The sequence below is a fragment of the Corylus avellana genome, chromosome 9 (genome assembly GCF_965113065.1).
Source record: "Corylus avellana chromosome 9, dhCorAvel1.hap1.2, whole genome shotgun sequence".
Classification (NCBI taxonomy): domain Eukaryota; kingdom Viridiplantae; phylum Streptophyta; class Magnoliopsida; order Fagales; family Betulaceae; genus Corylus; species Corylus avellana.
This window is the reverse complement of record NC_142498.1, coordinates 5,247,375-5,369,270: the sequence shown is the minus strand read 5'-3', so window position 1 is coordinate 5,369,270 and position 121,896 is coordinate 5,247,375. Positions and strand designations below refer to the sequence as shown.

The 121,896-nt window shown below is 36.3% G+C and overlaps 7 protein-coding genes, 2 long non-coding RNA genes and 2 pseudogenes across 19 annotated transcripts; 9 read left to right on the top strand and 2 right to left on the bottom strand.

Moving 5' to 3' along the window:
* The first annotated feature begins 1,249 nt into the window (after window positions 1–1,249).
* LOC132190841 (disease resistance protein RUN1-like) lies at window positions 1,250–9,520 on the top strand (annotated as a pseudogene). The gene is made up of 5 exons (XR_015909158.1): window positions 1,250–1,773; window positions 4,063–5,164; window positions 5,493–5,768; window positions 5,877–6,797; window positions 8,885–9,520. The product of XR_015909158.1 is annotated as a disease resistance protein RUN1-like (transcript).
* Window positions 9,521–13,928: 4,408 nt separating this feature from the next.
* LOC132189265 (cryptochrome DASH, chloroplastic/mitochondrial) lies at window positions 13,929–21,564 on the top strand. Of its 3 annotated transcripts, XM_059603923.2 has the most exons (13): window positions 13,933–14,434; window positions 15,346–15,485; window positions 15,559–15,771; window positions 15,882–16,007; window positions 16,140–16,214; window positions 16,749–16,865; window positions 16,949–16,995; window positions 18,160–18,236; window positions 18,429–18,504; window positions 18,903–18,972; window positions 19,068–19,191; window positions 20,198–20,247; window positions 21,006–21,564. In XM_059603923.2, exons 1-13 carry the CDS (start codon window positions 14,032–14,034, stop codon window positions 21,210–21,212), a joined length of 1,725 nt encoding a protein of 574 aa, XP_059459906.2. In that variant the 5' UTR covers window positions 13,933–14,031; the 3' UTR covers window positions 21,213–21,564. The 3 variants fall into 3 exon arrangements, with proteins under 3 accessions (XP_088366971.1, XP_059459906.2, XP_088366970.1); XM_088510845.1 differs by lacking the exon at window positions 15,882–16,007 and having other exon boundaries at window positions 13,929–14,434; window positions 15,466–15,485; XM_088510844.1 differs by lacking the exon at window positions 15,882–16,007 and having other exon boundaries at window positions 13,935–14,434.
* A 5,491-nt stretch (window positions 21,565–27,055) lies between these two features.
* Window positions 27,056–36,703, top strand: LOC132189014 (uncharacterized). Of its 7 annotated transcripts, none has more exons than XM_088510582.1 (7): window positions 27,056–27,166; window positions 27,287–27,438; window positions 28,353–28,547; window positions 29,474–31,070; window positions 31,226–31,396; window positions 35,555–35,826; window positions 36,035–36,703. In XM_088510582.1, exons 1-4 carry the CDS (start codon window positions 27,161–27,163, stop codon window positions 30,894–30,896), a joined length of 1,776 nt encoding a protein of 591 aa, XP_088366708.1. In that variant the 5' UTR covers window positions 27,056–27,160; the 3' UTR covers window positions 30,897–31,070; window positions 31,226–31,396; window positions 35,555–35,826; window positions 36,035–36,703. The 7 variants fall into 7 exon arrangements, with proteins under 7 accessions (XP_088366708.1, XP_088366712.1, XP_088366713.1 ...); XM_088510586.1 differs by having other exon boundaries at window positions 35,555–36,139; window positions 36,403–36,703; XM_088510587.1 differs by having other exon boundaries at window positions 35,555–36,255; window positions 36,403–36,703.
* Window positions 36,704–45,910: 9,207 nt separating this feature from the next.
* LOC148583622 (uncharacterized) lies at window positions 45,911–50,957 on the top strand. Its single transcript, XR_015909168.1, has 5 exons — window positions 45,911–46,069; window positions 46,225–46,393; window positions 49,886–50,158; window positions 50,367–50,471; window positions 50,737–50,957. It is a non-coding gene; the product is annotated as an uncharacterized LOC148583622 (long non-coding RNA).
* A 237-nt stretch (window positions 50,958–51,194) lies between these two features.
* Window positions 51,195–52,047, bottom strand: LOC132190761 (NAC domain-containing protein JA2-like). Its single transcript, XM_059605811.2, has 2 exons — window positions 51,699–52,047; window positions 51,195–51,226 (listed from the first exon to the last, which is right to left on the bottom strand). Exons 1-2 carry the CDS (start codon window positions 52,045–52,047, stop codon window positions 51,195–51,197), a joined length of 381 nt encoding a protein of 126 aa, XP_059461794.2.
* A 1,032-nt stretch (window positions 52,048–53,079) lies between these two features.
* LOC132189960 (Actin-like ATPase superfamily protein) lies at window positions 53,080–59,454 on the top strand. The gene is made up of 4 exons (XM_059604818.2): window positions 53,080–53,342; window positions 55,771–56,343; window positions 58,421–58,576; window positions 58,888–59,454. The coding sequence occupies exons 2-4, from the start codon at window positions 55,789–55,791 to the stop codon at window positions 59,236–59,238; spliced, it is 1,062 nt and encodes a 353-aa protein (XP_059460801.2). The 5' UTR covers window positions 53,080–53,342; window positions 55,771–55,788; the 3' UTR covers window positions 59,239–59,454.
* A 3,936-nt stretch (window positions 59,455–63,390) lies between these two features.
* Window positions 63,391–69,187, top strand: LOC132189780 (integral membrane metal-binding family protein (DUF2296)). Its single transcript, XM_059604569.2, has 6 exons — window positions 63,391–63,746; window positions 63,936–64,218; window positions 64,842–64,986; window positions 66,396–66,505; window positions 68,097–68,520; window positions 68,640–69,187. The coding sequence occupies exons 2-6, from the start codon at window positions 63,943–63,945 to the stop codon at window positions 68,972–68,974; spliced, it is 1,290 nt and encodes a 429-aa protein (XP_059460552.2). The 5' UTR covers window positions 63,391–63,746; window positions 63,936–63,942; the 3' UTR covers window positions 68,975–69,187.
* Window positions 69,188–71,463: 2,276 nt separating this feature from the next.
* Window positions 71,464–85,982, top strand: UBP26 (ubiquitin-specific protease 26). The gene is made up of 15 exons (XM_059603625.2): window positions 71,464–72,050; window positions 72,722–72,825; window positions 72,961–73,554; window positions 74,673–74,928; window positions 75,732–76,480; window positions 76,835–76,943; window positions 77,561–77,739; window positions 78,016–78,300; window positions 78,377–78,584; window positions 79,153–79,215; window positions 79,455–79,685; window positions 80,687–80,950; window positions 82,250–82,391; window positions 84,696–84,893; window positions 85,468–85,982. Exons 2-14 carry the CDS (start codon window positions 72,746–72,748, stop codon window positions 84,788–84,790), a joined length of 3,255 nt encoding a protein of 1,084 aa, XP_059459608.1. The 5' UTR covers window positions 71,464–72,050; window positions 72,722–72,745; the 3' UTR covers window positions 84,791–84,893; window positions 85,468–85,982.
* Window positions 85,983–86,852: 870 nt separating this feature from the next.
* On the bottom strand, window positions 86,853–87,866 carry LOC132190370 (guanine nucleotide-binding protein subunit gamma 1). The gene is made up of 4 exons (XM_059605342.2): window positions 87,531–87,866; window positions 87,361–87,413; window positions 87,220–87,264; window positions 86,853–87,133 (listed from the first exon to the last, which is right to left on the bottom strand). The coding sequence occupies exons 1-4, from the start codon at window positions 87,741–87,743 to the stop codon at window positions 87,052–87,054; spliced, it is 393 nt and encodes a 130-aa protein (XP_059461325.2). The 5' UTR covers window positions 87,744–87,866; the 3' UTR covers window positions 86,853–87,051.
* A 2,532-nt stretch (window positions 87,867–90,398) lies between these two features.
* On the top strand, window positions 90,399–99,356 carry LOC132190668 (uncharacterized). Of its 2 annotated transcripts, none has more exons than XR_015909143.1 (6): window positions 90,399–90,667; window positions 92,081–92,130; window positions 92,211–92,299; window positions 92,409–92,490; window positions 93,179–93,264; window positions 99,070–99,356. It is a non-coding gene; the product is annotated as an uncharacterized LOC132190668 (long non-coding RNA). The 2 variants fall into 2 exon arrangements; XR_015909142.1 differs by having other exon boundaries at window positions 92,390–92,490.
* A 402-nt stretch (window positions 99,357–99,758) lies between these two features.
* On the top strand, window positions 99,759–101,474 carry LOC132190760 (uncharacterized; annotated as a pseudogene).
* Window positions 101,475–121,896: the final 20,422 nt, after the last annotated feature.

The following is a 121,896-nucleotide window of genomic DNA, read 5'->3' as shown; positions in this document are numbered from 1 at the left end:
CTAGAGTCTCATTTCACTGAGTTGATAAGGTTGATGGGCACTGCTACGTACATTAGCCCAATAAAATACATATGAGATGAAATATAATATGTAGCATTACTCTCCACCAATTACTCTTTGGCCATCCTAGTAAGGATTCTCGTTTGTTTTAATATATAAATATTGAAAATCCACGTAAAAATATTTAAGATTGTGGTTAAACTTTAAATCATTATAATCGAATTTTATTATAAAATTTGGTGTCAGTTTGTTAAAGTTAGACGAAAATTAAATAAATTATTCCTTTAAATAACAAAGGGTTAAAAAAAATTAAATTAAATTAAAAAAAAAAAAATGCATAGCGTAACTTTTAAGAGTATGCCTCTGGGCCGAACCACCCCAAATTCTCTTGTCTATTTTTTTTCTCTTGCTTTCGCTACTTTTCCCGCAATTTATATTTCATTACAAGTTACTACACTTACAATGGAGAAAGATGAAGAAGCATTTATGGAAGTGCAAAATGGCGAAGAAAATGTAATATATCCACAAGTTAGAATTGTGATGGTGGTGGAGGAAGAATTAATGGAAGTGCAAATTGGCAAAGAAAATGTAATCCAATTTCAACGCTTCATTTGTGAATTAAGATTACGGGCAACAAATTAGCCATTAGATAAGAGAATGGTGAGATTGACTTTAGGTGTGAGTGTCCAATCACATGACTTTCTTATAAGAAAGGATTTGTATAAGTGTGCTTTGAAAAAATGCAATAAAGGAATTGAAAGTGCTTGTCTTTTCTGTAACGTCTAACACGGGAACAAATTTATGACTTTCTTATCATCATCTTTGAATTCAAATTGCTTAGAAGAAATGTAAGAGAATTGAAAGAGCTTCCTTCTTTTTCTTTGAAGTTTCTTTCAAGTTTTTGTGTCCAAATCAACCATTATTAGTGTAATTTATTGTTCCAATTTGAACACGTGAACAATTACACAAAAAGTCATTCCCGTGTTGAGATTGGATCAATAATAGTGATGCGTTAGGGGATGATCACATCATAATAGTCATGGTTATCCCCACACCATATTTAACTATTTAAGGGGATGCATATCTATAAATAGTTAAGGGGATGGAGGACGAAGTCCATCCAACTTTCTTTTAACTATTTCTCTTTGTTTTCCCTCTTGGATTTCCACCCTTTTATCCTTCCAAGCACTTTTATTCATTTTACTTCAAATAAATTATCAGGATAAATCAAGTCTTTCGGAGTTGAGTCATGGATATCAGAACAACGAGATCTCCTGAAGCCATCTTCTCTTCATCTTCTTCCCCTCATTCCAACTGGATCTATGACGTTTTCTTGAGTTTCAGAGGCGAAGACACGCGCAAAAACTTCATCGACCACCTCTACTTTGCTTTGAGAGATGCTGGAATCAAAATCTTTAAAGATGACAATGAGCTCCGAAGAGGACAATACCTTGCATCCGAATTGATACGGGCAATCCAAGGATCTAGAATCTCTATCATCGTTTTCTCAAGGAACTATGTGGCTTCGAGGTGGTGCATGGAGGAACTTGTGGAAATTATGGAGTGTCGAAGAACTTTGAAGCAACTGGTTCTACCTATATTCTATGATGTTGAGCCCTCTGATGTGAGAAACCAGACGGGTAGTTTTGCAGAAGCATTCGCGAAACATGAAGAGTATTACTTGTTGGACATGGACAAAGTTCTCAAGTGGAGAAGAGCTTTGTGTGAGGCTGCTAATTTGTCAGGGTGGGATCTAAGAAAAACTGCAGACGGGTAAGTTCATATAAGCAATAGTTTTGTCTTTCACCTACTATATTTTAGTACATTTATAGTATCACATTGCAATATGTTTTCTATATATACATATATTATAATATGAACATTTGTTTTATTAAAAAAAATAAAAATCTAAAATAGTCAAAGTATAGTCATGCATATATATCGGACATTATAAACAATGGAAGTAAGTTTTTAGGGTGGAACCACCTCAAAACTCTTTGCTTATCTCTTTCTCATTTTTCTCATACTTTCTTGTTTTTATTTTATTTTACTTTATATTCTATCAAATTTTTTATTTTTTATTTCATTGCTAAAAACAATTATCATATATATAAGCCGAATCACTTTTTAGAAGTATTCTAGAATTACGACATGTGGTGTGAACCCATTTTTTTTAAATGCTAAACTGGTTTTTTAAGGCATAATTTTATTCCAAAAAAAAAAAAAAAAGGAAAAACTTCACTTTAAACCCCTGAACTACTGCCCCTTTTGACATGCCCCCCTCAAACTTCAAAACCTCTCATTTTGAACCCCCTGAACTTTCAATTTCGATCACTTTGGACCCCTCCGTTAGATTTTAAATGTTAAAAGTTAGACAATGATGTTTATACCTTGACTTTTTTATAAAATTCCAAATTCATCCTTAATTTCAAATTAATATATATTTTTTAAAATTATTAAAAAAAATCTCAAGGTGACCTACGGTTGGGCCACCTTGTAACCTTTTTTTTCATTTTTTTCATAAAAAGAAAATTGAAGGGTAATTTTTTCTTTTTAAGAGTTTTAGCGGCAAAAATTGACGTAGGGGGTCCAAAGTGAAGAGTTTTGAAGTTTGGAGGTTATAGTTCAGAGGTACAAAGTGAAGTTTCTCCTCTCTCTCTCTCTCTCTCTCTCTCTCTATATATATATATATATATATATATATATGTATATATATATATATATATATATATGTATATATATATATATATATATATATATATATAAGCCGAATCACTTTTTAGAGGTAGTCTAGAATTACGACATGTAGTGTGTACCCAATTTTTTTTTAAGGCTAAACCGGTTTTTTAAGGCATAATTTTATTAAAAAAAAAAAAAAAAGGAAAAACTTCACTTTAAACCCTTGAACTACCAACCCTTTTGACATGCCCCCCTCAAACTTTAAAACCTCTCATTTTTGGCCCCTGAATTTTCAATTTCTACCATTTTGAACCTCTCCGTTAGATTTTAAACGTTAAAAGTTAGACAATGATGTTTATACCTTGACTTTTTTATAAAATTTCAAATTCATCCTTAATTTCAAATTAATTTTTTTTTAAAAAAAAAAAATTATTAAAAAATCTCAAGGTGACCCACGTTGGGCCACCTTGTAACCTTTTTTTTTTTTTCTTTTTTTTTCATAAAAAGAAAATTGAAGGGTAATTTTGTCTTTTTAAGAGTTTTAACGGCAAAAATTGACGGAGAAGGTCCAAAGTGAGGAGTTTTGAAGTTTGAAGAGAGCATATCAAAAAGGGTGGTAGTTCAGGGGCATAAAATGAAGTTTCTCCTATATATATATATATATAACTTGATAATTGCCCAAATAAAAGAAGGTTGTAGAGAGTAAATAAGTCTACAAGAAGAAGAGTTAGTTAACAAAATTGTGGCCAAAATTACTGACAAGGTAATATAGTGTTATGACTAAGCCAACTCTTGTGCTCATCTCAAGTATTACTTCAACTTGAATGATAGTTGTAGTTTGTTATTGCCTTTAGAGGCATTGATAGAATTCAAATCATGGTGGAAATTTGTTGATGTGATTTGATATTCCATCAAATCATGTGGGAAAAAAAAAGCCTAGTTGACCTAGTTTATTTTGACCTACCTTTTGCATACATATAGGCCACCTTTTAGTTTTTGAGATAGAAAGAGTGGAAATAACTAGAGAAAATGAAGAAAACCCTTTGCAACTACAATCCAAACAATCTTACTTTGCCAGCTGCACTATAGGTTTGAAAATAACAAAACACTATTCTTTGTCATGGACTTAAAAGCGAGGGTAATTTTTTTTGTCCGTGTGAGAGAGGTTTTGAGTCTATTGGATTTTGGGTTAACATAATTCTATGGTATAAAAAATTAGTTTCTTCAAACTTTAGCCCATTAGTATGGAAAATGTTAATGAGTTAAGGATAATGGCCAAAACTAATATGTTCTAAGTTTTTACATATTCGTGTATATGAAACTTATATTTCAATTCTCTCTTGTATAATGTGACTCTACCTAACTTCTTAAAATAATTTCCAGGCATGAAGCAAAGTTTATTAGGAAAATTGTTGAAGAGATTTCAAGAGAACTGAACAACACACACTTGTTTATAGCACTCTACCCAGTTGGAGTAGATTCTCATGTTCAAGACATAACTTTTGGGTTAAATGTTGGAGCTAACGATATTCGCATGGTAGGAATCTTGGGAATGGGTGGAATTGGCAAAACAACCATTGCTAAAGCCATTTATAACCAATTTTTTCATGGATTTGAAGGTAAAACTTTTCTTTCAAATGTTAGGGAAACTTCCAAGGAACCTAGGGGTCAGGTTCATCTCCAAGAACAACTTCTTTCTGACATCTTGAAGACAAGCGAGATAAAGATAAGTAGTGTTGATAGAGGAATCAATATGATTAAAGAAAGACTTTGTAATAAAGCAATACTTGTGATACTTGATGATGTAGACCAAATGGAGCAATTGAATGCCATATGTAGAAGGCGTGAATGGTTTGGATTGGGAAGTAGAATTATTATAACAACAAGAGATGAGCATTTGCTAAAGGAGCTAGAAGTGGATTGTGTATATAGAGTTACAGCAATGAATGACATTGACTCTCTTGAGCTCTTTAGTTGGCATGCCTTTAGGAATAGTTATCCTATTGAAGATTATACTGATTTGTCAAGAAGTGTCGTTGCTTACTGTGGAGGGTTGCCACTAGCACTTGAAGTTTTGGGCTCATTCCTTTTCTCTAGGAGCATGCTAGAATGGAAAAGTGCATTAGATAAATTGAAGAGGATTCCTCATGAGCAAATTCAAAATAAACTTAGAATAAGTTTTGATGGACTAAGCGACAATACTGAAAATGATATATTCCTTGACATATCATGTTTCTTCATAGGAAAGGATATCAACTATGTTGTAAAAATATTGGGTGGCTGTGGTTTTTTTGCAAAGATTGGAATTAGTGTCCTCATTCAGCAGTGTCTTCTTAAAGTTAGTGAGACAAACGAGTTTACAATGCATGATCTGTTGCGAGACATGGGAAGAGAAATCGTTCGTGAAAAACACCCCAATGAACCTGGGAAATGGAGTAGATTATGGCTGCATGAGGATGCATTTGATATATTGACAAAGCACGAGGTAATAAGAACTTTCTCAATTGAAAACATTGAAAGAGAAAAAAAAAAAAAAAAAACATTTTTTTTTCTTTCTAAGATATATGTTATTCGGGAAGCAAATGCGTACTAATTCACACTGATCACATGCCTTGAAAGTTTAATCCATATATTTCTTATTTGAAAATAGGAACTTTTTTTTTTCTTTCCTAACATCATTCTATTGTTTTTGTAGTTGCAAACATGATTACATTATATTAAGCAAAGCGAGATAAATGAAATGATTAATAAGAAAGATTATGTGATAAGTTTGGATAATCACTTGTCTCATGCAATTCTTGTGTTTTTTACAGGGAACAAATGCAGTTGAAGGACTTACTTTAGAATTGACAAGTCTAAGTAAGATAAATTTCAATTCAGAAGCATTTATTAAGATGCAGAGACTAAGATTACTCCAACTTGATCACGTTCGACTCATTGGAGACTATAAATATCTTTCCAAAGAATTAAGGTGGCTCTGTTGGCATGGATTCCCTCTAAAGTTTATACCAAATGACTTTTATCCAAGAAACTTAGTTGTGATTGACTTGCAATATAGCAATCTAAAAAAAGTTTGGGAAAGTCCCAAGGTAAAATAATCAATGATTTATTTATTTATTATTTTTTTTTTTTTATGTTCTATGCTCTAATATTACGCTTTCCTTCCTTTTTCATTGGTTGTTTTTTCATTTGTTTAGCAGTTGCTTGAGAAGATGAAAATTCTAAATCTCAGTCACTCTCATTATCTGAGTCAGACCCCTGACTTTTCAAAACTCCCAAATCTAGAGCAACTACTACTTGAAGATTGTACGAGTTTGCTTGAGGTTCACCACTCCATTGGAGATCTTAGTAATCTTGTTTTGGTGAATTTGAAAGATTGCAAATGCCTTAAAAGTTTGCCAAGGAGTTTCTATAAGTTGAAGTCTCTAGAAACTCTCATTCTTTCTGGGTGTTCAAAAATGCAAAATTTGGCTGACAACTTGGGGGAGATGGAATCATTGACAACTCTTCTTGCAGACAGAACTGCTATAAGACAAGTGCCTTTTAGTATAGTGCAACTGAAGAATCTCAAATATTTATCTCTATGTGGGTGTAAAGGATCACCGTCTAAGTCATTGCCATCACTCTTTTGGTCTTGGATATCACCAAGGAAAAGTCCTAAGTCAGTCAATCTACTGCCTGCTGCACTACAAGGCTTGAACTCACTAACACACTTATGTCTCCGGGACTGCAATTTATCGGATGACGGAATTCCTATAGATCTTTGGAATTTATGCTCTCTTAAAATTTTAGATTTAAGATGCAATAGTTTTGAAAGCCTATCAACAAGCCTAGGTGGTCTTTCGAAGCTTCAACATCTCAGACTGGATCGCTGTAGAAAGCTTAAATCAATTCCGGATTTACCAGCAAGTTTGATTTTTTTAGATGCAAAACATTGCATTGCACTGGAAAGAATGCCAGACCTATCAAAGCTCTCAAATATGAATGGTATGAACCTTGCTAACTGTCACAAATTGGTCGAAATTCTAGGTTTGGATAAGCGTTCAAATCCTATTGTGCCTATTGGCATGGTAGGATGCATGAATCTAACATATACTCTTAAGCAAAGCTTCCTACAGGTACATGTTTTCTCTCTCTCTCTCTCTCTCTCTCTCTCTCTTTTTCTTAATTTTTAAGGGAAACTTCACTTTAGACCCCTGAATTACCGCGCGTTTTGACAAGCTCCCAAACTTTAAAACTTCTCAATTTGAACCCTCCGTCAGATTTTAAACGTTAAACGTGAGACAATAATGTTTATATCCCTGACTTTTTTATAAAATTTCAAAGACCTTAATTTTAAATTAATTAATTTTTTTTAAAAAAAAATTATTATAAGAAAAAAAATCACAAGGCGACCCATGGTTGGGCCACCTTATGAACCTTTTCTTTCTTTAAAAAAAAAATATATATATATTTTTTAGGGTTAAATACTAAATACCCCCTGGGTTTCGTTGCATTATTTTTTCCCCCCTAGGGTTTGATTTTTATCATAGGAGGTCCTTGTGATTTTGATAATAGACCAAATTAGTCCTGTCAGTTGACCGTTAGTTGACTTAACGAAAGTCCACATTTACCAATCAAATGTTAACACATGGCACCTACTTAAAACTTTTTTATTTTATTTTTTAAAATTTTTTTTAAAAAAATGGGGATGGCTCTTGGCAATTTGGGGGTGGCTCGGCCAACCCCTTTGGCCATGGGGGTGGCTTGGCCACCCCTATCTGGCCGGATGGGGGTAGCCGAGCCACCCCCTTGGTGCCCAAGGGGGTGGCTGAAACCACCCCCATGGAGCCTAGGGGGTGGCCGAGCCACCCCAGTGTGATCTCTCATATCGCCTGGGTATGGAGATGAGGATGTGCTTAAATGTATACTACACCCTTAATGACAACAACGCGTTTTAAAGCCATGATGGTCATGGTCCCATCAGAATTCCGCAGTTAAGCGTGTTTTTGCTGGAGTAGTACTAAGATAGGTGACCTCCTGAGAAGTACCTCCTGGGAAGTCTGGGGGGGGAGCCAAAAGCGGACAATATTGTGTGTCATTGAGGTGGGGTGTTACACCCAGTACCCACTGGGGGTGGTTTCCTGGCCACCCCCCATTTCGCCGGATGGGGTGGTCGAGCCACCCCCAAATGGCCAAGGGGGTGGCTCGGCCACCCCCAATTTTTTTTTTTTTTTTTTAAAGAAATTAAAAAAAAAATTAAGTAGGTGCCACGTGTCAACATTTGATTGGTCCACATGGACTTCTGTTAAGTCAACTGACAAAAGGACTAATTTGGTCTATTATCAAAACTACAAGGACCTCGTGTGATAAAAATCAAACCCTAGGGGGAAAAAATAAAGCAACGAAATCCCAGAGGGGTATGGAGTATTTAACCCCTTTTAATAAAAAGAAAATTGAAGGGTAAATTTGTCCTTTTAGGGGTTTTAACGGCAAAAATTGACGGATGGGGTAAATTGCATCAAATTGAAAGTTTAAGGGTTGAATTTGAGAGATTTTAAAGTTTAGGGGCTTGCCAAAATGTGCGGTAATTCAAGGGTTTGAAATGAAGTTTTCCCTAATTTTTAACTAAAATAGAATAAGGGGAAAATACATTTTACCCCCTTAAATTATCCACTCATTTGCACTTTGACATCGAATGTTTAAAAAGTGACACTTGACCCTCCTCCTAAACTTCCAAATTGTTGCAATTCGACCATTCTGACTTCTTTTTTTCCCAAAATGCCCAAATCCCAAGTTAAAAAATAATAATAATAATTAAATAAAATAAAATAAAAATTAAGGGGTGGCCGGCCACCCCAGTTGGGCCTAGGGGTGGCTTTGGCCACCCGAGACAGAACACCCCTTAATTTTTAATTTTTAATTTTTAATTTTTTTTTAAAAACTTGGGATAGGGGCATTTTGGAAAAAAAAAATCAGAATGGTTGAATTGCAACAATTTGAAAGTTTTTTTGGGGGGGGCGCGGGGGGGAGAGGGGGCAAGTGTCAGTTTTTAAACATTGGAGGTCAAAGTGTAAATGAGTGGATAGTTCATGGGGGTAAAATGTATTTTTCCCATAGAATAATGTGTGGAGTAGGATTTCAACTCAAGACCTGTTATATATCATGTTATCTCGTATCACTTAGTTAATACTTTAACACACATCATCCTATGCTAATGTAACAGGAATTTGGTGGAGTTCGTGAAGTGTTTGGCATTGTCCTCCCCGGCAATCAAATCCCCAATTGGTTCACGTATCAGTGTGAGGGACCCTCGGTACATTTTAAAGTACCTACTGTTGATCCCATATTGAAAGAGTTTGGTGTAGGTGTTGTCTTTGCATCACGTGTTCAAGTATTCTCTTCATATAAAGATAGCATGTCATTTATCAACCATACCAAGAATACTGTTCCGACTGATTTGGCAGGAACAATTGGTGGCCCATTCCCTTTTGGAGATCACCTATACCTACGCAATATTGTTCGTACCAATGATTTTGAGGATGGTGATGAAGTAGAGGTTCTTGTAGATTGAGGGCCTGAAATCATTGTGAAGAAAATAGGGGTCTATCTAGTATATGAAAGGGTTGTTGATGGAAAAGATGAGGATCATGCCATTGTTGTCAGTGATGATGACTATGACAGTAACAATATAGAAAACAGATGCTCCTCTAAGAGAAAAATGAGATCTCCAAATATGATTGATGATTCACAAACTATGATGAAAGAGAAAAAGCTCAAAAAGCTTGCTACAGAGGAAAATGAGTAATCTTTTGACTCTTTTTTGACGAGATCTCAAAAGTTTCAATTTGAGTGGTTGTAATATATATATATATATATATATATATATATATATATATATATTGTTGTCTCACATGTATTGTATAATTATTGAAATATGTCATGCTTCCAAGTGATTGTCAATGCAAGTTTCCTCTATAGTCTCCATATGCCATCCATCACGCTAAATTCTCTTAGAAAATAATCTATGTATGTTACAAGCCACAATAAGTAAATCCTTTATCTTTTTTTTTAAAAAAAAAAAACAAAAAAAGATAAAAGAAAAATGGTTAAATTCACTTTACCACCTGAAGTTTCAAGGATTTTTCAATTCGAACCCTAATGTTTAAAAATTGGCAATGTACCCCCTAATGTTTCAAAAATTTTCAATTCAAACCATCAGTTACTAATTTCCGTATAATTTGACATATATTAAAAAAAAAAAAAAGCATTGAGGGTAATTACATAATTTCATAGATTTCCGCCAAATTTGACGGAAATTAGTAACGGAAGACCTGAATTGAAAATTTTTGAAACATTAGGAGGGGTACATTGCTAATTTTTAAACATTGGGGTTCGAATTGAAAAATTCTTGATACTTTAGGGGGTAAAGTAAATTTAACCCAAAGAAAAAAATGCAAAAAGTAGGCATTGGTCAAGATTTAATGAATCTTTGTAACTTTTTATATATATTTATAAAAAATAGGGATATTTTAGAAAGGGAATTTAGATATAAACTCATTAGGTCAACGCGCCTTCATGAAAAACTCCCTACCGTATTTTTTTCGGAAATTTAGTCCCTGGGTCAATCGAAACTACAAGAAACTCCCTACCGTCAAAAATTTTTAACACCCGTTAGGGCCACTCAAAACTCCCTGTTTTACCTGATTAAAATATTAATTTTGTTTGGCCACCCCCCTTCATTTGGCCAAAGGGACTGACTCACCACCCTCTTTGATTTTTATTTTTTTTTTGTTTATATTTTTTAATATTTATAGTTTTACAATTTTTATTATTATTATTATTGTAGGTGACATGTTTTACAATGTGGCTGGTGTTGATGTTGCTCATTAATGAATTTTGTCAAATTTTCTCAACAACATGGACCTTTTTTTTTTTTATATATGCTTACCCCAAAGAGTGTTTATGAACTATTTGTCAAACCACGTGAACCAATTTTACATTTTTTTAATTTATTTAAACTCAAAGTTGTTTTGTCATTGTTACTTTGAAAATGTTTGATGGCTTTTTATTAACGTGAATTTTGGTTAAGGTTGTGTCTTGACTCTTGAAATTTTATTACAGTCATCAATAATTTCTAAGATTTTTTTATTTTTTTTATTGCAAAAGTCATGTCTAATCGAACATGAAATATGTATTTTAATTTATTTAAGCTAAGAGTTGTTTTGGCATTGTTACTTTGGAAATGTTTGATGGCTTTTTACTAACTTGAATTTTGGTTAAGGTTGTGTCTTGACCCTTCAAATTTTATTAGTCATTGGTAATTTCTAAGATTATTATTATTATTATTATTATTATTATTATTGCAAAAGTCATGTCCAATCGAACATGAAATTTGTATTTTAATTTATTTAAGGTAAGAGTTGTTTAAGCATTCATGGTGACCTTAGAAACATTTGATGGCTTTTGACTAAGGTGAATTTTTGTTAAGGTCGTGTCTTATAACTCTTGAGTTTTATTAAAGTCATCTGGGAATTTCTACAAGCCTTTGTTTTTTTTTTTTTTCAAAAGTTCTGTTTAAGGAGCATGAAAGTTGTGTTTAAATTTGTAGGAGTGGACATGGCTTTAGGTGAAAAGTTATAGTCTAATTGGCCATTGTAATTTCATATACCTTTTTAAAGGATACATGAAAAAAAAAAAAAATGTTGGCTTCAAAAAAGAGATATAAAAAGCGATGTAAAATTATTCGACCAACAAACTATGACATAGACATATGAAGGAAAAAAATAAAAGACACGTCATGATCTAAGTTTGTAACGCCCCCAAATCTGGCCTTCATTAGTCTGGTAGGGTTACTGACAATTATCCCAATATAGCTAACTGGTAGTTAACTAAATATATTATATATTATTTTCTCTTGTTAAACACTTTGGTTTTCTAAGCTAGAAAGCTATATATATATATATATATATATATATATTAATTATATTGTTAGCTTTTCTACGAAATATATTCCGAAGTCCCTCATTCACATTGACAATTGGGTTGTTCTATTACTCTTCGTTATTAGAAGTGCGTCCTTAACGAAGGTAGACGCTATAGTCTAATCCTGAGAGGTTGCATGTCAAAGGATCTAATCGCACCGAGTTATACACTCCAGGAGGCACGAATCACCCTTTAAGGACAACGCTTTTGCGTAATTTTATAGCATTGTGAGATCTTTCCATATTCTATTTTCATCTCTTTTATTTTATTGTTAATTTTCATATTGTAATTATTTTATATCAATGAGAATTTGTACACCATCCAAATTTATTTCCAACAAAAATGACACTCTTTAGAAACGACACTAAGCAAAGTGGATGAGAGAAAACAAAGAAAATGGATGAGAGGCATACGTGACAAAACGAAAAGAAAATGAGGATAGAACAAAAAGTTTTTAATCATTTTTTTATGTATTTGGTGAGTGAACAATGCTTACCGTTAATACAGTTTCCGGTACAGTGAAAATAAGGACAATTTCGCAATCTTCTTCTGGAATCATTCCTCAATCTGCAAGGCAAAAGCGTTAAGAGCATTTACCGGGGATGTTTGGGTGGATCATCCTCTAATGCTTAAGTTAACTCCTTCTCATGGATTCAATTCAAGAGTCAAAAATATATCGTGTACCTTCTTGCTTTGTGTGCTAGCCTATTTTTAGGCCGAATCGTTTTGAGCCAAATATGGTAACCAGGCTGGAAACTCGGGATTCGGGGGTAATTGAATGACAATCAAATTAATGATCCAATCTTGTGACTATTATAGGCAAATCGTATCTGCCTCGGTAATTTAATGCGTATCCTGTGAATAGTGCCCTGCATATCTCGTGTATAATGAGCATGATATCTTTCCATATTCGTTCAAGGAGGTTTCATTCGATCATTGTGATAGACTCGATTGACAGCCTATCTCGAGCCACCCTTCTGGCCTCATAGATCCAAGAGGCAGGCATACCTAACAACGTTATCCCGAGATAGTGCTAGCCTTTGACGGTGCCAACCACCCTATGGATTTTGAGCTTTGATGACATCTATACTTCTGGGCTGTTACGAACTAGGCCCATTGGCTCGGGCTATATTTTATATGTGTAACACTTACTATATTTTTTTTCAGCAGAATAATGAAGTTACCAAGGAGGGATTTAGAGTTATTTTCACCATATTGGCTCACCAAAATAACCCCCCAAAAAAAAAAAAATGATTAGTCTAACAATGCTCTTACGTGTTATTAACAAAGTAGTCTAGACAATTTTGAGCATAAAAGAGTAAAATAAAATAAAAAAGGTGAAAAACTTGAAATTTTAGAAATCCAAGTAATAAATTAAAATCACACGATTTTTGAAAAAGTAAATTTATATTTTTCCATCCCTATATCACACTTTATTTCCATGAATCTAACACTCTTTGATAAATTCCCATTTCCCCGCATCACAGTTGGCTACTATCATAAATAAATAAACACTGTTCCACTTCCTTCAAAAAAAAAAAAACGATAAGGCAGAAAATCAGGTTGTCGACGTGGCAGCATATATTCCAGTACATCAGTGACACGTGGGTCCAACGGTTGATATCCTACCAATTGCCAGAAAAGTGAAAGCCTCGCCTACGATCAGCAACAATCTCTGAAAGAAAAGGAAGGCCGATCGAGTGCGCTTCCAAGACTCCATGGCCGCACATTCTCCAGCTCCATTACCGCCCTCATTCAAAGGTAACAGGCAGTCAAAACCCAAATTTCTCAACTCAACCTCGCTTCCCTCCAATCCACCTCTCATAGTTTCGCTTCCTTATCACCATCGCCAGCGCAAGGCATTGAGAATTTCGGCCTCCGTTTCGTTCTCCAACCCAGAGGTGCGAACCGGTCCCGGTGACCTTGTTGCGTCTATCCTCTCCAAGGTGTGTCCATTTCCATCATCTTTAATTTCCCTGTGATTTTTGCCTTAGAAAATGTTCCAAGAATGGGGTTTTATGCTGAGCGGTTATTGATATTAGAATATATCAAAAGATGTGATATGGTATGATATTTGATTTATGATAGAATATTTGTTATGTTAGAATATTTACTTTATGAAATAATTACTTTTCAGAGGATTGATTGTAATTGATATAATTTTATTACCTAAATATGAAGAGCTTAATGGAGATGCTCCTCTAACTCACGTGTCATCGTCTCCGTATAATTGCCATAATACGATAAGTCGTTCGTGCACAGATCATCATAGGCTATCACGAAGCCACGTCACACAAAAGTTCATGCCCACGTGTCAGTATCTCAACTGCTTAAAATCATCCTCTCTCTCTCTCTCCCACAAAATCCAAGCTATGACTACATGCAAACATGGCGATTCACTGTTCCTCGGTGCCTTCTCTTTCCTTTAAAAACCTCACAATCCCGTCAAAACCAATATTTTCACTATTCAAGGCGATGAATCCACTCTCAAAACCTGGGCTGAGACCGTCGGCTTCTTCTGCTGCAACGATCCACCAGGTCCCGGGCCTCGACACCGACGAAGTAGACCGCATCGCCGACCAAACCTTTCAAAGGTACTCCTCGTCGTCTCCGAGGACCGGCCGAGGAGGATTAGGGACCGCCGTAGTTTGGTTCAGGAACGATCTGAGAGTGTTGGACAATGAGGCTTTGTACAAGGCGTGGGTTTCGTCCGAGATGGTATTGCCGGTTTATTGCGTCGATCCTCGACTTTTCGGCACCACCTATTATTTCGGATTCCCTAAAACTGGAGGTACTGTATTAGTATTACTAGTTTTTTTTGGCTGTGATGAAACGATTTCATTATGCATTGTATACTCCTTTAAATAAACAATTCACTTTGGATCATATGTGTTAATGTTTAACTCTCATAGTTTATAGGTATGTATGCCTGGTCTTAGAATATTAATTAAATGAGGTAATTAATCTTTGTCTATCTGTCAGAAGTTTTTTAGGATAAATGGTAACATTTTAACCGGCGGAACCAGAAATTTTTATCAAGCATGAATTTGAAATATATTTAAATAGAGAGCCAAATAATTGATGAGAAATATATTAAGATTAAAGACTAAATTAATATATAAAAAAAAAAAAAAAAATTAGTATTCATTCAAGAAAATATAAACAAAATAAAAAATAATTATTTTTTAATATAATTCAATTTTCAATTTAATTCTTGAATGATTAAAACTTATCAGAAATAAACATGTCACACAGCTGGCAAAAGCTTTATTTTTAAGATTTTGCCAAAAGTGCGTTTTGGCCATTTTTAGGCTTTTTAGACCCTTAAAAGCGCTTTTGATTTTTTTACCAAACGATTACTTTTTTCTTCAAATAGACTTTTTAAGTGTTAAACGCACTTTTAGGCTACTCAAACGCAATTCCAAACAGGTCCTAAGTCCATCTCTGTTAACATAATATCTAAGCAGTGAGTTCAAATCTTGTATCCATCAATTAAACCTCTATTTCAGTTAAATATTGTTATTAAGGTCCACATTTAAGGAGAGTGTTTGAATATTAATTAAATGATTAAATTAATTATTTTCTATCGGTTTAAGCTTTTAGGATCAGTGATGATTTAACAATTTTTTTGACTTGTTCTGAATTGATAATGGTACATAATTTTTGTGGGGGTGACTTGGAGTGGTTGTAATTGCTTGGCAGAGTTGAGAGCGCAATTTCTTGTTGAAAGTTTGGCTGACCTGAAAAAGAATTTGATAAAGCGGGGCCTGAATTTGCTTATTCGACATGGCAAGCCTGAGGAAATTCTCCCTTCTCTTGCAGAAGCTGTTGGAGCACACACAGTTGAGTGATTCCCACCATATTATGAGTTAATATTGAAGCATGCGATCTGGGTTTCTAATGTAATCTAGTCAGGTATATGCCCACAAAGAAACCTGCAGTGAGGAGCTGAATGTCGAAAGATTGGTCAGCAAAGCTCTGCGGCAAGTGGTGCTACAACAATCTTTGGGGTCGAGTAAAACTCACAACCCTAAGTTACAGCTTATTTGGGGTACCACCATGTACCACATTGATGACCTCCCATTTGATCCCGGCTGTTTACCAGATGTTTATACTCAGTTTCGTAAGGCATGATGATTCTCATAATAGTTTTGAGTTCATTATATCTTGTCAGGGATATGTAGGAAAGGTATTTTATGTGGTAGATGTGTTTGTTCACATCATAAAATTTTTTGCAGTCTATTGAAGCCAAATGCGCTATCCGGGGCTGCATTAAAACTCCAACATTTCTTGGGCCGCCACCAAGTGTCAGCGATTGGGGATGTGTTCCTTCAGTAGATCAGCTTGGAGTCCACTCACATAATGTAGCTTTATTCATACATGCATATATACTTAACAGCACATCAAGTCTCACTCTAATAAGTACTTTGAGATATACACTCCTCCATCATAACCTTAAAAATCGTGACCTTTAGTCTTTTTTCCTCTTAATTCAGGTTAGCAAAGGAATGAAGTTTGTGGGGGGTGAAAGTGCCGCACTGGGCAGGGTAAACGAATACTTCTGGAAGAAGGCAAGTGAAAATCTCTCAAAATTTTATTTTCATTGATGCTTGTTTTTGGCAGCAGCATTGTCATCTATATACATTGCAACATGAATGAAAATTTAACATCTTAAATACATTACAACAAAAATAAAAAATCTTAATTTATGGTGGCATTAGAGTTGTTGGTTTCAGATTCCAATAGTCTTTGTGAACGTGGAAATTCAAGGACAACAACTGTCATAATTAAAAGATTATAATAAGTGCAGTTCATGAACTTCAAAAGTAGACCTTGCCTCTTCTGTCATGTTGTTGACTCTAAATTTCTTTTTATAACCTCTGTCATCATGATGGATTTGTGCATTAGATACTAAACAAATTACAAAGGGAATCCATGGAATGTAAGATAGGCCAATATGATCAATTTCAAAATCAAACTGTGATCTAGTTACAAATATTTTATTTTTGATAGTCTCTGAATTAGACATTCTATGATGTTTAAAGGTACACTAATAGCAGCAATTATGTGGTTGTCTAATTATCATTATTGTCATGTATATGTAGGACTTGCTAAGGATATACAAAGAGACCAGAAATGGGATGTTAGGACCTGATTATTCAACAAAATTCTCTCCATGGCTTGCATCAGGAAGCCTCTCTCCTCGCTTAATACATGAAGAGGTTGAAAATTTTGTTCATTTTTGCTTTTGTACCGCATAGATATACAACATTTGAAGGATGAGACTAATTTTTAATTTCCATAGGTGAAGAGATATGAACAGGAAAGGCAAGCAAATGATTCCACATACTGGTACTGCTTTTTTCTTTCAGGATATGATTATCGATAGATTTTCTATTTTTTCCCAATTTCCTATGTTTATTTTGGTACCATGGGTCATAAAAGTTAAGTCCCACAATGAATGACTGGATTATGAGGCACATATTTGTCAAGTCCCATATTGGTTATGTATTAGGCGAGATTGGACTATATAAATAACTTTAAGGAGCTCCAATTATAACTTTGATTAGTCCTTCTAAGGTATAGCACATAGCTGGCTAGTGCTTCCCTAAGTTGTGACACAATTGAATTCATGTTTTCCTGAGTAACAAGGTACTTGAGCCAAATTTATGTGAAGAATATCCAGCTGCTTCTTTTCTGTGGGGACTGATATATATACATATATACCCTGCTCCTCAAAACCAGCAGAAAGGACAGTTTGTGAGTCATGACAATCAAGGTTCTCCTCCATTGATTGAGTCAACCTCAGATGCCAAGCAACCTCAAGACAACAAAGTTTCAGATGCGGTGACACCAGAGGTTGCTACAGTGGCAAACCAACATACTGATCAATCGGGAATGGGCTGGGGGTTTACCCTGGTTCATGCTAGAGAGTGATCTCCTAAGGGGCGGGCAAATGACTTTAAAAGAAATTGTATTGAGAAGTAATCTATATGGAATTTGTGCCGCGTCTCTTTGTGTCATGGGTCCCTGATTTGTAATTGCTCAAGACATCATCTTACCACCTTCTATGGAAATTGTTGATAATACACAGCTCATAGCTAACCCAACAGAACCAATTAATTTGTGTCTTCAATTACAAATCGAGAGGAACGCGGATACTGTATAAAAATACCAAATAACAATATTCAGATGACATTGGCATAACTTCTTTACTTAACCAACCTCACCCACTTACTTTTTTCCCATATTTGGGTCCCCCTACACACACCTCTCAAACAGAAAGGAAAGAAGAAAATCTTCCAAGCACATGCGTAGGCCTGTTCTGAGCTATTATGTAAATGTCCAGGTGAGATTGAGTTAACCATGGAAATGCAGACTGTGCAGTATTGGACAGATGGCAACGAAAGATTGCTGGAAATTCACTAATTACAAGCCAATCTTTGAGCTGGGTTGAACTTTTTGTATCAGGGAACTTTTTCTTCTCACTTCCTGAATCTATGTTCAACTTGACAGGGTTTTGTTCGAATTGATATGGAGAGATTACTTCAGGTTTCTATCAGTCAAATATGGGAATTCCCTTTTCCATATAGGTAAATATTAGAAATATTTGATTCATGCTGTGTTTGTTCAGTTTAGATCATGAAACTTTGGACCTGTGGTTTAATGAATGCTGTGTTCTTGGATAATACACAATATTACTGATCTGCATGTAAGTATCATTATTGAAATGTTTTCAGGTTACATGTTTCTTATATGTAGTCATGTAAAGTTCTCTTTTTAAGGTGGTCCAAGAAAAGTGGAGCATGAATGGAGCCAGGACAAGGATTTGTTTGAGTCCTGGAGAGACGGCCGTACAGGGTATATAGTTGTTTCCACATATGTCTGAGTTGCTGCTTTCTTTTCATTTCAGTACGTACTTTTATAGGTGCATGGCCACATGGAAATGAAATGAGTCTTGTTTTGATATCTGCTGCATTAGAAGTTATCCTACTTCATTTTTGTTTATTGACTGAAAATAACATTTTATAATAAAAGTTTTATTTCAGTGATTCGTCATCTGAACATGACCATCTATGGCCACTCCAAACCCCCCCCCCCCCCCCCCCCTTTTTCTTTCTCTCTTTTTTTTTCCCTCTACATGAAACAGGGCGATCATTTGCCCTGGAAAACCAAAATGTAGTCAAACATTGAACATTAGGTTGCCAGAAAATTGTTCTGCTCCATGATTGACATAATTAAGGTTGGTGAACTTTTAGGTACCCCCTCATAGATGCAAACATGAAAGAACTGTCAACCACAGGGTTCATGTCAAATCGAGGCCGACAAGTAAATCTCAAGAATGCCTTAAGACAGCTTGTTTGAATCTCAATATTACTTAATATAGTTGACTGTGTTATGAATAATTGGTGTTATTTCTACAGATAGTATGTTCCTTTCTTGTTCGAGATATGGGCATTGATTGGCGTATGGGAGCTGAATGGTTTGAGACATGCCTTTTGGATTATGACCCATGTTCCAATTATGGGAATTGGACATATGGAGCAGGTGATTCTCATCTTCATGGATCTGCCCGTTATCATATATGCTTGGATATTTGTATATGTAAGCATTTTTTTGTGTAGAGTGCATGACAAGCCAGCCTGTTGTGATGTTTTCTGCATGTTGTTAGTTCAAAGTGGTTGCTTCATAAATTGGGAAAGCAGTTTAAATAGTATGATTTTTCTTTTTTTCACATTATCAGTGCCAATTCTAGTCATGGTGTCAAACAGTATGACCGTCTTGGTAACACTCTAGGGCGTTACAGGCTGCAGGATGGCCATGATGAGATTACAGAGGTGCATTTGGGTATCTTTTTTCTTTCTTTTTTTTCATTACTAATGGGGTCCAGTCTCTGCCCAGTGTGTGGGATATGTGTTGGGGTCAGAAAAGACAAAAAGAAGTAGCAAGATTTTGGGCTGAAGAAATATTCTTTTTTCTTTTATATTTTTCAGAGAAAGTGTTATAATGAAAGGACAATTTGTTTGACTTGCATGTGAACCCATGGCAACCTTTACATAATAGTACTATGGAACTAGGCAAAGACACCTGTGTTTATTTGTTTACTGCATTTTTAAGGAGACGTAGAAAACAATGAAGAGAAACTAAAGAGAATGTTATCATTATATAGATATATATATTTGGAAGTAATGATATTCCTTTTACCTCATTCTATAAATTTTCCCATGAAATCCTGTTGTTTGTCAATAACGGGAGGATTAAAGCCAGAACGATCGATGTCCTGGAAGTGAAAAGTATTGGTAGATGGTGGATACAAAAGGAAAAACATGATACTGAAGGGAAAAAATTGGTATGTGTTTCAGAAGTTGATTGGTGTGATTGGACAATCATTTGACCTGACTAGTAAACCTAACCATTATCCATGACAAAAAATGTTACTATTAAACAGTATGTTTAAATTCTTGAATGCAGCTGCTAAACATGTTAGTTTTGTTTTTAACTTTGCTGTTAGTGAGATCTATGGATGATGCCAGTTATTGTTGTTTTTGTTCAGGAGTTGGGAATGACCCTAGAGAAGATCGCTACTTCAGCATCCCAAAGCAAGTGAGTGCTTTCATACAAATTTTATTTTATTTTATTTTCTTGGAGGTGGGTAGGCATTTATAAAGGTTGTTTCAGATGCAATTCTTATTTCATAATTCTGAAATTAGATTTGTTTATGGATTAAGTTGGGAGAAATAAATGGTTTTTATAACTCCATATTGGCAAGCAGGAATAATATGAAAGGAGAAATTCTACATATACTCCAACTCACATTCCCAAGTGCACACTCCTTGACATGGCACTAATGTTCTAAAAACATTATTGGATCCTAAATCTAATACTGCTTCATCCAAAATTCAGATCAAGGAGTGTGCAATTGAGAGTGTAAGAGTGGGAGTGTGTTTGGCATTCTTTAAAGAAAGATAGAAGTACATATAGCACTTGGTTTTCTGGATGTACTACAGCTTTTCTAGATCTTTTTATTCTTCATGTTAATGGTAAGTGAAAATATGCATACTACAAGACCTGAGTTGCAATTATTCAACCCAAGCAGCACCATCCAACTCCCTTTTGAATTGTTTTGAAAAAATATAATGCTGAACATGCTTTGGTTTTTTTAGAAAAATAGGTGATAAAATTTGAATTGACAGATAGTTTCCAAGAATTAGTGATCCTAGGAGTGTTTCGTACTAGTTCATAGATAATAAAAGCAAGTGAATTCATTAGTACAGAGAAACATTGGACATGGAAAGGGTACAAATATTCTGCTTCATCACACAAACATATTATACACACCTAAGATACTTCTGGAATTGCAGGCACAGACATATGATCCTGAAGGCGAGTATGTGGCATACTGGTTGCCGCAGTTACGAGCACTTCCTAAAGATAAAAGGAACTTTCCGGGAAAATCATATATTGAGCAAGTTGTACCACTCAAGTTCAATAGTGTTGGTAAGCACCCTGGTCAGAGTGCAAGAAAAACCAGTTTTGGAGGGAGACAAACAAGGGGGCGAGGGAGATAGAGCTTCAAATATGAGATAAAGCACGGCATTCTTCTAAATTATAAGTAGTGAGGAATGGTTTTTCATTACTCTTGTTTCCCTTAATCTGTTTTGTATCTTTTAACCTCAACAATGTAGGAAAAGTGTGCGAGCATCGAAATCCATGAGTGAAAAATGTAGACAAGTTGATTTGACTGGCAAATATGCAAATAAATGAGGCTGTTGTGTTGAAGATAAAGGTTGTGTGGTTTCAGGCAAGAGTACTTCATGATGACAATCCACTGGATTTTCTCTGCCTATGATGTTGATAACATATCAATATTTTGATGTGCTTTGGATGATATGCTTTTCCTATTCTTTGGTGGTGCTAGAAGGATCCTAATATGCTATATGAAAAATGTTGGGAAACTTCACTTTATATTTCCTGAACTATCACGGCTTTTGAGAAGTCTTCTCAAATTTCAAAAGCTCTCAATTTAACTCCTTAAATTTTCAATTTGATTCAATTGATCACCCTTTGGCCTTTGCCAAATTTAGTCGTTAACCCCTAATACAAGTTATTAAAAAGACCAAATTACCTTTCGATTTAAAAAAAAAAAAAAAATTGAAATTAAGGGTAAATATTTTATAAAAAAAAAAAATCATGGGTATAAAGATCATTTTATCACTTTTAATGTTTAAAATTTGACGAGGAGGAGTACATTGCATCAAATTAAAAGTTCAAGAGGTGAAATTTAGAGTTATTGAAATTGTGGAAATTTTTTCAAAATGCGTGGTAATCCAGAAGTCTTAAGTAAAGTTTTTAAATAGATTTAATGAGTCACTAAAGCAAGTAGAGTTCGTTAATTCAAGTGTGAGATCGAACAAAGTATTCTCGGCTTTTCTTTCATAGGACTGAAATCAATTCCATAAATAACTTAAAGTGTGAATAATAACAATGCTTAACAATAAATCTTGCATCAATATAATAATATATCAAGTAACCAAATAAGCTTAAACAAAGGAGAAATTCGCATCATAGATTCGAAACATTTTATGGAACACTTTTTTCACACATTTCTTATAATACACTATGAGCAATAAAGCTTCATCATCATATCTAAAAATATAACACTAAACATTATGCCTTGGCATTTTCTGTGGTCCTTTGAATCTAAACAATGGTCTTCGAATCAGACTGATAAATATAAAGCCATTTGAATCAGAGCATTGGTTTCAAGGGGAAAATGCACTTTATACCCCTAAAGTATCCACTCATTTGCGTTTTGGCGCACAATGTTTAAAAAGTGACAAAAGATCCCAACAATGTATATGACATTAGCAAGAAATACCATCCATCTATGAAATTTGTCTATTTGGATGGAAACTAAGTCACGAGCGTGGCACGTGACCTTTTTTAACCAAAGCTTTCGAAAATGACCTCAGGGCGTAAAGTATAAACATAAATGACTTCGGGGGTAAAGTGTAAACCAAAACAAAAAAAAAAAAAAAAAAAAAAAAAAAAAAGCTTATGTAAAAAAATAATAATAAATAAAGAAAAACCAAAAACTAAAACTAAACTTCAAAAAAAATAAAAATAAAAATAAAAAAACTACAAAAAGAATAAAAATAAAAATAAAAATAAACTAAACTAAACCTAAAACATAAAACAGAAAGTTATTAAAAAAAAGAAATATATATATATATATATATATATATATATATATATGTGTGTGTGTAGGGGATGCCAGCCACTCCCAGACTAGCCGAATGAGAATGGCTCGGCCACCCTCAAACTCATTTTGGGGTGATTTCGACCACTTCCATTCAAGCATACGAGGTGATTGGACCATCCTCATGGAACACATGGGTGGTTTGGTACCCCATACTGGCCAAATGGGGGTAGCCAAGCCACCCTCCTTAGCCAAATCGAGGGGGCTGAGCCACCCCCAAATGGCTCGGCCACCCCCCACTTGTTTTATTATTTTGGTGTTTTTGGCCAACGTTAGATACACTGTGGGAGTCTTTCGTTACTTTTTAAACATTGGACACTAAAACGCAAATGCATGAATACTTTAAATGGGATAAAGTGTATTTTTCCCGGTTTTCACATTAGGCTTAAGATAAATGTCCTTCGAATCAGGACATTGGTCTTTGAATCAGACATTTAACAATTATGTCCTTTGAATCGGAGCATTGACCTTCGAATTAGGTCTCACATCACTCGCACTTACGTTGGGGTGTTTCAAACATATTTAAGGTGCTCACAACTAATAATAAAAAAAAAAATGTGCCCACAACTAATATAAACCATGTTTAAAAATGTACATAATATCAACCATGTTTAAAATATATACATACTCCACTTAAAAAATCACAATTTCCAACATAAAGCACAAAAATACCAAGATAATTTTTCAATTGCCTGAAAATCCCAATTCATGAATAAATAACATCTTTGCATCTTTTTTATAAAAATTATAGCTCTTGCCACCATTTGTTTGGCATATACATGAATAGTTATAAAGAATACATAATATAAAAATAATGCAATATGTTAGTGCATTTTTTGGTCCAACAGTCTCCGATTGGTGTGGACAGCACGTTCTTCGAGGCATCTTTCATCTTCAATCTTTGTTAGTCTTCCCGCTCCTTTTATTCCTGCAAAACAATAGCTAATCAGGAGAACTCGCCGGTGGGGTGCCGGTGAATTCACTCCGATATCTAAGTCAGATCATTTCTTTCATTCTCATTCTCAAGAATTTGAATGTATGGCGTACCTTAGGCTCCATAACATGTGCCTATATATAGTGTAGGTTGCCTGATAATCAGAATGGTAACCAGGCGAGGAAAATGAGATTCAAGAGTGATTGATGGGTGAATTAATAACCTTGTCTCCTGACCGTTATTGTCAATGTGAAACCGCTACTGCAATTAATGTGATCTAAATTATTAATTTGATGGTTACGAACGAGATATGCGCCTCCAGTTATTAATGTGCTTGACTGTTATGAATGGGATATATGCTTAGATGTTAATCCTGAACTTTCTCTTGACTTTTGATATTTTAACCCGTATTTGGGAGGTACAACACAATAAATTCCAGCAACCATTAATTCTTATTAAAAAAAAAAATCATATTCAAGTATTCCAAAAAAAAAAAAAAAAACTAAAATCATAATTATACAATGCTATTTTTTTCACACCACAATTACACCATAATCATATTATCAGGACGATACATGGGTTAATAGTCCTTAAAAAAAATGTTATGTCAACAATCAACATAGTATGATATTAGTATAATTTTTTTTTATTTTTTTTTGTGAGTGATATTATTATAATTTTGATTTGAAATATGTATAGCATTAGCCAAAAAGAAAAGTATCTGTTCTCATTTCTCTTCTTGTCGAATTTAGGTGGCCCCATGGGCCAGGTCGGCCCAATGGGTTGTTTGAACAATCTATAAACAAATTATAAAGAAAAAAAAATACTAATTTGGCCATATTTGACCTATCTCATCTTACAAATTAACTATTAGATTTATGGACTTATGTGGACTCCACATAAGTCAATGGTAAACCCCACAAATCTAATGGTTGATATATTAAATTTATAGGAGAATATAGGCCGAATATGCAGAACTTATTAACTCATTAGCATTTCTCATTATGAAAATTTCTTAAAAAAGAAAGAGAAATGTTATGGGTTAATATTTTCTCCATATTTGGTTCATCTCATCTTATAAATCAACCATTAGATTTGTGAATTTATGTGAATCCCACAAATCTAATGATTGGTCTATTAAATTTGTACAACAATATAGCCAAATATAAAGAACTTATTATTATTTTTTTAAAAAAAGGGAAAATCATTCCAATCTTATTAATAAAAAGGATCACGAGCATGTAGCTCTTACATCACAAGTGCATAAAGCTCAGAGAATGCAAATCATAACCGAAGCTACAAGGTTACAACATCATAGACACATACATAAACATTCTATTATTTAAGACATATTTATGATTTCAACTTCCGCTAATCTATGACTAATTTTCAAATGAAATAATATATCTGTTCAAGGTAGACACAATCCAATGCATAGGTAGTGCTTATTTCTCAACCCTAGGCGAATAAAACGTCCGTGTCAACACTCATTTTCCTCGACCCGATAGCCAAGGTACAGTTCTCGCCCACAACCAAGGGTCTGGATTAACAACAAATACCCCCACAAATCAACAAGAGAACAAGCAAGATCAAGACAAATAGAAACAAAACAAGTAAACAAAAAACAAAATCAATAACCAAGAGCAGCACCGGAGGGGGAGTGGCGGTCAAGCCTGAGAAAATCAAGATCAAGCTTGAGGCAAACCGAATCTGAACCCCACAAGGAGAACGGAGCATGGGGAAAAGGCGGCACCCCGAAGGGGGGCTCAACAGCTGCTAAGACCCGAAGCAAGGCGCAGTGAAAACCCTTAAAGAGGCGGAGAACGGGAAACAAAACCCGCACAGGTAAGGAGGAGGAGGAGGAGGAGGAGGAGGAGAAGGAGAGGGAGGGGGGGAGACAGAGAGAGAGGAGGAGGGAGGAAGCAAGCCCATCCCTCCTCCCCCAAGGAGAGGACCTGTGCAGCGCTCCCTAAGGAGCTAGGGTTTTTTCTCGTCTTGCTCCATAAGTGAGTAATTATAAAAAAACTTAGAGATAAATGCAAAATTGGTCCTTGTGGTTGGCCTAATTTACAAATCACTCCTTATGCTTTAAAAAATAATTTATAAGTCCCTAGGGTAGGCCAAAATAATATTTTACTCCCTGAACTCATTTTCCGTTAAATAACTTAACGAAAACCGTTACATTGCCACATCACACTCAATAAAAATAAGACTCATGTTCTTTTTTATTTATGCTTTTAAAAAATGACAAATAAGTTTCTCCACGTCATTTTGAGGCTTCAACATACACTCCACATCAAATTAAATAAACCTAATCCCTCTATATCCCCTGTGCCACCGTCGTCTTCATCTTCCCCAATGATTCTTGCCATTGTCTTTATCTTCCGATGGGTGTGATCTTCGATCTGTGAGTTACTCTGAGATTTTTGGGCATCTGTGTTTTTGGATTAATGCATTTTTGGGCAGTCTTTCTATGAAAATTCGGATTTGTTTTTTGGCATTAAAGCATCTTCAAAAATTGTTTCTGGGCATCCAATCTACTCGTCTCTCTTAGTGTCGCCTTTTTTGGGAAAGATGAAGACGACGACGACAAGAATCGGTGTGGAAGATGAAGACGGCGGCATGAAGACGAAAATGAATACGACGGCAAGAATCGTTGGGGAAGATGAAGACGACGGCAAGAATCGTAAAGGAAGATGAAGACAATGGCGGCACATGGGATATAGACGAATTATGTGTATTTAATTTGGCGTGGGGTGTGTGTTGGAACCTTAAAATGACGTGAAAAAACTTATTTGTCATTTTTTAAAATCATAAATAAAAAAGAACACGCGTCTTATTTTTATTGGGTGTAATGTGGCAATGTAACGGTTTTCGTTAAATCATTTAACGGAAAATGAGTTCAGGGAATAAAATATTATTTTGGCCTACCCTAGGGACCTATAAATTATTTTTTAAACCACATGGAGTGATTTGTAAATTAAGCCAACCATAGAAACTAATTTTACATTTATCCCAAAAACTTATTGATTCCTAATATTTTTCACTATGAAAATTTCTTAAAAAAGAAAGGAATGCTGTTGTCATTTGCCAGTCGAACTAGTTTTGGGCCTTGGCCCATTTTGGACCAACAAAGTAGTATTACCAGAAAAAGAAAATCCGTGGCATAAACCCGGCCCATGTGTAAGTTTCTGTTTGTTTCTCAGGTCATACTTGCTAGGGAATCGCAGAGCGAGGAGGGACCAAGACGAAGACTAAGAAGCAGCATTCGCAGAATCAGCACCAAATCAAAGACGCGCACGCAGAAATAGAGAGAGCACAAAATGGCCGTGAGTTCAATCTCTAATATTACCTTCTTTTTTTCTTTTTTAATTTAATTTTTTTTAATATTTACATATATATCGTTCTCTTGCTGATTGCTTAAATTGAAATGGGTGTGTCTCTCTTAGTTGCTAATTGGATGTGGAGAATCGTCGTCATCGGCTTCCCCTATTGTTCTTATTAGATATTTGAATCGAGCCGTAGACTCATTCAAGCACGACATTGCTCACATCTTTGCCAACATTTTTTGCTGCAAGACCAATTTTGATTCTAATTCCCGGTAACTCTCTTCTTTTTATTCACACTCTTGTTGGTTGCTGAGAAAACTGATTATAAAGACGAAAAGATTATCCATGCTTCTTTTCTAAGGTAACAAAAATGAAAAATTTCTATGAATTATATACATGTAGATATTGTTTTCATTTCCTTCCGTTTTTCTTTTAAGAAACTAAATGTAGTGCTACATATATAGTTTTTTATTATTATTAATTTTTTCTATGTTTTGCTTATTTTCTTACTTTTATTTTAAGAAAAGAAAATCCTTAAGCTTCTTATCGACTCATTCAAAAACTTATGAGAAGTCAGAGAATTTCAAATTTTGAAACTTTGGTTTTTTCCCTCCTTCAACCTTCTTATGGATTCTATCTTGCATAAATGTTATATGAAATTATGGAATACTTGGGATACCCCAGAAAATAAGTCTCACAGTTAATGGATGGATTATGAATGTGTTACAGGGATTTGGTTCCTTACTAGGTGAAACTAGGGGTTATAACTTATAAGTAATTTTAAAGAGCTCCAAATGTAATTTTGACTAGTCCTTTTGGTTTAATAGAGCATATAGCGAGTTGCAACAATTCTTATATGTAACAATCATGTTCTTCATCTGGGTTTGGGATAAAAGACTGTATGGTGGTGTCACCTCTGCACCGAAAATTGGGTTAACTAATATGTGGGACTGTATATGGAAAATAATAAGAAAGAAGCATATTGATAATTCCATCTGTCAGTTGATTTAAAAAACAGTGAACATCATACAAATGCATATTTCTTTAACTGGTTTTAGTTTTCTCTATTTCTTTTTTTTTGTTGTGTGTGCGCGCGCTTGTTCTTTGTATACTTTTTTTTTTTAAAAAAAAAAAAAACATTTGTGAGAGTAATTGGCTTTCTGTGATTCTTAACACACATGTGAAGGACTTGCGGGAATGAGGATCTACAGCCTTCTTCTTTTGAAAATCTCATGACAGCTATGGGTGAACAATACCAGTTGAGAGCCCAAAACTGGTGTTCAAAGCAAAAGGATTTTGATGACGAAAGAGATCCATATGCTGTTTTCAATGTGTTGGATACAATGCTAAAAGACAGTTTAGAACGCTTGAAAATGATGAGGTCAGCTTTTGATTTTTGTACTCTTTGATATTGAAGGGAAAAAAAGAAGATAAATTGGGGGTTTATATTTGTTTCTCTCAGATTGTTGAAACTTTTTAAGATTAGACTATTGCAAGGACAGTTGGTTGCTTCTGTGTCAATTTTACGCAGCCCAATGACTTTTACTACAAAACCTAGGGTGTTTGAAATTCCTTTCAAAAATCTAGTAGACCTGAAATTCCCATTATTTGAAGTGTGTTACAACATGTGGAAGTGACGTACAGCTATAGTGATGGATAATGCTAGTTAAAAGAAAGTATTGATAGCTGAATTTTTCCACTACGGATAACTATATGACCAGAAGAATTTCAGTAATTTTGTACCTTAAATTTCCTGCCAACAGGATGTGTAACTGAAATAAGTAAATGAAAGAAATTAGTTGCTTTGATATTGATATCTTAGTTTTGCTGAGTGGATTTTACTTCAGTAAAACTTGGAACTTGAGTCAGGACTCTAATTTAAATTAACAAAATAAGAGAATGGGAACGGAAATGGAAATTGATGGCTAGGTCAAGAATATCATACAAAATACTTAAGGATTGTATGTTGACTTCTTTTTGGAGTGTTTAGTTTCTGCACAATAGCATAGTCCTATTCAGTTACTTGAAAATATCTAATATCTGTACAACTAAATTTGAGTAAGATGCTATTGCATTTGAAGTCAGGACTACTATTGATTATGGATTTTGACTTGTTTTTGTGCCGATTGGATTGTAAATATTGTCATTGCCTATTTTGTGTCAGACTGCCTGTCAGATCTGGCAAAAGAGTGCTGTCAAATAAGGGTCTTTCTTAATTTATGCTTGAATCTGTCTGAGACTATTCTTTTTATTAATGTTATATGGAGTTCTGAGTTTCTAACATGCTTCTTAACTTGAACTATGCAGGGAAAGCATATCTTTGGCAGAGATAGGCATTCGAGGATGCACTTTGGAGGTTAAGTATGCTGAACATGTATACATAATTAGGGATTTGTGTTTGGTGGGAAAGGTAGAAGCAGCTCTATGGCTTCGAAGAAAAATGATACGGAAAGGTGTTGTTCCTGATGTATCTTCATACAATTATCTTCTAAATGGATTGTGTAAAACCGGTAACTTGGAGCAGGCAGATTGGCTTATTAGGGAGATGGTAGAAATGGGTCCCTCTCCCAATTGTGCCACATACAACACTTTCATCAAGGGTTATTGCCTTATTAATAATGTGGATAAAGCTCTTTATATTTTCTCAACAATGGCTAATACTGGTATTAGGCCAAATAAAGTTACTTGTAACATACTCGTACATGCATTGTGCAAGAAAGGTCTTTTGGATGATGCAGGGAAGATTCTTGGAGAGATCTTAGAGGAAGAAAATGACAAAGCAACACCAGATTTAATTACCTCGACTATACTTATGGATGGTTATTTTAAGAATGGGGATATGGTTCAGGCTCTTAGTCTCTGGAATGAGATGGTCCAAAAAAATACTCAAATAGATGTTGTTGCATATAATGTCCTTATCCATGGATTTTGTTTAAGTCGTCACATGAGACTCGCATACAGGCACTTTTGTGAAATGCTTAAAAGAGGTTTACTTCCTGATGCTTTTACTTGTAATATTCTTATAACTGGTCTTTGCAATGATGGGAAATTTGATGAGGCTTTATATATCCATGGTGTTATGGCTAGAATGGAAGTTACTCCTGATCCAATTTCATACAACATTATTATTCGAGGCCTATGTGCATATGGAGATGTTGTCAGAGCTCATGAATTTCTTCTTTATATGTTAGAAAATTCAATAGTGCCCGAGCCTCAGATTTGGAACCTAATAATTGATTGTTATGGAAGATGTGGAGATCTAGGTAATGCATTTTCCATCAGAGATCAGATGACAGCTTTTGGTGTTCTTCCGAACACATTTACTTATAATGCACTGGTTCATGCACAAGTAAAAGGAGGGAACATTGCTGGTGCTTATTCTCTTAAGAAGGAGATGATTCTCTGTGGCCTTTATCCTGATGTTGTTACTTATAATTTGTTAATAGGCGCTGCTTGTACCTTAGGGCACATCCGTTTAGCACTTCAATTACATGATGAATTGCTGACAAGTGGATATGACCCTGATATAATAACTTACACAGAACTAATTAGAGGTCACTGTATGAGAGGCAATGTGAAGGAGGCTGAAGATCTCTTTGCCAAGATAGAGAAAGCTGGTTTACCAATGGATCACGTTCCATTTAAGATACTTATTAAGACGTACTGCAAAATGAGGGAGTTTGACATGTCATTTGACCTGTATCAAAAGTACTTGAATAAGGACAAATGAGACTGTTATCTTTAATGGGCTTTATTTGATCATAGGACGGTGGAGTCAATGATTTTGGAAAGCAAGGGCCGGTATTTGCATGCAAGTAATAGCTTCTGCCTTTGAGAATCCGTGGTTGATGATGGCAATTTTTGCTTGCAGCGAATGTGAAACTTTATTATATTCTTGCAGCAGGTATGTATCTTTATTAATCTTCCTGGCAATCTTTTTGGACTGCTGAAATAATTTGCAAATTTACTGCCACTTCTGGTTAGTTTTGGTGTTTGTAAGTGATTCCCTTCTTTCTTGGTCTTGGTCTTGAGATTGATCATTATCATTATTTGATTTAGATGGCACAAGGGGCCACTGTCATATGCGGAAGACATTATTGGGATTGCTGGAGTACATCTTGCCTAAGTTCACCATAATAGTGGAGTGATACTTATTATTTAAGAGAGCTAAAGTTTGCCGGCTAGATAACTGTAAAACCGCAGGTTCATGGCTCAACAACACATACTCAGGTAATCATCTTCAATGTTATTACTGCTACCATTCATAAAATATCATGGCATCGGTTAACTTGAATGTTGCTTCTCGCATCAATCTTCGCATGTATTTGGACCTAGTAATAGGACATGATTGAGCCACTTTGCGCTTTTAAAGTTGGTTTCTTGCATGTAATGATGGTACTCCTTTTCCTTGGAAGGGTTTGGAGCTACAATTGTGTTTTCTTAAATCACTGTTTGAGTAAATCTTTGTTACGCCCTTTTCAACATTTCTAGCTTTGTAGATTTTTTTGCTTTCTTTTCTCGTTCTCGATCTTGATGAGTGTTTTTCTATTGTATACATAATACATCATGTGTACTTGGGTTGCGCCCCTTGCACTTTTAATGAATTTGTTTACTTATAAAAAAAATAATGCCATGCTCACTAAAATACAAACTAAGACCATCAGAAACGTATTCCATTATTGGAACAACCAATCTTAATGGAGGTATGAAACAATGTTTGAATCACTTTGTGAAATGTCTGAAAATAAGAGAAAACATCATTTTTATTCTTTAAGAAATACACCCAAGTGATCCGAGAATAATCCTTAATAAATATAACAAATCAACGAAACCAAATAAACAAACAGCACGAGGGATCCAAACATCAATATGCACTACAAAAGGTGTAGGATTTTATTAAAGCTAGAAAGGAATAACAATTGATGGTGTTTTGTAAGTTTACATGTGTCACAACGAAGTTGGAAAACATTGCTAAAACAAAGATTGAAAATTTTGAACTAGAAAACGTTACTATGAGAAAACAAAGACGGAAATATTTGTTACAACATAAGAAATGAGGAATATCTCAATATCTGATGCCATAGCCAAATCATCTCCACAAAATTATTAGAAAGTGTGGCTTGATGAACTTGCTTGACCCATATGTGCTCCTTGAGTTAAGAATTCAGATAATAAAGACCATCCATCATACTATGTTATGAGTTATGAGAATGCAAGGTCAAGAGATAAAGCGTGCTGCAGTATTATCTATTTGTTTATTTCAATTCCATTATTATCCAATTCTTATTTCAATTACAGTAGAGCTAGGAATTAGCATTGTAGTGAGATAGAAGTCTTAAGCTCTATCAAACTACTGCTACGTAAAGGATGAGATCTATAGCAACAGAATAAGTTGTAGTAGGACTCATGCTCTAGATAAGGGGATCACATATCCTAGTAGGAGTTGGAGTCAGTCTCCAAGTTTATGCTTTGTAATTTTCTATTTAAAGTCCAATCTAAGAAATAAAAGGTACGCATAATTTTATCTCAAACTTCACATTTGTTACGAGGTTCAGGAATCCTCTAAATTCCTATTGCTAATTCTCACACAATTAGCACCCATTAGCAATCATAGGAAAGAATAAGAAGTCAGATCCGGCTTCTTTCCCTGTTGATCAAAGAATTACGAGATTGGTTACTCAATCACGTAACATTCTAGCTCTTGAAATAGACAATAATAAGTGTCAAAGAGTACTCTGCAACTTTTAGTCCTTGGTAATGAGTGCAATAAAAAGAAGATTGGTTACCAAATTAGGTATGTGTAAAATAGACGAAGAGACATAGGAGTAGTAGAAGTTGAACCTTTGTCAAGCGTATATGAGAAGGAATTATCAGCTATCCCAACTTTTTCCCTCCTTGAACAAAGTGTAGGAAAAAGTAGAGTAGATAAACCAATAATGTGATCTGAGGCTCTTGAATCAATAATGCAAGGATCATTTGAGTTGGTGGAGGATGCATTCAAAGAGAGCTAAATTACCTGAATGAGCAAAACATAGGATATTGTAATGGGTGTTTTCAGTTGAGACATAAAGCAACAAAACATTTCAACCTTTACTTAGCGAGTGTCGGAGTGTCTGAAGTAAAAGAATCGAGAGCAAAAATGGGAGAAATAGGTCTCACTTCAGAAGTGTGGTGAATACAGGGCTGAACGGCCTCCTCTACCTCGAGTAAGATCGTCATTAATTTTTCAATAAATTCTTTTAAGTGATGGTATATTACAATGATCACGAAACAATCTCTTTCTCATTGGAAATGGTATCCATCAACTTGCCTGCATATTGCTATAACGCCATAGCAAGTGATGAAGACTCCTGTGAAGAAGAAGGGTGCATAGCACCTCTCCTACTCCCCTCATTCAGAACATAAGCAAAAATTTCTCTAAGAGAAGGAAAATGCTCTTTTCCCAAAACCTAAACTTGAACACGATCATATTTCGAGTTCAACATAAGAAGAAACTCAAAAATGGGGTCATGTTCCATTAGTTTTTGGAGTTATATTGCATTTATTGTACTCAGTCTGAAAGTTTTGGAGCTTTCTACCACAAACCACAAAGATTATGGAAGTATGTTGCTACAGACTATTTGTGCTTAGTCTTTCCATGAATCTTAGGCTTCAATTCATACAGCTATGCCGTATAATCCATTTATTAATAAGTCTGAAATGCTGCATCATAAATCTCATTCTACAACATCCTGGTAAGCAAAGAAGCAAGTCCTTTTCCTTGGAAGAGTATATGGCGCACCAAGGCTCCTTCGAGAGTGGCTTTCTTTACTTGGACGGCGGTGTTAGGGAAGATTCTCACAATTGATAATCTCAGAAAAAGAAATATCATCGTGATCAATAGATGTTGCTTATGCAAAGTTGATGGGGAGACTATTGGTCATCTCTTCCTTCATTGTGAGATTGCTCGTTCCTTATGGCAGGCCATCTTCAGTCGTTTTGGGTTGTCTTGGGTAATGCCTAGCAAGATGGCAGGCCAGCTTGCTTGTTGGTGGACGGGAGGTCGATCTAGGAGTGCTGTTGTGTAGAAAATGGTCCCTCTATGCATTATGTGGTGTCTTTGGTTAGAAAGGAACGAGAGATGCTTTGAGGATTCTGAGAGGTCATTGGAGGAGCTCACGGCCTTCTTTTTCCATACTCTTTATACTTGGACAGCGGCTTGGCTCGCTCCTATAGTTATTAGCTATCTTGATTTCCTTGTTCTTTTTTCTTCTAGCTAGTCGTTTCCCTTGTATATCCCCTGTGTACTAGGGTTGCGCCCCTCTGCGCTTTTGATATATAAACATTACTTATCAAAAAAAAAATGTAGAAATAGATACCTCCAAGTAATCTTTGGTTTCATTGCATCTAACAACCAAGACATATTGTATAACCTTTTGCTTTCTATTTATCATAAGTAGGATGCTCCGGTTCTAGTTCTTAATCTTAACCATTCAAATGTCTCATTTTTATTTTATTCTTAATATATAACATTTTAGACCATGACCAGTGGAGCCCATCTAACTTCACTATTGTGATTTGGAGTGTTGGGTTTCCGCTGGAGGAGGTCATTTGACTTTCTATCCCCTTTTATCATTTTTTGAGGTCTTGTGATGAGATACAAACAGCAACCAAATAGCAACAAAGGATTCGGGAATTTCAGTTGGAATTAGATCCATTGGGAGTCAGTCACATGCCCCTTTTTGTTCTATTTTGGGACGCATATCCCAATCCTAAGGGACTAAATTGGACCCAAGCCAAACCCTAGCTCCAATACGCAACAAATAGGCTCAAAAATAAAATGTCAAATAGCTCGAAAGTAGATGACTAAATATTGTACATAATAAAGTATCTTATATTCTTATTGACAGCGTAGGTACATAGGATCAAAACTCCCTACGATGACCTGTTGTTTTCACTAGTCCTCTAAAGTGACCTGTCGTTTACATTTTTCATCAGCCCTATAAAAAAAATTGTAGTTTTTCACCTATTCCTTGAGTTCTCCAAGTGCTGCCATCTTGCATTAGTCAAATGTTCAGCCGCCGGTCTCAATTCTGTCACATGGTCATCATGCTGGAATAATCGACAGTGGAGTTGGGAAATCTCTTGATGATAAAAAACAATCCTGTCAGTGGTAATGGCTAGATGTGACTGTGGCTGTAGGGATGAGAAAAGATGCAAAAAATCTCTAAAAAATCGTGCGAGTAGCAACCCATATCACTCTCTTTATATGAAGAGAAATGCTACGGTTACACGCAGAGAATTACAAAGGGAGGCTTACACTACACACTGTCATGGCAGTGAACGTCATATAAAAAGAAAAGAAAAAAAAAAAAAAAAACGCTGATATGGAATGATTTTTCTCTGCAGGACGTGACGTTGGCATGCGTTGATGGATTTGTTTCCCTGTTTCTCTGAACAAAAGAAAACGTCTTTAAAGCTTTTCGTTTGCAAGGGATTTCTTCCTCATCAACAATCATCGACACCCTTGCCACAATCTATGAAATTGACCCCACCTTCAGATCCATAGACAAGAATGGGTGCTCAATTGAAAGACATTGTGAAATTTGGACTTTGAAATTTCTTTTTTTAAAGTTTTGGAAAAAAAACGGAGGAAAGAAATGGAAAATGGCTGCAATTTGGTAAGCGGCCGAACTGGACTCTTGTAGATTAGCGCTAAATACTAAGCTTTGCTCCGTTAACCCCATTGAAAAAAGAGAAAAGAGAATAAAAGTAAACCTTAAATTTGTTTTCTCAGCTGTTTATAATTTTCTTTTTCCTTTTTGTCTTTTCCCCTTTGTGTGTAGTTGGTTCTGTTTGTTAACATTCTCGAATTTGTTTTTGCTGCAGCATTTAGGTGCCAAAAGAACCAGTACAATGTGTTTGATTTGAGTTGCTGCTGGTTGTGAATGTTCAAGCTATCCCATGTGTTTGATGAAATCTTTGTGAGAAAATGTATAGCCTTCAGAAAGAGATCTATTTTTTTTTCTCTCTTACATTGGTATTGCTAGTAGGGATATGGCACTCATTGACACTGCAGCTCTCTAGTGCTCTTACTTTTTGTAGAGATGGTAATCACAGCAATATAAATGATACAAAAGTCATTGCTTCTGAGGTTGTAATTCTGGATTGTTATTGCATTTATGTCTGCATTTCCAAATAGCAAAGATAACATTTGTGTCTAAATTGATCTCTAATTGTTTGATATGTATGATCAGGAGCCATAAAGAGATGTTGAAGCTTCAGAGCGTGGCCATACAAGAAAGGACTATTGTTGCTCTTTTAATTGTTCACTTAAAATTTGATCAATATTGTTCATTAGTGAAAGAATGTATTCACTCCTTTATTTATTTATTTATTCAGAATTGTAGGTAATATGTAAAGAACAAAAAGATGGTGCGATTTTTGTTACTGTTCTGCACCTATGTAACATTTTGATCTTTTCCCACTCTTTGATATGTAATTGCTTATCTGAAAGCAACAAACAATCAACTATATGCATATACAGTTGTTTCAAGAGATCAATCCGTCTTATAAAACTTCTCGAGGGTAGTACACCAGAACTTTGTGTAGTACAATGTGTGTATATATGATATGTTATCTATTGGTTGATAAGAAGATTATGGCCTAGGCAAAAAATAAAAAATGAAAAAGCCAAAGAAGATAAAAGAGGGTATACATATAGGATCTAACCTTTGGCAACAACATCCTCTGATCCTCCTACAAACACAGAGAACTTCAATGAACAGGAGAATAATCACTTCCTATTGTTTCAATATGAAAAGCTGGAAGTGCATCAGTAAAAGTCATTAGAAGAACAATTAATTTATGAATTGGATGATACACTGGATTTAAAAGGATATTAACAAAAAAAAAAATGTAAACAAATTCATCAACTCGAAACATTAGCTTGACTCAGGATTGTAATTACATCGAGGCATAAATGTAAACAAATATAAATGAAGTACTCCTTACATGAACAAATGAAAGAATTAATAATACAAAATATCCTACGACACCAAAACTCCAATACAAGTGGAAAAATCTTCAAATCCAAGGGCATGAGCTAGCTGCTAGCACCATCGCACGTATACGTGGGGGGTTGTTGATCATCACAAATTGCACTAATCTCATCATAAATTGCACGAAACTCATCATCTTCAAATACCGTAAGTAATGGTGGGGATGTTGTTGCGTAAAATTCTGCTGAAGATGATGACACAGGCACAGCAGCAATAGGGTACGTCTGCTGGGCAACAATATTTTCTTCTCCAGGGCTCAGATTTCTCTTGATCTCACCATTGTTTTGGTGTATTTTGTTGGGCTCCACGACTGCAACTTGTTGATTATTGGATGGTTGGGTATGGTGTTGAAAGTTTCTGATTGGATATTTCATTTTATCCAAGTCTTTGTTTCTGATTTTACAAATGACGTACTCATCAAACTGTATGCATGCAAGATACACACAAAAAAAAAATTATTAATAAATCTAATTAAATATAACAAACCAAATAAAAACGGATTGAGATCCCCTAGAATTTTCTATTCTTAAATTCATAAATCCAAAATTTAATGATCAAGGAAGCTAAAAGCATAGGTTTAATAAACATGACTTATTTTAGACCCTAAGAATCCTGAGATTTATGAATTTAAGAATCTCAAATTTAAAGAAAAAGGAAATTCACGAGAGATTGGGATTATATATATACTTACATCTTCCACCTTTGAGTAGTTTCGAAAAGAAAATTCCTTCATGATCCATTGGCCATTGCGGTTAGTACCTTTGGCCTTGTTCTTTGTATATTTGAAGACAAAAGATTTCTTGATTCCAATGAGTTTGTTGTTTTTAGGATCACGAACTTCTTGAGTGTGTTCGATCTTCCAAGTGCCACACCCAACAACTCTATCCCTCCTTGACTTGCTCTTCTTCTTCAACTTCGTAAAGACGAAGAATTGTTTTTTCACCGTGGGATCGAATATAATCCATGGCTCCCGGTTCCCATAGATATCAAACTCACCCACCTCGTCCTGAGGCAACATCTCTCCATTCACCTTCATTCGAAGAAACATAAAAATCTCTTCAACGGTCGGGTGAAATCGAAATCCTACCGGCATTTGAAATCCCATTTCAACACTTTCAGAAAAAAAACGTACAACAAAAAGGGTGATCAGCCGGCAATGATGCTGCAAGACCAGAGACGTTGACGTCAGTTATCTTTCTATTGATCGATGTGAAAAGTATGGTAATGTGAAAATAGTCAATCGAGGATGTATTTATACAAGTTTCAAAGAGCATTAGTTGAGTTTGAATCAAACACTAATTACTATTTCAATCCTACTCAAAAAACAAAAAAAATACTATTTCAATCAATGATGACGTGTACCTTATACCTCTAGACTTCTAGCAACAATAGATTTATATATATATGGATAAATGTAAAATTTTGGATAAATGTAAAATTAATCCATGTAATTCACATGGATTAAATGTAAAATTAAATGTGAATTAATTTTACATCTAATCCACATAGCTCGTGAGCTCGACCTATCTATGGCTCGATTAGCCGTACTCGCTCGACTCGTTTAACACTTGATTAGCCCGGCTCATCCGACTCGATTAGGGCTCGTGAACCCAATCCACCCGGCTCATTTATGGCTTGTTAGCTCGGCTCAAAGTTTGCTCAAACCGACCCATTTATGGCTCTTTAGATATATATTTATATCTATATTATCAATTTATCATATGATTCATATTTGATACTTCATTACTTCTTATTTAGTTATTTATTTATTTCATAGATAATACCATATAAATTATATAATTATCATATGATCTACGTATTAATGTATTATCATTAGATATATTACAAAGTGATTCATGTAATCTAAAATTAAGCTATTACTATAATAATATTAAAAATTAAAATCAATAATGTGTTTATTTATACTTTAGAATCTTACTTTAAATATAATCATAAGTATTAACAATTTAATATTTATCATTCAAAATTAATAATTTACTAACTTAGACTACTTAGTAAATGATATACATCATATACTTAACGTTAACACGTATTAAGTAAAGTACAAATATAAATTATATTATATAAAATATAAAATTAACAAGTAAAGTATATAAATTATCTCATATAAAACGAAAAAAAAAAAAAAAAAAAAAAAAAAAAAAAAAAAGAACGCTGATATGGAATGACTTTTCTCTGCAGGACGTGACATTGGCATGCGTTGATGGATTTGTTTCCCTGTTTCTCTGAACAAAAGAAAACGTCTTTAAAGCTTTTTCGTTTGCCAGGGATTTCTTCCTCATCAACAATCATCGACACCCTTGCCACAATCTATGGAATTGACCCCACCTTCAGATCCATAGACAAGAATGGATTTTTTTCTTTTCCCCTTTGTGTGTAGCTGGTTTTGTTTGTTAAAATTCTCGAATTTGTTTTTGCTGCAGCATTTAGGTGCCAAAAGAACCAGTACAATGTGTTTGATTTGAGTTGCTGCTGGTTATGAATGTTCAAGCTATCCCGCCATGTGTTTGATGAAATCTTTGTGAGAAAATGTATAGCCTTCATAGAGAGATCTTTTTTTTTCCTCTCTCTCACATTGGTATTACTAGTAGGGATATGGCACTCATTGGCACTGCAGCTCTCTAGTGTTCTTACTTTTTGTAGAGATGGTAATCACAGCAATATAAATGATACAAAAGTCATTGTTTTTGAGGTTGTGATTCTGGATTGTTATTGCCTTTATGTCTGCATTTTCAAATAGCAAAGATAACATTTGTGTCTCCATTGATCTCTAATTCTTTGATGAGCCATAAAGAGATGTTGAAGCTTCAGAGCATGGCTATACAAAAAAGGACTATTGTTGCTCTTTTAATTGTTCACTTAAAATTTGATCAATATTTTTCATTAATTAGTGAAAGAATCTATTCACTCCTTTATTTATTTATTTATTCAGAATTGTAGGTAATATGTAAAAAAACAGGAAGATGGTGCGATTTTTGTTACTATTCTGCACCTATCTAACATTTTGATCTTTTCCCACTCTTTGATGTAATTGCTTATATGAAAAGAACAGACAATGAACTATATGCAAATACAGTTGTTTCAAGAGATCAATATTCCGTCTTATAAAACTTCTTGAGGGTAGTACAATGTGTGTATATATGATATGTTATCTATTGGTTGATAAGAAGATTAAGGCCTAGGCAAAAAATAAAAAATGAAAAAGCCAAAGAAGATAAAAGAGGGTATATATATAGGAGCTAACCTTTGGCAACAACATCCTCTGATCCTCCTACAAATACAGAGAGCTTCAATGAACAGGAGAACAATCACTTCCTATTGTTTCAATATGAAAAGCTGGAAGTGCATCAGTAAAAGTCAGTAGAAGAACAATTAATTTATGAATTGGATGATACACTGGATTTAAAAGGATATTAACAAAAAAAAAAAAAAAAAAAGAACCGTAGGTGGTTTACAAATTCATCAACTTGAAACATTAGCTTGACTCAGGATTGTAATTACATTGAGGCATAAATGTAAACAAATATAAATGAAGTAATCCTTACATGAACAAATGAAAGAATTAATAATACAAAATATCCTACAACAACAAAACTCCAATACAAGTGGAAAAATCTTCAAATCCAAGGGCATGAACTAGCTGATAGCACCATCGCACGTATACGTAGGGGGTTGTTGATCATCACAAATTGCACTAATCTCATCATAAATTGCACGAAACTCATCACCTTCAAACTCCGTAAGTAATGGTGGGGATGTTGTTGCATAAAATTCTGCTAAAGATGATGACATAGGCACAGCAGCAATAGGGTTCGTCTGCTGGGCAACAATGTCAATATTTTCTTCTCCGGGGCTCAGGTTTCTCTTGATCTCACCATTGTTTTGGTGTATTTCGTTGGGCTCCAGGACTGCAACTTGTTGATTATTGGATGGTTGGGCATGGTGTTGAAAGTTTCTGATTGGATGTTTCATTTTATCCAAGTCTTTGTTTCTGATTTTACAAATGACGTACTCATCAAACTGCATGCATACAAGATACACAAAACAAAAAACAATAATTAATAAATCTAATTAAATATAACAAACCAACTATACAAACCAAATAAAAACAGATTGAGATCTCCTAGAATTCTCTAGAATAGATCTATTCTCAAATTCATAAATCTCAACCGAAATTTAATGAGGAAGTTAGAAACATAGGTTTAGTAACTTCCTCATTAAATGCTGAAACATGGCTTCTTTTAAACCCTAAGAAGCCCGGGATTTATGAATTTGAAAATCTCAAATTTAAAGGAAAAAGAAATTCACGAGAGATTAGGATTATATATATATATATACATACATCTTCCACTTTTGAGTAGTCTTGAAGAGAAAACTCCTTCATGATCCAGTGGCCATTGCAGTCAGTACTTTTGGCCTTGTTCTTTGTATATTTGAAGACAAAAGATTTCTTGATCCAATGAGTTTGTTGTTTTTAGGATCACGAACTTCTTGAGTGTGTTCGTTCTTCCAAGTGCCGCACCCAACTACTCTATCCCTCCTTGACTTGCTCTTCTTCATCAACTTTGTAAAGACGAAGAATTGTTTTTTCACTGTTGGATCAAATATAATCCATGGTTGCCTGTTCCCATAGATATCGAACTCACCCACCTCTGAGGCAATGCCTCTCCCTTTACCTTCATTCGAAGAAACATAAAAATCTCTTCAACAGTCGGGTGAAATCGAAATCCTACTGGCATCGTTTCAAATCCCATTTGACGGCAATATTTATACAAGGGTGGGGATCACTTTCATATCACATTGATGTTAAAATAGGCGAGGATCAATGTATTTATACAAGTTTCAAAGGCAATCAGAGTTTCAATCAAACACTAAAAGATATTCTAGAATCTAATAAAATCTCGATAGATATTGTTTGATTGCATTAAAAAGTCTATGTTTTGGCCATATAAATCTTAGGTGGTAGTCCCATTTTAATTTGAGATATGTTAGAATCTAATAAAAACTCTATATTTTGCCCATAAAAGTCTATATAACAAGATATCACATCATCTTCTTTTTGTTTTGTCTTTTTCTCTCCACAAAAAGAAAAAATAATAATAATAATAATATGGCATCTTGCCATGTAGACTTTTATGGGCAAAATGTGAAATTTTAATTAGATTGAAGCATTTCTCTTCTGATTTTTTATTGTGTAAAATCATTTAATTTTAAATTCAAAATTAAAATGATGAAAGAAATAAAGGAAAAATATAAAAAAGCCCCACAAACTACCAGCCGTTTTCGATTTAGCCCCCTAATGTTCCAAAAGTGATAAAGTAGCCCTCCAAACTACCAAATTATTGCATTTTGGTCACTCCGTTAGTCAAAACCGTCAGTTTGGACGGAAACTGCAAAACGACGTCGTTTGTTACGGGTAAGTTACTACAATGCCCTTTTGAGAAAAATATAAAAAAGCCCCCCAAACTACCAGCCGTTTTCATTTTAGCCCCCTAATGTTCAGAAAGTGATAAAGTAGCCCCCTAACTACCAAACAGTTGCAATTTGGCTACTCCGTTAGTCATTACTGTCAAATATGATGGAAAATTCAAAACTACGTCGTTTTGACAATGGTAAGTTACTAAAATGCCCTTTTAGAAAAAAAAAATCATATTAAAACAAGCATGCTAAATGGCGCCGTTTTGCTTGAAATTAGGGTTTCCTTACACTTACCAAAACGGCGCCGTTTTGATAAGTGTTAGGAATAAAAAGAAAAAACCTTAGACACCACGCAGAAAAAACCTCCAACCCCAGTTTATCTCTCTCCCCCAAACCGCCGACCACCACATCGTTCTATCTCCGGCAACCTTCTCCCTCAAGTGAAAAAAACGCAACGCCCCTCTCTCTCTTTCTCTCAAAACGACTGCCCCTGCCACCACCATCCATTACCGCCGGCCACACCATCCACTAGCTACGAAGCGCCACCGAAAAATTCTTACCCATTGTAGAAATCAAACAAAAAAATCACGTTCGTAGATAAACAACACCGATCCGACAGCTATACCATGAAATACAATAAAAAGATTGAGTTATGGGTAAGATTTACAGGCTGTCGGAGATAGACGACGTGGTGGCCGGCAGTTTTGGGGAGAAAGATAAACTGGGGTTGGGGGTTTTTTCGTGGGTCACCTGCGTGGGGTCTAGGGTTTTTTCTTTTAATTCCTAACACTTACCAAAGTGGCATCATTTTGGTAAGTGTAAGGAAACCCTAATTTCAAGCAAAATGGCGCCGTTTTGCTTGCTTGTTTTAATATGATATTTTTTTCTTCCAAAAATGGCATTTTGGTAACTTACCATTGCCAAAACAATGTAGTTTTAAATTTTTCATCATATTTGACAGTAATGAATAACGGAGTGGCCAAATTGCAATTGTTTGGTAGTTTGGGGGCTACTTTATCACTTTCTGAATATTAGGGGGCTAAAATGAAAACGGCTGGTAGTTTGGGGGGCTTTTTTATATTTTTCCCAAAAGGGCATTGTAGTAACTTACCTGTAACAAACGACGTTCGTTTTACAGTTTCCGTCCAAACTGACGGTTTTGACTAACGGAGTGGCCAAAATGCAATAGTTTGGTAGTTTAGGGGGCTACTTTATCACTTTTAGAACATTAGGGGGCTAAATCGAAAACGGCTGGTAGTTTGGGGGGCTTTTTTATATTTTTCCCAAGAAATAATAATAAATAAATTGATTTTCGAAGAACTCTCTTCCCGTCCCGCACCAAATCTCTGCGTCTTTCCAATCCAGAGCTTCTAGAGTATTTGATTTTGGACGAACTCTTAGATGAACTTATTTGTTCCTGAGATTGCTGAGCCTCCTACATGCAACCTTGTAAGTAAAGTTTTGTTTGGTGTGTATATACTTAGAAAATTTTTCTATCAATTGTTACGGTTCACTTCATGATAAAAATTAAAATGTCTTTCATCGGAATGGGGAGAAGCAAAACTTCAGCATAAATACACTTGTCTTGCGATCTGACAAAGCTCAATTCTCTAAGAACACTTCTTAAAAAAAAATTGATCACAGAAACCATATGTGAGAGATGAGTTGAGTCGATTCCTCTTTCAGATTGGTCCAATCTGAAAAATCGGTAGATGAGGATGTTGAGGACGTGAGGCTTAATGAATGATTGACGTGCTCTTCTGCTGCCTTGAAACTCTCCACCAATCAATAATGAATAAACCATATTTTGTGGATTGGAAAGGCACAAAGTTTGGACTCCTTTGGACGTGTGAGAGGGAGATGTGCGTGTGTTTGTCTCTGTTGATGTTCTAGAGAATCGTCGTCATCGGCTTCCCCTATTGTTCTTATTAGATATTTGAATCGAGCCGTAGACTCATTCAAGCACGACATTGCTCAAATCTTTGCCAACATTTTTTTCTGCAAGACCAATTTTGATTCTAATTCCCGGTAACTCTCTTCTTTTTGTTCACACTCTGGTTGGTCGCTGAGAAAACTGATTATAAAGACGAAAACAATATCCGTGCTTCTTTTCTAAGGTAACCAAAATGAAAAATTTCTATGAATTATATACATGTATATATTGTTTTCATTTCCTTCCGTTTTTCTTTTAAGAAACTAAATGTAGTGCTATATATATAGTTTTTTTTTATTACTATTATTATTATTTTTAATTTTTTTCTATGTTTTGCTTATTTTCTTACTTTTATTGTAAGAAAAGAAAATCCTTAAGCTTCTTATCGACTCATTCAAAAACTTATGAGAAGTCAGAGAAGTTCAAATTTTAAAACTTTGATTTTTTCTCTCGTTCAAGCTTCATAATGGACTCTATCTTGCATAAATGTTATATGAAATTATGGAATACTTGGGATACCCCAGAAAATAATTCTCACAGTTGATGGATGGATTATGAATGTGTTACAGGGATTTGGTTCCTTACTAGGTGAAACTAGGAGTTATAACTTATAAGTAATTTTAAAGAGCTCCAAATGTAATTTCGACTAGTCTTTTTGGTTTAATAGAGCATATGGTGAGTTGCAACAATTCTTATATGTAACAATCATGTTCTTCATCTGGGTTTGGGATAAAAGACTGTATGGTGGTGTCACCTCTGCACCAAAAATTGGGTTAACTAATATGTGGGACTGTATATGGAAAATAATGAAGAAAGAAGCATATTGATAATTCCATCTGTCAGTTGATTTAAAAAACAGTGAACATCATACAAATGTATTTTTCTTTAACTGGTTTTAATTTTCTCTTTTTTTTTTTCGTTGTGTGTGCGTAATTGGCTTCTGTGATTCTTAACACATATGTGAAGGACTTGCGGGAATGAGGATCTACAGCCTTCTTCTTTTGAAAATCTAATGACAGCTATGGGTGAACAATACCAGTTGAGAGCCCAAAACTGGTGTTCAAAGTAAAAGGATTTTGATGACGAAAGAGATCCATATGCTGTTTTCAATGTGTTGGATACAATGCTAAAAGACAGTTTGGAACGCTTGAAAATGATGAGGTCAGCTTTTGATTTTTGTACTCTTTGATATTGAAGGGAAAAAAAGAAGATAAATTGGGGGTTTATATTTAAGTACTTATTAAAATGTACTGCAAAATGAGGGAGTTTGACATGTAATTTGACCTGTATCAAAAGTACTTAAATAAGGACAAATGAGACTGTTTTCTTTAATGGGCTTTATTTGATCATAGGACGGTGGAGTCAATGATTTTGGAAAGCAAGGGCCAGTATTTGCATGCAAGTAATAGCATCTGCCTTTGAGAATCCGTGGTTGATGGTGGCAATTTTTGCTTGCAGCGAATGTGAAACTTTCTTATATTCTTGCAGCAGGTATGTATCTTTATTAATCTTCCTGGCAATCTTTTTGGACTGCTGAAATAATTTGCAAATTTACTGCCACTTCCGGTTAGTTTTGGTGTTTCTAACTGATTCCCTTCTTTCTTGGTCTTGGTCTTGAGATTGATCATTGTCATTATTTGATTTAGATGGCACAAAGGGCCACTGTCATATGCAGAAGACATTATTGGGATTGCTGGAGTACATCTTGCCTAAGTTCACCATAATAGTGGAGTGATACTTATTATTTAAGAGAGCTAAAGTTTGCCGGCTAGAATACTGTAAAACTGCAGGTTCATGGCTCAACAACATACTCAGGTAAGCATCTTCAATGTTATTACTGCTACTATTCATAAAATATCATGGCATCGGTTAACTTGAATGTTGCTGCTCGCATCAATCTTCGCATGTATTTGGACCTAGTAATAGCACATGATTGAGCCACTTTGCGCTTTTAAAGTTGGTTTCTTGCATGTAATGATGGTACTCCTTTTCCTTGGAAGGGTTTGGAGCTACAACTGTGTTTTTTAAATCACTGTTTGAGTAAATTTGTTAACGTCCTTTTCAACATTTCTAGCTTTGTAGATTTTTTTGCTCTATTTTCTCGTTCTTGATCTTGATGGGTGTTTTTCTATTGTATACATAATACATCCTGTGTACTTGGGTTGCGCCCCTTGCACTTTTAATGAATTTGTTTACTTATAAAAAAAATAATGCCATGCTCACTAAAATACAAACTAAGACCATCATAAACGTATTCCATTATTGGAACAACCAATCTTAATGGAGGTATGAAACAGTGTTTGAATCACTTTGTGAAATGTCTGAAAATAAGAGAAAACATCATTTTTATTCTTTAAGAAATACACCCAAGTGATCCGAGAATAATCTTTAATAAATATAAGAAATCAACGAAACCAAATAAGCAAACAGCACGAGGGATCCAAACATCAATATGCACTACAAAAGGTGTAGGATTTAATTAAAGCTAGAAAGGAATAACAATCGATGGTGTTTTGTAAGTTTACATGTGTCACAACGAAGTTGGAAAACATTGCTAGAACAAAGATTGAAAATTTTGAACTAGAAAACATTACTCTGAGAAAACAAAGATGGAAATATTTGTTACAACATAAGAAATGAGGAATATCTCAGTATCTAATGCCATAGCCAAATCATCTCCACAAAATTATTAGAAAGTGTGGCTTGATGAACTTGTTTGACCCATATGTGCTCCTTGAGTTAAGAATTCAGATAATAATTAAAGACCATCCATCATACTATGTTATGAGAATGCAAGGTCAAGAGATAAAGCATGCTGCAGTATTATCTATTTGTTTATTTCAATTCCATTATTATCCAATTGTTATTTCAATTCCAGGAGAGGTAGGAATAAGCATTGTAGTGAGATAGAAGTCTTAAGCTCTATCCAACTACTGCTATGTAAAGGATGAGATCTACAGCAATAGAATTAGTTGTAGTAGGTCTCATGCTCTAGATAAGGGGATCGCGTATCCTAGTAGGAGTTGGAGTCAGTCTCCAAGTTTATGCTTTGTAATTTTCTATTTAAAGTCCAGTCTAAGAAATAAAAGGTACGCATAATTTTATCTCAAACTTCACGTTTGTTACGAGGTTCAGGAATCCTCTAATTTCCTATTTGCTAATTCTCACACAACTAGCACCCATTAGCAATCATAGGAAAGAACAAGAAGTCAGATCCGGCTTCTTTCCCTGTTGATCGAAGAATTACGAGATTGGTTACTCAATCACGTAACATACTACCTCTGGCAATCATCTTTCTGATGGTTAGCTCTTGAAATAGACAACAATAAGTGTAAAAGAGTATTCTGCAACTTTTAGTCTATGGTAATGAGTGCAATAAAAAGAAGATTGGTTACCAAATTAGGTATGTGTAAAATAGACGAAGAGACATAGGAGTAGTAGAGGTTGAACCTTTGTCAGGCGTATATGAGAAGGAATTATCAGCTATCCTAACTTTTTCCCTCCTTGAACAAAGTGTAGGAAAAAGTAGAGTAGATAAACTAATAATGTGATCTGAGGCTCTTGAATCAATAATGCAAGGATCATTTGAGTTGGTGGAGGATGCATTCAAAGAGAGCTAAATTACCTGAATGAGCAAAACATAGGATATTGTAATGGGTGTTTTCAGTTGAGACATAAAGCAACAAAACATTTCAACCTTTACTTAGCGAGTGTCGGAGTGTCTGAAGTAAAAGAATCGAGAGCAAAAGTGGGAGAAATAGGTCTCACTTCAGAAGTGTGGTGAATACAAGGCTGAACGGCCTCCTCTACCTCGAGTAAGATCATCATTAATTTTTCAATAAATTCTTTTAAGTGATGGCATATTACAATGATCACGAAACAATCTCTTTCTCATTAGAAATGGTATCCATCAACTTGCCTGCATATAACATAAGCAAAAACTTCTGTAAGAGAAGGAAAATGCTCTTTTCCCAAAACCTAAACTTGAACACGATCATATTTCGAGTTCAACATAAGAAGAAACTCAAAAATAGGGTCATGTTCCATTAGTTTTTGGAGTTATATTGCGTTTATTGTACTCTCAGTCTGAAAGTTTTGGAGCTTTGTACCACAAACCACAAAGATTATGGAAGTATGTTGCTACAGACTATTTGTGCTTAGTCTTTCCATGAATCTTAGGCTTCAATTCATACAACTATGCCGTATAATCCATTTATTAATAAGTCTGAAATGCTGCATCATAAATCTCCTTTGCAGTACGTAGAAATAGATACCTCCAAGTAATCTTTGGTTTCATTGCATCTAACAACCAAGACATATTGTATAACCTTTTGCTTTCTATTTATCATAAGTAGGATGCTCCGGTTCTAGTTCTTAATCTTAACCATTCAAATGTCTCATTTTTATTTTACTCTTAATATAATAACATTTTAGACCGTGACCAGTGGAGCCCATCTAACTTCACTATTGTGATTTGGAGTGTTGGGTTTTCGCTGGAGGAGGTCATTTGACTTTCTACCCCTTTTATCATTTTTTGAGGTCTTAGTCACTTTTGAGTTGAGTTCTTGTGATGAGATACCAACAGCAACCAAATAGCAACAAAGGATTCAGGAATTTCAGTTGGAATTAGACCTATTGGGAGTCAGTCACGTGCCCCTTTGTGTTCTATTTTGGGATGCATGTCCCAATCCTTAGGGACTAAAGAGAACCCAAGCCAAACCCTAGGTCCAATATGCAACAAATAGGCTCAAAAATAAAATGTCAAATAGCTCGATCGAAAGTAGATGACTAAATATTGTACATGATAAAGTATCTTATATTCTTATTGACAGCGTAGGTACATAGGATCAAAACTCCCTACAATGACCCGTTGTTTTCACTAGTCCCTCGTTTACTTTTTTCGTCAGCCCTATAAAAAAATTGTAGTTTTTCACCTATTCCTTGAGTTCTCCTAGTGCTGCCATCTTGCACTAGTCAAATGTTCAGCTGCAGGTCTCAATTCTGTCACATGGTCATCATACTGGAATAATCGACAGTGGAGTTGGGGAAATCTCCTGATGATAAAAAACAATCCTGTCAGCGGTAATGGCTAGATGTGACTGTGGTTGTAGGGATGAGAAAAGATGCGAAAAATCTCTAAAAAATCGTGCAAGTAGCAACCCAGATCACTCTCTTTATATGAAGAGAAATGCTTCGGTTACACAGAGAATTACAAAGAGAGGCTTACACACTGACATGGCAGTAAACGTCATATAAAAAGAAAAGAAAAAAAAAAGAACGCTGATATGGAATGACTTTTCTCTGCAGGACGTGACATTGGCATGCATTGATGGATTTGTTTCCCTGTTTCTCTGAACAAAAGAAAACGTCTTTAAAGCTTTTCGTTTGCCAGGGATTTCTTCCTCATCAACAATCATCGACACCCTTGCCACAATCTATGAAATTGACCCCACCTTCAGATCCATAGACAAGAATAAGTGCTCAATTGGAAGACATAGTGAAATTTGGACTTTGAAATTTCTTTTTTTGAAGTTTTGGAAAAAAAAACGGAGGAAAGAAATGGAAAATGGCTGCAATTTGGTAAGCAGCCGAACTGGACTCTTGTAGATTAGCAGTAAATACTAAGCTTTGCTCCATTAACGCCATTGAAAAAAAGAGAAAAGAGAATAAAAGTAAACCTTAAATTTATTTTCTCAGCTGTTTATAATTTTTTTTTCCTTATTTTCTTTTCCCCTTTGTGTGTAGCTGGTTCTGTTTGTTAACATTCTCAAATTTGTTTTTGCTGCAGCATTTAGGTGCCAAAAGAACCAGTACAATGTGTTTGATTTGAGTTGCTGCTGGTTGTGAATGTTCAAGCTATCCCATGTGTTTGGTGAAATCTTTGTGAGAAAATGTATAGCCTTCATAAAGAGATCTATTTTTTTTCCTCTCTCTCACATTGGTATTGCTAGTAGGGATATGACACTCATTGGCACTGCAGCTCACTAGTGTTCTTACTTTTTGTAGAGATGGTAATCACAGCAATACAAATGATACAAAAGTCATTGCTTTTGAGGTTGTAATTCTGGATTGTTATTGCATTTATGTCTGCATTTTCAAATAGCAAAGATAACATTTGTGTCTCCATTGATCTCTAATTGTTTGATATGTATGATCAGGAGCCATAAAGAGATGCTGAAGCTTCAGAGCGTGGCCATACAAGAAAGGACTATTGTTGCTCTTTTAATTGTTCACTTAAAATTTGATCAATATTGTTCATTAGTGAATGAATCTATTCACTCCTTTATTTATTTATTTATTCAGAATTGTAGGTAATATGTAAAGAACAGGAAGATGGTGCGATTTTTGTTACTGTTCTGCACCTATGTAACATTTTGATCTTTTCCCACTCTTTGATATGTAATTGCTTATCTAAAAACAAGAGACAATGAACTATATGCATATACAGTTGTTTCAATAGATCAATCCGTCTTACAAAACTTCTCGAGGGTAGTACCCCAGAACTTTGTGTAGTACACTCTGTGTATATATGATATGTTATCTATTGGTTGATAAGAAGATTATGGCCTAGGTAAAAAATAAAAAAGCCAAAGATAAAAGAGAGTATATATAGGATCTAACCTTTGGCAACAACATCCTCTGATCCTCCTACAAATACACACAGCTTCATTAATGAACAGAAGAACAATCACTTGCCACTGTTTCATGCAAGATATACACACAAAAAATATATATATATATATATATATTAATAAATCTAATTAAATTAAATATAACAAACCAACTATATAAACCAAATAAAAACGGATTGAGATCCCCTAGAATTCTCTATTATCAAATTCATAAAATCTCGACTGAAATTTAATGAGGAAGCTAGAAACATAGGTTTAATAACTTCCTTATTAAATGCTAAAACATGACTTATTTTAGACTCTAAGAACCCTGAGATTTATAAATTTGAGAATTTCAAATTTAAAGGAAAAGAAAATTCTAAGGATCTCAATCCAGTAAAAACAACACGAGAAATTGGGATTATATATGTATATACTTACATCTTCCACCTTTGAGTAGTCTCGAAGAGAAAACTCTTTCATGATCCAGTGGCCATTGCGGTTAGTACCTTTGGCCTTGTTCTTTGTATATTTGAAGACAAAAGATTTCTTGATTCCAATGAGTTTGTTGTTTTTAGGATCACGAACTTCTTGAGTGTGTTCGTTCTTCCAAGTGCTGCATCCAACAACTCTATCCCTCCTTGACTTGCTCTTCTTCTTCAACTTCGTAAAGACGAAGAATTGTTTTTTCACCGTCGGATCGAATATAATCCATGGTTCCCTATTCCCATAGATATCGAACTCACCCACCTCGTCATGAGGCAACGCCTCTCCCTTCACCTTCATTCGAAGAAACATAAAAATCTCTTCAATAGTTGGGTGAAATCGAAATCCTATTGGCATCGTTTCAAATCCCATTTCAACGCTTAATTTCAAATCAAAAACAAGGCTCCGCTGGAAGACTTGAGGCTGGGGATCACATTGACGTCAGTATTTATACAAGGGTGGGGATCACTTTCAGATCACATTGATGTTAAAATAGGCGAGGATCGATGTATTTATACAAGTTTCAAAGGGCATTAGAGTTTCAATCAAACACTAAAAAGATATGCTATAATCTAATAAAACCTCGATAAATATTGCTTGATTACATTAAAAAGTATATGTTTGGGCCATATAAATCTTAGGTGGCAGTACGATTTTAATTTGAGATATGCTAGAATTTAATAAAAACTTTTGCCCATAAAAGTCCATGTGACAAGATATCATATCATCTTCTTTTCGTTTTGTCTTTTTTTTCTCCTAAAAAAAAAAAAAAAAGATATGTGGCATCTTGCCATGTGGATTTTTATGAGCAAAATATAGAGTTTTTATTAGATTCTAACATTTCTCTTAACCAAATTTCTCTTTCTCTCTCTAGTTTAAGGCTCTCTCTCCTCAACTAGTAGTTTTTTAAAAAAAAACTTAAGAGAAAAGTTGGGCCAAAGTTAAATTTAAGTTGTACCTTTATCATTTTCCCACAAAAGTTCATGTGACAAGATGCTATGCGCATCATCTTCTTTTTATTTTGTCTTTTTTCTTTCCACAAAAAAATAATGTGGCATCTTAACATGTAAACTTTTACGGGTAAAATGTATATTTTTTATTAATTAGATTGAAGCATTTCTCTTTTAATTTTTTATTGCTTAAAGTCATTTAATTTTAAAATCAAAATCCGGCCACCCCTTTCTCTTTTTTTTTTTTTAATTTTTTATCATTTTAATTTTGATTTTAAAATTAAATGATTTAAAACAATAAAGAATTAAAATGAGGCTGCTGATGATTTATATGATCAAAACATGGACTTTTTAATACAACCAAACATTTCCTTTTCTAAAGGAAAATGTTAAGGTCACAATTCTTTTACGTGTCAATTTTTCTTTATTAAAAAAAAAAAGGTTTGAATTTTAAACCATACACGTCGTATTTTCCCCTTTCAGAATCCAAAAATCGTCTCTCAGTCCCTCGCTCTCCCTCCCGCGCTCATCCTCTTTCTCCTCCGGCGAGTTCTTCGGCCACCAGCGAAGCTGTCCGTACGTCGCTCCTGTCTCTCTCACTCCGGCGCAAGGTTCCGTCTCTGTCTCTCTCACTCCGGCGACGTCTACGGCCACCGGCGAAGCTCCTGTCTCTCTCACTCCGGCGAAGCCGAAGGCTCTCTCTCTCCTCGACCGGCGGTAAGTAATCCCTCTCTCTCCTCCACGTGCAAAATCTAGGGCTTTTTGAACACTATTGCCTGCTAGAATAGTGTATTAGATTTCTGTGTGTTCAGATTTTTGAACACTATTGGCTGCTGTTTTTTGAACATTATTGGGTAAGGGTTTTTATTTCTTTTTTCGTTGGTTGAGGCTGTGTTTGTTCATTCCCTAGAAAAATAGTTTTTGGTTTGAATTTCATGGTGAAATTTCGAAGCATTGAAGAATAGACCTTTGAAGAATTTCGAACATAATAGGGCTTTAGTGTATTTAGAGTTTAGGTTTAGGGTTTATATTTTTGTGTATTTAGGGTTTAGATTTCTGTTCTTTGAAGAATTTCTGTTCTTGCACTGCCATCTTCTTGTAAATGAAACTGTTTATTTCATATTACTTGCTTGGATTTTTCATATGAATGGTAATGGGATTGATTATTTTGCATGCAATTGGTGTCCAAATGGCCATTTAGTATCTGCACTAGAAGATGTAGGAGGTCTGATTTAACATCCAAAGCCCTCATTGCTCTGTTCAAATCAAATTTTTAGACTTATCGCACTGTTCATTGTTCCAAGGATAAACCTGTTTTATCATTTAAATTGATCAACTTACTAAAGAATTTCACAATATGTCCTTCAGTTACACCAGTAATGGTATACTTCTGTAGTGAGTTATCCTAGTTTTTTCTATTTATCAACAACCAGTAATGGTTATATGTACAAAACACTTGATTAGTAGTAATAGTTGCATCAACACTGTACTGCTGTATAAATAATCTCATTAAGAGCTTGTTATGGTTATATTTCAGATTTGCTACATATATAGTGCTTGATGATAGTATGATGAAGTTGGATTCCCTGCTTTTACATCTTTCTATAGCATCTGAAGTAAATAGTTCACTCTCTAAATTTTTTGCAACTCTTGATAGTTAAACTTGATTATGTATGTTGTACTTAATCTACTCACTTATATATTGAAATCCATAACATATAATAGAATCTATCATTCAATTCTCGCATTCTTACGAAATAATCACAAAGGGCCTGACCACCTCCTTTGCCAAGCCGAAGCTCTCTTGCCTTGTTAATAAAATTCCGACAATCTCTCTCATTAAAGGGAACATTCTCAAACCCCCCCATTTCAACAACCAATGAGTTAAAATTCTTATTCAAACGTATTCCAGCCCTATCATTAAGATCAAGCCTTTTTTTCGCAGCATAATTCATATTCTTATAAAACCTATGAAACCTTATTTTTTTTGGGCTTACAGGATGGTTATGCTCAAACATCACTTTACTCAAATACCACGTTCCCTCATCCCATAAATTCGCACAAATCCTAGCATTACACTTCGTTCTATTAGTTGCTAATTTGGTCTTTGTACCCGTACTTCTGCTGTTTCTTACTTTGCCATCACGCATGCATGTCAGGACCATGTAATATGGATTACCATCTACATTCTTCTTAATAACTCTTTTTAATACAGCAAACCAACTTGCATAGCATACGCCTTATAATATGAAATAACTTCTTCATGTGAATTAAAAGTCATTGACACAACTGGTTCTTCAACTTTTTCATTCCTACCGGTGATCTCTGTTTCTTCAAATTTTTCATCTCCATCCAACTCTTCATTCGAACTTTCATCCCCATCCAACTCTTCATCCGAACAAGTGATCCTTAAGACATTTGGTTCTTCAACTTCTTCTCCACATCTATCAAAAAGGGATACAAAGTTAAAAGCCATCTTGGTGTGTCAAAGCAAAATTATAACTCAAACAAAAGATGAAAAGTCAAACCTATTTGAGGGCAATCTTGCTCCAAAAAATCTTCATCATTTGGAATACGTGTATACAAAGATTCAACTTCACCCTCTTTGTCCATTTAGGCAGCCATAATGAGTAACTTTTCCACTTACCTAATGTATAATTCAAAATATTATTGTATAAGCAGCGTGAACTATAAAAAGCATATAAATAGTAAGAACTTAAATAGGCTTGAAAAGAAAAAAGAAAATGAACTTCATTCCAAGACTTCTCTTGAGAGAGGCGAGGATAAAGTGGCAGTTGACAGAATTTGATGAGCAAGTAGAAAAACCTTGGCAATTGACAGAATTGCTATAGGCACTTTTAGGGACATTAGATCAATCTCTCAAGGTTTTTCTACTTGTGTGTTCTTGGTTTGTTTGTTAATGAAGTTGCTTATTCATCAAAAAAGAAAAAAAAACTGCTTTGATGTTAATCGACGAAGATTGGATAATTTGCTGTAATAACTGTTTGTTGTGATCTTTGACGTTTGTTGGTATGGAATGTTTTGGTTATGAGAGTTCTTTCCATGTGTAAATTTCTGTTTGTTTCTCAATCAAATTTGCTAGTTGAAGATATTTACCCTTTTGGGTTGAGGAATTGAACTGCAGGTCTACTTTGTATCAAAAATGAAGAAGATGATAGCCCTAGGGTTTGAGGGTTCAGCCAACAAGATTGGTGTTGGGGTTGTAACATTAGATGGCACCATTCTATCGAATCCACGCCACACCTACATTACCCCTCCTGGCCAAGGATTCCTTCCCCGGGAAACTGCCCAACACCATCTCCTACACATTCTTCCCCTTATCAAATCTGCTTTGAAGACTGCCCAAATAGCTCCGGATGAAATTGATTGCCTCTGTTACACCAAGGGTCCTGGCATGGGAGCCCCACTACAAGTTTCTGCTGTTGTTGTTCGGATTCTTTCGCAGCTTTGGAAGAAGCCAATTATTGCTGTTAATCACTGTGTGGCACATATTGAGATGGGAAGGATTGTGACTGGGGCAGATGATCCTGTTGTGTTGTATGTTAGTGGTGGGAATACTCAGGTAATTGCATATAGTGAAGGACGGTACCGGATCTTTGGGGAAACTATTGATATTGCTGTTGGAAATTGCTTGGATCGATTTGCTAGAGTGTTAACACTCTCCAATGATCCAAGCCCTGGATATAACATTGAGCAGGTATGACAGTACATTGTGCTTATTGTTTTGTTAGCTGCTTAGGCTGATCATTATATATAATATACTCTACTCAACTCCTCTCGCCTAGGTTGTTCAAGATATTGTAATTTCTGGAGGATATGTGCATGCAACTTGAGTGATTTCTTTGTCACGTTTGGAATTTTAAAGTTCAAATTGGTTTAGCTAGAATAACAATTGATTACTCAAAAAAAAAAACAAAACAGTTTATTTACTTTGTAAGCCTTGACTTCTGGCTTTGTGCTTTCATAGGAGAAGAGTCAAAACTTTGATGATTCATGGTTTCCTGTATTTCTTTTGACAATCTGACAATCTATTTATAGAGTTTCTCTTATTCTTCTTTGAGGATAACCTTTGGTGACTTTATTACATAATAGTCATAACCTTTTTGTTGCTACTCATTCGACCATGTACTGGAGTCACTGTAGAAGCCATAGTTTTGCCTGCTAATCACTTGGATTATGATTTTTTTTTTTTTTTTTTTTTTTCTATTGGCAAGTTTATCCATGAAGCACGTTAGTTTAAGATGATGACTTCTGTTAGCATTGTATCTTTCATTGGCGTCTTTGTTTAAGCTGTGTACTGTTCTATTTTTTGACTCAAAAGGACTTGAGCTTTTTTAAACCTGCCATGCCCTGATTTGCATATACCCGATAAATTGATTCACATTTAATCTTTTGTTTAATAATAATATTCAATAAATGGAGGATAGTTCAAGGGCATGTCATTTGCTTGGTGAATTTTGTCCTTTTCCCCTTCACTTTTGGGTCAAGAGTGAGGTACTTGTCCGCTCTTTAAACCTGACTTGAGGAATATATTTAAATTAAACCACATTTTCTGCAAAAACTTTCACCATTAAACTTACCGGAAAAAAAAAAAAAAAAAAAAAAAAATTGCTTTATTTTTTGTTGATTGAGTAAATAAAGGAGTACTTGTCAAAAGTTCAAGTGTACCGTGGTTTGGCTGCGTACTTCATGTCACTATTATACCAATCTCAGTGGTGAGGCGCTTAAAAAAAAAAATTATGTTCTCTTCAAAAAGAATATTTTTAGGGACATTTAATAGGAAGAGTTCTGATACAACTTCCTGGATTGGGATGTGGAATTTTCTCCTTCAAGCAAAGAGTCTAGGGGTTAGTGCCTTTAATTATTATTTTTTTGGGTCCTCGGTGTTTGAAAAATGAAATGGAGATCTTTTGACTTTGAAGAGGTAGTGGGAGTGAAGTGTGGTGTTTGGGAGGTTGATCGGTATAGAAGTGGTTCATAGTCTTAATGGGGTTCACTCAGGAAGAGGTCATTCCAATGCTGTAAATACTTATACTAAACCTTTATTCATCTATCTATAGTGGGGAATGGCAGGTGAGTTTTTCTTCTTGTATGATATTTGGTTTGGAAAGTCCAATTGAGTTTTGCGTTCCTTATTCTGTTAATATTATGGAGCATAAGGAGGCCTCAATAGTGAGGTATTTTATTTTTAATTTGTTTGCAGGGGTTATCTACTGGTGCCCCCAAGTTTTCAGGGTGGTCAACGAGAGGAAGTAGACTCAGTGCTAACTTTCTTTCTTTGGTGCGCAGACTGGTCCCGTAGGAGATTATGTGACACTGCAAATAATTGCTTCCAAAGGAAGGTGTGGAACTAGCGCAGGGATAGCAAACAGAAGTTTCCTAGAAATTGGGGCAAAAATTGGGGAAAGAGGCTTTATGTTATATGGTAGAAAATTAGAGGGTTTATGGTTGAAAGCAGTGCGGAAAAATTGATTCCTGATAGCTTAAAAGTTGCACGAGAGTTGGATTTAAGTTGCTGGAATCTCTGGCAGCAGGTTCATTGAGGCTTTGTGGTTGGGTTTGGTTTAGGTTTAAAGTTGAGATAAGGTTAGGATGTGCTGTACTTGCTGTGCTGTTTCATATTATGTTCTATCACATCTCTTTTTGTTTTAAGGATTTTTTTTTTTTTTTTAATTACCAGAGCTGTTGTTGCTGATTTCTGCTCAGTGCTTCAATAATGTGATGAAAATGCTACTATCTTGACATGCCTCTGATATCATGTTTCTCTTCACCAGCTTGCAAAGAAAGGAGAAACGTTTATAGACATTCCTTATGTTGTCAAAGGGATGGATGTATCTTTCAGTGGAATATTGAGCTATATTGAAGCCACTGCTGTAGAGAAGCTAAAAAATAATGAGTGCACCCCTGCAGACTTGTGTTACTCCTTGCAAGTAAGTTTCATTTAGGATCATTTACATATTTGATGACAACAAAAAAACATAGAGTCAAATTAATTCGTTTTTCAAATTGGTTATTCTTCATATATCAATCATTAGGAGTGTTATCATCATGTATGTTAGTTCTTTGTCTCAATGCTTGTCCTTCAAAAGAGCTAACTCACCCTCTGTGGGAGGAACTTTTGTATAATTCCTTTGTACGAGGGCCTCGCAGATTTCCTTCTCTTTTAGTTTTCCCCCCCAAAAAAATCATTTTGTATATTAATTCAGACATAATTTATGTGTAATATTATAATACGTTGCAGGAAACATTGTTTGCAATGCTTGTGGAGATTACAGAACGGGCAATGGCGCACTGCGACAAGAAAGATATTCTTATTGTTGGTGGTGTTGGCTGCAATGAACGCTTGCAGGAGATGATGAGAATAATGTGCTCTGAGCGCGGTGGAAGGTTGTTTGCTACTGATGACAGGTATTGCGTTGATAATGGGGCAATGATTGCATATACCGGTCTCCTTGCTTATGCTCACGGTACATTGACTCCGCTGGAGGAATCAACATTCACCCAGCGGTTTCGGACCGATGAAGTACATGCAATCTGGAGGGAGAAAAATGAGCCTTCAAACATGAATGATGGTGTCTCTTCTGAGGTTTGAGTGACTCTATGTTCCATTTGCAAGAAAATAGTCTGAGTGGTACAATCGCTCCAAATTCTTGGTGTTGAAGAATTCGGACGGACAATCCCTAGGTTCTCTTCTCAGACAACCCAGGGATTGTATGTTGTGTTGCAATGTATTTTATTTGTAATGATTATTGGGTATACTATACTGGAGTCGAACTGGCTTTGGGTTGAGATTAGCGTTTTAGCACTATTTGCGTCTCTTTAGTGGTAACCTGGTTATTTCTTTACAACTCTAGGTGCCTATGTTTCATGGATTCGGATCTCCTGCAAATGTGAGTCCTCATGAGGCTCATCTGCTCAAGCAGATGGATTGGTAGTCCAAAATTTACTAGGACATGTGGGTCTCATATTAGCTTTCTCACATTTATTGCCTAAATTACTAGCAATTTGGGTAGAAAAATGTTGGAGATCGCTATCCAAGTTTCATACTCGATAATAGTCACATGAAAGTGTTGTTAATATAATATTGTTGATCTTATACCAATACGCTTACTTTGTTATAGCTCAAAGGTATTTCAATGTATTGTTAGAGTGATGTGTCACTTGAGCTTAAAACACTAAAAAATAATATAACCTTTCGCATCAAATAATTTTTTTTCTTTTAACAAAATACCTCAGACAAAATACTCGTCGACAAAACTATTAGAATCACCGTCTTGGTTGGTTTTAGAGACTCTAGTTTTGGGGGTTTGGAGGTGGGTGAGGGGTTCGGTGGTGGGCGTTGGGTTAAAATGAATGAAAAAGTCTATGAGATTGATTTGAATTAAAGATACTGTATTTTCATTTTTATTGTATTTTATATTTTTATTTGATGTGTTGAATTTCTATTGAAAGCTGTAAAAAAGGATTTTGCACCACATTTTAATAGAAGTGACTTTCAAGTTAAAAACTCTCTTTCTCTTCCATTTATATATATTTCATTTAAATATCTTATTCTCAATGGGTTATAAGATTTGATAGAAAATCTTATACTATATTTAAATTTATATAAACTCTTGCACCATTTCATTTGATTCTAACGTTCTATGTATCTGATGGCGTACGGATGACCTGACAAATCAAGACCTCTTAGGTCTTGCTCCTTGAACATGCTTATTTGATATCAGTCCTTTACTTATGCTGTATCTTTTAAAAAAGGAAAAATAAAATGAATGGTAATCTCCTTTCGTACTATTCTACACAACATATCCATCGGAGCTCAGATACTGGTATCTCCTATGGCTATGGGAAAGTACAAGAGATCCCCTCAAGTCCACTTCCTCGCTAAGAGGGAAGATGATCCTCTTCATTTAAGTCATTTCGTGATTATAGTTTAATATTATTGTATTCAATGGTATAGATGATGTCACGTGACAAATATGTTAGTACGCTATTTAATGATTTAAATGATGTGGCATTACTTGCACCAATAAATGTAACAACGTTAAATTGTAACCATACAATGATTGTTCTTCATTTCAAATGAAATGAAGAGTATCTCTAGAGATGAAAGCCTCCTCCACTCCCTCATGCGTGAGAATGGTGGCTACCGAGGGCCTTCTAGACAAGAGGGTGGCCAATTGTTTTATATATATATATATATATTTCTCCTTGTTTAAAAAAATAAAAATTGGTAATTTTTTTTTTCTTTTCTTTCAAGGGTATTATTAAAAATTTCCATCAATTCTGTTAGACAATCGACGAAAAAATAGTCAGAATGTTTTATTTGTTATAGGGGTAAAATTGAATGAAGTTAACTGATCAATGTAAGAACTCGTAAAGCAATTTGTGATGGGGTAAAATTCTAAAAAGTATAATCATATTTTTAATTATTTATTCGATAACAGAGGGTTTACTTTGCAAATAGGCTAGCTGTAACACATGTTTCAAAATGTATCGAATTAGAAATTGAGGGCTTAAAGTCAACTGAAATACTGAAGTAAGAAAACACTAATAAAGCGCGTGGGGCCGTGTGGTAGTTGATAGCAATTTATTTCTTTTGTTTTTTGAAAAAATTCAATACCAGTTCTGCAATTAACTCCATATAGTATTAAAATGAATTCAAAGATTTTTAAGGTACAGCAGAAAAACAATTTCGTCACTACAGTAAAATTATGTTCACTAACTTAGCAGATTCTGATAGCGTGAAACATTAGAGCCAATAAAATTGTGATACTTGTCCCATTTAAATTAGTGTCACACTAACAGAATATATTAGAGCATTCCCAATGGATGAGCCTTATTTTTATGTAAAATGGTTTCTCAAAACTCACTTTTATCTAGTTTAGCTAAGCCATTTTTAAATGTCTCTACATCCGATTAGCTATATTTCTATCTATTCTATTAAAAAAAAATTTAAAATATTTTTAAAAGTAATAAAAGTTTTGGGAAAAAAAGAACATGTGAGGAAAAATGGGAAACGTTTTGGGAAAAAGAGGACATGCAGAGAAAAAGTAGGAAAAGATTTGGGAAAAAGATAAAACAGGTGAGAAACTATGAAAAATAAAATAGCTCTCTTAAAAAATGCTGCTACATTTAGCTTCTTTTTTAGCTCTTCCAATTAAATATCTATTTTACATTTTCTTTTAGCTAATCTACTGTAGGGAGTTTTTTAAACATTTGAAGAATCATTTTAGATAAAAATAACATTTGACTCTTCCATTGGAAATGCTCTTACATTAGTGAAAGAAGTTTGACTGTAATGAGTAAATTGTTGTTTTAACATACATCAGGAACCTTTGAGTTCATTTTGATATCACATTTGTAAATAAGTTAAAGACTAATTTTGCATTTCCCTCCCCCCTTTTTTTTCTTTAAACAAACCATTACAATTTTCAACCCTAATTTAAAAACAAAAGGAAAAAAATTTAAATTCAGTCCTCAAGTTTTAATTTAATTTCACTTTATATTTTCAATTTCAATAATTAAAGTCATTAATTATTATTTTTTTTTCTAATTTTGAATAGGCCTCTTCGTTAATTTATAGTTCAATTAATTAATGATCACATCAAACCAATTAATTAATTAATGTCACTTTTATTTGGCATGTCATGTGCTAACTGCAAGTGCCATACGACACAAGTTCTTTAAAAAATAATAATTTTTTTGAAAAATTTCACTTTGGACCCCTAAACTATCATCCATTTTGACATGCCCCTCTCAAACTTCAAAACATCTTACTTTGAACCCCTAAACTTTCAATTTCTATTATTTTGAATCTCTTTGTCAATTTTTTCCGTTAAAACTCTCAAAAAAGAAAAAATTACCATTCAATTTTCTTTTTATTAAAAAAGAAAAATTTGAAAAAAAAAGGTCACAAGGTGGCCCAACCGTGGGTCATCTTGTGATTTTTTTTAAAAAAAATTTTAATTTGAAATTTTATAAAAGATAAACCCTAAAAAAATTTTAATTTGAAATTTTATAAAAGATTCAGGGATATAAATGTTATTGTCATTAACGGAAAAAAATTGACCAAAGGGGTTCAAAATGATAGAAATTGAAAGTTCAGAAGTCCAAAGTGAGAGGTTTTTAAGTTTGAGGGAGGCATGTTAAAAGAGGTGGTACTTCAGGAGTTCAAAGTAAAGTTTCCCCTACTTTTTTTTTTTTTTAATATTTAAGGTATATTTGTAATGTGAAGTTGCTATGTCACATGGTTGGTACAATTGATACACGATATGTTTAACGAGAGTCGTGCGGCATTAATTAATTAATTTGATGTGACATACTGTTAATTAATTGAATGATAGGTTGACAAACTGACACATTTAAAGTCAAAAAAAAACTTAAGGACCTAACTGTCGAAATTGAAACAACATTTTTTAGTACATTTGGTATTGCGATTTCGCAAAACAAAAATGAGATTTTAAACCAAATCATAAAAAATGTATCGTTTGGTAGTGTATTTTTTAAAAATTGAAAATTGAAAACATAAAAATATATATATATATATATATATATGTTATCAAATTATAAGTAAAATATGTTTTTAAAAACACACAATTTAAAAAAAATAATAATAATAAAAAAAAAAAGTTTTATTTTATTTTTTGAAAGGAAAATAAATAAATGAGTTTTAACCATTAGTAATTAATTAGGCGCCCAACAACACAGCTTCTACGCGGAAGTGAAACGACAAAAAATAAAAAAGAAAGAAAGAGTTGCTTCCAGAAGAGGAAAAGAAGAGAAACCCGAAGAAGGGGGTTGTAGGAATGTGCGTGGGAGTTGGGGAAATGAAATCGAGTAGAATTTGAACTACTTTTGATGGGGAACAAGTAGCACAGTATTGAAATTTGTCCCATTTTTTTTTTTATCTCCCTCATCAGGAGACACTTTCTCACGTATCCTTCCTTTTGCTCGATCAAAGCGATTCTTTTCGTTGCGTTGCGTTGCCCGCACGGACTTCCTTCCTTCCCGGTTTCCATCGTAATTTTTGTCTGCGGGAGAGGGAGATCTGAAGGAGGAGAAGAAGAGGACGGAGTTTCGTCTCAGATCGACGAGTTTCTGGTATTCTTTAGATCTGATATGATCCGACTCCATCTTATCTCTCTTAATTCACTTCCGTATTGTAGATTTTCGTTTTTCTAATCATTAAATTCGAACAATTTGACCTATTATATCGTAATCACGGAGGCTTAACTGTTTGATTGTGAAGAAGATTGTGCGATGTTTACAATGTAATGCGTTTTATGGTAGGTAGGAGATGGCTGAGGAGAAAGGCGTTGGCGAAGTTGAAAAGAAAGAATCTACTGCCACTGCTGGGGCTACTACCGATACTAATGGGATTGGGAAGAAGAAGCGCCGGGGATTTCTTGCGCGCATTTGGAACGGCATCTTCAGGCTACACGGCGATGATTTTGAGAAGAGGCTGAAGTACATTTCCAAAGAAGAAGCCGCCGTTCTCTCTAGAATGAAGCGGAGATCGCTGACTTGGAGGCGGATGATCCGCCAACTTATTATTTTCTCTGTTATTTTTGAGGTACTATTTGTTTTGATTATAGTTCAATTCCTGTTATTTATTTTGCACTGCTTTAGAATATGGGGATTTTTACGTGAGTCAGAGGAGTTAGAGCCCGGTGAGAAATGGTGGGTTTTTTTTTTTTTTTTTTTTTTTTTTTTTTTTTTGTGGCGTTTGGAGTCATTTCACGATTATTATGCAAATGGCTGCAGATTTCGTATGATGAGTGAGTATATGTATATGTATATATGGCACTTCTTTTTTATTGTTAGATACTCTTTAGTAGTCTGATCATGGAAGGATCCCTAGTTTATGAATCAATCACAATGTAGTCAACTGGTCTTCGTCCTTTCTTTCGCACTTACAATTAGTTGTAGTGTATAGGTGTGTCCAATGCATGTCCAGGAGTAAATAAGGAGTGTCAAATGTGTTTATTATTAATTTAATGCTAAAAATTTGGATATGTTTATAAGTATGTTGTATGCATTAGGAGCATCTGAGACAGCTCCTTTTGCTAGAGAGGTTGCCCCTGGGGAACTTTAGATGTAGGAATTATAATGTGGTGCAACCACAATTCTTGTAATGTGAGAGGTGTTACTTCTTCGTTCCTTTTTTCTTCCTCCCTTAAGTTTTTCAATTTTCAGGTTGTTGCTGTTGCTTATGCAATTATGACAACAAGAGCAATGGATTTGAACTGGAAGATGAGAGCATTACGGGTTTTGCCAATGTTTCTTTTGCCCGCCGTATCTTCTATTGCTTATTCAGCTTTTGTAAGCTTCACAAGGATGTGTAAGTTTCTCAAACTTTATATCTAACTTGATTTCTCAGAATTTGTGTCTATTCCATGTCGTTAAAGTCATCGTATTTATTTGTCTCACAACACCTGTTGTACCCATGGGGACTTCTCCTCACTATGGTTCAAATGATACATAAAGAGTCATTTATCTTTCCCATTCCTGTAGAATTTTTTTGCACTTTCTCTTATCTCAGCCATGGAAACTATAATAGTAAATTGAGATAGTGGTCAGTTACTTAGGAAGGATATAATTAATAGGTGTATTTTTTTACCTTTGTCGAATTCTGAGCATTGCAGTGGACAGGATGCCTTCACTGTAACTTTGAACTATCCTACAGCAGAGTGTTAATTTGTGGCACCTTTTGGAGGTCTAGATACTTGCCCTGAAGAGCGTACACGTTTAGGCTGAAATTGGGCTGAAATTCTTCTAGTCAATTTATTTAAAGTCATGTAGTACTTGTACATTATGATGGGCTAGATATCTGGTTTAAATGCCTGTTTTTGGAACGATAATCAAGGATTTTATAGTTTTCATATAGAAATTATTATTTTTAATAAGTAATGCAAATCTATTAAAAGCATAGAGGCGCGCAACCCTAGGACAAACGAAATATATAAGATAACCCCTAATGTATAGAAAAAGAAGATCAAAATTCAAAAACTCAGAAAAAATAGAAACAAGCAAACTATTCATTGCTACTCTCCATGTATAAAGGGATTGCAACAATTAGAAACCCGTACAGTTTATTAGAATACAAATCCATGGTCATCAATGCTTCCTAGTTCCTAAAATTCTGTTACTATTTGTCCATCCCCAGAGTAGTCGCCATTTTTTATTTGATTGAAGTTCTTAATTAGTTTTCTCATAAGTTGGTACTCATTTTAAAACGGTATACTGGCTTATGCTACTCTTGGCTGATGCATATTTATGTAAAATCTGCCAGTTTTCACTTCTTAGCACAATCTTTAACATACACCTGTAAATTGTGCATATCTTACACATTTCAGTTCTTATTTACTGCTAAAAAGCTTTTATCATTGCCATCTCTCTCTCTCTCTCTCTCTCTCTCTCTCTATTTTAACTTTATGTAAATCATGATTCCAAAGTTAACCAGCTTTCATGCACATCCATCATCTTTGATCCCATACACAAGCACTAATGATGTTTTGTATTATAAACACATTTTCTTTCAAAATTTACTTTTTTTTTTCCATGAGAATTACTCAGAAAATCATACTAATTACAAAATTAGGAAGTATGATTTTTAATTGAGTGGTGCCATGCAATGGTGCTGGTTTCTATCACAAAGCCCTATGTTAACCTTTTGGTGGTACATGATGTGGTTGTTGCAAAAAGAAGCTGGATATTAATGATTCGATATTTCATCGTGTGATTGGATAGGTGATAGGAAGGACCAGAAAACTCTGGAAAGGCTTCGGGCTGAAAGGCAAGCAAAAATTGATGAGCTTAAAGAGAAGACAAATTATTACACTACTCAGCAGCTCATTCAGGTTGTGATTAGAAGATATTCATGTTATTTCCTAGCTTTCATCGTTCTTTGTCTCAGGCCTAGAACCCTTTTGAGTTCTATAGGCCTGTTACTTTTATCAAAAGTGAAAAGCTTGAGGAGTAACTCCATTTATAATTTTTCTCTCATATATATATATATATGTGTGTGTGTGTGTGTGTGTGTGTAGATTTTGCTTTGAATTTGTGAATCGGTTATTTAGCAATTACAGAAATATTTGGTGCTAGGATCTGGATTGTGGGTCATATCACCTGTCTGATTCTTCCTGAAATTGTCAGCAATATATCAAAAGAAAGTTATTAATTTGTGGCATTGCAAGCCGTAGCATTATGAATGGTTTAAAGCTTCATATGCCTATTATTTGAATGATAATATATGTATTAATACAGAAGTTGTGTAATGAGATTTGGTAATCACATAGAAAAAGGGGGATTCTTGTAATGGTTATGAAGAATTTATGAAAAAGTGATGTAGAATGGATTCCAGGAACTGATGTAGCACAGTCCTGGTCAAGACAGAATAGCTGGTTACACCTCATTCAAACAGTAGCGTGACCAGAGGGTTCCAAATAGCCCATTCATACCCTGTTTGGATAGGGGTGCGAACAAGCCTATCTGGAGTTTGGGCTGAGACGACTGGTCACACTCCCGTCCGAATGGGGGTGCGATTGAGACACCCTGGGGACTTGCTGAATTGACAGGGTGCACTCCCGTTTGAATGGGAGTACGCCTGTGGTAGTCCGGATGGCGCTGTTTGAGCATATTTTCATTCGGTCTTTGATGGTGGAAGCATAAAAGGAAGGGTTTCCCCAACAAACAAAAATCCTAACTCAATTTTCATTCAGACTTTCCATTCAAATTTCGTGCTAATTTCAGAATGATTTATTTCCTTAGATTAGATTTAATGATTTTGGTTTATTTGTTAGTATTGACTTTTGTTATTTCCCTTAGTTTTCCAACTTTAGGAGATTTCCCTCATCTTTAGGATGCTAACATTAGTTAGGCTTGCTATAGTTGAGAAATTTCCATGTTTAGATTAATTCTAGCGATTAGTTTCTTTACTTTTGAAGCTTTGTATTTACTATTATGAAAAGAGAGCCGAATGTAATGGAAAATGAACTTTTGATAATGAAATATTGAACTAGTAAAGTTGTTGAGTTTTTTATCGTTTCTTTTAAGCTTTGGCTTTTATTTCCTTCGAACAGAAGACGTTGGTTCTATTCTTTTCCTATCACGCTATCCGCTATGTCAAAAAGTAAATCCTGTGTTAAATATTGCTTAGAAGTGATCTTTAGGAGTTCAAGTAAAATGAAAAGAAGAAACGAAAAGCATAGGCTTTTTTTTCTTCCTCTCTATCTTTTTCCCTGAATAGACTGAATTCAATTGCCATTTTAGTGGTCAAATGAGCTTTGATGTGTACAATCAGTCTTTGCTTGTTTTGCAAGGCATCCTACAAGCTGAGCTCATGGTTGAGCCTTGGATGATACTGTATACTTGAAACTGTATTACAATCTCTCTTTCTCTTTCTTTTGGATAGAACTGTATCTAGTACTTAGTGTAAGTTCTTGTGTGCAGAGATATGACCCTGACCCAGCAGCAAAGGCAGCTGCTGCATCTGTCCTGGCGTCTAAGTTGGGTGCAGATTCAGGCCTGAAAGTGTATTTGGGAGATGAGTCTCAGTTTAATGCTCCAACAGGGAAAAGCAGTGATGTTGAAGTTGTGCAATCTGGTGGGCTCCGGAACCGGAAACAAGTGCACACCAGATCCAACAGTGCAGGGAGCACTCAATTGCATCATTCTACTGAAGAAATGCCCCGTTCTGAGGGAACCGAGGGCCCTCAGACTTCTGAGCCTAATCAGCTGGTAGTTAGTCATCACTATAATCAGGGACCAGCCGCAAATGATGGAGGATGGATTGCTCGAATTGCAGCGTTACTTGTGGGTGAGGATCCAACACAGTCTTATGCACTCATTTGTGGCAACTGTCACATGCACAATGGTGAGTCACATCTTTGGTTTCTTTAGATGTACTCCTGCTTTTATTGTAGAACCAAATCAGGAATTCTTCTGCACATAAAATGGAGAAAGAGAATTCATCCTTTTGTTTATTATGTACAGGGCTTGCCAGGAGGGAGGAATTCCCATTCATTACATATTACTGCCCACATTGCCATGCCCTAAATAGGCCAAAACAGTCGGAGGAAGAGCGTGTTTCCGGTTCTAGCACCCCTAAGCTGGGCCGTGTTTCCGGTTCTAGCACCCCTAATCTGGGCCCTGTTTCAGGTTCTAGCACCCCTAATTTGGGCTCCTTGAGAACAGACAATGCCAGTGGATCTGCGAGTGACAGTGGAGTGACAACTAACAGCCCTGTAAGAGCTGGTTTAGAAGAGATTGAGGAAGTCACTGAAAACATATCCTCCGAGGATGTAGCCAGTTCAAAGGCAGATTTGTAACCTCCCTTCTTCCTTGGCATGGATGGGCCATAGCGAGTGCTTCAATGGGTTTTGCTTCTTGTTTGGTCTTGTAACAAGAAAATGTTGAGATATCTTGCCGAGAGGCATTTGCTTAGAACTATTTAGCGGCTTGGAATTGTAGCAAAAATTGATTGATATTAAAAAGAAGTAAGAATGTCTTATATGAAAAAGTGAAAAGAAATTTGTTTTGTAGTGATTTTTTTACTTGAATAGTAATAGTAAAAAGTGATTGATGTGATGTAAAGTAAGTATGTTGAGAGTTGAATTTTTTTGATAAATAGTGTATGGCTCTTGCCAAACGGAGCCAGTGAATAATGCTAGCAGTACGTACAATTTATGCGTGTAGTCTTAGCTTTGGCATTGATGTGATAGTGTGATGTGGCATTGCTATGTCAACTAAAAAAAATTTTTTGTACAAGTGAAGAGCTCCCTTCTTAGTTATTGAGAGGTGGCCAAATAGTCAGGGATGGTTGGACACCCTGCCAAAGCCATCAAAGTGGTCACGAGCACCCTCAATAAGCAAGATTTGGTGGTTTTGATCACTCGGTGACTTAGGGTGGCACCGATAATGAGGGAGCTTGTACAATTTTTTTAGCTAACGTGACACCACGTAACTAGGTAAGGTTAGTATTTATGTTATACAAAATTAAAGTGGAGATTGCATTCGCATTAGTCTCTCTTGTCTCTTTAGTGACATGTTTTTTTTTTATCTTTTGGGATCGGGTGCCGTTTCTCATTACAAATGTACGATTATGCGAGAAGTTCTAGAGCTTTGGTTAGAAATGGTAAACCCATTATCTCATTGGCCCATATGTTTATATTAATGTTTGCACAGATAACATTGTAATCACACCTAAAATAAAATAAAGGAAAGGTAGAAAAAAGAAAAGACTTGTGACTCAAGTCATTGACAAATAAAGAAAAGATTGTTGTTTGTTTGTTAAATCATGCAAGTTCTCACTTTTGTTTCCCGTTTTTAAAACAACAAACACAAAATATTCACAAAATTATTTAATCTTTCCGTCACATCCAAATATATTTTTTTAAAAGTATACTCGAGAAAAAAGAAAGAAAGTATTATGCTCGATAATCTCAGATCTGAAAAAAAAAAAAAAAAAAACCTTGCTCTAAACAACATTATCAGAATCCTTTAGGAATTTTCATTAAAGAGAATCTAAAATGATACTAATAACTTTTTTGGTTTTTGTTTTTTTTTTGTGTGTTTATTCAAAGTATAAAAAGAGGAAAATAAATGGGTAAAGTTTTCTTTAAAATTGATTTAGTGTGGTTTTTATTATTTTTATTTTTTTAATTCAGTCTATTAAATTGACATGTGTTCAAAATGAATTTAATTTATATATAATTTTTAAAGGAAAAATTACACTTTACCCCCTCAAAGTTTGGAGCGATTTTCAATTCGATCTCCAATGTTTCAATTTTTGCAATGCACCCCCGAAACTTCCAAATTTTTTCAATTCGACCAATTTTATCTCATAATTTCCATATTGCCCCTAATTTTTATTTTTTTTTTATTGGGGGTGCAAAAATGAGCAGATGGCCAAAGGGGTGGTGGCCGTACTTTTTAAAATTTTTTTTTTTTTTTATAAAAAATTTAAAATTATGGGCAATATGAAAATTTTTGAATAAAATTGGTCGAATTGCAAAAATTTGAAAGTTTGGGGAGGTGTATTGCAAAAATTGAAACATTGGAGGTCGAATTGAAAATCGCTTCAAACTTTGAGAGGGTAAAATATACTTTTCCCATTTTTAAAAATAGTATGTGAAAATTACATACTCTATTAAAAATTAAAAATAACAATATATCAATTTAATAAAGTAGATTTAAGGTTGAATTTGAAATATGGTTTTTTTTTTTTTTTTTTTTAAAGGGATACATCATACGTAGTACACAAACACAGAACAAGAAGAAGAAGAAACAAACCTACATAGAACCTAAGAGATACATAGACAGTTGTGTATAAAATACAGGAAAACTCAAATGTGTAAATTTAATTTCACTCTCTCTTTTTTTTTTTTTTTTAATTAAAAAATTTAATTTGCTCCTATGAACTTCCAGCCGATTTGACAAAACTCCCATCAATTTTCAAATTTCTCACTTTGGACCTCCTTAACTTTGATTTGCTCTCACTTTAGATTCATATGTTAGTTTTCAACGTTAAAGTCAAATGGTTTGACTTTTTATGCCCATTATATTATTACCCTAAAATTACACCGTTTTAAACCTTAAAACTACAACACTCACCAAACCCAAAATGACGTTGAACATTAAAATTATTATTATTATTTTTTAAAAAGCAAAATATAAGAAAAAAAAAAGAAAAAAGAAAATCGGAGTGGTTGGAGCCACCATTATGGCTAGTCTGGAGGTGGTCAAACCATCCCAAGCCCTTAGAGACCACCTTAAGAGACATAAAAAAGAACAAAAAGAAAAAAGAGAAAAAAAGGGATAGAGTATTTTGGGTGGACGAACTATCCCAAGAGCTTGAGGGTTGTTCAGCCACCCCCACCGCCTCCGGGCCCTTGGGGGTGGGTAGTATACCTGAGCCAATTCATAAATAGTAGCTCCAAATCATGTCAGGGTGCTGGTACGCCCTCAAGCTTTGTGAGTCCTGGTTGAGCCCCCACCCCCGCCACACATCGCCACCTCAACATAATAATAATAATAAATAAATAAAAAAAGCTCTCTCTCTCTCTCCTCTCAAAAGAAGTCCGTCTGTCTCTCTGACTCTTGAGTCTCTGACCCCTCCCACTCCATCAGACCGTGTTCATGTCCTTTTTATTTTATTTTCACTCATAGAAAAAAAAAAAAAGAGAAAAAAAGAGAAAGATTTCTCTGCGAATTTTGTTTGTCGGTGAAAAAAAGAGAAAGATTTCATTCTAATTGCATCATCGAAGTTGAACGGGTGAATTTTTTTTTTTTTTTTTTTTTTTTTTTTTTTTTTTTAATTTTATTTTGAAGTTTGCGTCTTTGATCTTCGAGTTGGTCCCAAAAGAAGCAGAGCTTTCTCCTTTCTCTTTTCTCTCGTCCTCGCAGGTACTCACGATTTCTCTTCTTTTGATTCTTTCACTTCATTGTGTAAAACAGAGAGGCTTTTGTATTTGTAAGCTTTTTATATTTAGAACAGCTTGTTATTTCGATTTTTATTTGTTGATTTCGCTGTGAATAACCAATTTCTAGGTTTTTCTTCTCTCTGGTAATAATTGCTTCTTTTTTTTTTTTTACTTGGTCTTCTTCCTTTTTTTGGGGAAGGGAAGTTAATAGATCGAAATTCCAAAAGGGTTTGGTAGGTAACATGTTTTCTTCAATCGGGATAAAGAAACCCTGGCATAAATGCAGCTAGTGAGTATGATTTGGGGTTTTTGCTGGTGAAGAGTGCGAATTTATATTGGAAATTATGTGATTTGTAGTGGCTCTCTATGTTTGTTTTGATGGCTAATGCTTGTCAGAAATTCTGCGTTTGTGTGTGTGTGCAACTTGCCGATTAAAAAAAGGGGGAAGAAAAGTGAACTTTGGGTTGCAACCGAATTATTCTCAATTGAGAAAGGAGACAGATGATAATCATGTAAAGAAACAAAATCTGCTGAGTGGCATCTGGTTTATAAAATTTGGGAGTGAATGCAAAACATTCTGCATTTTTTCTTGTAGAGAGAAGGAAGTCTGATGTTTATGTCATAAGAAAAATTTGTTACTTTTGTCAACTGCAGGGTCCGTTGGGTTGGGTCGGTAAAATGAGCCGGCCAACAACGCGTAGTAAAAACAAAAGGCACAGACAAGAGGATAATGGTGATATCACTTCTGAAATACTGAGGTACATGAAAACAAGTTTAGTTTTTTTATCTGTAGGAGAAGGATAATTTTTATTTTTTTATTTTTATTGGTATGAATGTCTGTGCTCCATTAAATGTTCTGTGGTCTTCGCTTTATGTTTTTGGTCCTTGTGTAGGAAAATTCACACAACTGGTGAAATAACCAGTGATGATTTAAGTCAGCTATATAAAACTTGGAAACCAGTTTGTCAAGGCTGCCGTGTGAACAATAAAGATAACCCAAATTGCTTTTGTGGGCTGATTCCACCGCCCAATGGAAGTCGCAAAGCTGGACTTTGGCAGAAGATGTCTGATGTTCTTCTAGCTCTTGGCCCTGACCCGTCCAAGGATCTTCGTGCTGCAGAGACTCCTGCAGGTCTGACGAATCTTGGTGCAACATGTTATGCCAACAGCATACTCCAGTGCTTGTACATGAATAAATCTTTCCGAGAAGGCATCTTCTCTGTCGAACCAGATGTTTTGAGACATAATCCAGTGTTGGATCAACTTACACGGCTTTTTGCACAGCTGCATGCCAGTAGAATGGCTTTTATAGACTCATCTCCATTTGTAAAGACACTAGAGTTAGATAATGGAGTTCAGCAGGATAGCCATGAGTTCCTGACCTTGCTTCTTTCTTTGCTTGAACGTTGTCTGAGCCACTCAAAAGTTTCCAAGGGAAGAACAATTGTTCAGGACCTTTTCCGTGGAAGAGTGTCCCATGTGACGATGTAAGATTGTCTTTAGTTAATTGCTAATTATGTATTGATGGGTTCTCTTGTTATTCTCAGTCTTTTTCTGTGTTTCTTCGGATAGTTATCTTGATTATGTTTTAACTTTACTAGGTTCTTTTTCATTGTTGAAACTTCAAGGAAAAAAATTGAAGATTGTTTGATAAATCAGCTTTACGTTTGCCATTTCATAATTTTAAAAGATAGAGACTATTCTTGTGCTTTTCCTAATAGATGGAATTATTTTGCCATGTAGTTTTTGAACATCTCTTAATTTTGAGGAAGCACACAGCTACAATTGAAATACCCAACGTGTATTGCACCACAACTGGTTGAATCTGCTTTTATTTTGTATTTGTATGTTCTTTGGAAAAGTTCTATATAAATTTCCTTTAGCTTTGGCTTCTTTGTGGCGACTTGAGTATAGCTTAGTTGCATCTTTTAGTTGCCGGTGATAGTATCGAGTGTGCCAGGTCTCCCAAGGACCGATTTGCTGGCCTAGTCAATAATTGCGAGATACTTTTGAAGCAATCTATTTTGTTAAAGATGATTAAGATTTTCTGGCTATCTTGAACATATATAATGGTCTATATGCCTGTGGGTGTAGATATGGTCTAGCATCTGCACCTCAAACGATCAATACATTTGCGATTGCTTATAAAAAAAAAAAAAGATTTTTCTAAATGCTTCTCTTGTATGTCAGTGTACTAGGGTTACACCCGTTTTTTTCTGGCACATTTTTTGTTGTTTTTTTTTTTTTTTTTTTTTTTTTTTCCTTTAAATATTTTCTTTAAATATTTTCTTCTCTTGTTCCCGCAGAAGTATTTTATTTTATTCATTTACTTTTAACTTTGTAACATGGGGATTAGTCACTGTCTTTAGTAATTAACTCTGCATATTTGCCTTAAGCTAATCTTACACTGCTATTTATTGGTTGTTTTGTACTTCATTAATCTTTAGATATTTTCACATCCGATATTAGTTACTTCTAATCAAGTGTGTGTGTTGTATTGTAATCAAGTGTGTGTGTAGTATTGTATATATGTATTTTTTCTTTTTGATAAGTAATGTTGTATATGTGTTTTTTTTTTTAACTCGTATCTTTTATTTGTATTTAGGTGCTCACAATGTGGAAAAGATTCTGAAGCTTCTTCAAACATGGAGGACTTTTATGAGCTTGAGTTGAATGTCAAGGGTTTGAAAAATTTAGATGAGAGTTTAGATGATTATCTAAGTGTGGAAGAGCTTCATGGAGATAATCAGTATTTCTGTGAGTCATGTAAAACAAGAGTCGATGCTACTCGCAGTATCAAGCTACGTACATTACCTACTGTACTTAATTTTCAGCTTAAGCGTTGTGTTTTCCTTCCGAAGGTACTTCATGATGAACTTTGGAGAAAGTAATCCCCATTTTCTGGCTTGTCTTCTAAATATTTTGCTACCAAAGTCTTGTATGTGATTTTGTATTCCTTTAATTATTTTTTTCTTTTACATGGAATATATACTCTATTTTTTTTTTTTTTTTTTAACAAGGAAGATATATTGCTATAAGCATTGTGGGATATAAAGCAGTTGATGATTTGAAAAGGTTATGTATGGGAATTACACTGTTTGTTAACCAAAAAAGAAAGCATATGCATTAACGCTTTTGATTATAGAGTATGCACACTTCTGTTTAGTGAAGCACGAAGGAAACCATTATTTCATTGCATTTGAGGTAATGAAAAATACTGGAAGAATTGGTTCTTTTTAATTTTGCAAAGATCAACTACCATGGAGAAGATCGAGTCCTAGTCCGTTGTTACTAAATACTACAAGCTATTGATAACCGCATTTGTTTTATTTTTTAATGTTTGGTTGCCCCTTTCTGTAGAATGTCCCATAGCTAGTAAAAGAAAGCCTGTCTAAAGGTCTTTTTTGGTGGCTTGATTTTGCAGGCATTTTTGTTGTCTGATTTATTAACTGACTGCCTTAATGGTAATTGCAATATGTGGTTTGTGTGGTTGATGCAAATGAATTATCAATTGCATGTCCCAGTTAGCTTCACTATATACATGTGGCGTGTGTGATAGTGCCTTGCTATGTTACATGGTAAATTTATTTATGCAGACAAATTATCAATTCTTTATTGTACACTAAATCGTTAAACATCTACTAACATAGGTTTTTGTGAGCAGACTACAATGAAGAAGAAAATCACTTCTGCATTTTGTTTCCCTGGAGAACTGGATATGCGACAGAGGCTGTCTGAGCCTTCTCAGTTTGAATTGATATATGACTTGTCAGCAGTGTTGATTCACAAGGGAACTGCTGTAAATAGTGGTCATTATGTAGCTCATATTAAAGATGAAGATACAGGACAATGGTGGGAATTTGATGATGAGCATGTCTCAAACTTAGGTCGTCACCCTTTCGGAGACGGGTCTTCAAGTTCCACTTCTAAAGCTGTTGGAAGTGAGCCTGTTCATCCATCTTGCACAGATCCAAGGAATGGTGTCGCCGATGGACACAACATAGATGTTGTTCAGTCACAGTCTTCAGAGTCTAGTAATAATAGTAATGCTGAGATATTTTCATCAGGTGATGCATATATGCTGATGTATAATCTTAGGCAATCCAGGAAGGACCGTGAGAAAAAGCAGGCGTCTGGTGCCAGTGATATGAAAATCGACACTGGTATGGTTTCTTTATATGGTGTTCCTCTTCCATCTCACCTTTGTGAAGAGATAAAAATTTTGAATGCTTCATATGATGATGCTTGCCAACAATATGAATTAAAGAAGGAAGAAGAGTTGGGTTGTATCACAAAAAGGAGACAGGAAGTGCGATCAGTTCTATCTGAAGCCCCTGTACGATCAAATGAGGATTCATTTAATTGGATTTCAACAGACTGGCTTCGCCAGTGGGCTGACAACATACCTCCACCGTGAGTACAAGATCATGTTCTGCCTTTGTTATTTTAGGTTTTCTTTTCCGTGCTTATATATATATATATACACGTTCCTTTATTTATTATATTATGTACTTTTGTGTTGGGTTGTAAAAATTGTATTATCCAAGAAAGATGGTTTACCCAGAGTAGGTACTATATCTGCTCAGGGCATCATAAGAGGAATCATTTTCACTTACTTCTGTTATTTCCACATAAGCCTTTGCCAATTTTTCGTTTTATTGTATGTATCCGTTTTGCCTTATTATGATAACACTTCATGAAAAGTGTCATGTCAGGCTTGGAGTTTTGCATTCTTTTATGGTCTTTTGTTTTTGTAATTTCCTGCAGTGTACTTGACAATATGTCCATCCAATGCGTGCATGGAAAAGTCCCGCATTCAAAAGTTAGCTCCATGAAGCGATTGTCTGCTAAAGCCTGGACCATGATTGTCTCTAAGGTGTTTACTTGTTCATTACTCTGCCTTGGTGTTCATGAAATTTTGTCATATCCTTTAATTACTTTCCTCAAGTAGCTGCATTAAGATACTTCTATTTGTGGATTTTATGCTTAGATTGGATTTCTAAATTTATATGAATATCTTCTAATTTTACTGCAAAATCATTTTTTGGAGCCCCTTTAAGTACGCCATTTTGCTGTTGTGAGAAATTCATTGAATTTCAATGATTTCATTGTTGGTGGTTGTGCAATAAATTAAATAAATGAAATTCATGTAATAGAGGGTTGAATTGGTAACATAGAAACGAGAAAGTTGTATAGCTACTTAGAGATGAGAAAGAATGATGGTAAAAAACAAATTTTGAAAGAAGAAATAATTGACATACAACTGTGGTGGAGTATCATTTTCTCTAAATTATATAGTTCATTTTCCATAAAGATAGAAAAGAAATGATCTTATTTTTGTGTAAGCCGCCGTCATCTGGTTCAGTTTTATGTTTTTGTTACTTGTATCCTCCTCATTAGTTGATTCTAGCTATCCTTTTATGAATTCCTGTCTACTGATTGCTTTGCTATTATTCTTTTATTTGGGGGTGTACTAACTGCTTGTAAATTCAGCATGATGGGGGGCCAACACTGACTAATGATGACTACTGCATGGCTTGCCTTGTCGATGGAGCCCGCACTTTGGTGTGTGGTGATAGCTATCGGGATCGAAGAACAATAATGAAGCAAATTGCAAATGAGGCAGTTCAAGGGAACTGTGTGGATGGAGCATATTGCGTATCCAAGTCATGGTATGGCTGCAAATTCTCTTAATGCTTCCCAATTTTCCCCCCTGATTTGCTAGCTTATTTTAATGACTAAGCATTATGATCACCTGTGGAGGAGCTTTTCTCATCTCAAAAATAAACTGAGCAAGTGAAGAACAATTAGTTTCTGATCATCCATTTTGCTTTTTATATGCCTTGGATAGAAGAAAAGGCTATGTTTCTTCTTATTTTGTGCTTGTCATAATGTATAATCCCACGTACCAATTTATGGTGATGCTATTCACTTTTTGATATTTGTAGGTTGCAACAGTGGTTAAAAAGAAAAATTCTTGATGCTCCCTCTGAAGCTGATGCTGGACCCACAGCTCCAATTAGGTGTCCTCACGGGGAACTTATGCCTGATCAAGCTGCTGGTGCTAAGCGAGTTCTGGTTCCTGAGAATCTCTGGCTCTTCTTATATGAAGATGCTGTTGCAGTAAATCCTGATGATCTGCTGGAGTGTACAACCTTTCCTTCAGACTCTAAACAATGTTCTCAATGCAGCGATGAACTATCTGAAGTGGCAGTCATGGAGGATTCTTTAAGGTAATTTCAATGTTTACTAGTAATGTAGAGCTAATATGTATTTATAGTTGCTTGACTTCAATTATGTATGCTGCAGAGTTGTGAAGCTTAAACAGCGCCAGAATCATGAGAAATTAGCTATGGGAAAAAGTATTCCACTTTTTCCCCACTGCAAGAATTACTTAGTGCCCTCCTCGTGGCTTTCAAAATGGAGAGACTATATTAATGCAAGTGGGAAGAATGTCTCTAGCTCTGTGAAACCTGAGACTCTTGATGGTGTCATTGATTCGCTGAAGTGTGAAAAGGTAACTTTCTAGTTCGCTTAAGGTTGCTTCTGTTAATCATATTCTGGCTTCTCTGGGTGAGATTAGTTGGTGCTTTGTATGCTTTTGAATCCCTTTGATCATTGTTTATGTTTGTCCTTAATTTAGTGAGTTATGATGATGGTGATGATACGATAAGAGGACTTTGGAGGAGATTGGGACTTTATTTTTCTCTACTCTATGTTTTTGGACAGCTGCATTTGCCTCTCATTTGGTGATTAATCATCATGATTGTCTCGTTCTTTTTTCTCCCTCTAGCTAGGTGTTTTCTTTTGTATATTTAGTGTGTACTTGGAGGTGCCTTATGCTTTTAATGATATTTCGATTACTTATAAAAAAGAAAATAGTAATCGTGAATGAGGATTTTGTGCAAATGGTTGATCAAAATTTAGATTGTGCTGGAGAGACTCACTGTTAATTGGCTGCAATAGATAGACTAGGCTTGCATGTGTGCATTTAAGCTATAGCAATCCACATTTTCTTCAACCTTGCTTTCACTGTTTTCAGGATAATTGTTGTGATATAGTTCTTTTATTTTGGTTTTGGCCAGCATATGCGACTCCTTGAAAGGCCTCCTGAACTAGTTTGCAAACGTGGTACAATTTTCCAAAAGGTAAGTATATGAAACCGATATCCAAACTTGTCAATTTTTGATTGGTGCAGTTGGTGTCTGAAACTCATTGGTGTAAAACTGCAATTTATTTATCTTTTTTCACCTATTCAAAATGTGTTTTTGGGGTTTCCTTTTTTTATTTTTTTCGAAGTGTTTATTAGAAAGGAACTTTCTGCCTCAAGTCAATACTTGTATGAATGCTGAATTTCTTGTTCTTCTCCTTCCAATGTTGGTTCTAGACAGATGGGTTGACAATCATTACGGAGAATGATTGGAAATGCTTCTGTGAAGAGTGGGGTGGTACTGAGGAGAAAGGCATATCTGCTGTAATTGAGTACAGTTATAATGCAGGGAATAATTTGGCTGGGTCCGGTGAAGAGATGCCATTATTAGAGGAGCAAATGGCTTCGCATGATGAAGCGAATAGTGACAATGAGTCTAGACAACCTGTGATTAAGACTTGTCCAGAGGTAACCCTGCCCTCATCTTTGTCATCCATGCTGCATAGTGAAGGACTTTTTTTGTTAACTTTTCCTTTTCCTTTAACATATTAAACACTTGATAAAATTTTGTACTTATCAAAAATAAAATTGTGACTTGTGTCATCTTGCAAAATCCTCGGTTGACCTGCGGAACGACTTGTTCATTCCTGTGCAATGTATCTTGATTTTCATATGAACTCAAAAGTATGACATGCTGGAAGATCTATATGTTGGTATCATCTTCTAAATGTTTAGTGAATGTTATCAATAGAACGTCACTAACCCATCTGCCCATTCAGCTTCCTGAATACGTTACTAAGGATAATAGCTGTCTAGATGATATCAGTGTTTTTTAAATATCTCAGTAATAATTGATATGATATTTGTTTTATTTCTTATTTTTTGTCAAACTGTTGAATTTGAGCACATGACTACATCTACATACATAATTGCAAAATTTTAGTTGATAGTCATTTGGTACAAAGGGACGGAGGAAGAGATGGGAATCTCCACTAGAGACCCACAATTTTTAGTCCTGAATATTTCGGGGTTTTTAGAAATAGGAGAGTATGAGGGGACCAGGGGTGATGTGTTTTTCAAGTTTGTCCCTCATCCTTATAATCCTTAATATTTTCCCTTTTCTTTTAGAAGGATATAATAGTAATGGACTACAATATTTCCTTCCTCCCAAGCTTCTCCCGTACAAAGGGAAGGTGGGATCCATCTTGTATCCTCCCACTTTTGCACCTTTCTTACCAAACACTCATAATGGGAAATGGGCATCTCTTCTTTCCTCCCCTTTATCCATCCTCACTAATTTTTTCTTTTCCCTATGACTTGCCCATCCTCCCTAATGAATGGAACACGTTGTGGTAGAATATTAATTGTAATCTTATAATCGACTCTTTTTATTTGTCTTCTCTCTGCCCCTCACCCACAAACACCTTGTCCAATATTTTGCTTCTTTTCTCTGATGGTTATTTTGCCAGATATGCGAGGAATGCATTGGAGAAAAAGAAAGTTGCGAGTTAATGCAGAAACTTAACTACTGCAACGAGGACATATATGTACTTTTTGCACGTGACAAGGAGGCTCCAAAATCTTTTTTAGAAGCATCTGACACATCCTTTGAGCAAGATCGCCGAGTTTCCAAGCGCTCTCGGAAGACAAATAATGGGAATCTGATCAATTTAAAAGTTTCTGGCTCCACATCAATATACCAGTTAAAAATGATGATATGGGAATCATTTGGGGTACGCTACCTCCAGCAAGCACATAGATAAATGAAGGCATTTGCTTTGTTTATTTATTTTATTATTGTTATTTTTTTCTTGTGGCAGTGCATTTTTATAAAGTGTCGTATTTTGGTTTTCTCGGCTGTTGTCGGAATCTCCATTTAAGATTTTAGATCTGAAGGTTGAGTGTATTGAACATGGAACAGAGTATGTAGAAAAGTTATTAGATTTCTTTACAAGAAAATAGAGAGAATTTATAGGAAATATAGAAGTGGGGAGAATTTATTTGGAAAATGTTAAAAAAAAAAAAATTGAAAAAAATCACTGTAAATTTAGAACTGTTCAAAATGCAGATTTTTCTGAAGTAGGAGAAATTCAAGTAGCAAAGGGAACTCTGAGAAGATTTTAGGAAATAATGGGTAATTTTTCTCTCTCTTAATGATCTCATTAACCTTATCACAAACCCTAATTAATTGGAATTTGTGGCTTTGTTGTATTGAATTAAGTATGACATTGAGAAAGTTATTGATGGAGGAGTAACGCTATAAGTCTTCTTAGAGTCCTCCTAGAGTCATTCCAAATGTGATGTGGCTTTTAAAATCACCGATAGATCAAAAGTCAATAAATCACAGCTCAAATTCAACTGTAATTTTAAAAGCCATATCACATTTGGGATGACTTTAGGAAGACTTATAGCATTACTTTTGATGGAGAATGAAGTTGGACCTATTTGTGTGGTAAGACCATGCACTATCGGCTTTATTTGATATCTCCAAATAAGGCATCTTACATTGTTTCTAACATGTAATTTTATACGGAATACATACAAATGACTTGCAATTGCCTGAACTTCTATCCTTTTTGAATTTTGATCGCTATTTAGTTGGCTTAGCATCAGATATTGCCCTGCCATTTGATCATGATGATTGTTTTTTAGTAAGTAGATCATGATGATGTTGTGAGGTGATGTTGGTGTGATACTTGATGTCTAAGTAAATGTTTATTGATTTACAAATATCACATGTTGATAGAATGTTGTTAATTAAGTGTGATACCTACACATATCTAATATGGGTGCTTTTTGAGATTATCTTTTTGACTCCCTACGATTTTAGTTGGTCTCAACGTTTGGCTTTCCCAAACTTGAAATATGCTATGTAGTGAATTATGCTTTTGAGAAACTAATTGTTCTTTTCCTATCTCTAATATCTTTCATGTTAATATCATAGAAAGTGGTTAAATTATCTATTCTTGTTGCATAGCTGAATATATTTTGCATCCACCGGCATCTTCTAACTGACTCATCTGATTATGCAGGTTGTTAAGGAGAATCAGATCCTTCGCAAAGGTGCCAGGATAATTGACAAGGAGTCTGCTACTCTTGCAGACATGAATATTTTTCCTGGAGATAAGCTTTGGGTGATAGATTCAGAGATCCATGAGCAGCGAGATATTGCGGGTAATTAACATTGTCATACTAAGATTACAATTTGCATATGTTTTTTTGAATGTATACTGCTTTACTCGGGTGATGGCAGTCATAAGGAGACTGTCCTTTTTATAATGCTATTCTACATGGTTCTGTCAGTAATTATGGGATTAACTTCTTTACAAAAAGTGTAAGGACCATTGTAATTAATTAGAAGTATCATATAATATCAAAGATTCCTTGTTTTTTTTTTAAAAAAATTGGTTAGTCACGAGGCACACAATGAGTCATGCACCCACAGCCTTACCCTCCACCTTATTTTAAAAAGAGGAGGAAGTGCAATTTGAACTAGAGCTTGTTGGTGATTCTTAAATTCAAGGTTCTAAGTGGTGGTGTCTTCAACTATGTTGAGATCCCAATTGATGCATCTAAAGATGACTATTTTAGAAAGCCTTTTTTCACTTCTCAAACACTACAAACTCTTCTTAAATACAGTTAATCAAATAGGCCTTTCAAAACAAACTACAAAATTCTTCTAAAACTCAACACTTTTCAAAAAATAAAACGCTTTTTTTTTTTTTTTTTTTTCAGAAAATAACTTAATGTTGTATTTTTTAAAGGGTGGAGATTATCCATATACAATTTTTTTTTCCTAGTGTAGGGGCAGCTGATTACATGTATGAAAAATAAACAGTTAATTTCTCTTTCTTTTTTTTTTTTTTTTTTAAAAAAGATGGGTGGTGCTGTGGCTGCCTAATGGCAGCCATAATATGGTGCGGTGGCCACCAATGGATCTGGCGGCCACCACTAGGGCCACCAGGGCACCGCTTCGTTGGCAGCAACACTTTTTTAATTTTAATTTTTTTAAATTGTTCTTTTATTTTATAAATATTATTTCTTAATTTTTATTTTTTACAAAACACTCTTCAAAACTTTACCAAACTAGTTTTCTACTTTTCTCAAATGTGGCCCCCCACAAAATCAATTCTCAACTTTTACCTTTTTCAGAACTCTTACTAAAATTCAAATCACTACTCAACTTTACCAAACAGGCCGAAAATATTTGAGTAGCTCTTAGGAAAGTCTTGCAAGTGAAGCTTGTAAAGTTGAAAAATTATGGTATATGTGACAAGTGTGATGTTTTAAGATGGCTACACAAATATTAGCAAGTTTTATAGTACATCAATAACTGTTTCCTTTTTTATTTTATTGATAAGTAGACAAAGTAACATTGAAAAGTGCAAAATGGCACAACTTAAGTACACAAGAAGTTTATAAGAGAAACGCCTAACTGAAAGAGAAAAGAGGTCAATAAAATATCCTTGTACAATGATTATGTTTTTTGTTAGGTAAATACAACACATACCCCTCTGGATTGTATCCATAACCTTACTCTAATGTGATTACTATGTAAGAAGCTAACAAGGAGATGGATTTAAACTATCCTTCTCAATATAATATAGATATCTATTAAAAGAATTCTTTCATAATGTGTTTAAATCAGTGAGTTTAATTTTATTATGATTTAGTGCTAGTTTATTATTGACATGGAACTTTTTAATACGAACCTTACATTTTTATTATATATATGCAAGTTCTTTATCTTTAATGAAGTAAAAGGTAGAATGTTGGGAAAATAGGAAATAGTTATACAGAAGTAAGAGCTAAAAATTCTTGCTTAGTAATCCTCCAAAAGTAATTTAGAAGTAATGCTGATGAGTAAACAAGTTTGATTTTGAGTCACTAATGCTGAGATACAACATTTGAAGAATGAGCAAGCTTTGTATCTGTAAACCAGGCCACAAAAGTAAAAAATGCATAAACAGGATCAACATTGAACTGATCTGATGGCTAAATTGTTTCATGCTTTGCATATTGATACTTCACCATATATACTTTATTTTTTGTTAGGTATCGTGATATATTGTTAGCATTATTGATATTTTAAGGCATAAGATGGAATATGTTTATTGTCACAATCTCAACTCTCTCCCCGTGTGTGTGCATGCATGACATTCATGCCCATGAAGACACACATCCACAATTGCATTAACAACTGAGTTGTGTATGATCAAGTGCCAAATGTCTAAGATGCTTTAGTTGAAAGTTCACGGGCACGTAGCAAAGATTAGGATTACTTGTAATTTATTGGACAATAATTACATTTTTTAAACTTTATATTTTACTTTAACAGGAAGCCTATTGGCCAATTTTAGTCCTATGTTATATACAACTAGCCACGCTCTGATTTTAGTCCTATGTTGTATATGATTAGTCATGCTGTACTAAATTAATAGTTGTGTGTATTGATTTGCCTAATCAAATGTTCCATAGATGAGCTCTCTGACCAGAAAACGAATGTTCAACACATTGAGGAAGGCTTTCGTGGAACACTTTTGACAGCAAATATTTCATCCCAAGTTGTTTAAAAAACATGCTTTTAAAAATTATTATCTGCGTGCAACATCCAACTGTTTGTAGACATGATATTGGGAGAGGAAACTGATGGAGATTTTGACCTGCATTTTGGAGGTAAGTTGCTATTCCAATGTCTACCTTGTTTTACATTGAATAAGAATTTTTTATCATCGTGAAGGACCCAAATTCTTTAGAGCCTCCTCTGTGTTGACTTGTCTCAGCTATTTCTTATCCCTGCTTCATTAACTGATTTATTTCTTCATAATATCCATCCAATTGGTATTTTTACTGTTTCCACTCTTTTTTGCCCTCAATTTTATAAATCTTTTGAATATGACATTCCGAGTTGAAAAGGCTTACACCATGCACCTTATGTCTTGCATCTTACCTTATGAGAGGTCAAAAGCCTCACCTTAATTATTCTCATTTAAAAACTATGGCTCTGATGCAGGATCGATGAGTTTTTCCAAATATATTTGAAACTTGAAAATTGTAAGAAAGATTATGAAACCAACTATGATTTGTAATCTCTCTGCTGTCCTGATTTTCTCCTAGTCTCAGACGCCAACAGGTAGCTTAATTCCCAATGGGGTAAAAAAACTTGGTTATCAAAAAAAAAAAAAAAAAAAGATTCTCCTTGATACTATTCTGGTTTGGATTGATTACCATTTTGTCTTGTTTTGGGCAGAAGCAGTAGCTGTATCTATGTCTGTTAGTTTTCTCCCTTCAGACGACTGGTTTGCCGTGTAAATGTGTAGCGCTTGCCAACATTTTTACTTTTTTGGTGGTTGCGGACTCGGAGAGGATACAGCACGTATTGTTGCATGTCTCCTGCTTTGTCAAACTCGTGGTTTTTGTGTTCAGTTTTGATGCTCGCATGGATGTTGCTGCCTTCAGTCTGCCCAACCTTTTCAATTTCTTGGCTTCGAGGATCTATTGTACACATCTTGTTGCTTATATGCCTCTCTTTGCGACGGATTGGCTGATTTCTTACTTGGTTAATGAATGTATATCCTAGAGTAGTTTCAATTTTAACTGCTCATACATCTCTCTCTCTTTCTCTCTCTCTCCATGCCTATTCTTCTTCTTCTTCTTGGTGCGCAGATATGAAGGAAGGGCTTTTCCCGCAGGAATGTTGTGTTGTTACTGAACATATTTACTGTGTCCACATATTCTGATATCCACGTGATTCTTGCTCCCTCTCCCAGCCTTTCAAATAAAGCTCAGTTTATCCTTAAACGTTAGGCCAAGGATATAAAACCCATTAAATGGAGAAATTGCCTGCCATTAGAGGTTGCAGGATGGACTATCATAGTTTTCTTTATTCTCTCTTGTTTTTCCTCAAATCGAGGTTCATTTTGTTTCATGTAACGAAACATGTTGATGGATGCCTCCTTTTTAGGGTCTTTAAGAAATTTTGGGTGTTCATACTTTGATACAAGCTTTGCAGCAAGGACCCTTCCATTAGCTAGAGTCTCATTTTCTAGGTGAGCTTTATCGTTACTGTTTAAATTCTCCATTCCTTTTCAAATGCAATTAGTATATTAATAGGGAAAATGGTTGAGGAAGTATACTTTTTACTACAATTTTTTACAAACTGATATAACAATGCACGTGACACTAATGTTTTAGTTACAATCAAATTTAATTGTCTAGTAATTGATATGGTAAGTTTCCAAGTTGACTTACAAATTAATGTAGCAGTCATAATTAAAATTTAATTATTTAGTTGCTAATTTGAGTTTGTAAAAAACTTGTAATAAAAGTTGTATTAGGTCCGTTTGGATTTGTGATCTCAAAACGTGCGATTTAGAAATGCGATATTTAAAAACACAGTTATGCGCTTGATAAAATAGTTCAACTTTTAAAATGGTACTATCATCAAAGAAATAATATTTTGAAGAAAACAGACTTTCAAATGATACCCAAGTAACACCCATATTGAAGACCCTTTTTATTTTTATTTTATTTTTATCTAGCCATATAAGAAATAATAGCTCATATGCAGATTATCTACAAAGATACCTTGAAGTTATGTAGAAATTGGATAAAAAGGAAAAAAGGACAATGATATCCATCCAATATCTAATCATTTTTGTAGCATTTGGATAAGCATGTCCAAGTAAGCATCGCAACAGGAAACAAGCATGGCTAAAGAAAGAACATGCACCCAACATCTTAACCTACCTCCTCTCCCAATCAAAGAAAAAAGATGAAACCGACAAAATTGACCCTCTCTCTCTCTCTCTCTCTTCCCCATCTTCAATGCCTTTTACATCCAACGTTTGTGATTTCTTGAGTTGTGGGCTCCCCGGAACCAACGATCCCAGCTCCCATCCTCTGGGCCCTTTGTCCTGCACATCAACATCATTTTATTGTGACGACATAAACACCAATTATGACGACAACAACAATAATAACAACGACAATGATTTCTTACGACGGAAGCAGCGGATCGCGGACGCAGTCGAGGCTTGACATCAGCCTGTGAAAACGTACATCACGATGACAATGACAATGATTGATGATGATTATTATGGAAGAGGAACATACATACATACATACATACATATGAACTTACTCTTTGCATACAAGGGAAGATTCACCTATTGTGTCCAGTTTGTCCAGCTCTTCCTGTATGATTATTGATCATAAACTTTTGTGTTAGTTTTGTGGCTTTGTATTTCATGAACAAATTACATGTTGAAATGTATATATATGATGATGATGATGATGATGATGAAAGACGACCTGGATGAAGTTGATTTGGCTATGGAGATTGGATATGGCTGCTGCCATCCTATGCTTCCCAAAGAAACTCCCACAACCTCCTGCTTTTGCGTTTACTTGAGGATGATGATGATGATCATCATCAGGCTGCTCCACCTCTTTTTGCTTTGCTCCTCCCCCTCCTCCTCCTCCTCCTCCTCCTCCTGGAGATGATGATGGCTGCAGCACATCCATCAGAAAGGCTTATTGGGAATGAAAAGAGGAAAGCACAGAGAGAGAGAGAGAGAGATCGAGAGAGAGTTGGAGACATGATTAAAGCTAAAAGTGGACCGAGTATAAAACGTTGAATGATGGAACGTGGAAGCAAGGAAAGTCAATAGTATCGTACAACCAATGAAATGAAGTATCCGGTCAAAAGAGGAAAAATGGATTTTAGTTTCCAATTTTCCAAACACGGCTCTTGAAAAAGAAATTCATTTCCAGACTAGAATGAGGTTATATTCAAAGCTTTTCTCATTAATTACTTATAGCATGTTTCAGATTGTGTTTGAGAAATAGAGCTTTTAAGTAAAAAAATATTTTTTGATAAAAGTTTCATTAAGTTTTTGTTGCCAAAAGTGTGTTTTGGCAATTTTCGAGCATTTTGGATCCTTAAAAACGCTTTCATTTTTTTTTTTTTTATCAAACATGTACTTTTTTTTTTTTTTTTTTTTTTTTTTCAAACGAATTTTTTGAGTGTTAAACGCATTTTTAAGCTCATAAAATGCACACAAAAAGAGGCCCTTATTAGTGAGTTTCTGAATAAGTAATTGTTATAATATTAATTTAAGAGAAATAATTAGACACCATACTTTTATTTTATTGATGTGACACTGTAAATTAGTCACTGTTAAAAAGAAAAAGAAAATTTAAAAGTTAATTGGCAGTGTCACATTAATAAAGTGGAATAAAAGTGTGGTTTCCTAATTTAAATTAATTTTTTCCTAACAACTTAAAAGTTTAATATAAATAATGATTTAACAATAATAAGAATAAGAAGGTGACCACATTACTGCAAAACCTTGATTGTCAACTTCGAATTCTCACACAAATTTGTATAATGATAGCAAATTTCTATCTAATGACAGGGAAGTATGCACTAATTTGTATGTTAAATTGACCTAAAAAGGGGGTTGAAATTGGCCTAATCAGCAGCCAAGCGCCCAACTAGGGCCCAAAGTCAAAGTCAAAACCCCACACATTAGCCGCCACGTCTTTCTCTCTCTCTCTCTCTCTCTGTTTCAGTGCGTGGCGTCTGGCGTGTGAATAAATTCTAATAGTTTTACGTTTTTTGAAAATGATTTTTATTATAATTTCTTTACTCAGAGATTTTTATTGGAATAGACATAATGGAAAATATATTAAGATAGAAAGCGAATATATTAAGATTGAAGATTAATTAATATATATATAAAATAAAATTAGCATTCATTCAATGTTAACAAAAATAAAAAATAAAAATAAAAATAAACAGAAGAAAAGAAACAAAGTAATTGTTTCTTAATATATTTTAATTTTCAACTCAAACACCTATCAAGATAATTGTTTCTTAATAATTAATATGTTTCAATTTTTAAACAAAAATGGATCAATTTGATAACAAACTTAAAAAGCAATTTTTTTTTGTTTTGTTTTTTTTGTTTTCTCTAAAAGAGTCCAAAACTATGTTTTGAGAGAAGTTTGAATTGCCTATTTAAGTTGGATTGATAATAAGACCAAAAGAGGATGACTTTTGAGCAGGAATATGAATAATGCGTGTTATGAGAATGAGTAATTGATCAAGTCAATCTTCTCTTGATAGGGAAAGAAGTTGGGTCAAGCTTCTTCTTCCTTATTTTTGCTAATCAAATGATATATGGAGGTGGCCGAGCCACTCCTTTGGCCTTGGGGGTGGTTTTGGCCACCTCCAAAAACCATTTGTGGGTAGTTGAAATCACCCCAAAGGCCTTGAGTCACCCCTCTTTGGCTAGGAGGTGGGCGAACCGGTTTGGGGGTGGACGAACCACCCCCATGGCCAATGGAATGGTTCGGCCACCCCCGAAACCCAAACATTTTTATTTTTTTTTATTTTTTTCTTTTGGCCTTATGGGGGTGACCGAACCACTCCCTTGGCCATGGGGGTGGTTCGCCCTCCCCCAGACCGGTCATAGGAGTGGTTCGGCCATGCGGTAATTTTGAACTACCGTATGTAAGCCTCGCCCTAGTCAAAATAACATTTGGTTAGCGCAATTAAAATGCTTTAAAGATTTTCTAGCTCAAAGATTATCCAAGAAGTTTATTGAGCTAGTCATTTATTCAAAATATGCTTATTGAAAACGTTTTAGATTGCACGGGAGCAAACACAATAATATAGTACATGTTGCAAATTATTTTTCATCTCATCTCTCAATTATTATTTTTGTAAATTCACCATTAGATTTATAGGATTTACAATCAATTCACCCATCTATTATACTTTGATGGATAAAAAATGGAATGAAAATAATTTTATCATTTTTCATTATAATAACTTAAATTCATAGGGCACCCGAGCAATATAAAGTTATGCTATTTATCATTTTCTTAGTAAATTCAATTAAATTAACAAAAAAAAATTTACCGTTGGAATTTGAAACCAGGACTTCTTTAAAACTCGGCGATTAACTCACGAAAACATTAAATAAAATACTAAAAAAAAAATCGTTAAATTTTTATTAAAAAACGAAAACAAAGAGAGAAACAGAAACTAGCCGTTGGGGGCCCCAAATTCAAACGCATAATCAGAGAGAGAAGCCCCATTAAGTAATATAAATAGCACTCAAAACCTAGAAAGAATCATCATCCTCTTTCTCTAACGCTCCCCCTCTCTTCCTCTCTCCAGAATTCTTTCTCTCCCTGTTAAATCTCTAAGAAACTCCTAATCTTGTTCTTCGTTTTCGTTAGCTTGTTGATCGATTCGTCTGCTTTCTACAATCTGCTTCTTGAATTTGCGATCTCAAGCGTCTTTTAATTTACAATCTGCCTCTTGAAGAGGTATGCTTGCAGATTTGATCAAGAAAGGATCGGGTTTGTGCGAGCGGGACGTGCGCCACTATGTGCGTATCATCCTCCGGAGGGTCTCTATTCTGTGCTTGAAAAAGGTATGGTTCATTGAGATTTTAATTCTTAAACCCGGAAATATCGTCGATGCTGAAAATTCTGTGCCGTTTGTGATCTCTGCTTATTTGCTTCAGTGTTTGTGTTAGTTTTCAGGTTGAAATTTGTTTTATATATTTATTTTATTAGCTTTTCATTTCATGATTCGATGCGGCCTCTGTGATCTCTGCTTTAAAATGGAAACTTTTTGGATTTTTTTTTTTTGGTTGCTTTAGGGCCATCAATTTCAAATTCTTATTAAGTATAAAAGTTCAAGTTTGAGATTAAGGGGAATAATCTTCAAAACAGGGGAAAATCTTGTGATTTAACCTCATCTGAAATCGAGTGTTTTTGTTTATTTTTAATTATTCATGCAGTGGTCTTCAAAATGGGGAATAAATGAGATAATTTAGATTTTGCAAGTGGATAAGTTAATCTGGATTTGTTTGAACTGTTTGATCCAGAAAATATGAAACTTTGGAAGCTTTTGTTTTGTTTTTTTTGTTTTTTTTTTTTCTGATAACTATCTGTGCTTGATAATATGCATCGGTATATATTTTTGAGAACAAAACACAATGGGCATGAACTATTGATTTCTTTTAATCCACATTGCTGCTTCTCTATCAAGTTGAAACATATTCAAATTGATCAATGTTCTCCTTCAAAGCAACACAAAATAAAAAGAAATTAATTTTCTGATTGATTGGCATATTGAGGGCATTTACTATCCGGGAAATGAATTCAGGGAAATGCCATTTTAGGCAGTGCCTTTGATAAGTTATTAAAACATCTGAGTTGATTTGAAAGTTTATTCCTTGAAAATTTTCATTGTTTCATTTTCATTTAATGCTGTGCTGTATTTATATATTTGAGATTTCTGAGTAAAAGACAATGAAGAAATATTAAAATCTCAAAGAATATGCTATCTATGGCGGAGATATGGGGTTTTTCTTTCTTTCTTTCTGTTTTTTTTTTCCTCATCTGTTTTCATTTGTCAATGGTTGATATTTTTTTTTCCCTTTAGTACATTCTAATATACTCTTTGGAGGTTTTTGTTGGATTGTTTTCATAAAGAACCTTAATCAACCGAGTATAATGAATTTCACCCAAGTTTGTTTAAATAATTATCTGATTGTAATTGTATTAGAGAGAGTACATTCTCTCTAATACATATATTGCAGTTATTGGTATAGCTTTTCCTCTGTTTTCCTCTGGTAACTGTAGGAAACGCTGTCGCGCGCACGGTCCTCAAATTGTTTCATTGTGACATATACTAGTGAGCTTTGTGACTCCTCTGCAACATTTTTCAGGAGGCAGAAAACTATTTTGGTTGTGGGTATTGTAGCGTACAATCAGGTCTTCGTTGAGTTAGATTGATGCACAATTACATACAATAATGAATAATGTTAATCTTTCAGGTGGACCAGCGATGTAATATAATAGCTGCAATAAGCATCAAAATTTCGAAGTAGGTCTACTTTCCTTTTTTATTTTCTTTTGGTTTATGATTTCAAAAATTATCACTTGACTGGGTTCTTCCTATTGCAGATAAAGTTTTTGGTCCTGCTAGTCTAACTGAGACACTGTATGAGAAAGGAGTAAAGAATGTTGGGCCTCTCCTTTGATGGGCATCCATGGTAGCACATATCCGTTAATTCATTTATCTTGATTCACTTTTAGTTTTGTCTCTGAATTGAACAATCATTTGATCATATCTTACATTGTAGCAACCATTTTGGCATATAGATAACCTAGCAGTTGGAAGACATACACGATGCGGGGAATAACAGAGAAAGCTGTTAATGATATCTATAGGCATATCACGAATGTAAGCTCTATCCGAACATAATATTATTGTTTCCTTGAATCTGGACTCTTGTTGAGAAACCTTCACCTGCTGCTTAAATTTCTTCTATCGCTCTTTACATAAAAAAATTTCTTCTGATGCTCTTAGTAAGTCTGGTGACTTTAGTGGCTCTTAATTTCTTTTGATGCTCTTACGTAAGTCTGGTAACTCATTCCCTGTCTTCACACACAAGTGAAAGTACTCTTTATCTGATCATTTTGTATCATAGATGATACTTAGGTTATGACTAAACATGGAGATTGTACCTCCGTCCATATTTTGTTAATAAAATCATCTGATTTTCACCTCAAAATGCAATTAGGGGGTGGTTCGGCCACCCCCAATGGCCAAAATAGGGGTGGCCGGCCACCCCTATTGGCCAAAAATGGGGGTGGCCAAACCACCCCCAAGGCCATTGGGGGTGGTTCGGCCACCCCCTAATTGCAAAAAATGGTGAAAATCTGTTTTATTAACGAAGAAATGGATGGAGGTACCATTTTAGTATTTAGCCATAATTAGGTATCATCAATTAGGTATCATCTTTGATACAAAATGAAACCTAGGTGAAAAAAAATAAAGGCATTAAAATTCAGGTACCAAAAGGGTATTTAACCCTATTGTTAATCTGCAAAACTTTGTTGATCTAATTAGAAGTGAAAAAGCTTCACAGACACATTCAGATGGTGCTAGGCATAGGGAAGGACGCCATATTAACCTCAGCTTGATGACACTCGCAACAGTAATCAGAAAGTTTAGGTAAGGATGCTATACTATAGCATACTTTTATATGGAGAGATAGTCTACACATTTTAAAGCCTGCTTTCATCTTAAATATTTGCTTGTCTGTATTGATATTTTATGCACATTTTCCTTGGACAATTTTACATGTTACAAAGAGGGCTCTAGAAAAGAAAAACACATCTTCCTACCAGAGATTGAAAAAGGTTTGTCTTTTCTAGGTTCTTCATCAACCTTAGCTAGGTTGTGCCTAACTTCCGGGAGGTTCTTCTTCCTGTTGTTTTTCTATCTTTGCTAGGTCTTGCCTATTTCTTTCTTTTCTCTTCTGGAAGGCCTCTCTAAGCTCTTTAATGCTTCTGCATTTTTGATAGGTGTCAACTTCCTCAAGTTTTATAGTGTGACATTTTTCTGTTTATTCTACTGTCCTTTTAAACATAAATCTCTGGAGATTCTTACTGAAAATCACAATGTTTTCTTTGGTTAGCTCATCATCCAAGTTTTGGATGGAGATCTTTTCTAGGGGTATGTATGTCTTTAGGAGTCAGGTTTGAGGTGCTATTACGTAATACTTCTTCATCTTGATGTAGAAACAAAGGTTTCGGTGAGACATTCCTTTTAGGGAAAAGATTTGGAAAACTCCAAATGGGGGGGGTTTTCGGGAGATCTAAGTTCTCCAGTATTAACCCTACTGTACGTATGGCTAAAGTCTTTCTGTTGAGTTCTCATAATGATTTCTTCATTTACCTAGCAATTGTTTCTCAATAGTTCCCCATCTAGTATCAATCAAAAGACAGGTAACTAACACATATTCTTGAGGAGCATGTAATCCTTGAATTCGAGCCTGGAAAGAGCTGAATGTAAAGAATTTAAATCCTTCTTAGCTTTCTCTTTTATCCAGTTCATATCAAAAAGTGAGATACGTTCTAAGGTGCTAGTAACAGCATGCACTCATTCTTTACGGGTCATCTCATAGAGCTTGGTGCTAGCAACAGAATTCTTAACAGACTTCGTCACCATCATTCTCTCAATTCTCAAAGGTGGTATACTAGTCTTAAAGCCATTCTTGTCTAGGTCATCTAGGTCATCATTAGTAATTCTACTAAATGAGGTTCCTTTTGTCTTGATACCTTGGGAGGTATACTTGCATTTTCCTATGAATCTGCAAGTCTGTCTTATGTCTCCTAAGCCTTGAGTGTAATCCTTCTTGGTTTCTCTAATGATCTGATCCTTAAAGTGTCAGTAAGGGTTCTCGTAATTTGTTATATGGCAGTTCCTAACCCCGTATTGATATTATTAACTATCTCATTCTTTCTTCTAGTCTGATTATCTAAAAGTTTCTTTTGGTTTTCTAGAACCGATGTTCCAAATTCTTTTAGATCTTTGACTAAATTCTCAAGGGTGTTTAGACAACTAGTAATTTGACTATTACTACTGCAAACTTCTCTGGAAAGTTTCTCAATGGCTCTTTTGTTCTCAATATCAGAGAGATTCTCTAATTGATTCTTAAGAAGACTCTCAACGACGTCGTGGGGATCGTCGGAGGGAACTTCCGCGAGTCCGGACTGTCGATGAGGTCTTAAGATGCATTTGAGGGAGGGATAGCTTATATAGCCTTGAGGGGCCGTATATGTCTAACCAAAAGGGTTTTAAGATACCTCCGAGGGACAGAACTTACCCTGTCTTGGAGGCAAGGTCTTCGGGACCATTGGAGTGAACAGCCATGGATCCGAACTGCCGTTATGTCTTAGAATACATCTGAGGGAGGAAAGGCGTATACATCCTAGAGGGGTAGTACGTGTCTAACTGACATGGTCTTAAGATACCTCCAAGGGACAGGGTCACATTGTCTCTGCAACAAGCTCTTGGGGATCGTCGGAGCCAACCACCACGAATCCAGATGGCTGAAGACGTCTTAAGATCCTCAAAGGGTAGTATGTGACTAATTGAGGGACATAACTTACCCTGTCTCGGGGGCAAGGTCTTCAGGACCATTGGAGTGAACAACCATGGATCCGAACTGCTGTTGAGGTATTAGGATACCTCTTAGGGAGGAAAGGCATATACGTCCTAGAGGGGCAATACGTGTCTAACCGACATGGTCTTAAGATACCTCAGAAGGACAGGACCTACACTGTCTCTGCAGCAAGCTCTTTGGGATAGCCGGAGCGAACCACCACGAATCCAGACGGCCGAAGACATCTTAAGGTGCCTTCCCTCCTACAGATACCTCTAATGGAGGAAAGACGTATACGTCCTCGAACTAATCGACATGGTCTTAAGTTATGTCTGACCAAAAGGGTCTTAAGATACCTCCAAGGGACATAACTTACCATGTCTCGGCGGCAAGGTCTTCGGAACCATTGGAGTGAACATCCATGGATCCGAACTGCCATTAAGGTCTTAGGATACCTCTGAAGGAGGAAAGGCGTTTATGTCCTAGATGGGCAGTACGTGTCTAATCGACATGGTGTTAAGATACCTCCGAGGGATAGGACCTACACTGTCTCTACAACAAGCTCTTGGGGATCGTCAGAGCGAACCACCACGAATCCAGATGGCCGAAGACTTCTTAAGGTGCCTTCCCTCCTCCTACAGATACCTCTAATGGAGGAAAGGCGTATACTTCCTCGAAGGGTAGTACGTGACTAATCGACATAGTCTTAAGATACCTCATTGGGTAGGAAGGTTTATACATCCTCGAGGGGTAGTATATATGTAACCAACTTGGTCTTAAGATACCTTCGAGGGCTACACACCATCTATGTGGCAAGGTCTTGCGGGCTGTCAGAGTGAACTGTCGTGGATCTGGACTCCCGTTGAGGTCTTAGGATATTTTTAAGGGAGGGAAGGCTACACGTCATCGAGGGATTGTACGTGTGGTTATAAGATACCTCCGAGGGCCAAGACTTACACTATTATTGCGGCTAGGTCTTGGGGACCGTTGGAGCGAACCACCCCAAATTCGGACGGCAGATGACGTCTTAAGACGTCTCCGAGGGAGGGAGGGCTTATACAGCCTTGAGGGGTAGTATGAACTGAAAAAGTCTTAAGATACTTCTTTGGGACAGGACATACCCTGTCTCGGCTGCAAGGTCTTGGGATACGTTAGAGTGAATTGTCGAGGATCCGAATTGCCAAGTATCCAGACTGCCGATGAGGACTTAGGATACATCCAAGGGAGGGAAGGCGTATACATCCTTGAAGGGTAGTATGTGTCTAACCGACATGGTCTTAAGATACCTTTGAGGGACGAGACTTACCTCATCTATGCGACAAGGTCTTGGGATCGTCAGAGTGAAGTGCCGTTGCTTCGGACTGCTGTTGAGGTTTTAGGATACCTCCGAGGGAAGGAAGGCCTTGGGGACCGTCGGAGTGAATTACCCCAAATCCGGACGGCCGGGGATGTGCGTGTCTAACCGACATGGTCATAAGATACCTCCAAGGGATAGGACTTGCACCGTCTCAGCGAGAAGGTCTTGGGGACCGTCGGAGCGAACCAGCCCGAATTCGGATGGCTGATGATGTCTTAAGATACCTCAAGGGTTAGAGGGCATATTCGACCTCGAGCAGTAGGACGTGTCTAACCGACAAGGTCTTAAGATACTAATCTAGGACAGGACATACCCCGTTTTGGTAGCAAGGTCTTAGGGACCGTTAGAGTCAACTGTCGAGGATTCTAATTGCCAAGGATCTAGAGTTCCGATGAGGACCTAGGATACCTCTTAGGGAAAGAAATGTATACATCCTCAAGGGGAAATATGTGATTAACTGACATGGTCTTAAGAATACCTCCAAGGGACAAGACGTGCCTTGTCTTTGCGGAAAATTCTTGGGGATTGTCGGAGCGAACTACCAAGGTTCTAGACTGCTAATGAGGACTTAGGATACCTCTGAGGGAGGGAAGGCATATACGCCCTCGAGGGAAACACGTGTGTAATCGACTTGGTCTTCAAATACCTTCGAGGGATAGGACTTACGTCGTCTCTACGGCAAGGTCATGGGGATCGTAGAAGTGAAATGGTGTGGATCCGAACTGCCATTGAGGTTTTAGGATACCTCTAAGGGAGGGATGGCAAATACGTTCTTGAGGGTTTGTACATGTCTAACGGACATGGTCATATGATACCTTCGAGGGACTAGCTTTACACCGTCCTTATGGCAAGGACTTGGGAACCGTCAAAGCGAACCACCCCAAATCTGAACGGCCGATAATGTCTTAAGATGCCTCAAAGGGAGATTTAGGGCTTATACGGCCTTGAGGGGCAGTACGTGTCTAACCGATATGGTCTTAAGTTAGCTTCGTGGGATAGGACTCACTCCGTCTCTGTAGCAAGGTCTTCGGGATTGTCAAAGTGAACTGCACCGTATCTGGATGACCGATGAGGTCTTAAGATGCCTCTGAGGGAGGGAAGGCTTATACGGCCTCGAAGGATAGGAATTACACCGTCTTTGCAGTAAGGTCTTGGGGACTATCGAAGTGAACTACATCAAATCTACACGATTGATGAGGTCTTAAGATGCCTTCGAGGGAGGGAGGGCTTATACGGCCTCGAAGGACACTATGTGTCTAACCGATAACGTCTTAAGATACTTCTCTAGGACAGGACATTCTCCTTCTCAGCAGCAAGCTCTTGTGGACCTACAATCCAGACTACCCATGAGAACTTAGGATACTTTCGTGGGAAGGAAGGTGTATACGTCCTTGAAGGGCAGTACGTGACAAAAAGACTTGGTCTTAAGATACCTCTGAGGGACAAGACTTACCTTGTCTCTAAGGCAAGGTCTTGGGGACCATCAGAGCAAACTACCGAGGATACGAGCGGTTGATGAGGTCTTAAGATACCTCATTGGGAGGGAAGGTTTATACGTCCACGAGGGGTAATACATGTGTAACCTAATTGGTTTTAAGATACCTCCAAAGGACAGGACTTACACCATCTCTACGACGAGTTCTTGATAATCGTCGGATTGAACCGCCATGGATCTGAACTCCCGTTGAGGTCTTAGGACACCTTTGAGGGAGGGAAGGTGCATAAGTCCTCGAGGGGACCGTTAGAGCAAACTACATACGATACGGGTGGTTCAAGAATAAGGAGACCTACAGGAAGCCACATTCTCAAAACTATTATGTATAGCGGCATCTGAAAAATTTAAAGGAAAAATGGGTGAGTTCAACAACTCAGTAAATAGCCACAACACCAAGATGCTAAAAAAAAAACATGCTCAGCAGATTTTATGACATAATCTCAGTTATGCTCAAATAATAAAATAATTGACAATTAATGCAAGAATAGTAAGTAAGTTATGAGATGTGCAAACACTTCCTTTTTACTTTTCTTTCAAAACTACTGTTTTACTCTTTTGACCCGACACCACAAATTTACCGTGAGCGGGGCGCACGTTGGCTTGTCCCGAAGGACCTATATGCTCATCCCTCTCGTAACCGTCTTTCGGTGTGCTTGCCATGCTACCCTATGCAGTACCGATCGTCACTATAATCGTGTCTCGGGTTAAACATTCATATGTATGAATGCACATATAACATTTTATATGATTTGTAAGCTCATCTGTAACTGTATGCTATGCCATGAACTTTGATTGAATAAATGTATGTGCAACATTGTTTTGTGTGTATATAAATTTATATGTAGCATTATTGGGGATTGGAAATTGGATATCATAAGGATTTTTGGATATGATGTTATATGCTTACACATGGGGTCCGTACACACACACACACACACACACATATGGGTATTTTATTTAAAATTTAGACTAAAACTTTAATGTACTCTTCTAAGTTCACCTTTGCAATTTATTTAGGTTAAAGGACGACTCGACTCAACCCAACATCAAATCCAAGTAAGGGGACACAACATCAAAAACCACAACAAATGTTGGGGATTTTATGAAGAATCCACTTACATGATTTTTAATTTCACTTCCTTTTATATTTTAATGCAAAGTTTTATTCAATCATATACCATGGTGTAAGAATTTTATGTATAACCATGACAATGATTATAAATGAAAAGAGCTCTCAAAGTTCGTGGCATAGCATACAGTTACAGATGAGCTTACAGATCATATGAAATGTTATAAATGTTTAACCCGAGACGGTTACGAGAGGGTGTGTGCTACCGGCCAGGTGGCCTTCACCTAAGGAAGTTCCCAACCTGGTAGCTCTCCCTTGTGATGACAGGATGAGCATAAGGACCTATTGTGATGTCGGGTCAAACAGTAGTTTTGAAAGAAATGTAAAAAGGAAGTGTTTGCATCTCATAACTTACTTACTATTCTTGCATTAATTGTCAATTATTTTATTATTTGAGCATAACTGAGATTATGTCATGAAATCTACTTGGCATGTATTTTTTTAGCATTGTGGTACTTACTGAGTTGTCGAACTCACCCCTTTTCCCTTTAAATTTTTCAGATGCCACTATACATAGTAGTTTTGAGAATGAGGCTTCCCGTAGGTGTCCGATCAAATGGCCTTATGCCTAGGACACATGGACCTATTGCTTTGCGGAGCCGTAGGAATTTTAGGGCCTGGGAGTCCAATAGGTTGCAAGGATCAAGTCATCGCTGTGCAAACTTTTGGTTTTTTGTAGACTGCACAATTTTTGTTATTTTGTATATAGGAGGACATTTGACGCATGAGAATGCTATAACCTCCCTATTGTTGTCACTTTAGGTTATGCCTCCTAGCAAGGCTTATAATATTATTTTTGGATTCCCAGCTCATATGTATACAAAATCTTATAAATGTTCATATTAAAACACTCATTTTATATAACTGTTGCTCTTCCTATCTTTCCTTGGTTTAGTATTATGATATCTAATAATTATATTCCTTAATTGTTGCGATTTCCTTTTAAGTTCGCGTTTCCCCTATTCACCTTAATCGGGGGCGTGAGAAGTGTGGTATCAGAGCCAAGTCAAACTTAGCCTTTTTTTAAAAAAACCTAGGAAATAATGTGAAAACCCAGGCTTAAGTTAGATTGCATCACTACGCTTATGGTTTAAATTTTTTTTGCAAGTAGTTAAATACGAAACTCTAATTTTTGGCACGTTACGCTTCGAGTTACTCCACATTCCTCTATTCGATGGGAAGCGAGATCCTATGGAGTGCAAAAATTGGCTGACCGACGTGGAAGAAATTTTGCTACTCGCAGGTTGCACGGAAGAGCAAAAAGTACAATACACTGCTTATGGACTGTCAGGTGAAGCCAGGCACTGGTGGACTGGCAAGAAGGTATTACTGATTCAAGAACTAGGCAGAGAGGAAGCAATCTCTTGGCTGCGATTTCAAAAAGAATTTCTCCAGCAATATTTTCCCAAAATACTCAAAGATGCGAAGGCTCGAGAATTCATGAACCTCACCGAGGGAAATATGACAGTTGCCCAATATGTTGGCCGCTTCAATGAATTGGCTCGCTTTGCTCCCTACTTGGTGGCGAATGAACAAAATCGAGTAAGGAAGTTTGAACAGGGTCTCAACCCACGAATCCATGAACGTGTTGTATGCTTTGAAATTCGAGATTTTGTGGAATTAGTCAACAAGGCCTCCCTAGCTGAGGAGAGTGTGAAGAGAAATGCTTTGGCAATGGCAGTAATACGAAAGAGAGCTGCACCCCCACCAAATCGAAAACCAAGCTGGATGGAAACAAAGATCGAATGGAAATAATCAGGGAGTCAAACCCATGGGGAATGGACCAAGTTCAGCCATCGGCGCGCCCTGTCCAAAATGTCAACGCCCTCACTACGGACTATGTCGTACGGGGACTAACATGTGCTACCGATGCGGTGAAGCCGGTCACTTTGCACGGGATTGCCCAAAGGCAAAAGGAGGTGCTGCATCACTACAGGCAGGGAATAATCGCAGACCACCCACTCAAGCCAGGGTTTATGCCCTCACACCTGGTGAAGCAGAAACGGAGAATGGAGTAGTCATAGGTATTCTACCTCTCTTTATTGGCAAGGTTGTGGTTTTATTCGATTCTGGAGCTACTCATTCTTTTATATCAGCTAAGTATGCTAGAAGATTTTGTATTAATGTAGAACCAATGGAAATAGGAGTACTAGTATCTACCCCGATAGGCAAATCAGTGTTATGTAGGAAAATAGTCTTGGGTTGCCCAATTCTTATTGAGGGAAGAACCCTCACGGCTAATTTGATAGTATTTGATATGGAAGGATTCAATATTATCCTCGAAATGGATTAGTTATCAAACAATCATGCTATCATTGATTGCCACAACAAAGAGATAATTTTCAGATTACCAGCTGACTCTGAATTCAAATTTGTGGGAACCAAGGTGGACGCTACTCCACAACTAATCTTAGTGACACAGGCCAAGCAATTATTACTAGAGGGATGTCAAGTCTACCTGGCATACTTAAAGGAGTCGCCTCATGAAGAGAAAAGAATGGAGGAGATACCCGTGGTGCAAGAATTTCTTGATGTCTTTCCAGAAGACTTTCTAGGACTCCCTCCTGATAGAGAGATAGAATTTTGAATTGATTTAATTCTAGGAGTTGCTCCAATATCCAAGGCACCCTACAGGATGGAACCAGCATAATTAAAAGAATTGAAGATCCAGTTACAAGAATTGTTAGACAAAGGATTCATTTGCCCTAGCGTATCGCCATGGGGAGCGCCTGTGGTCTTTGTGAAAAAGAAAGATGGTACTTTCCAGATGTGTATTGACTATCGGGAACTTAACAAAATCACCATAAAAAATAGATATCCACTACCTTTCATAGACGATTTGTTCGACCAGTTGAAGGGTGCTCTGATTTTCTCAAAGATCGACCTTCGTTCGGGGTATCACCAGTTGAGGATAAGGAGGGAAGATATTTCTAAGACGGCTTTCCGCACCCGATATGGCCATTATGAGTATTTGGCAATGCCATTTGGGTTAGCTAACACCCCAGCAGTATTCATGGACCTGATAAATCAGATATTCCATGATTTCTTAGATCAATTCGCAGTGGTGTTCATTGACGATATCCTAATCTACTCCAAAAGCTTGAAAGAACATGAAGACCATTTGAGGTGTGTCTTGCAAAGGCTTAGGGAAAAACAGTTGTACGCAAAGTTCTCTCAAAGTGCGAGTTTTGGTTGGATAGAGTCACTTTTCTTGAGCATGTAGTATCAAAAGACGGCATCTCAGTAGACCCTAAGAAGGTTGAAGCTGTAGTAAATTGGGAGAGACCCACCAATGTACATGAAATCAGAAGTTTCTTGGGTCTGGCTGGCTATTATCGATGTTTTGTGGAAGGTTTTTCAAAGTTGTCAGGACCACTGACTACTTTGACAAGAAAGAATGCTCATTTCTTGTGGACTGATGAATGTGAGCAAAGTTTTCAAGAACTAAAACGGCGGTTGGTAACCGCTCCAATTTTAACGCTTCCCTCAGAATCTTGTAGATTTGTTATATATAGCGATGCTTCCAAAAAAGGGCTTGGCTGCGTCCTCATGCAAAATGACAGAGTAGTAGCATATGCCTCTCGACAACTTAAAAGTTATGACCTGAATTATCCCACCCATGATTTAGAACTTACTGCAGTAGTTTTTGCATTAAAAATTTGGAGACATTATCTTTATGGGGTGAAATGCGAAATTTATACAGACCACAAAAGCCTTACATACTTATTCACGCAGAAGGAACTGAATTTAAGGCAGAGGCGATGGCTGGAGCTAATAATGGACTGCGACTGTATAATTAATTACCACCCCGGGAAAGCCAACATGGTCGCAGATGCCCTAAGCAGAAAATCAAGAAGTGAGATAGCATGTTTAAAAGCCTTTCCCCACAATCTAAAGACGGACATTGAGAGGCTCGATATGTAGATCGTGATAGGAGAGGTGCAAGCGTTAATGGCGAAACTCGAGATTAAATCCACACTATTGGAGGATATCCGTGTGGCCCAAGAAAAAGATGAAGAGATCATTCGAATTAAGGAGAGAGCCACCAATGGTCGGGTCTTGGGTTTTGGTACCACATCAGATGGTTTGTTCAGATACCAGAATAGAGTTTGTGTACATAATAATGAGGAGATAAAGAGGCTGATATTGGAGGAAGCAGACGTCTCACCATATACAGTACACCCAAGAGGCACTAAAATGTATCGGGATCTTAAGGATCGTTTTTGGTGGAATGGAATGAAGTAGGACGTTGCTAAATTTGTAGGGCGATTCGACATGTCAACAAATCAAAGTGGAACATCAAAGACCTGCAGGACCATTGCAACCTTTAGAAATACCGGTGTGGAAATGGACTTTTTAGTGGGGTTACCACGAACTCCAGCGGGGTATGATGCAATATGGGTTATTGTGCATAGGTTGACTAAAGCTGCTCACTTTATTCCAATAAAGGTGAAATACTCACTAGAGAAGCTGACATAATTGTATTTACAGGAGATTGTTCGATTACATGGGGTACCTGAATCAATATTGTCGGATAGAGATCCTTGTTTCACGTCAAGATTTTGGAAGAGTCTACAAGAAGCAATGGGGACTAAGTTGCGATTTAGCATTGCATACCATCCTCAGACTGACGGACAGTCAGAGAGGACCATTCCAACATTGGAGGACATGTTATGAGCCTGTGTACTAGATTTCAGTGGTAGCTGGGCACGCTATCTTCCTTTGGTGGAATTCGCTTACAATAACAGCCATCAAGCAAGCATTGGAATGGCTCCATATGAAGCATTGTACGGACGGAAGTGTTGATCCTCACTTTATTGGGACAAGCTTGGTGAACGAAGGATTTTAGGGCCAGATATTGTGCAGGATACCATAGATAAAGTTGCTTTAATTCGACAAAGATTGTCAGCAGCTCAGGACCGACAGAAAAGCTATGTAGATATTCGTCGAAGAAGCTTGGAATTTGCAGAAGGCGACAAAGTGTTTCTTAGAGTGGCACCAATGAAGGGAGTCACTAGATTTGGCAAGAAAGGGAAGTTGAACCCTCGCTTCATCGGACCGTTTGAAATTCTAGAGAAAGTAGGCCCTGTGGCCTATCGTATAGCTTTACCTCCAGGACTTGCAAATATACATAATGTTTTTCATGTCTCTATGCTGAGAAAATACATCCCTGACCCTTCCCTCGTAATTCAATATGAAACTTTGCAGTTACAAGGAGATTTGGCATATGAAGAGGTTTCGATAAAATTATTAGATTGCAAGGTCCAAGAGCTATGTACGAAAAGCGTTCCACTAGAGAAGGTTTTGTGGAGAAATCAGGAAATCAAAGAAGCATCGTGGGAATTAGAAGATGAGATACGCATGAAATACCCTTTTTTGTTTGCTAAAAACTATTAGAATATAAGGTATGCGCTAGCAGATAGATTTATGTATATGACTACTATTGCAATATGATGCATTTATATAGACTAAACAAATTCCGATGACGAAATTTTTATAAGGGGGGGAGGATGTGACATCTTGTAGATTTTTTTTTTTTTTTTTTTTTTTTTTTTTTTAAATTTAAAATAGAATTATAAAGCATCTTGGTATATATTAAAAGTTTTTATAAATGCTATTAATAGTATATGTATATATATATATATATATATATATATAGACACGTGGGAGTATTTAGTTACACATATAAATCTATATGAATATACAAGAGGATCCACTAAAATAGGACTTGAGAGTTTTTAGCCAATTAAAGTCTCCTAGAATCTAAGAGGAAATTGTTTATTACAAACTCAACGTAGGCTTTTTTTTTTTTTTTTTTTTTTTTAAAAAAAAAAGAAAAAAAAAAAGAATGAGAGAGAGAGCTTTTATTAATTAAAGCCTTTTTGCCTTCTTGGTTTCCATGAAAAGAACAAAACAGCGTGTCTTTATCCCTTCTATGCATTGACAATTGTATTTCATGCATAAGCCAAACAGGTATCTTAAAGCCACGTACTGGACATTTGTCCTTCTGCATGGATTTCCCCATATCCCTCTTGACACTTGTCTTTTAGCTTGAAATTTTTTATTATATCTCCCTCTCTCAATTCTCCTTGGTTATTGTATAAATACCCCCAAAAGCTTCAATTATTCCTCACGCCCACATAGTAGAGAAACACAAGCAGGAGGTTTATTTCAAGTTTTGCTTGCAATCTCACTCTTAGCACGGCAGCGGTGAGGAACTGTTGCCTTCTTTCTCTGTTATCATTTTGTTTTCTTGGAAAGAGATTGAGGATATGTTATTATTTGCTTCTTATGGGTATTTGTTTTAGGATTCTTATATGGGTAGTTGTTTAGGAATTTGTAAAAAAAAAAAAAAAACATTAAATGACTCTAATTGTTGAAACGTTAGTTTTGTAGATTTTATAAAGATTATATATATGCAATATTTTGTTTAGACAGATTTTTTATATATGTTCACATAAGTCAGTGTATATATGTATAGTGTTTTTGTGATTAGATTTTATACATCTAGTAATAATAATAATAAATTTTTAAATGTGTAAGACTTGTAGGATAATTGCATAGCACCCCACACATGTATATATAGTCACGTTAGGTTTTTGTGTGTATATAAATATATGTGCAGCATTGTTTTGTGTGTATATATAAACATATGTGCAACATTGTTTTTGTGTGTATATAAATTTATATGCAACATTATTGGGGATTGGAAATTGGATATCATAACGACTATATATATATATATATATATATATATATATATATATATATATATATAGATATCTATGCAATATTTTTGGATATGATTTTATATGCTTACACATGGGGTCCGTACACACACACACACACACACATATATATATATATATATGGGTATTTTATTTAAAATTTAGACTAAAAATTTAATATACTCCTCTAAGTTCACCTTTGCAATTTATTTAGGTTAAAAGACGACTCGACTCAACCTAACATCAAATCCAAGTAAGGAGACACAACACCAAAAACCCCAACAAAATTTTTTTATAAATGTTTTGGAAAAATGTTGGGAATTTTATAAAGAATCCACTTACATGATTTTTAATTGCACTTCCTTTTATATTTTAATGCAAAGTTTTATTCAATCATATGCCATGGTGTAAGAATTTTATGTGTTACAATTATCTCATTTTTATGAGTTATGCATGACAATGATTATAAATGAAAAGAGCTCTCAAAGTTCATGGCATAGCATACAGTTACAGATGAGCTTACAAATCATAAGAAATGTTATATGTGCATTCATGCTTATTAATGTTTAACCCGAGATACGATTATAGTGACGATCGGTACCGCATAGGGTAGCATGGCAAGCACACCGAAAGACAGTTACGAGAGGGTGTGTGCTACCGGCCAGGTGGCCTTCACCTAGGGAAGTTCCCAACCTGATAGCTTTCCCTTGTGACGACAGGATGAGCATATAGGTCCTTCAGGAAAAGCCAACGTGCGCCGCTCAAGGTAAATTTGTGGCGTCGGGTCAAAAGGGTAAAACAGTAGTTTTGAAAGAAAAGTAAAAATGAAGTGTTTGCACATCTCATAACTTACTTACTATTCTTGCATTAATTGTCAATTATTTTATTATTTCAGCATAACTGAGTTCATGTCATAAAATCTACTTAGCATGTTTTTTTTTAGCATCTTGGTGCTGTGGCTACTTACTGAGTTGTCGAACTCACCCCTTTTCTCTTTAAATTTTTCAGATGTCGCTATACATAATAGTTTTGAGAATGGGGCTTCCCGTAGGTGTCCTTATTCTTGAGGACCCGATCATATGGCCTTATGCCTGGGACACATGGACCTACTGCTTTGCGGAGTTGTAGGAATTTCAGAGCATGGGAGTCCAATAGGTTGCAAGGATCAAGCCATCGCTGTGCAGACTTTTGGTTTTTTGTAGACTGCACAATTTTTGTTATTTTGTATATTGGAGGACGTTTGACGCATGGGAAGGCTATAACCTCCCTATAGTTGTCACTTTTGGTTATGCCTCCTAGTAGGGCTTGTAATATTGTTTTTGGATTCCCAGCTCATATGTATACAAGATCTTATAAATGTTCATATTAAAACACTCATTTTATATAACTTTTGCCTTCCTATCTTTCCTTGGTTTAATATTATGATATCTAATAATTATATTCCTTAATTGTTGTGATTTCCTTTTAAATTCGCGTTTCCCCTATTCACCTTAATCGGGGGCGTGACAGTTGATAAGGTCTTAAGATACCTCATTGGGAGGGAAGGTTTATACGTCCTCCAGGGGTAATACGTATGTAACCAACTTGGTCGTAAGATACCTCCAAGTGACATGACTTACATTGTCTTTATGACGAGTTATTGAGAATCGTCGGATTGAACTGTCTTGGATCCGAACTCCCGTGGAGGTCTTAGGATACCTTTGAGGTGAAGGCATATACATCCTCAATGGGTTGTATAGGATACCTCAGATGGACAAGACTTACACCGTCTCCGCAACAAGGTCTTGGGGACCATATGAGCAAACCACGCTGAATTCGGACGGCCATGGTGTCTTAAGATGCTTCTGAGGGAGGGAGGGCTCATACTGCCTCGAGGGGTAGTATGTGTCTAACCAACAAGGTCTTGAGATATTTCTCTAGGATAGGACAACCTTGTCTCGGCGACAAGGACTTGGGGACCATTAGAGTGAACTGCCGAGGATTTGGATTGCTGAGGATTTGGATTGTCGAAGAAGACTTAGGATACCTTTATGGGAGGAAAGGCGTATACTACCTTAAGGGGGTAGTACATGTCTAATCAACATGGTCCTAAGTTACCTCCAAGGGATGAGACTTACCTCGTTTCTAGGCAAGGGTGTGGGGACTATCGTAGTGAGCTATTGTGGATCCGGACTGCTGTCGAGGTCCTAGGATACCTCTAAGGGTGGGAATGCGTATAAGATACATCTGAGGGATTGGAGTTATGCCGTCTTTGCAGCAGAGTCTTGGGGTCTGTCAGAGCGAACCACCTCGTATTTGGACTACTAATAACGTCTTAAGATGTCGTTGAGGGAGGGACAGCTTATACATCCTCAAGGGGCGATACATGTCTAATCGAGGTCTTAAGATACATCTCTAGAAAGGACATACCTTATCTTCACATAAAGGTCATAGGGACCGTTATAGCGAACAGTTGAGGATTCGGATTTTCAAAGATCTGAATTGCCGATAAGGACTTAGGATACCTCCGAAGGTGGGAAGGCTTATATGTGCTCGAAGGGCAAGACTCACCTCGTCTCTACGACAAGGTCTTGAGGACCGTTACAGCGAACTATTGACGTTCTGAACTAATAAGGTCTTAAGTTACCTCCATTGGAGGGAAGGCTTATATATCCTCAAGGGGTAGTACATCTCTAATTGACTTGGTCTTAATATGCCTCCAAGGTTTAGGACTTGCACTGTCTCTATAAAAAAGCCGCGGGGACCATCAAAGCGAACTACCAAGGATTTGGAATATCGATGAGATCTTTAGATGGCTTCGAGGGAGGGAATGCTTGCACGGCTTCAAGAGGTATAACGTGTCTAACCGACAAGGTCTTAAGATACCTCCAAGGGACGAGACATACAACGTCTCTGTGGCAAGGTCTTGGGGACCGTCGAAGCGAACTATTGCAAATCCGGACTCCTGATGCTTAAGATGCCCCCGAGGGAAGGATGGCTTAGACGGCCTTCAAGGGGCTATACGTGTCTAACCGGTAGTGTCTCAAGATACCTCCGAGGTACAAGACATACCATGTCTCGGCTTAAGGATAGTCAGAGTGAACTGCCATGGATTTGACCTGCCATTAGGGTCTGAGGATACCTCAAAGGGAGGGAAGGTGTATACATCCTCGAGGGGCAGTACATGTCTAACTGACATCGTCTTAAGATGCCTCCGAGGGATAGAACTTACCTCATCTCTACGGCAAGGTCTTGGGGACTGTCGAAACGAACTACTGAGGATCTGGATTGTTGATGAGGACTTAGGATACCTCCGAGTACGAATGACAATTTAATCCTCAACCCACGAACCTAACACAAACACGACATGTAGTTTTATGGTTAGAGTTTAATTTAAATGGGTTCCGATGTTTATGAACCGTTTAATAAATGTGTCATGTTCGGGTTTGACATAAACGATTTCATGGGTTGACTCATTTATACAATTTATTTATGTTCTTTAAATTTTATTTTTATTTTTGTAAGGACATTTTAAGTTTAACATAGTTTAAGGTTGACAATTTAACTCGCGACCCGTAAACCTGACACGAACTCGACACCTTGTTTTAGGGTTAGGGTTTAGGTTAAACGGGTCTGTTTAATAAACATGTCATGTTCGGGTTAGCAGGTTAATCAGGTTGACATGAACCCGACATGTGAACACATTGTGCTAGCCTGACCTTTTAGGGAGGGAAGGCGTACACGCCCTCGAGGGAAAGTACATGTATAGTTGACTTGGTCTTCAAATACGTCTGAGGGACAAGACTTACGTCATCTCTGTGACAAGGTCTTGGGGACTGTCAAAGAGAACTGCCGTGGATCCGGACTACCATTGAGGTCTTAGGATACCTTTGAGGGAAGGAAGTTGTATACATTCTTGAGGGGCTATACGTTTCTAACCGACATGGTCAAATGTTACCTTCGAGGGACAAGCCTTGCACCATCTCTGTGGTAAGGTCTTGGGAACCGTCAGAGCGAGCCACCACGAATCAGGACGGCGATGATGTCTTAAGATGTCTCTGAGGGAGGGGGGACTTATATACCTCTGGATGGTTGATGATGTCTTAAGATACCTCCGCGGGAGGTCTCAAGGGGCAGTAAATGTCTAGCCAACATGGTCTTAAGATACATCTCTGGGATAGGACATACCCGATCTGGATAGCAAGGTCTTGGAGACTATTAGAGTGAATTGCTGAGGAGCCGGACTGCCGATGAAGACTTTGGATACCTGCCGATGAAGATGCCTCCGAGGGACAAGACTTACCTCGTCTCTGCGGTAAGCTTTTGGGGACCGTCAGAGCAAACTATAGAGAATCTAGACTATCGATGAGGTCTTAAGATACCTCTGTGTAAAGGAAGGCATATAGATCCTCGAGAGGTAGTATGTGTGTAACGGACTTGGTCTTAAGATCCCTTTGAGGGGTAAGACTTACATCCTCTCTGTGGCAAGTTCTTTGGGACCGTTGGAGTGAACTGTCGTGGATCTGGACTACGTTGAGGTCTTAGGATACTTACGAGGGAGGTAAGGCGTATACATCCTCGAGGGGCAGTACCAGTCTAACAGACATGGTCTTAAGTTACCTTCAAGGGACAGGGCTTACACAGTCTCTACGACGAGGTCTTGGGGACTATCGGAGCGAATCACACCAAATTCGGACGACTGATGAGGTCTTAAGATGCCTCTGAGGGAGGGAGGGCTAATATGGCCTCGAGAGGCAGTGTGTGTCTAACTGACAAAGTCTTAAGATACTTCTCTAGGACAGGACATACCCCGTCTCGGAGGCAAGCTCTTGGGGTCTTACAGAGTGAACTACTGATGATTCGGATTGCCAATGAGGACTTAGGATACCTCCGTGGGAGGGAAGGCATATACATCCTTGATTTAAACGACTTGGTCTTAAGATACCTCTGAGGGACAAAACTTAGCTCGTCTTTGCGGCTTGGGGACCGTTAGAGCGAACTATCAAGGATACAAATTACTTATGAAATCTTAAGATTAGTCATTGGGAGGGAAGACGTATATGTCCTCGAGAGGCTGTATTTACACCATCTCTGTGGCAAGGTCTTGGGGACCACCTCGAATCCGGACGGTCGATGGCGTCTTAAGATGCTTTCGAAGGAGAGAGGGCTTATACGTCCTCTTGGGGCAGTACATGTCTAACCGACGAGGACTTATGATACTTCTCTGGTCTTGTCTTGGCAGCAAGGTCTTGGGGAGCATTAGAGTAAACTGCCGAGGATCTGGATTGCTGATGAGGACTTAGGATACCTCCTAGGGAGGGAAGGCATATACGTCCTCGAAGGGTGGCACATGTCTAACCAACATGGTCTTAAGATACATTCGGGGGACAAGACTTACCTTGTCTTTATAGCAAAGTCTTGGGGATTGTCAGAGTAAGCTGCCATGGATCCAAACTGTCGTTGAGGTCTTAGGATACCTCAAAGGGAGAGAAGGCATATGTGTCCTCAACGGGTACTACGCATCTAACCGACATGGTCTTATAATACCTTCGAAGGATAGGTATTGTAAGATGTTGTCTCTCGGAGCGTCAGAGCGAACCATTTCCTATCTAGACGGCCGATAACGTCTTAAGATGTCATCGAGGGAGGGAGGGCTTGTACGGCCTCGAGAAGGTCTTAAGATACTTCTCTGGAAAGGACATACCCCGTTTTGGCGTCAAGGTCATAGGGACCATCATAGCGAACTGCCGAAGATCTGAATTGCTGAGGATTTGAACTATCGATAAGGACTTAGGATAACTCCGAGGGAGGGAAGGCGTATACATCCTCGAGGGGCAATACTTGGCTAATCGACGTGGTCTTAAGATACTACTAAGGATAACTACTAATAAGGTTTTAAGATACCTCTGTTGGAGGGAAGGCTTATATGTCTTCCAGGGGCAGTATGTCTGTAACTGACTTGGTCTTAATATGCCTTCGAGGGACAGGACTTGCATTGGAGTGAACCACAAAGGATTTGGAATACCAATGAGGTCTTAAGATGGCTTCGAGGGAGGGAATGCTTGCATGGCCTCAAGGGGCAGAACATGTCTAACCAACAAGGTCTTAAGATACCTACAAAGGACGGGACATACACCATGTATGCGGCAAAGTCTTGGGACCGTCGGAGGGTGGGAAGGAGGGAGGGCTTATAACACCTTGAGGGGGAGCAGGTGCCAAACCGATGAGGTCTTAAGCTACCTTAGTGGATGAGGAGTACATTGCCTGGGCAATGTTTTGACTACCGATAGGTCTTAAAATACTTCTAACGGAGGGAGGGCTTATAAGACCACGAGATATAATAGGTGCCTAAGTGACAAGGTTTTAGGATGCCTCTGATCGAGAGAACCTAGATGGCCTCAGTGTCAAAGTCTTGAAAACCGTCAAAATGAATTACAAGGGATTGGGACTGTAGAAGAGGTCTTAAGATGCCCCCGAGGGAGGCAGAGCTTTTATCGCCTCGACGGGCAGTATGTGTCTAACCGACAAGGTCTTAAGATACCTGCGAGGGACAGAACTTACATCGTTTCTGCGGCAAGGTCTTAAGACACCTATGAGGGACATGACTTCCACCGCCTTTGAGGCAAGGTCTTGGGGATCGTCGAAGCGAATTACAGAGGATTCAAACTATTGATGTTGTCTTAAGATGCTTCCGAGGGGAGGATGACTTATACGGCCTCGAGGGGCCATACATGTCTAACCAACAAGGTCTTAAGATACCTCTATGAGATAGGACTTACAAATACTTACAAAGTATTTACGAACTATCGAGGATCCAGACTGTTGATGAGGTCCAAAGATGTTTTTGTGGGAAGGGTGGCTTATACTACCCCGAGGGGTCGTACATGTCTAACCGATAGGGTTTTAAGATACCTCCGAGGGATAGGACTTATAACATATCTGCGAAATGGTCTTGGCGATCGTCAAAGTGAACTACCGGAGATCTGGACTGCTGCTGAGGTCTTAAGATGGCTTCGAGAGAGGGAAGCCTTGCACAGCCATGAGGGGCAATACATGTCTAACTAACAAGTTCTTCACATATCTCCAAGGGACAATACTTACATCGTCTTTGCAGCAAGGTCTTGGGGACTGTTGGTGCGAACTACCACGAATCTGGATTGCCAATGATGTCTTCAGATGTCTCAGAGGGAGAGAAGGCTTATACAACCTCGAGGGGCAGTACGTGTCTATCCAACATGGTCCTAAGATACCTTCAAGGGACAAGACTTACACCATTTCTACGGCAAAGGTCTTGGGGATCGTCAAAGCGAAGTATTGTGAATACAGACTACTGATAATGTTTTAAGATGCCTTTGAGGGAGGGAGGGCTTATACGGCCTCGAGGGATAGTACGTGTCTAACTGACAAGGTCTTAAGATACTTCTCTCGGACAGGACATACCCAGTTTCGGTGACAAGGTCTTGGGGACTGTCGGAGTGAACTACTCAAGGTCTAGACTGCTGATGAGGACTTAGAATACCCTTGAGGAAGGGAAGGCATATACGTCCTTGAGGGGTAGTATGTGCCTAGCCGACATGATCTTCAAATACCTCCAAGGGTCAGGACTTACCTCATCTCTGTGGCAAGGTCTTGGGGATTGTTGGAGAGAATTGCTGAGGATCCAGACTGCCAATGAATTCTTAATATACCTCTGATGAAGGGAAGGCTTATACGTGCTCGAAGGCCAACACGTGTGTAACCGACTTGGTCTTAAGATACCTTTGAGGGACATGACTTACATCGTCTCTGTGGCAAGGTCTTGGGATTGTCAGAGTGAACTTCCGAGGATTTGGAATCCCAATGAGGTCTTAAGATGCTTCCGAGGGAGGAGGCTTGTATGGCCTCAATGGGCAATGGGTGCCTAAACGACAAGGTCTTAGCATGCCTCCGATAGAAAGAATTAAGACCACCTTGGAGGTGAGGTTTGGGGGACTTCAGAGCAAATTACTGAGGATGCGGACTGTCGATGTGGTCTTAAGATGCCTCCGAAGGAGGAAGGGCTTGTCTCGCTTCGACGGGCAGTGCGTGTCTAATCGACAAGGTTTATAATACCTCTGAGTTACAAGACTTATATGTCGGAGCGAATTATTGAGGATTCAGTAATGGAACGTCTCTGTGGCATTTTACCCCACCATTAGCTTCAATTGAAAACCACTATTACTGTTAGTGTGATGGTGAGTTTTGGTAATGGGATAGGGGTTTAAGTGAATTTTGCTTTAGGGTTTGGTATGGTTCTACAAAAGTAGTGTCGTTTTGATGAGAAAGGACCAAAAGAGAAAAGAGGGCGCAAGGGAGAGAGTTGGGATTTCCTTAGGAACTCTATTACGTGTGGCATTTTTACCTTTCCCATTCTTTTGCTTGTACACTTATGTGAATTTGATATATTCTTGACAACCGATATATTCTTTTTTCTTTGTTTTTATCAATTTATTTAGTTTGATTGGAAAATCTTTATTATTTGGCATCTCATTTATACTAGATTTCGGTAATCTTTTAGATGTTATATATGCCTTGTGGAATATGAGGAAGGAGACAGCTTGCAGATATTGCCTTGTCATCATGAATTTCATAGAACATGTGTTGACAAGTGGCTAACGGAGATCCACAGGTATGAGGTCGTTCCAGTCTTTTAGCATTTTAAGATAGTAGATATATCATGGGAGATAGGACAAAGTTCCATTTTGTTTGCAGCAAAATGAGACATAAATGAGGAAACACTTTCTGGTAGTTCCATTTTTTGTCCGGTCGAGTAATTATTTTGATCCAGTAATTATTTCGAGTCTTTGGTTTCTTTAGCCACTTTGAGTCATTTTGTTGTGTTACTGGATTCCACTCTCCCTGTTTTGTTTTAACAATGAAATGCATTTGCTTGCAAGATTAGAAGACTTCCCAAACTTATAAAGTGGATTGACAATAAAATCTAAGAAGAGATTCGTGATAAGTTTGAGCTTATATATATATATGCCCCTATAGAATCATTGAAATTTTTTGATGAAAGATGTCCTGATTATGTACCTTTCACGATTGAATGCATGTCCACTTTCCCAAACCTTACTTGCAGTGTAAACAAGTGTTCTCTTGTAATTGGTCAAAGAATTGGACAGAGAAAATTGGTTATTTTTTCCAATGATTGCTGTGAATATGTTAAAGCAGCTATTGTTATATCTTAAATTCCTTGCATCTTGCTTTATTTGTGCTAGTTTGTCGGTGTTTCTTAGCATGGTCCCGATTAGATTTGTGTAGTGAAGTTGTAGTAGAGATGGTAAGGTCTAACTTGGACCACCTGATTATCGTTAGCAAATTTGTATGTAGTTACATCTAAAATGCAGCCGTACTAGTCTATTAGAAGGGGATTCCTCAAATTTGCACTCACCATTTATATTAGTATTTTGTCAACAACCTAGATTTAAATACGATTTATAAAAGAAAAATGCTATTTAATAGACTGTAATACGATTGAGATGATATGGCAGTGAAAATTAATTATTATTTCTTTTAAAATAAAATTTTTTACAAGTGTAATTCATCGCAATGGCAATTGTATAACACTTTTTTAAATAGCATTCATTACTCATAAAACAATGGTCGCTGATAGCCCAATCCATGATTTAGACTGTAACTATTACACAATATTCAAAAATTCAAATTCAAAAAAAAAAAAAAAAAATTGCTTTTTTTTTTTTTTGTGTGGGTTTTTTTCCCTTCACATGGTTCAATGTGTCAAGATGAGGTAATGTTTTGTATACATTACCTATATATACAAAATATTAGTATTTTCCACTGACCACCTATAATGTTTTGCACTCACCACCTATATTAGTATTTTGTCAACAACCAGATTTAAATACGATTTATAAAAGAAAAATGTTCTTTACTAGACTGCAATACGATTGAGATGATACGGCGGTAAAAATTAATTATTCTTTCTTTTAAAAAAAATAATAATTTTTACGAGTGTTATTCATGGCAATGGCAATTGTATAACAATTTTCTAAATAGCATTACTCATAAAACAATGATTGCTGATAACCAAATCCAAGCTTTAAACTAGGGGTATCAAAAATTGTCGGAAAACCGGAACTGGAAAAATAAGAAACCAGGAACCTGGTTCCGGTTCCGATTGGGAAAAACCAAAAACCGGGTACTCCGGTTCCGGTACCCGATTATTACCGAGAACCGGGTACCTCTTATATATATATATATATTAAAAAAATTTAGGAACTATTTATATGTTTATATTTATGAACTATTTTTATTGCAATGGGTATTTCTTTTGGTTGGTAGATTATTTAAATACTTGTTTTATTTTTTATTTGTGGGTTTTGAATTGTTGTAGTAATGGGCTATTTCTTGTACATGTTGGTTTGTTTAAATACTTGTTTTTATTGTTTTCTTTATGTAACTAATTTAAAATGATTTTTAGGGCATTTTAAAAAATTGAATTTTTATTTCTAAGGCCCATATAGGCAAACACATTTTTTAAAAAAATGATTTTTGGGCTTTTTTAGGTTTTTTTTTTTTAAAAAAATATATATATATATATATATTTGGAACAATCACAATAAAGCCCAGTTAATTTGGACAAAAAGCCTAATAGAATTTTTTTAAAAAAAAAATGGGCCAAATGTATGAAAAAAAAAATGGGTTTATCTAAGCCTAATACTTAAAATAAGCCAAAAAAATAATTTTCTTAAAAAATCGGTTTCCGGACCGGGTACAAACCGGAATCGGCCCGGTAACCGGGACCCGGTTGCCCAAAACCATGAACCGGGGTACCCTGGTTTAGGTCCCCGATTTTAGCAAAAAACCGAAAAATCGGACCGGATTGGCACCTCTAATTTAAATTGTAACTTTTACACAATATCCATTTAAATTGTAACTTTTTTTTTTTTTTTGGGGTCTGGTTTTTTTCCCTTCACATGGTTCGATGTGTCAAGATGAGGTAATGTTTTGTTTACGAGGACATATATTTACTGGCCTGATGTGGAACAAAAGTAATCCCCATCAAATAATTGAATGGAATATAAATAGAATAATCGATTTGATAATAGGATAAAAAGCACAAGGAATAATAGGATAAAATTAAAACACACAAGCGATTTGATAATGGTCCAAAAGTACAAAGACTAACGGGGTAATTTTCTTTTAATTATTAATTGAAAAAGGAAATTGTCATTGGGCCAAAGGGGTTCTAAACAAAACTGTTAAGCACATAGAAGAAACCAACTCAAGCCATCTCTCTCCCTCCTTTCTTTTAGACTAATTGACAGCCCATAGCAGCCCTCAATTCAAGATGATGGACAGATCAACTCCCTTGATTCACACACTCCATCTTTTCATGCAGCTTCTCTTTTCCAGCATTTAAGCAACAACAACTACTACTCTGCACAGCTGAACCTATGACAACATCATATTGTAACATTTTGTGTTTTAGTTTTCTCTTTGTAGTGATTCACGTGGTACTCTTTTGTATTTGAATACTGTGTAAACCATCATGTAAAATGGTTCCATGAATCTTTCTATAAATATAAAATCATCTTCTATATTTTGGGCAAGAAAACCAAACAGAGCTTCTCTAAAAATATTTCATGGTATTAAAGTTAGTATAGCCAACGCTCATCCATGGCAACCTCTTCAGTAAACACTTCCTCTTCCTCCTCTACCTCTATCACTAATCCTTTCCTTGATCCCTCTTTATCTTATACCTTGCCTAACTCTACTCCATTCTCTGGCATCAAACTTAATGGCCCAAACTACTTGGCATGGGTATCTCAATTCATGCCCATCCTACGAGGTCATGACCTTCTGGGGATAATAGATGGTACTGAACCATGTCCACCAACGACACTAATCAACAGTGAAACAAATGAGCAATCCTTGAACCCTGCTTATGTCTTATGTCTAAGCTGGATAATTTGCTCCCTAATACCATCCTTGGTGTCATCTATGTATGGATTGAATACCTCTCACTCAGCTTGGGCTGCCTTGGCAAGCCACTATGCCGATCAATCCAAATCTCAAATTTCTCATCTCAAGAGACAACTCCAAAGCCTGCAACAAGGGAGCGAAAATTGCACTGAATATCTTAACTTGGCCAAGCAATGGGCATACCAACTTGTTGCTGCAATCAAACCAGTAGATGATGATGATCTAATCTCCTTTATCATAAGTGGTCTCAATCATGTCTTCATCTCTTTTATCGTTGTCTTTAACTTTGCCATTCGAGTTAAGGAAATGAATTTTGCAGACTTTCAGTCTGAGTTATTGAGTCATGAAATCCTATTGGACAACCAGCAACATCAAACTCTTACCCTAGAAACGAGATCCTTTGCTTTTTACACCAACAAATTAGGCAACCAATCTCACTTTCATCCCTCCATTGGAAGACCACCATTTCCTCCCAAGCCTAACACTCCAAGAAACACTGTGACATATGGAAATCCTCACATTCTGCCACTTCCACCTCCCACTTGTGGAACAAAAGGTCCTTTTGGAACATTTAGAGGTAACCCTTGGTTTCCAAATCATGCAACCAACCATGGTGCCTTTTGGTACCAACTGTTGTAGACCCTTTTCCTCAGTTTCTGAATCATATAGCCAACTGTGGTGGACCTTTCTTCCCAAACTCTCAAGGTCCTCGCACTCTCTACCAAATCTGTTGAAGAACAAATCATAGTGCCCATGACTACTATCACCAAATGAATTATGCCTATCAGGGAAGGACGCCAACAACACAGCTAGCAGACGTGATGGCTAACACAAGGGCTGAACTTGAGACTCAAAATTGGTTGGCAGACTCAAGTGCAAATGCTCACATCACTGATGATCCAGCCACAATCAACAATCCTCAACCATTTGAAGGAACTGAAATTGTGGGAGTAGGGAATGGCACATGTTCGCATATCCGGGGAACTAGTTCTTCACTTGTTCACTCTAACCCTTATGATTCTTCCTCTAATTTTCTAATTAAAGACATTCTTTATTGCCCTCTTGCTTTAGCTAACTTACTGTCAATTAATAAATTATGTATTGTCAATCACTGCTTCTTTGAACTTACTGGATCCTCTTTCACTATGAAGGACACCTTGACAGGAACCGTGTTGCTCCAAGGGCCCAGTGAGAATGGTCTATACCCTATTCCGTTCCACCTTTTTGTTTAGTAAAAGTTGAAGAGAGTTGCAGCCTTCCTAGGTGTCAAGACCACTAACATAGTATGGCACCAGAGACTTGAACACCCTTCAACTGTTGTTTTTAGTCATGTCATGAGTCACCAACATCTTCCTCTTGCTGGTTCTATTGATAAAGCTAGAGTCTGTGAGTCGTGTCAGCTTGGCAAGTCCAAGTAGTTGCCCTTTTTTGAGTCCTTCTAAGCAGTCTTCTTCCCCTTTAGAACTTGTTCACTCTGATGTATTGGTTTCTCCAATTTCTTCCTTAACTCGTTGCAGATTTTATGTAATTTTTGTTGAAGACTACAACCATTTTACTTGGCTGGTCCCTATTCTCAGTAAAAGTGAAGTTTATTCATGTTTTATCAAGTTCAAACTCTTGGTAGAAAAGCAATTCAACACTTCTATCAAAAAATTTCAGAGTGATAATGGTGGAGAATACACCTCAAATCAATTCAAACAATGTCTAAACCAAAATGGGATCTTTCATAGACTAACATGTCCTCACACCTCTCACCAAAATGACATTATTGAAAGGAAGAATAGACATATAGTTGAAGTTGGCCTCACCTTACTTGCACCGTCTGGCCTATCCCCCAAAAATCGGCTTGATTTCTTCTAAACAAGTGTCTATCTTAAAAATCGACTGCCAACTCTAGTTCTACATATTGAATCACCTTACTTCAAACTCTTTGGAAAAGCCCCTAACTACACAACTCTCAGAACATTTGGCTGCCTTTGCTACCCCCTGTTAAGACCATATGCAGCTCACAAACTCTTCTTTCCCAACAAACCTTGTATCTTTCTAAACTATTGTGAAAACCAAAAAGGCTATAAATGCTTGGCCCTCATTCTTAAAGAATTTACATTTCAAGGCATTTAGTGTTTGATGAATCCAAGTTTCTAGCCAAGAGTATGACCATCTCACTAGGCTCCTACAAGCTCATGGCTTCTCCAGGTACTTCTCTTATCACATTGCTTCCCTCACTGCCTACTAACCAGCCATCAAAACCCTCACAACAAAATCCTCTACCTCACAACCAACTTCCTACCATACCTAATTCTTCATCTCCGCATCTACCCCTCACTATTCTATCTTCATCCCCTCACTCCCATTCCGCTAAATTACACCAATCTACCCCTGAGCCTGCTCCACACTTCTGAGCCTGCTCCATCTCCCAGCCATATAGTCATCAGGTCTTAATTAGGCAACCTAAAACCTTCCTTGACTTCAAGATGTTCCATGCATCTCGATACCCCATCACTACCTATCTTTGCACCCTCCTCCCCCCTGAACCTTCAACCTACAAACAAGCCTCCACCAAACCTGAATGGTTAGATGCCATGACCAGTGAATACAAGGCCTTTTTATCCAATGGAACTTGGAGCCTCTACCCGTGACCTATCCATCACAATGTTGTGAGAAACAAATAGATTTTAAAGGTGAAACAGAAACCTGATGGCAATTTGGACAGATACAAAGCTAGACTAGTGGCCAAAGGGTTTGACCAAAAGAGTAGGATTGATTACCATGAAACCTTTAGTCCAGTTATTAAACTAGTTACCATTTGGTTGCTCTTGACCTTAGTAGTACAATTTGATTGGCAATTTGGACAACTTGAAGTGTCTAACACTTTCCTTCATGGTGCGCTAGATGATGAGGTTTACATGGAAAAACCTCAAGGCTTTGCTGATCCTACATTCCCCAACCATGTTTACAAATTACACAAGTCAATTTATGGCTTGAAGCAAGTTCCAAGAGCCTGGTTTATGCGACTCTCAGCTGCCTTATTGGAAATTCGTTTTCTTAAATCTCATGTTGATTAATCCTTGTTCATCTTTCATGCAAGATCAGTTCATATCTTCTAGTTAATTTATGTGGATGATATAATCATCACTAGAAATCACCCTGCCGCCATTGATCTTTTGGTTGGAAACTGAAAACTGATTTTGCTTTAAAAGGCCTTAGGGCTCTTAGCTATTTTCTTGGCATCCAAGCAGTGAGGAACTTTGCAGGACTTCACCTCAAACAATCCAAATACATTCTAGACCTTCTGCATCGAGTGAATATGACTAATTGCAAGCCCTCACCTACTCCATGCATTGCTGGTTCCGAAATGTCCACGTTTGATGGTGGACCCCTTCAAGATCCCACTGAATTTAGACATGTAGTGGTATGTCACTCTCACTCAACCTGATTTAGCTTATTCTGTCAACCAACTCTACTAACACATGCATAATCCCACCATAGCTCATTGGACAGCTGCAAAAAGGGTCTTGAGATATCTTAAAGGCTCAACTGATCATGGTCTCTTCTACAACAAAGGATCCATCACCCTCAGTGCATTATGCGATTTTGATTGGGCTGGCAACCCTGATGACTGCCGCTCCACAATAGGTTTCTGCATCTTTCTTGGATCCAATCTAATTTCTTGGTCAACCAAGAAACAACATGTTGTCTCTTGTTCAAGTACTAAAGCATAATATCTATCCATGTCCCTTACCACTGCTGACCTATTCTGGATTCACATGCTTCTTCAAGAGCTAGAGATTTCTCTTCCTTTTCCCCTGTTATGGTGTGATAACATGCAAGCCCTTGCCTTAGCCTCCAATCTTGTTTTTCATGCCCGCACGAAACACATCGAAGTGGATGTCCACTTCGTTTGAGAAAAGGTTACCAACAGAGATATCCAAATCCAATACATTCCCACAATTATCAATTAGTAGACCTCTTCACCAAAGGCCATACTGCTCTTAGTTTATGCCTGCTACATAACAAAACTGAGGGTTGTTCTACCACCCA

What these genes read in the sequence shown, in the direction of transcription:
- LOC132189265 (XM_059603923.2), top strand. Translation starts at nt 14,032, where the DNA reads ATGGCGATTCACTGTTCCTCGGTGCCTTCTCTTTCCTTTAAAAACCTC. An exon ending in AAGCTGTTGGAGCACACACA is followed by an intron (nt 15,486 to 15,558) that starts GTTGAGTGATTC and finishes TAATCTAGTCAG; the next exon opens with GTATATGCCCACAAAGAAAC. An exon ending in CTCGCTTAATACATGAAGAG is followed by an intron (nt 16,866 to 16,948) that starts GTTGAAAATTTT and finishes TAATTTCCATAG; the next exon opens with GTGAAGAGATATGAACAGGA.
- LOC132189014 (XM_088510585.1), top strand. An exon ending in AATTTTGATTCTAATTCCCG is followed by an intron (nt 27,439 to 28,352) that starts GTAACTCTCTTC and finishes ACACATGTGAAG; the next exon opens with GACTTGCGGGAATGAGGATC. An exon ending in GAACGCTTGAAAATGATGAG is followed by an intron (nt 28,548 to 29,473) that starts GTCAGCTTTTGA and finishes TGAACTATGCAG; the next exon opens with GGAAAGCATATCTTTGGCAG.
- LOC132190761 (XM_059605811.2), bottom strand. Translation starts at nt 52,047, where the DNA reads ATGGGATTTGAAACGATGCCAATAGGATTTCGATTTCACCCAACTATT. An exon ending in TACAAAGAACAAGGCCAAAG is followed by an intron (nt 51,227 to 51,698) that starts GTACTAACCGCA and finishes GTGTATTTGTAG; the next exon opens with GAGGATCAGAGGATGTTGTT.
- LOC132189960 (XM_059604818.2), top strand. Translation starts at nt 55,789, where the DNA reads ATGAAGAAGATGATAGCCCTAGGGTTTGAGGGTTCAGCCAACAAGATT. An exon ending in CTGGATATAACATTGAGCAG is followed by an intron (nt 56,344 to 58,420) that starts GTATGACAGTAC and finishes TCTCTTCACCAG; the next exon opens with CTTGCAAAGAAAGGAGAAAC. An exon ending in ACTTGTGTTACTCCTTGCAA is followed by an intron (nt 58,577 to 58,887) that starts GTAAGTTTCATT and finishes AATACGTTGCAG; the next exon opens with GAAACATTGTTTGCAATGCT.
- LOC132189780 (XM_059604569.2), top strand. Translation starts at nt 63,943, where the DNA reads ATGGCTGAGGAGAAAGGCGTTGGCGAAGTTGAAAAGAAAGAATCTACT. An exon ending in CTACTCAGCAGCTCATTCAG is followed by an intron (nt 66,506 to 68,096) that starts GTTGTGATTAGA and finishes TCTTGTGTGCAG; the next exon opens with AGATATGACCCTGACCCAGC. An exon ending in CAACTGTCACATGCACAATG is followed by an intron (nt 68,521 to 68,639) that starts GTGAGTCACATC and finishes TATTATGTACAG; the next exon opens with GGCTTGCCAGGAGGGAGGAA.
- UBP26 (XM_059603625.2), top strand. Translation starts at nt 72,746, where the DNA reads ATGAGCCGGCCAACAACGCGTAGTAAAAACAAAAGGCACAGACAAGAG. An exon ending in GCTGACAACATACCTCCACC is followed by an intron (nt 76,481 to 76,834) that starts GTGAGTACAAGA and finishes AATTTCCTGCAG; the next exon opens with TGTACTTGACAATATGTCCA. An exon ending in GGACCATGATTGTCTCTAAG is followed by an intron (nt 76,944 to 77,560) that starts GTGTTTACTTGT and finishes TTGTAAATTCAG; the next exon opens with CATGATGGGGGGCCAACACT.
- LOC132190370 (XM_059605342.2), bottom strand. Translation starts at nt 87,743, where the DNA reads ATGGATGTGCTGCAGCCATCATCATCTCCAGGAGGAGGAGGAGGAGGA. An exon ending in TCTTCCCTTGTATGCAAAGA is followed by an intron (nt 87,265 to 87,360) that starts GTAAGTTCATAT and finishes ACGTTTTCACAG; the next exon opens with GCTGATGTCAAGCCTCGACT. An exon ending in CGCGATCCGCTGCTTCCGTC is followed by an intron (nt 87,134 to 87,219) that starts GTAAGAAATCAT and finishes GTTGATGTGCAG; the next exon opens with GACAAAGGGCCCAGAGGATG.